The following is a 121,896-nucleotide window of genomic DNA, read 5'->3' as shown; positions in this document are numbered from 1 at the left end:
ACCCTAGTAAACACAGTTTGATATTATAATAAATAGAGGTAGTAGATAAGCTTGCATGTAAGGGGAAGGGTAAGAAAGTAACTGGGATTGGATTTAAGGATTCGCTTTCCAATCTCCATATATGATTGCACAGTTTGGGTTTAATTACGTGGCTTGCTAGAGAAGAAAAACCTTCCACTATGACTTCATTTTTTACTTTTTATTAGACTTGTAACTTACCTGACTGCCGGCGGCAAGTTTTATTTTCACTGGAAAGCCGCGAAGGGACGCTCGGTTTTTTGGTTCCTGGGTTGGGCCTCATCGGAATTTCAGCAGAGACAAGGCAATTTACAGAAACAAAGATAAAACAGATGGGACCAAAAGATTTAGGCAAGGCAAAGCAAAGCGAAGCAGGATATGTAAAACGAGGGGGAGCATGCAACGCCGTCATTGTCAACGAACAACGGCAAGAACAGAAGGATTTAGGTTTCAGATCTTATCATAGTAAATATAATAGAGTCCGGGTTCAAAATTCAAAAAATAGAACATTTGAAGCAGAAGTTGTAGATAATGGCTTTGCTTTTTCTTTTGGAACCACCTCTTTTCTGCTTCTGCTAGTTTTCCCACAACCTTTCAAGATTTGAATGCAGTTCTATCCTTAGGTGGCAAACAAAAATCGCAAATCTGCCTCCGTTAATTTTCCCAGGGCCTCTGAAGAACCTCCCACGGTCCTGCAAAAGGCATCATAAAGAAGATTTAGCTGCACAACAGGTGGAAACCTGTCATTTAGAAAATAAAATTACATGACAAATCAAACTCACCCTTCAAACACTAGCTCCTTCTTTTCTTGCAGCTGCAAAATCCTCTCCTCGACGGTATTCTCGATGACAAATCTCACAATCCTGTGAGTGCAAAAACAATGTAAGCCCAACCAAGGGAAAATTATACAGATCAGTCACCAGGTTCAGCTTAACCAACAACCTAAACTAGGGACAGGGTCATTCAGACATCAATTCGAAAAGATGATCAAAGGTTTAACTGCTACGTCACAATTGCACTCCGATGGACTAACAATTTAATTATGGAACCTTCACATTCTGTAAGACTATAGTTTGGTCAACCCAAAGTTAGTTAGAGACTCAGTCCCACTAAAGATTTTTAGCACACAGTTGCTTCAAGCTCAACGACGTGAATTCTTTTTTGAGACTTGAACTGAACAAAAGGATCACCTAGAGTATAAAGTTCCCGCCATTTACCTTTAGAAGGTCACAACTTTGGCTATGCAGTTCTTGTGGCAAAATTCACCGAGGTCAGAAGTGCTATCAAACATAGCCAAGTCAAGGACAACATTACCCTACTAGGAAAGTCAGTCAATTCTTGACATACCACTTCGGGTATGGAGAAGATTTGTATACAAACATATTCTACAAAACTGATTGCAAAAAAATATATGTGAAAAGCATCTATAGAAACATCAATTGAATGGACTGGCCTGAGAGAACACCATCATCAGTTAATAGAAATTTTGTACATATCCAACTTATGGACTTGTAGCATTCTTGTGCCAGCTACCTTTTAAAAGAAGTGTCAGTGAGAAAGAGCCTGTTTGGCATGATTTGTGAAAAATAATTTCATGACATAATTGAAAAGTTGTTTTAATAAATGACTAGTGGCAAAATAAGTCAAAGTTAAAAGCATGTTGGATAAAAAGTTAAAAATCTTGTCTCGATTAAAACAAAAACTTGTGTCGATTTTGTGAAAAACAATTTATGAAAAGTTAAAAATAACTTATTTATGACTTTTCTTTGAGTATTTTTTTTATATATATAAAAAAAACTTAAATCAATTTGAAAATCAAGAACCTAAATACAATCTAATTTCACCCCACCAATAAGCCCGCTTTGACAAATAACTGCAGAGCCTGTTTTTGGCAACATATGAAAAAAATTACCCAGTCAATTACTCTAAACAATTATCAATGTTATTGAAAGATAGAAAGATGAAACCCTAATGCATCCGCCCAAAGAGTTTGGAAAAACAAAAGAAAGAAGGCAATATAAATAGGGAACCTATAGATTTCAGCCCTGGAGTCTAATTTTTTCTGTTTACAAAAAAAACCCAGAAGCCTGAACTGGTTAGATGGCCAGTTCATTGTTATAACTGACCAAACTGACTGTTAAAGCAATGATCTAGCATCTTATTATAGGATCTCAGAATAGTGGGTTCAAGTAGGACCTTATTGGTTTATACTGCCCAATACGATGGATTCTATCTTGTGCTTGCCGCTCCACTGCTGGGTTCCACCAAGGATCCATCAAGAAAACCTATAAATTCCACCACATGTAGGTATTGATCAATATATAAACAGACTAAACAAGAAGGTACATGCATAGGAAAGGAATCAAATATATACTGCCATATTAAAAATTGGAACAAAAAAAAAAACTAAAAGACAAGGCTCATGTGACAAGGACTTGCATTGACATGTAAGAAAATTCTATCACAAACCTCAAGCATCCACTGCAAACCAAATACATCTGACTAAATTTTAGCTGCTAAGAAAGGCATGAACAAAATCACAAGTCACACCTTTCACATGCCTTGTGTTTTTTTAAATTAGGTAACAACCCATCAGAGGAAACAGAATAACAAGAGAAAAGAGGAGGATCGCTCACATGTGATGCAACTGTCAGATTGAGGGCAACACCTCCAGCTTTCAAACTCATCAAGAAAATCTTGCAATCAGGATCCTCCGCAAATCTTTTAATAGCAGCATCTCTGGCAGCCAAAGACATGCTTCCCACCAACTGAACACAGCTAATGCCTGACTGCATTAAGCTTGTCTCATTAAATAGTCCTTCTCTTTTCAAGTATAACTGAAGATAGAATTAAAAATCTTAATTTACCTTATTGAGAGAGTAATGTATGAGATCCAAAAACGATGTGAACTGGCTGAAAACAATTCCTTTTGCAGAACCATCTCTTTCAGCCATAAATCTAATTTCTTCCCTCTATAACCATACAAACTACTCAGTATGACCAAACATATAATGGATAATTGCAGACAATAATCACACAAAATTTTAAAACATGCAAACAAAAACAAGCACACTTGGAGAGCTCAATACAACTGACATGAAATTTAACCTATAAAATACTTTTTTTGTTTCCTGGATTAGGGAGCCTAACCAGCACATTAACTCTTATATCAAGATTTTTAACTCGATAATAGTTTTCTTCATTAGCCATTTTATTCTAGAAGTGTATCATAAATATATATATAAATCCTTTCAAGCCATGGTGAATGGAGATATAATCCCCACACTAAAAAGCAGGTTCATCTATGATTATAAAGGATAGAAATAAATGTAGCAATTCCATAAGCACGTACCAAAGCTTCTATCTTTGTGCTTGTCTGAAAATCATCCAACTGTACTCTGTTCAGAATACTACCAGATCTAAACCCCTTAATGGTTGTTTTAGCAGTCTGATCTCCAGCATCCACATTTCCAGTGAAATCAACAGTGAGTGATTTTGAGCAGACAGGGCAAGAGACTTCTCCAAAGGAAGCAGAGAAATCAAGCAAACAGGTCTTACAAAAACCATGGGCACATGAGGTAACCTGAAATGATAAGGATAACGTTACAGAAAGAAATTCAATTGAAGATCATATCGCAGATTCTATTTGTTAGATTCAGGCAAAACCAAGTGTTGCATAGATGCTATGAAGGTGTGGTCTTCTAGGAAACAAATGCATTTAAAAGGAGACTTGACTATGAAATCACCTTTTCTCCTTTGCTGTATTGAGAATTAAAGAACAATATTTACCATTTTAAATGATCAACCTATTAACCATTAGCGGAGATCATCGAATGTTGGAAGCACAATGGAGCTGGTCATTAATTCTTGAATGTGAAGGTAACTGAGGTGAACTATAGAAAATTGTCGAGGAAGTAAATATGAAGATTTAACAATCAAGCAGAGCAGAAATCCAGAGTGTAGGGATCAAGAACAGCATATTCCAAATTCTACATTAAATTTTACGTTCTCATGCATGTTAAATTTTCTTATATGCTACATGACCAAGGACATGTCTATCATTTTGAGTTTATCTAGGTATCAGATCCATATATATATATATATATATATATATATATATATATATATATATATATATATATAAACAAGGGAAGATTGACAATTGTTAACTCATAAATATTTAATTAATTTATCACCACCAAGAATGAATTTTATACATGTCATCAATATAGCATAAATAACAGGGAAAATAGCTATTTCAGGGGGCCCTCACTTCACCAAGGAGAACGATGGCAGAATCTTGTGCAAACAATACCAGTTCATGTTTTGCGGATGTGGGAAAATAGTTGTATCTGGTGCTCTGCCTGAATGTTACTAGTGTTCTAAACTTGCAGAGGATTTCATATATTTGGCTTTTTATGACAGTTCAAACTTAGTATATATAGATGTTAATTTAGATCACACCAGCAAAAATTTGAGTTGAGATAAACTACTAATGCACGAAACTGAAATGCATTTCTTTGCACTTTTAGAAAAGATAAATATCTGAACAAAAGATGAGCACAAGAACAGAAACGATAACTGACCACAGGATCTTCTGCTGGTTCATGACAAATACCACAAGCATTTTTGGCAGAATCAAGATCAACCATGTTTCCACCTTTTAGTGCTGAAGTTTTAGAATATACCACAAGGTAAGGATGATCAACTGCCTGTAATTTTGCAGACAAGAAACAAGAAAATCAGCAGAAAGAGTTTTCCTTCAGGGCTAACTGATCAGAAGACACAAGTTTTTATTTGTTAAAACCTAAAACAAGAATAACAGCAAGCAGAACACGTTTTTTGGATTTAATTCCTTGGTAAAACAAACTCTGAATATATAACTCAATATTGAATAACCAAATGAGAAAAATGATACCTCCGGAAAGGTACTTCCAATACATAGTTTTAGAACTTCTAAAATCAAAAGCTAATCTTCTACAAGCAATGGAAAAAGTAGAAGAAATCCCTTGAATATATTAATCAAATTTGAATTAAAATTTAAAAAATCACATTCACAACACTCTTGACATGAAGGGTGAAAGTTCATCTATATGTTCTTTCAATACAATACAATACAAATGATGGATATAACTCCTTTCTTGCAAGCACCCATTAGTTTAATATTTCAGCCATGCCAAGATAAAATCAAAATTCAAAAATGAAGCAAAACTTCACGGGCTAAAATTAAGGTTTCTCTCTCTTTATATAAAACTGAGATTCAGAGAAATAAAATCCACTTTTCATGTTGTAACTTGATACTTGTTTCATAACAGAAAGTAACTAGTTATGTTACTGCAGAGCATCGTTGAAACTCAAAATAATGACTGCTCGAAAGCACAAGCATTTCCAATATCCATTAAATAATATACTTGTACCATCTCATGAACAATTCTAAGAACTTTCACATAATATTTTAATTGCAGCAAACAATTCACAGGTAAATAGCACTTCATCACAGAAAGCCATGATACTGCAGTCAATGGATAAAATTTTCACAATGGTGAATGATTTTTTTACCTGCCGCAAGCGTGTCAGGAGGTCAAATATATGGGCATAATTATTCATCAGAGTTCCCGCCTCAACATATCTGTGAAGAACAGAAAAGGGGAAGTCGCATTGTGTAAGTATCTGTGATAACATATACACATTACATTGACATGTAATTTTATTAGCAACAGACAATTAAAAAAACCAAATAACTCAAAGTAGTTGGGTAATATATAGGGAGCATTCTAGAAGAAATTGCATTGATCATACAAAATGAAAGCAGCAAAGGTAGAAGTCAACATACGTATTAAATTGTGCCTGACTTTCATTATACAATGATTCATAATAATCTTCTTCTTTAACATCCAGGATATCTCGCCTCAATATAACCTGGAGAAGAGAGGAAGCTAAGATTAATATCGAAGGTTTTTGATCAGTTAATAAAGTTGCTGTCTAGCAGTGTAGAAGGAAAACTCACAATTCTAGGAGGAAGAGCAAGATCAGAAGCCCTCCCTTTTTTTGTGCGTCTTAGCACTATGTTCTTCAAGACTTTGTGTTTGAGCAATATCATCGCTCTTCGTCCATAATCGGCATTTCCATGCTTTTGTATTGGGTTAGAAACATACTAAGAAAGAAAAGAAGTATATTAAGAATAAAAAATTGCTTCAGTAATAGATACCCACAAAATATTATAATAAAAAAATTGACAAGTAACAGTCTGCAACACTCACTTTATTCCACCAACAAAAATGCCTCACGGAACTATGAGGACAGCTAGAACATTGTGTCGTTGACCTGCAAAGTGGCATTGGGTTTAGCAAAAAAAAAAAAAAAAAAACAATTAAGCTCTCTAAATATTAATTACCCCAGAAAGGCTATAGATAGAAAAAAATGTAAAAGTAAAATAGTGAGAGAACCTCGAATTGGTACAGGCAACTAACTTCACAACCAGTAATTCTAAGTAGAAATTTGTTGTCAAACAGAGAACAAAGAAGAGAAAAATATACATTGAGAAAAAAAAGCCTCTCCAGAAAGGCTTAAGAAGTTCTAGTACTAATTTTGCATTATCCATAAAAATAATTGATTAAAAAAAAATTTAGGTTGCACAATAGAAAGGAATACCCCAATTTTTAGGACTAAATGGAATAAGATAATCATAAACCTCACACCACTCATAAATAAGGTTAGTTAGATGAAAAAAAAATACAAGCTTGAATCTTAAACCATACCCATAATCAAGAGTTCTGCAATCACAATCCTTACACAAGTAATATGAGTATGGAACTATTTGCAGGAAGCGTACCTGCAACGACAGAACTCCAAACGCATAAGATGACAAAATTCTACATGATTAGAGTTCTTTGGTTTGAAGTGCACCGTGAACTTACCAGAGAGTAAAGTTCACCAACACGGTTTTGGAGGGGAGTGCCACTCAGAGCCCATTTGTATGAAGAGTGTAAGGCAAAAACAGCTTTTGCTGTATTACAACGTCTATCTTTTATAAAATGGGCCTATGTTGGGCATGAAGGGGAAAAGGTATGCTTCAGAAAGTAATAAGCGCACAAATGATGGAAATGAAAAACAAAATATTTAGAGAAAAACAAAAGTTGGTGAGGGCTGAGACATAGAAAGCATGTACTTTTTTTATTATTTCACAATAAAAATAATGAGACAATGCACATAAGAATGGAATTTATGGGAACAGCAAAGCAGAAAATAATGGGAAAGTGACATTTCATGCACTAAGGATAATTAAAAGTTTGTTGATTGTTTCACTTGAATTAAAAGAACAAATTGTCATAGAAAGGGGGCTAAGGATAATTAACTTGTTGGGAAAGAAAAGATTTTCTTAGCAAAGTTTCAAATGAAATTCAAGAATCTACTTGAAACCCATAACAAACCGAAAACTCCTAAAGAAGCTTGAGGTCGTTAGTTTGGTACCCAAATTTGTTAAGAGATTGGCTCCAAAAGGAAAGGAAAATTAAATGGTTACCATCACACAAAGGAGAGATGAACAAGGACAAAGAAAGCTATGGAAAATGTCATAAAACCTGGTACAATTGTCTGTCACCCATGTTATTTTGGTCTTGAATTCACAATGCATCAATGGGGGGCAAATTTATAAGTAAGCAGACATAATTACCCCCAGGCACATTTATGCATGCCAACTCACCTCATCTAAAATGATGCGCTCCCACTTCAACGAGTGCAAAAGTGATTTCTCTTTTTGCAATCCTAGCTCAACTTCTGAAAGCTCCATAGGACGACTCTTATCTTTATCAGATTCTGTTTTCTGCTTTGATGCTGATGGTACAGTTTTCAGCTTTTTCTTAGCTTGCTTAGATTGCTTTGCTGTTCTATTAGCATCAGGCCCACAAAAATATTTTAGGTGAACTGTAAGCTTCTTTTCATAAAAGGAGTTCCCACAATACACACATTTCTTCTTGGGAGGCATCATGTATTTTCTGAATTCAGACTCAATAATAGAGTATGTTGTTATGACAAAATCGTAATCATGGAACAGTTTAGAACTCTTTTCTCTATTAGCCCCATGATAAACCAGAACCTTAGTGCTTCCTTTTGTAGTATACCGATCGATCTCACTTACCCACTGAGTTACAGCAACCACCGGACAGACTACAAGGGTGGCTTTGATTCCAGCCAAATCACTGGATGAGCCTGAAATTGGTGATGGACCATTGAATTCAAATGAATTTTGATGGAGTTCCCGTTTGGCAAGGACAAGAGCAATTGCTTGAATCGTCTTCCCCATTCCCATCTCATCTGCAAGAATGCCCCCTCTGGTGGACGACTCTTCCTGTTCCAAAGCCCAGGCTAACCATTCCTTTTGGAACCTTAACAGAGGCATAATCAAGTCAGATGGTGCCTCAGCAGTTTTAGCTTCCAATCCACGATTATGATCAAAATCAACATCTTCAGTCAAGTTCTCATTAATCCATTTGTCGTGACCTTCTTCCCAAACTTCCCACATCAACAATTCCCCTGACCTCTTTTTGCGCCTCTTGTTTGTCTTATAGTATTTCTTTTTTTGAGATTCTGTTGACTGCTCAGCTGGTTGTTGCTCATTAATGGGACCTGTTTCCATAGTACCCCTCTTAGCAGAAGGCAGTACATAATAAGGCACGGGAACACTACTAGCATTTATAAAAATGAATAAAAATTGACTCTACCTTGCCAATCATGGACACCAATCGTAGCCTTTGCCTGATGATTTAAGAGCAAATCCCCCATCTCTTCAGTCATTTCACCTATTCATTCGCTGGGATGTCAGTGATGCAATCCAATCTCAACTTGTAAGCTTTGATTTCACATGCTTCATTCATTTCAAAGAAACATGTAAGCTCCTTAAAAGAATTTTGCAGACTTTTTTTTTTATTTTATAAGCATACAATTTTTTTTATATATCAAAAATCCGAACCATCTCTTTCAATCGTGGGAAATATCTTCCATTGAAACATATGAAGAAAAAAATATAATTCACATTTTTTTCAAACAAGTACAAAACTTTAACTAGTGAACCTCACTAAGAAAATGAAAAAAAAAATCGAAAAAAGAAAAGACAGAAGATTGAAGAAGCAAGAGTTCTTTTTATACAGGAAAGTAAATTCATTACCAAAGCTATTATCATCAGAATCTGAAGATAGTACATAGAATTCGTCATCAGAACCGCCACCGCCACCGCCAGCACCCATGTAATTGTTTCCGTCTTCTTCGTTACAAGAACCGCTTTCCCCATGCTCACCATCGCCTGCACAAAACCAAAGTCATTAATTTTACAATCCTGGTAAAAATAACTCACCAACATTTAATTTATTCCTTAACAACAATCTAGAAATATTTTTTTCCAAAAAAGAAACAAAAGAAAAACCACAAATCAAGGACTTCCTAAACACTTGCAATTTTCAAATTAAATGAAAATCAAAATCAAATCGAAACCTAATTGCCAAAATCTAGAAGAAATTTCCTTAAGTATTACTCTCACGGTTAAAACGAAAAAAAAGGCACAAAACTTTAGAAAACCTAAAATTTATCAGTCGCTTCATTTCATCTTAGTCTATACCAAACAGCACCTCTAATCCTCATCAATCATCATATACAGAAATTAAGAGCAGATACAAAAAAACGTTTAAGAAAACAACCGTTGATTGAGAGTCCGGAGAGCCTTCTACGAGAACGAAGCTCCATTGATTTTGGAATAGAGATGATGAGATGAAATGAAGAAGAAAGTGAGAGGTCTTTTCTTTTTACCCAAAAAGAAAGAAGGCGTTAAATGGAGTGTGGAGTGGGATACGTGACCATTGGGCGGCGGGAAATGCTAATATATAGAAAGGCCTAATCGGCGGGAAACAGAGTTAGTTACTGTGGTCTCCCTAGCTTCCTCACTCTTTCCTTGATCGTCTGTCTGAGCAAGACAATGTCCTATAAAGTTTCTTCATTGATGATGCGGTGATATGAAAAATAAATAAATTAATATCTATAAATAACATGAGTTTATTTGTCAAAGTATTAATGAAGAAAAAGATAAAAAATACACTAACTAATTTCTATTATTTTTATCTTATTTGTAAATATTAATTGATTGACTATATAATTTAGCAATTCAAGCCCGCGTTGCTTTTTATTTTGTTTTTATTAAAAATAAAAATAAAAACCAAAAAACCGATGAAATAAAAAAAAATTAAAAAAAAAAATCTTAAAAGGCTAAACTATGAAAAAAAAATGATTAAAATTTTAAAAAAAATAACTGGTTCGGTTCGATTTTGGTTTTATAAACCTGAAACTAAAAAACCAAACCAAACTGAATTCAAATAAAAAAACTAAGTCAAACAAAAAAAAACTAAGTCAAATCGATTTAAACCAGTTTTTATTTTAAAAAACCAATTCAAAACCGGTCGATTTAAACGGTTTCGGTTCAGTTTCGGTTTTTTTTTTTTAAATCAGTTTAATTACTTTTTATATATATAAAAAAAAAAATAATGACTCCTGGTTTCTATAAACAATCCATTTACATTTATTAATGTAGTAATAGATACTTTTTAAAATATTTTTGCAAATTAATATAAGAAAGTTAGTCATTCAAATCCTTGTACCTTGAAAATCTATATTCTTCGACAAAGTTAACAAAATTCTAGATGGCGTGCCCAAGAAGTCCAACATGCAGGCACTATGCTTAATTAATTAGTGGGAGTTTCTCGTCTGTTGACATGGTCTAGCTTAGCTTCTCCAAAAGATACTATATGTTAAAAAATAAAAATAAAAATAAAAATAGGGCTAACAATATAATCATGCATAGCCTATTTTAATAGTGTTTAGTATTGTGATGATTAAAATATCTTTTATTTAAAAATTTATTAAAAATATTTTTAATATCCGCATATTAAATTAATCTAAAGATATAAAAAATTAATTTGAAAATAATGTTTAGTATTGTGATAATTAAAATATTGTTTTAACCATTATCTAACTTAGTCGAGTTCAACTATGAAATAATAAAACACTAAATTAAAATAATAAAAAAAAATCCAGAAATAAAATGAAGAGACAATGTCATATTGAATCAAACTCGCTCTAAGTTAATATACAAGATTTCCAGTTTGGGTCATGACATGATCAAAATGAGCTAACCTGTATGACAATTCATTTCATTCATTTGTGTCTCATTCTCTACCTAATTAGGCTTTACTAGGCTTCTGTGGGATGACATTTTGGATTAATTTTAAGAGTCATCTAATAAGGGGTTAATAAAATGAAAATAAAAATTTATCAAATAATTAAGGATAAAAAAACTGGTTGATCATGGACCAAATAAAAAAAAAAAAAAAAAAAAACACGGCACGTGAGGTAGCCCCATCATATTCAGTGTGCGTTTTGATGGAAGGTAGCATGTGTTTTTTAGGTAAAAAGCAAGTTTTTTAAGTATTTGAAGGTGTGACTTCAAACCAAATACACTCTCAATCGATGTGTTTCATCGATGAGTTGAAAGTTGGTTGCCAAATTTTTGGTTTTCTTCTCCTTACATTCCTTTTCTCTCGTTTCTCTCTCCCTTGACTGTGTGCAACATTTGTAAGGAAAAAAGAAGAAGTTTGTGTCCACATTAGTATAGCATTTGGTGAGATAATAAAAATAAAAATATATTCAGTTAAAAAAACATATATATATAAAAATAAATATTTTTTTAGAATAATTTTAGAATGAAATTATATATTTTTAAAACAGAAGATACAAAGAGAATATATCTTTAAAGATAATATTTTTTATTTTTAAAATATCCTAAAATAAATTTATATTTTCATTGAAGATCAAAATATTATTATTCAAATACTTTTCAAGAAATATCAAGTTTTTCTCTATTTCTTTACAGTTTTAGGCCGCATCAACAAATTTTTTAAAAATGGCATTTTCTATTTTGAAGTATTTAATAAAGGGCATGTTGAACATATAAAATTTAACTAGTGATTTTGTTTTCTGGTCCCAATTGAAAAATGATTATAATAAATTATTTTGATGAAAATAACGCAGACATATTCTATTTTATTAATATAAGATATTTATTTATCTTTAACAAATGTTTTTTTCTTTTTCAAAGTCTATTTTAAAAAAAATGAAAACGTGAAATTAGTGATGGAAAATTATTTTTTACTACCAGGAAACCGCAACCATAGATTTATTTTATTTTTCTATCATATTGACATCTTGAAACTGCGGCTACCCAGAGAAATCTCGTTTTGATTTTAAAAAATATTTTTTGTTTAAAAATATTTTAAAATAATATTTTTAACATTAACATATTAAAATTTAAAATAAAAAAAATAAATTCTAAATAAAAGAATTCAAAATTTTAAGAAACACCATTTCGTAACTAGTCAACTCTGGCAACCATACTTGAACGCTGCATGCTCACTACCCTTCTCTACTTGAATTAACTGAGCATGGAGTATTTATCATCTGCACCAGTTAATTCTGAATTTGACTGTGTAAAAATTCCACCGACTACAATAAATCATGCAACAGCGAACTGGATTAAGCTCTTCTTTGTCTGATACTACATCAGTACTGTCTAAAATGCAAAGGTCTTTGAAATATAATTCAAGGATCAATAAGATTAATTTTCACACAGTTTAAGCCTAGTTCATGCACCTTCATTAAATTCAAATTAATGGAGACTGGGATCTCCTTATTTCTCACTCGATGAAGTCTTTTTATATGCTTCAAACTTTATTCTTCCCCGACATGGACAAAAAACAGGGAGCGACACCGTTTGGAAACGTGGTGCAAATCGTGTTTCAAAAAAATTCATTTTTTTTTTTTTACTAAAATTTAATTTGATTTGTATGTTTTAGATTGTTTTGATGTGCTGATGTCAAAAATAATTTTTAAAAAATAAAAAAAAATCATTAACATGTATTTTAGCACGAAAAGTTATTTGAAAAACATTCAGTAGCATTGTCAAATATACTTGACTGAAGAAGCAAATTAGTACAGTCAATTTGTTCTGTTAAATCAACACTCAATGCATTAAGGTTGAAACCAAACAGAGGACCTGGCATATGCTTGCAGTTGCTGAAGCATTGGAAGTGGATAGCAGGTCAATGGTCTTTGGTAAGGAAGCTAATGTCTGAACCTTAAATGCATGCATTACAGCAGATATCTTACTTATTACCAGACAGGGCGATTGAAAGTTCAAAACCAGAGTTATGATCAGCAGTTCAACCTTCAGAAATTTCCATAACCAGGACAACCACTCAGAGTTATATCATACACCCGTATTTATATATCTATAGAAAGAACTCCAGGTTCTAATAGTGATTGAATCCATTGAAATTAAGTTAGGGATAGGTGACAATAAGAACAACAACATTAGGTAAAATTGGCTCGAGTCAAGCCTTTTTGCATAACTCATGGAAATCTGCTATCCTAGATTAAATCTGACCTTGTCATGGTGTTCTATACAGGCCGAGTTCGAAGTCCTGCTGCCCGGCCACAGAGAAGAGCATTTGTGGGGATTGGATATTCATCTCTCCACGAATTTGCAGGGGAATAGACTCGAAGATAGAATTGCTGTCCTAAGTACTGCCGTGCCCAGTTTTCAGACCTTACATTCCACATTCCAACATTGTCCAGAGGCATGTAAACTGCAGTCCATGACTCGGGATAGACCTGTATTTGATCAAAACATTGTAAATGACAAATGCTTCTTCCTTTTAGGATGAGAACTTCGAGAGCCCATCTAAGTGCTTGCAGACTGGAGCATGGTGAAGGGATTGAGGAATTGTGAATTTTCAGAACCAACATGTAATCTGAAACTCAGAAGATTGCTAAGAAAGTAGTGAATAAATTCGAAAGGAAGCTTCATGTTACTATCGAAAGGAAAAGGAGATGGTTTAGAAATGGTGGAAGTGCTGGTTTCCATTTTGAAATCATGTGGCCTTGTGCAAAATGCTGAGTAATTTGAATTCAGGGCTATCAAATATGTTGAAGGAAAAACTTTGCTTATTGAAACTTGAGACCAGGAGAATTTAGTTTGTCCAATTACAGAACATGGAAAAATCTATATGACACTGGTGAAAGTTGTAATGTTACTAAAGATGCAATCAAACCTCTTAAAATGCTACCGGTCCAAATTAAAAGGAGACTAAATGAAAACAATCTTATGATCCACAAATTTTCTGATATTAATAACAATTCTGTATGGTGTACCTGAACAGTGCAACGAGAAATTGTGTCTCTCAAATTATAACTTAATCTGCTTGCAGGTGACCACTGTCCTCCATCCATCCTGCTCATCAGAAAGCATTCAGATTAACTAATCCAGTAGATAAAATGCATGGTGAAATTAGGTTATGATGAACTTACCCCACAACAAAGAAGGTGTGCCCATCAATGTGCCAAGACTGCACATTATCTTCTGGATTCTCAAAAACAATCTCAGCATAACCTCTGAAATCAGCAGCCATGACAGAAGTCTGGAGGTAAGCACCACCACCAGTGGGGCTGTCCGGGATGCTTCCAAGGGAGAAAACTCCAGGGATATTGTAGTGGTCCGCAAGTTTAAGTGGAGTATAAGCAGAGATGAAGGACACACTATTGACAGCATACCTTTGCTTGCCATTAATAATGGGAGCAGAGTTCTGAAGTCTAACTGTACGAGTTGTGTTGATCAATCCATAATGGTAAGAGCCTTGAGGGTTAGGTCTTGGGCCACTTGCACTTAGATTCCTCCTGATAAATATGAGGGACACAAATCAATAACAAAACTCCTTTAGTGTGCAAAAGACACTCTCCTTGGAAAACTAAAAAGGAGACACTGTTCTTACCATTATGCATCATACAACAACTATGGATATCATGCATGTCGCAACAAACGCAATAAGTGAATTTTACTGCTATATGAAAAATAAACAGGACCAATGCTCAGAGTTTCAGAATCACTACATCTCGGGTAATTACAACACCACTAGGCAAATAAATGTCAAGCTATACTCTGTAGGAGAAAAGATCAACATGAATGCTATACTTATTGCACCTATGAGGAGCTCAACAACAGGAATTTGGAAGCACCTTAAGGATCGAGCTTGTTCAAGAGACCAATCAGTCTGAATAGTTGGCCCACCAAGCGGGGTATCTGAAACACTTCCTGCTGAGTTACTGTAATGAAGAATGGAGGTTGTCGTGAGCACTTGAGAGGTGAAGCGTGTTGAAACAACAATGAAGTAATCGTGTGCTGCTTGATCAGCTGTAACCAAAACAGAATAAGATTGCCCCAGGTGGATGTCTAGGGAATCATAAGTGTTTTGCAGCGAGTGAGTTCCTTCAACCTCCACTAGTAACATTTTATGCCCCTGGATTCTGAAATTGATGGAAGTGGTGAGCCCCACATTTGATATCCGGAACCTGTAAGTCTTGCCTGGCCAACAAACAACGCAAAATAATCTTAATTTGAACACCGTCACTGCATGTTTGAATTCAAGATGGAGTAACTGCTGTTCATACTTGATTACCTTGATCAACAGTGAATGTGTAACCATTTGATCCACGACCATTGATAAGAAGCCCATCGGGAAAGGGAAGATCACTCCCACCATCTAAAATTGCTTTTAAATCCTGCAAAATACATAAGCACATTGAAGAGTACATCTGGCAGTAAACATAGCTCTGTCTTTCACTTTTCCTAAAGCTCTGTGTACATAGAAGTTAGAATTTGCTTCAAAACGATACTAACACTATGATTCTTCTTGAACCAATCACCAGCCAGGAATGTGAAATCTCCACTAGGAGGAGGGAATGGTACGGGAATGACAGAACGGCTAGCGATTTTGAAGCCACCAAAGCCTCCTGCAGCCTTGTGCATGCCAAGTGAAGGAAAATAGAAGTAGCTACCAATCTGGTCTTTCACCTGGAGCACGTAAGTGAAGTTCTTCCCAGGTGGGATGGGGCAGTTGGTACCATAGACTCCATCTTGCCATGAATTCCTTCTCTGCTGCACACCATTCCTAAACAGGAAGTACAAGACTTGCGATTATTTACGAAATATCATCCGAAGCATTTCCTATCTTCCACACACAAAAGAAAAGGCATGATCAGAGTCAAATCCTAGTTATTTGCAGTTTGCATTACACAGGTTAACTCATAGGATCTCCCTCCTCACACTTGCCTAATGGAAAGTAAGTACAATATTCAGAGTTCAGACCATATCCCAGCAAGGACATGAATTAATTTTCCTGAAATCCATTCTGAGAGATCCAGATAAGACACAAAATCCAGAGTGTGTATTGATCTAGATCCGAGCAGCCTACATGGTGAGATCTAAGTTTCATAACCACCAATTCAACAATCCAATCAAAAAGAGCTTTTTTTTCTGGATATCTATGATCAACATTCTTTGTGATCCACATTATGTATGTCCTATACCACTAGTAGTGGAAGTTTTTGCTGCTAGCAGTGATAACTAGCATGGTGCTTGCCAAACCAACCTTACTCCAGTCTTCCAGTTTGATCACAGGAAACCAAAGCAGCCATAAGTCCTTGACTATCATTAGATTGTCCCAAACCAACGCCAAACGTGGCTACAAGTTCCAGTCACTGTGTGTCTGTATATATCCTGTAGCCTTCCAGTTACAGGCGGGGCATTAATGGTTGCAAACTGAACAAGAAAACGTGACATTCCAATAGTAGGAATTTATCAAAAAATGAAGTCATTTCCCCCACTGTTCTTTTAAACTTCGTTAACAGGATATTGAAAAGTCTGGATAAAAATACACACATATTTACAGACACTCGGGAAGTTTGTAAATATGATAACGAGAAACTAACCAAGAGATGAGGAAAGGTTCATCCAAGCTATTGAAAACGCTGATAATCAAGTTATCATTAGTCACTGACTCAATCTGTGGGCCTGGAAATTGCCCATTTATCAAAATCCCCTGCCATTAATTTCATCAAGACCCCATATAATCAACATCTTCGAAAATTAGAAATAAACTAATCGAAAAAAGAGTTGGCCACCTCACCTGTTGCTTTACTCCAAGTGGATAGATATCACCATAAGTAACATTCCATGTATGGAACCTATAAGGGTCTTCCCCAGCAGTGCATGTCACCAACAACAACACCGCTAGCATGAAAGAGTCCCGCATGTTCTTCCTATAGTGCTCACCCATTACCATCTCTCAGTCTCAAACACACTACTCTCCAGAAGAATCCAAGAAGTGCGGTGCTTTGTTATATTGAGAAGCAACAATGGAAAAGGGAGAAGAAGAAATCTTGCAACAGAGAACAACTCCCTTGTCGACTTTAAGCCTGTAAAGTCTTGTCGAGAACTAGTTTAACTTTTTCTTTTTAGCTTTGGGAGCTTTAATTTATCTTCTTTGTTGGACAATGTCGGTGATTCAGATTCCTTGATTTAGTTAATATCTCTTAGCAGGTAAGGTGATGACTATGGCCCTAAGCTGAAATCAACGTGCAGTAATGAGCTGTCTTCACTGCTGGTTGCAGTATCCAAGGGACGAGCAATACTGTCCACCACCATAGTCAACGCCGCGTTTCTTGAGTCCAGTGAAGTGATTCTGATTGGCATCAGCAAAACGGTGTATACTAATGCTTCCAATTACAGATTTGGCCTCCTTTGCTATTTCTGAAAATACCCAGGAGACCCGGATAGAATAAAACAAATGATACAGCAATGGATAGATAATGAGATACGTTTTCTCCAGTTACGTCGTGTGTTCAATATTTTTTTTACATAAAAAATAATATATAGATATCATATACACGTTTTAAAGAATAAAGAAATTATGATTTGGATTATACACTCAAATAAGTTGGTTTTAGTTAAATTTATGATAAAAAATAGCAATGACACCAAGTATACTAAATTAAAAAAAAAATTATGATAACCTGAAAAAAATTGATACAACTCAATTTTCTACCCATCAAACATGAAAGACAAGATTAGATACAAAAGATTAAAAAAAAAATTATTCTATGTTAATATGAATTAGCATGATAAACTTGTAAATTAAATAATAAAAACAGGATAAACCAAAAGAAAGCAAATGAGAAAAGAATTACAAAGTCTAATTCCAACAAAATAAATGTATAAGAATAAAACCAGAAAAAATTTAACAAACAAACAAACCTAAAAAAATAAATCAAAATCAGGTAAGATGAACAAACCCCGCATCTCGAATCATTGTAATGGGATAACATAGAAAAAGACAAAACTGGGAAAACAATGAAGATTAATTTAAAAGAGAACCGAATTTTCAATGACAAAATTGAAAAAAAAAATTAATTTTTTTCTTTTAAAAAAAGCAACTTAGAAAAAGATTCGAATCAGTCTGGATTAACTCGCTAAACTCATTATCTAAGTCATAAGATCAAAATAACATAATAAAAAAAAGCAAAAAAATCATAAGGCCTATTTAAAAAAAAAAAAAACAATTTTGATTGATGATATTAAAAAAAAAATAAAAATAAAAAATAATGTCAACTCATATTAACTTTCTGAACTTGAGAATCTGAGTCATTAGATCAGGAGCTCTCTATCTGAAAAAACTACGAAGCCCAGTTTTCAACTAATCAAATATTGAAGGATAAAATTGAAAAAAAAATAATTATACATAAGGTAAAAAAAAATAACAATTTAAAGAATGCAGAACAAAATTAAAATAAAAAAATAAATTAGATGACAAATAATATTTTTTTTATTGAACGATGAAATTGAAAAGAAAAATCAATTTAGCAAAAGCACTTAAAAAAATAAGGATCAAATTAAAGAAAAAAAACATATCACAAATTTGGATTCAAGTATAAAATTGAAAACAAATTGAAATTTCATAAAAAGTAAAGCAAGGGATGTAAAAACATGATTAAGGTGGTTTTTGGAGGGAATTTCAAGGTCATTTAAGCTGGTGACATGTTCAAATTTTGATTAAACTAAGAATTAGAAACAATCTTATATATTGCATTTGATATTATTAAGCATATACATTATGGTGATTGTTTGTGTTATGTTGTTAGCGGTGTATAATTGTCCAAGGCTAATCTTGGACTTGCTTGTAAAGGAAGTAATTGTTCATCTTTTTTATTAGTTATTTTGAGTTAAAAAATATACACACGCACTAAATGATTTTTTTCTTAATAAAACATTTATTTTTTGTAAATTAGGTGGATCGGTTATGATGAATAATTTGTAAATAATGTTAAGTGTTTTGTGAAAGTATGTTTATGATTGTAAAAGTGTTTTGGAGATGATTTTGAAATTGTTTATTACGAATCAATTTATGGATTGAATATGAAGATTTATTTAATTAACTATGTTTTAAACTCATCATTTAAGAGTTATATGTTGATATTTATAGATATTTTATTTAGAATTTGATACCTAGTTATAGGGTAAAATATTACCCATTGTTATTGTGGTTAGAATAACTATAGTTTTTCAACTTTGAATATAAGTTTGCAATCCATCCATATCTGTACTCAAAATGATTTGTTTGAATTATTGAAGTTTGTGAATGATTTATAACTATGCTCTTGATTTTTTAAATCTCTGAAAGTACTGAAATCTTTGTATAATAAATGAATTGATTTGTATGTATTGATAAGTTTTAACATGTTTTATCAAACTATGAAGGTGAATTATTATTTACTGTGTGTGTGACACTCATTCTATATTTAATTAATTATTTTTTCAATGGCTTGAAATGTCAAGTGATTACTTTGAAAGCTTATAATTGACTTCTAGACTTTAATATTTCAATATTTAGATCAATTCATGATTTTGGACTTGTAATAAATTTGGTTTTATTTGACTTTGAAGTTAGGTTATTTGATATGAGATGATTAATGTTGTAACCCATTTTTGGGTCCCCACAAAAAATAAAATAAATAGCCAAAAGAGGTTAGAAAAATAACAGGAGGCATGAAGCGCCCAGAAAATGGTCAGAAAAATTAGTCAAAGAGGTTAAAAATACAAATACAGATTTTTGACAATATATTCTTGAATGATGAGAGCCCTGGTGGATAAGAAAATTTGATTTTTGAGGAGAAAAGTCCAAATTTGGAGGTTTATGGACTTAATTTGATTTTTAATTGAATTTATAGAGGATTTCAGTGCAAGAAAAATTGATTTTAAAGTCAATTTGGGCTTTAATTGGAAGAAATTTAAGTTCTGGGGCCAGAATATATTTTTTAGGAATTTATTAGGTCAAATCAGGGGCTTAATTGCATAAATATTGAAGTTTAATGGCCAATTAGGGGCTTAATTGTGAAAATCCGAAACCAGGGACCAATTTGGAAAAGGCGCGAAGATAGAGGGGGCTGTATTGAATTGATTCAGGGGCCTAATTGAAGAAATTAGAAGTTTATTGATTAATTGAGGGTCAAATTGCATGAATCAGAGACCAAGGACCAAAGTGAAAAACGCGGCCAACAAAAGGGGCGGAGACGGAAATTGAAAGGGATGCAATTGAAATGTACAAAATATAATTGAGGGCTGATTTGGAAGTTGATGTGCTGGCGCCATTTAAATGAAACGACGTGTTTTGTCCAAAACGACGTCGTTTCATGTAAAAAAAAAAAAAAAAGGGAAAGCTCGGAACGATGTCGTTTTGAGACATTGTTCCTCTTTCTTCTTCCCCTGGACGTGCAGCAGGGGAAGAGAGAAAGAGTTTTGTTTTTTCTTGTTTTAATTCTGCTGCCTCTCTCCTCCGCACGCTTCTGTCACGACCCGAAGCCCCACGCTCTCTCATGATGAAAATTCGGGGGAGCCGCGCCTTGCCAGCCGCGGCTACTGGCCAACCGACCGGCGTTTCCCTGCCCCATGCACAGCCATAATGAGCCCCGCTCCCTTGCCCCCTATAAATGGCGACTTAACACTGGCACGCGAGGAGAAGGGGGAAAACGATAAGAGGAACCGAGGGAGAGGAGAGAGAACCAAAGAAAAAACACAGAAAAAAAGAAGAAGAAAGAAAACAGAAACGAACTAGAGAGAGAGAGAACTAACCGCAGGGAGGAGAGAACAAACCGAAAACAAAAAAGAGCGAACCAAAAGGAGAAAGAAAGGACCGAACGAGAGAGAATCGTTAGTAAACCCAAAACGAAAACGAAAGAAGAGGGAAGCACGCGGAGGAGAAAGGAAGAGCAGTAACCTCTCCCTCCGCCGTTTGAAACAGTAGCACCGCTTGGAGCCGCCGTCCGTGAGCCACGACACCGCCACCGGCCTCCACCGCAGCACCACCAGTGAAGCAGTCCGCTAAGGAAGCCATCGCCTCCTCCACGCCAAGTAAAGTCTTCTCCCCTGCATTTTTTTGCTGCATGCGTTTGCCTCCTGCATGCAGAATCGTTATGCATGCAGGAGGAGGGGAGGGGAAAATTAATTCCCCCCCGTTTGATTTCTTTCGCTGGGCCAGGCTGCTTCTGGCCCAGCTTTGATTATTTCTGGGTCGGGTCTGGCCCAAACTAAAGAGAAATTTTGTTGGGCCGAGATCGGGCCAACCTTTTTGGGCTGAGTCCGGCCCAGTTAGTTGGGCCGGCCCAGCCCACATAATATATTATATTATTTATTATATTTATTATATTATTTAAATATATGTGGATATATATAAAAAAAAAATCAAAAAAATATTCTGAAAAATCCTTGAAAAATATTTTTGATTTTCTTGCATATTTTTATCAAAATGGCTTAATATTGAATTGTATTTTTATACCGTAAAGATACAAATCCAGTATTAAAATACCCGGTTTTCGTCAAAACATCAAAATTTTTTAAAATAAAAAATGTTTTGCTTTCAAAAAAATTCTAAAAAATCCTTAAAAATATTGTTGATTTTCCTGCATATTTTTATTAAAAGGGCTTAATATTGGGTTGTATTTTTATACCCTAAAGATACAAATCCAATATTAAAATACCCGGTTTTTCGTCAAAACATAAAAAAATATATATATATTTACATAAAAAAAAATGTTTTATTTTAATGCATACGGCCTAGTCTCTCCAATATATATATATAAATATTATGACATCGTATTTTCACACAATAAAGGAAATGTCAAAATAATATATGTATTAGCATGCATTTTGGTTTTAATAATCAGTTTATTCAAGCCATGAGAACTAGACCAATATTTCAAAAATTCTAAAAAATTCTTTTTGTCTTCTTTTAGTATTTGGGATTACGAATTTATACGTAAAATGTATTCCTAATATTAAAAATAAAGTTTTTTGTATAGACGTTAGAACGGTTAGGATTTTACCCGATAAGATAAAGACCTCCTTACCGAGAAGGATTTTTCTTGAACCATGGACTGACCAACAACTAGAAACACAATAACACCTTAGTTTTTATCAGACAATCAAACAATGCAGCTTACCTTAGGTAAGGCGTATTTAGGGTGCTAATACCTTCCCTTTACGCAACCAGTCCCCGTACCCGATCTCTGAGACCAGTTAGGGTTTCTAGTGACCAAAATACTAAGTGGCGACTCCCATTCTATTTTTCACCGATCAAAGACAAGAATTTCTTGTCTCCCCACATTTTCCACATAGAAATAGATTTACATTGTAGATTTAAAATGGAAACAACAAACATATATTTTCGCCGCAACGCCGCACACGTGCGACAATTAATATTATATTTAATTAAGTTATGATTCAATGCATTTTTTTATTGGTTATTATTTTGAGTTAAGATGTCAAAAGATTATTTTCAAGATTTTTTTTGTTCAAGCTGTGACACTATAATAATGAGAATTTGTGTGTTTGATATTGTGGTGTGTGAAGCTTTTTAAAAGTGCTTTTCAATTAAAAATATATTTAAATAATATTTTTTTTATAATTTATTTTATATATTAACAAATAAAAACTATTGAAAAACACCTAAAAATATATTAGTTTAATATTTTTTTTGAATTGAAAAACACTTTTAAAAAATAAAAGTTACATGATATCAAATGTTATATAAAAAAATAAAAATGAGGTAACAAGTATCCAAAGAATGTTAGTCGAATAAGATAATTTGTAAGTGTTTTTTTGACATTGAGGTTTAACTTGTTTTTCATTAAAATTTGATGCATTTTTACTTTAAATTATTTTGATATATTTATATTAAAAATAAATTTTTAAAAAAATAAAAAATAAATTAAAAAACAATCTTTATCCTAATGTAAAATATCACATGGCGCCGTGTCAGAAAGGGCTATGTAGATTTCAGCACCTGAAGGCTATCTTTTTTGGGAGAATAATTGAGACTTGAGATTGGACAAAAGATAACGACTTTCTTTGGCTACATCTCAGAGTGAGTCCTCGATTGTGAATACCCACATTTCTTTCACATTTTTTTTTTTCACTTTAATATGTCAGGTAAGCGTCTACATCAAAGAATGTTATATAAAAAACATCTAATAAATTTTATATAAACAATTAATTAACACGAAAAATGATGTTGCAATTTAAAAAAGAAGTTTCTCATCGCTAGAATCCACAAGTAAATGATTGAGATAACAGAATTTAATTATTATTTTTTATTGCTTTTGGATATTTTAATATAATATGATGATATACAAAATAAATTTTAAAAAATAAAAAATTATTTTAATATATTTTAAAGTAAAAAATACTCTAAAAAATAATTATTACCATAATATCAAACATTACCTCAAATCATTTATTTTTGTTTGTTTTTGTGTTTTAAAAGTGTTTTTAAAAAAAAATTAATTTTTTTATCTTATATTAATTTTTTGATGTTTTCAAATAATTTTGATTTGTTATATCAAAAATAATTTTTTAAAAATAAAAAATATTATTTTGATGCATTAATAAATAAAAAATATTTTGAAAAATAATTATTATTATATTCTCAAATATCCTTGAGATATCTCTTCATCTATGGATACTGTACAATTTATTTATATGCAAATCATGTTTCTCGAATTTTTTTTATTTATGAAGACTAGATTAGTGAAAATACAAAGAAGTTTTATATCTTAAAAAATGACATCCTATCTTGAGAAATAAACTAATTTAGTAGTTTTTAGAAAAATGTAGCAAAAATAAGTAATATTACCGTATGATGAGAAATCGATACTGTGATGGCTAAAATAAGGTTTGTCCTTTATTGTAAGGGCCTCGTGGCCAGTTGGCGACCAATGAGAGAGAGTGACAATTGTACAGGGCATCGATTCCAAAAAAAAAAGTGACAATTGTACAGCCTATAGTAAATCAAATCCTTCGTTTTTCGTTTCAAATAGCGTTACATGAAAATTTAAAATATTTTTATATTAAAAATTAATTTTTTTATATATTTTAAATTATTTTATACACTAATTTTAAAAATAATTTTTAAAAAATAAAAAAAATTGTTTTAATACATTTCAGCATAAAAAACACTTTAAAAAGCAACTACAATCACACTCCCAAACAAGCTGCGTTTGTTTACATTTGACTTTTGTGTTTGCGGTGTAAAAAACACAGTAAGGTATTTGATAACATGCTAAATTATATTTTATACTACGGGTCTAATAAAAAATTAAGTTTGAATGCTGTTTTTATGAAGCAGTTTTTACATATTTTTTTAACTAAGTTTCATAAAACGTTGTTTGTTTTTGAGTTTCAAAAGCGCTTTTGAAAATTTTAGAATTTTTTTTTAATTTTTTTCTTTACTTCAAATTAATATTTTTTTTTTTGTGTTTTCTGATCAATTAGATGTGTTGATATCAAAAATAATTTTTTAAAAATAAAAAAAAATTATTTTGATGCATTTCCAAGTAAAAAACACTTTGAAAAGCAACTACAACTACACTTTCAAACACAACTGTACTAAATATTTTATACACGTTTTTTGCTACACATAAACCTCAACTATAATTTTTACTAAACACGTATCTAAATCCAACTAATCACACCTAACCATACTTTTTTAAAATTTACTTTTTTAAAACCATAACCATAAAAAGTTACCTAAAAAACAAACACTCTATATCGCCAGTCAAAACATTAAAAAATTAAAAACACCATAATTATAAATGAAAAGATATTTTTTTTATCATTCAAATCTCATTTATCAAAGAATTATTATAGTATGTTATATAAGAAATTTTTTAAAAAACCCTATTATTATTGAATACAAAAACAAAAATATAAAAACTATTCCTTTAAATAGGACAACAACAAAAGCCTAATATTATAGAATTAACAAAATTAACAAATAAAAATTATAAACTCAAAAATAAGATGTATAAATGACTAAAAAAACATCTATTTTCTCAAAAAGCTCTTGTTATCAATTTTCTAATTTAGAAGAAACTCAACGTCAAGTTTAAATTGTTTGTGGGTATAAAACCTTCTTGGTAAAAAACTATCATGCACCATGAAAACATTTAAAATAACATTTTTTAAGCAAAACTTCTTTGGTCAAAAAATCAATAATCCTATTATATGGAGGCTTCCGCATCATGTGTCTTTAACATATTTATGCAAGTTACTTCATCATTAGTTATACCACTAAGATTTTTAATAACAACACACAACAGCTAAACACTATAAATTGTGAGACTGTGATATCAACTAATGCATGCGAGAATGAATATTAACAAAATTTACTAAAAATACAATAATTATAGTGAGACATCTAAAATATTTGATTTTTATTAATCTAAGTCTTACTTGGCAAAAAGGTTATTACAACTTTTTATATAAGAAAAAAACTAAAAAACTCTATTAATATCAAATAAAAAAATAAAAAATAAAGAGATAAAATTACTCAATTGTATCTATTTTTTCAAAAAGCTACCGCATCAATCTTTCAATTTTTAGGTTTCAAAACTTTTGATTTATCAATTTTTTTCCAAGAATTCGAGGGGAAAAAAGAGAGTAAAAATCTTCCTTTTAACTGCCATTATACGTGGATGATTAAATAAATTATATTGCTTACTGTGAATTACATTTTGAAGTAAAATTGATAAAATTTAAAGATTTGGGATTTAATTGAAAATGGGATCATAATTTAAGGGTTAATTTGAGGTTTGTCCTAAAATGAGGTTGTCTTTATAAAATGTTAAGAGCATCTCCAATGAAAACTGCTATTTTGAAAAGCTAAATTGATAAAATAACATTTTAAGAGCTTATTTGGCTACACATTAGAGTTTGTGTTTTTTTTAAAACTCACTGAGCAAATGTTTGGTTAAGAAAAAAAAACGGTTTACTGTGTATGGGTCTCCCAGTGAATTGCGTGCGAGACGCAAGGAAATGAAAAACAACAATTTGTTGCTTTCTTACGTGGCTCAATGCATCCATGCTACACTATTCACTGAACAGTGGAGGCAAGTGTCCACTGTTCAGTGAATGCTCCACTGTTTTGGTAGAACCGGGTCCGGTCCAACGCGTAAAATACATTGAACCGGGTCCGACCCAGTAAAATTAAAAAAATATTTTTAATTGTGTTTTATTCACTTGATGACGTGGTATTTGCAGAATTTGATCACAATTCTAATTTGTTCCTAATTATATTTTACAAGTTATGTTCTTGCGTGTTAAAGAAACCAAGAAAATTGTCGGATGTATTTCAGACGTGATGGAATTGTAGATAGTTCAATGGAATATTAAAAAAATATTTTATATAAAGTATGATTTTATTTTATGATATAATAGCCATAGTTAAATTTACAATATTTAAATTAAAAATCATCAATATTAATATATATATATATATATATATATATATATATATTTAAATTATTTTATAACCTCAATTTTAAAACATTCTTAACTAAATACATTAAACTACTTTTTCTTCAACCTCAATTTCAATCACAGTTTTAACCAAACACCTATTTTTTTTAAACCTATCTCAACTAAAATTATTTTTTTCAAACCACAACAGCTACTGCAATACCAAACACATTTTAAATAATATAAATATAGTTTGTTTTACAATATCTATTCCAATAAAAAAGAGCCATTTGAAAAGCCAATTATATTGGAGTGGAAGAAGCTAATATTTTATTATTTTTTAATAAGTTTAACGTTATTTTTTTTTTATATGGTTACATTTAATTGATTTATTTTTTTAGTGGCCTTATTTGATTGGTTTTAGCTTTTTGAGAGATATATAAGAATAATATTTGTGGAAAAAAAATATTTTAGTATTTTGTTTAATTTTTTTTTAATTTTAATGGTAAAATAAATATAAAAAAATTAAAAATAATAATTTTTAATATTTAACTTTTCATGTGACACGCCTGTTGGAGATGCTCTAATGGAAGGCTAGTAGTAGCATATCACGTGTTAACTAAATAATCAATTCTGTTTATTTTTTATATTAAACTTGATATTCCTTCCTTTTGCTGTCCTTTTCTATTTGATTTCAGACCATAGAGGAGGAACTGGGAAGATCAAGGCAGAGAGAGAGAGAGAGAGAGAGAGAGAGAGAGAGTTCTTGTGCTGCTGGGTAGGTGGAGAGAAAACGAGAGAGAGATGGGAGCAATCAAGGGAGCCATAGTAGATGGAATCTTGACATGCATGTGGGTATTCAGCGTTCCTTTGCTGGGTGTTTTCTCCTCCATCATAGCAACATATGTGGGTGTTGAAGCCATGTCCATAGCAGGTCTTTTCATAACCATTAATGTAGCCGCTCTTTTTATGCTAACTTTCAGCTTGATAGGAGCTTCCTGTGGTGGTGCCAGTTTCAACCCTGCTACAACCATAACTCTCTACACAGCAGGCCTAAAGCCTGATGCATCTCTCATGTCCATGGCTTTGCGTTTTCCGGTTCAGGCAGCTGGTGGGGTTGCTGGTGCCATGGCAATTACGGAAGTGATGCCAAAACAGTACAGGTATGTGCTCAGAGGTGGTCCGTCGTTGAAGGTGGACTTGCATACAGGGGCAATCGCTGAGGGGGTGTTGACTTTTTTGATCTGTCTTGCTTTACATTTTGTTTTGCTCAAGGGTCCTAAAAACTTTGTGTTGAAGGTTTGGTTGCTGGCTGTGGCCACTGTGGGACTGGTTATGGCTGGAGGTAAGTATACCGGCCCTTCAATGAATCCTGCCAATGCTTATGGATGGGCTTATTTGAGCAATAGGCACACCACTTGGGATTTCTTTTATGTTTATTGGATTTGCCCCTTTATAGGAGCAACTTTAGCTGCTTTGATTTCTAAATTCCTTTTCAAGGCACCACCAATCAAGGACAAGAAAGCCTGAAGAGGGGGGATAGATCATAGATGTAGTAGCAATCAATATTAGTATTTGATTTTCATCATTAATGTCGCGTGTTTTCGAGTGTTAGTGCCTCGATTATGAATATTTGAGATTATCTTTGCATCTTCAAGAATTGATCTGTTTAATTGAGGTGATTTGTTCTTCATGTTAACTACTTGTGGCTGCAGATGGGTTTGTGCAGACCTATGATTTCAATGGAGAGTGAGGGTTTTATTGGGGCTTAAAACCTCGAAACAGTCGATGTTTGTAATTTGTATTGCTCACTGAATCTAAAGTCACTGTTGATGGTGTTTCAGCCTCCATGTAAAAGTGGTAGGAATGCCAGTTGCTTAATCATGAGTCTGAAATACCCATATTCAATACCCTTCTCATTGTTTTTGATTTAGACAATAACAACTAGCTGGATACATGAGAGAGTGGAGGAGAGAAAAAGTGGAGGAAAAAGCATAGTTCTTTGAGTTGCCAAAGCTCAAATGTCTTAGAAGCCTGCGTTGTCCCTGTCAAGCAGTCAGTTTTGTTTTTGGCGCCGCCATGAACTATGCTTGTAGCTTGAAGTTGTGAGTTTTGAGCATTCATGGATTGTCCAGTCCACCCAAACCCAAACCCAAACCCTAGTCATCGCATGTTTTGAGATAGAATTGGAAGTACAAGCTTTATTTCAGTCTTATGCTTCTTTTCCTTGCCTGGAAGAAAATTATTAGAAGCAAGCAACCAGTCAAAGCCATAGTGGACGGACCATATAAAGAGTCGATAAGACAGCAGGGATGCAAGTTACAGATAAGTAACGGGAGTAAATGATAACACCAATGGAATTTATATGAAACTGGGATCTTTTATCTTATGATTGTGAACGCAAAGCAAAATAAAAGTACACAAACATTGAACTCATAGATAGATTTTGGTACAAGTAATGGTATTATTAAAGAAGAAAATGTTTTCAGGCACCACACTCCATATTGGGTTTGGCTCCGCTACTACATTTAACAGCGAAGTTGATTTCTTCCAAACAAAAAGGAAACAATGTAATGAATTGATAATACTGTCTGCAATCCATGGTTGAATATGAGGAAATCTGAAGTCTCCAAGGGGAGCTCTTCAATCTCACCGCAAATGCTAGAACACTGAATCTTTGTGAAGGACATCACCATGAAAGCAGTAGTAGGATGGATGTGCAGATTACTGACACTTTCCTGCTCCATGTTTTTGTTCTATGCTCTAGATTACTGCAATCCATGGTTGAGTATGAGGAAATCTGAAGTCTCAAAGGGGAACTCTTCAATCTCACCACAAATGCTAGAACACTGAATCTTTGTGAAGGACATCACCATGAAAGCAATAGTAGGATGGATGTGCAGATTACTGACACTTTCCTGCTCCATGATTTTGTTCTATACTCTGGACTCGAGTTTCTCGCAAATGGATAAGTATGGATCTGAGCATGCTCATCACCATTGAAGCGAATTGACAAAAGCTAACTGTGAATCAATGTCCCTTTTCTCCGAGGAATATTTGTTAGGCCTGGAGGCAGGGAAAATTACTGTAGTGGTAAAGCTCCTGGGCTGAAGTTTCTGCTTTGCATTTGCCTTGTGCTCACCATCTACCCTGAACTTCCCAATCTTGACCTTAGCATTCACCAGCTTAGCTGCCAACTCGACATATGAATCTTCCATGGCCTGTGAATTCAAAAAATGAAAAAGCAAAAAGAAAAAAAACGAAACTTGGTTATGTGTAGGACTAATAATTAACAATTGCAATCAGCTAGAGGCTATTGATGAAATGAACTTTTACCTGGCAAAAGTGACGCCAAGGCTCAGATCTGTTCTCTAACGTGCCTAAAATTTCCATCCCAGCCCTGCTCAAAGAGGTCAAGTTTTGGGAGTTGAAAACATCAGCAATGGGGTCATTTACATTTGTGAAGGAAACAACTCCATTTATGTGCTCACTGATTTGCGCATCTTCAGATTCCATATTTCCTTTATGTAGTCCACTCTCCTTCAACTTGCCCTCCTCCCACCACCACCTCCCTTCTCTCTCATGCTGCCAGGGGAGGGCCGGTCCGGTGAAAGTCTCACAACCAGTTGAGACATATCCTAAAGCATGCAAACTATTAACAGGCACATTCATGGTTCGGAGAAAGTTCCATATAGCCTGGCCGCCCAAATTTGCCACGGGGTTCCACTTCACGAGGCTGATTGTTCCACACCCAATTCCTTCAACTGAAGGGTGGTCAATTTGCAGAACAGGAACACTAGCTCTAATGCCAGGAGACTGATCTTTTCTTTGGCCTGTGATCCAAGCACAAAGATCCTTAAGGGCCCTTCTAAGAGGTCTCACCTGTAGTACTTGACAGCATTCTTGGTGCATGTATTCAATGTCCATGCCGTAGTACTTCTCCACATCATCCAAGAGTTCGTCGGACGTCTGTGAGCTCAACCTCCCCGTGTCCAGGCCAAACACCCCCGATTGGAGTATCAAAGACACATCCTCAGCTCCACTGCATGATTTTAAATGCTGTGTTCAATTCATAAAACTGAAAGGCATTGTGACAAAATCTCCACAACAGTACTAATTCCACCAAAGAACTAGACTGCACTGTCTCTCTTGAAGGTTCATTAATTCAGATGGAAGGGCTGGATGTTTAGCATAAGAAACTGACCTCGTTTAAACGTAATTGATACCTAGACAACGACACTTTGTACAATTTATACACAGCTTGTCCCTTAATGCTATTCTTTTTTTCAGAATCTTGCGAAGGATTTCTCTACTCTTCGCGTTTTTCCATTCACATCGTTTTCTGCTAGAAGCGTGTCTCTATAATAGCTGACGTTTGCATTAATTTATTTATATATTCTAAATGATCTTGTCAAGATCGCATTGTCGATCATTATTGGTTGCTTAATTGATCTGGCTGTCATGCTAAATATATTTTTTAATTAGGAATCTCCCGTAGCTGTGAATCGTGATAGCTGAAAGAAAAAGTTGAATAGAAAATGGAAAAGATTCCAAAGAAGACAACCCAAAAGCGTCGGCCACAACTGGGAGCTCTCTTAACTGTTTTGATGATCATCATCAATAAAATAATAGCTTACCAACAAAGAACTTTCCCTTTTGAAAAAAGGTCAGGCTGCGCTTGCTCTTTCCCCTTTATTTTAACAAAAATATTTACAGAACCTAACATCTTCTTCTTTCATTCTCAACATTAAGAACTGCATATACTTTAACTCCTGTTGCAACGACCCCTCATGTCATTGTTAGGGTTAGCGTAGAATCTTTCACCAATGAAGTATATATGTTCCTTGTGCATGTTTCTTTTAGAATTGGAAGTTCAGACGACAATCTTCTATATCTCATGGATTTTTGACAATTTATCTAAATATCTACATTAAAAATATCCAACTAATCGAGAGACATGGGCATGGCATCAAAGTACCTGAAAGAAATGGCGCTGCCATCTACAAAATCTTGAAGGGCCTTGTTGATAATTGCTAGAGGAGAAGCTTTCTCAAGTTCTTTTGCCAGCTTGCCATGATCTTCTGTTACACCTTCAAGTTCAGCCTTCTCAGTAATCTCTGCAACAATTAGTTGAGCCTCAGGAATTACATGAAAACAGACACTTTGATGATGAGGTACATGGGAAGAGCCAAACTGAATATTACAAAACTAAATATTAGTTCTACCTTTTGGTCTGAACATACCGAAAAAGAAGAAAAACACAAGGCCACCTTTGATCTCATGGAAAGATACTGAACAGAAGAAGCTGGTAGTGAACCTCGACTGCCACAAGCGTCTGCAGCATGAAGGGTCATGATCATGAGAAAACATTGCAACTCTGTGTCCCTCTAAAAACAAGAAAACACAACGCAAAACTCATTCCCTTTCTCTAAAACCTCCGTGTCTTTGTTTTGCTGATAGCTGGAGAACATATATTCCAGGAAGAGAGCTTGAAAAGGCAGTAGGGTTTCAGGTTCATTGAACCTGGTCACTCCAGAGTCCACAGTTTACATAAAATCTCACTTGGCAGGAAAAACAAATCGGTAACCATACATATAGTACGTAACACATGGACTCCATGATGCCACCAACCTACTCCCGTGTTTAGCTTTTTGGCTCATGGATGATTAAATTCTTGTATTTTATAATGTATTTTTTTTAAAAATATATTTTAAAAAATTCATTTTTTTTGAAGTATAGTTAAATGAAATAATGTGTTTTGAGGTAAGTCCTCTCTTTCATTTTTGGTGCAGTATTTATTTAGGTATGGTATTTATTTGGCTATTAGTAACATCCTATTTAAATATATGATTCAGTCTAAACAGTCAAAACATAAAAAAATCTTGGACGATGTTCGGTCCAAATGAAGTTAATGACTTCATATTTTAAATTAAGATGTTAATTTTATATGACTTACCCTTAATTTTTTTATTCAAGCATGCCCATTTTTTATATATATAAACTAATGAAATGTATTTTTTAATTGATTATAAAAATAATATAATTTTAAAAGTTATAATTTAACTAGTTAAGTCCTCATTTTAATCTTTAAAAAATTACCGGTTCGAGTCCTATAAATTTTAGGATTATTAAAAATTTATATGGTTATTAATTTCAAGATTTGTGGGATTAGTCGAAATGTGCGTAAGCCGAGCCGGATAACCATATTAATTAAAAAAAAATTATAAAAAAATAAATGGAAAATAAAAATATAAGAAGAAACTAAAAGCGAATAAATGATCTTCACTGGGCCTGAAGTTGATCTTGGGAGTGGGTCTTTGGAGGCTTGAGGTCTTCCACCAATGAACCACAAATGTCCATCTGAAAACGCAAGCAAGAACACATTTGTGTGGAAGCAAAACAAAAGGAGGACATTTATCACTCTACTTCCCCTCCACAGACGCAAAAACTATGAATTATCCACAACCACTGCCTCCCTTCTTTGCCATTTCTCCTCCTCTCATTAGCCTAAACCCTCCCTTCAAGGAACCATGCTCATAAACTTCTCTTACTCTCCTCTACCCCCTTCATCTTCTCTTCCAAGATTTTCCAACTCGAAGTCACCCGTTTTAGAACCATCCTCTTTAAAATCCAAAACCAACTTTCTTAAACCTCTTCCCTCTTCACCTTGCTATTCTTCAAACCTTAGTTTTCACCCCAAGACTCACCTTTTCAGTAGATGCCCACATGGGAAAAGGTTGGACTTAAGGTCATGCGCTGTTTCTGGATTTGACCTGGGGAACTTTGAGTCTGTTTTAGAGGCAGCTGGAGTATTGACAGCCATTATTGTTGTTCATGAAAGTGGTCACTTTCTTGCTGCTTATCTACAGGGTATCCATGTAAGTAAATTTGCTGTTGGGTTTGGTCCGGTTTTAGCTAAATTTAGTGCAAAAAACGTTGAATACTCATTAAGAGCTTTTCCACTGGGCGGGTTTGTGGGGTTTCCTGATAATGATCCAGAGAGTGATATACCTGTAGATGATGAGAATTTGCTTAAGAACAGACCGATATTGGATAGAACGATAGTGATATCAGCTGGTGTTATTGCTAATATTATCTTTGCTTATGTCATAATCTTTGTTCAAGTATTATCAGTTGGTTTGCCTGTGCAAGAGGCCTTTCCTGGGGTGCTTGTTCCAGAAGTTCGAGCCTTTTCCGCTGCTTCCCGAGATGGGTTGCTTCCCGGGGATGTAATTCTTGCTGTTAATGGAACTAACTTGCCTAAAATTGGGCCAAATGCGGTATCCGAGGTTGTTGGTGTCATCAAGAGTAGTCCTAAAAAGAATGTGTTGCTTAAGGTTGAGAGGGGAAAACAGGATTTTCAGATTGGCGTCACCCCGGATGAGAGTTTTGATGGAACAGGTAAAATTGGAGTTCAATTATCACCCAATGTAAAGATTACCAAGGTTGTAGCCAAGAACATCTTGGAGGCATTTAATTTTGCTGGAAAAGAATTTTTGGGTCTTTCATCCAATGTGGTGGATAGCTTGAAACAAACTTTTTTAAACTTCTCTCAATCAGCTAGTAAGGTTTCTGGTCCGGTTGCTATTATTGCTGTTGGTGCAGAAGTTGCAAGGTCGAATATTGATGGACTTTACCAATTTGCAGCTGTGCTCAATATTAATCTTGCAGTGATAAATCTCCTTCCATTACCTGCTTTGGATGGGGGTTCCTTGGCCTTGATTCTCGTAGAAGCAGCGAGGGGTGGGAGAAAGCTCCCTTTAGAAATAGAGCAGCGGATAATGTCATCCGGGATCATGCTTGTTATTCTCCTTGGACTATTTCTTATTGTTCGGGACACCCTAAACCTTGATTTCATCAAAGATATGTTGTGATAATTTGTCAAGGCCTTCAAATAAAAAATGAGTTGAAGTGGTATGGAGCTGGCTTCTTGTCTGTTTTCTTGATGATGATGTCTCAAGGGGGAGAATACTTAAGACTCTTTGTTCCTTTGTCGAAATCGGTTTTGGAAAAGGTATTCGTGACTTGTTTCCAATTGGTATCATCTTATGTTGGATCTTTCTTGTAATTCTGTGATTCATAGTTTCTTAAATGATTATGGCAGCACTAAGAAGGGTTATACAGTTCCATACCCAAAATTCTGTAAAGATATCTAAAGAACATACATTCTTTCAGAGTTGCTCCTTGCTAATTTAGCTCATTTGGAATGAAACGGAAACTGCCCATTGAGTAATATCTTTTGCTGGTTGTACCAGGAAGAAGTTAAATATATAGATAGAAAACTTCTTGTTGGTATAATTTGTTTTGGTTCTCCATGGATAAACAATGCGTATTCTGAAAACTCTACCACAAAAAAACGAGTTTTGATTCGGTTCTAACATTAACAGAATGAAGCAAGAGCATGTTGAATGAATCATAGTCTGTCTGTTTAGCTCATGCATCAGTGCGTGTATTCTACAAGTTGACAGATGTAAAATCTTATGCATGTTTTTTATTCTCGTTTAATTTTAACTAGCAGGAACTTGTCAACACTTTGTTTTTTGTGCTTCAATTAAACTGCTGAAAACCCATTCATCAGAGGACCTGCATCCACCACAGTTCGCAGCACCAGGGACTGGTAGCAAGGGGCATGATATATCAACATGCAGATAAAGGTCCTTGATTTGAGATGTGCTAAAATGCAGATACATGCATGGGGGATCGTCTTTTTTTAGAATACCTTGCTTGATGGATGATCAATTCTATTATCCATGTACTTGGTCCGTGAGGTTACTGAGCTTGTAAAGGTAGCATTTGTGAAAAAAACTAAATCTGCATATTTCAGCTTCTGAGAACCATTGCTGTTGGTGGAAGGATGGATGAAGGATTAAGATTAAGAAAAACTAAAGGTAATGAACGTTTGCAGTCGTACCTATGCACTCTCTAGCTACCGGCACCGTTTTTAGCCCTTTTTACTCAAAACGATTTTACAAATAAAAAATATTAGTGATTTTTTGTAAATTTGAATTCGTTTTGGTCCCTGGTGTTTGAGGTTTGTATGGAATGGTCTGTACACTTTATTTGTGTTAAAATTTGGTCCTTGTATGCACAGAAGATTGGGGTTTGTATGGAATGGTCTCTAAACTTTTATATGTCGAGAAGAGAGAATCGATGAGAGAAAAGAGAGGACAGAAAAATGTTTGTGTGTGTATTCCAGAGTTGCTATAACAGTTCAAAAATAATATTTAGATATTGTTGTTACCTATGCATTGTTATTTTCGCCATGAATATCAAATCAACCTTCCTATGCATTTGCTTAAAGTAATTTAATAACTTTATTGTATATTGACTTAAAATTTGACAAAAAAAAAAAAAAACCAGGAAACAATTTATTAAAGATATCAATTACCATCTTGAATACATACAAATCAGAAGGGACGTCCAAAGAGCAACAGATCCAAAAAGGGTTCCTCGCATCAAAAGTAAGAAACCCTAAAAATCAGTCCTCCGCTCGACGGCGCATTGACGGGTTTCCTCCGCCTGGATCAAAGACTTGAACACTGTCCCCGCTGCTTGATGTGCTAGCAATTGTAATGGCTTCTCGGCATCCCAAGAAAACTACTATGGAAACTTCTTTTACAAATCCTTTCCTCCAGCTATTTTCATTTTTGTTTTTCCATTTTTTTCCTTTCTTATTTTTTTTATCATCAAAGTTTTTGTTTTTCCAATTGCATTCTTCTTTTTTCCAAATTAATGATCAACTCCTTTGAAATTATTTACCAAATTTGGAATTCAAAGAATTGAGGCCCGAAATGATAAATCAGGCGCGGAAACCGAGAAAAAAACTTTAATTTACAATAAATTTGTATCTGGAATTATTAATTTTTACTAATAATTAAAATTTTTATATGGATAAAAATTGAGTCAATCTACGTTTTTTTTATTTGGGAAAATAATCTTCTATTCTTATTTTATTTTAATTTGAATAAATTTTTTTTTTGTTTTTTTAATCTTATTTAACTTTATTAAATAATAAATATGTCCCACATGATAATGTGAAGTGGATATTTTAAATAATTTTAAAATAAAAAAATAAAAAAAAATTTAAAGTACAGATACTTAATATAAAAAAAAATAAAACTTCTTCATATATAATGTCAATTAACAATTATATCAATATATATTTAACGAAATCTAACAGAAACACTTGATTAGATAAAATTTAATAATTTATATGTTCAAATAAAAAGAAATTGCATCTAAATATATAATAATATTTAGAGAATATCATGAGTTAATAATTAAAAGGGTATATTTTATTTTTAAAACATTTGTCACCAAAACAAACACAATTTAAGAAAAGGAAAGAAAACAGAGATTGAGTAAAGGGAGGGGAAAGGGTCATAAATGAGTTTTTTTAAAAGAATAAAATAAAGGTATGACTTTCTAATCCTGTGGTTTGTTTTTGTGTTTTAATTTTGTTTTAATATTTTTAAATTATTTTGAATATTAAAAATAAATTTTAAAAAATAAAAGATATATTATTTTAATATATTTTAAAATAAAGAATACTTTAAGAAAATATATTGCCGCATTACAAAGCAAGCTCTCGGTGCAAGACATGGAATGCGTGTAATACAGCTAAGAAGCCAACGAATAAAAACGTGCGATCCCCCAAAACATCTTCATAAACGCTCGCACTTTCTCTCAACCTTCCCAGGAACCATTTTGATATTTTTCCAAACCCATAAAAAACCCTCGCATCACGTTCAGCTGATTTCACTCCTCGCAAACTCTTTCCCCAAGGTACTCTCTCGGAGATTCTTCTGTGTGTTTCGAGGGTTAGAGTTTCATTTCATGGTTTATGCCCTTCATTTCTCAATCTTTTCTGTTCTTCATGTGATCGACGTTTCATTTTTCATATATATATACGAAGTTTGTAATCATAGAGTGTCTGTCAGTCATGCTGTTTGGATGAACTCTTGTTAATCATACAAATTGTTTAAATTACTCATTTCCTTTTTTATGCTGTCGAATTAATAGTTTGTTCGTCTAGATTCATGATGCCTATAAGATTCTTGAATGTATTTGTAACTGCATCCCTCTTAAAAATTTGAATTCTTATCCTTGAATTGTGATTAAAATTGTTACAAATACTTATCAATATTGTTGTTCTCTATTGACACGCACGTAATTTCATGTTTACATGATCTACGCAAAATAGAGAACTAAATCGCTGTTCTTTCTTCTTCTTCTTCTTGATCATTTGATGAATTACTGAATTCCATGGTTGGTTCAAAATTATATATTTAAGGTTTTTGGATCGGATCTGTTAATATTTTAAAAAAATAAAATTGAGAGATGGGATATTGGTTCTGTTCGTAAAGGGAATTGGGCCTTGCCAAAACATAAATTTAGGCTGGAGATGACTACTGTATTGACTGGTAGATTTGGAGTTTCGTTGTGTTCATAATGTTATGGGTCGGGAAGCATACGATCCATGTCAGTTCTAAATGAAATGATACCGAGAGCATGATGTGCAGTGTCATGCAATTTACTTTACTATTGTTCCAGTTCATTATTATTATTATTTTTTCTTCCTTCTTCTTGGAATTAACTCCAGTTCTTTCTTATGATACAACTGCAGAAAATACAAGCATGGGAAGCAAGGCGCCAAGCTGGGCTGATCAGTGGGGTTCAGGAAGTTTCAGCAAGGAAGATGATGAGAAATTCATGGCGAAGATAGGGCATAACAATGGTAACGCTAGCAAGAAGATGGCGGAGGTCAAGGCAGCAGCTTCAACAGGACTCGACAAGGCCAAGACAGCTGCCCAGAAGGTAAAGAGTGGAACTTCGGTGGGTATCAAATGGGTCAAGAACCAGTACCAGAAGAAGACTTCAAAATAATTTGTACAGTTCTGAAAAATGGCATACTGGAATAGGCTGGATGGTGACGGAGGGGTTAAACAAAAACATAGACAGGATGATCTACAAATCCATGGAGATACATTTATTTACGATATTCCTTTCTTTTTTCTGTTACAATGAAAAATGTTTTTTTTTTTCTTTTTAATCATTATGCGAAAGATCCCTTTCGAACTCTTCAAAATTCAATTAAGCCGATCTCGAGTTATTTGGTCAGATGCCATCCCTGTAATTTGATTTCTTGGACTAGCCAACCAAACTTCCATGTCTTGTGGCCAGTTGGTGACAGTTTTCAGCAGAAACAGGGCAAAGCAACGTCGTTTGGGTTTGATTTGACAGAGTAAAAACTGTACAAGAAAATCATCTTCATTCTTTTTCTAAAGAGACCTTGTTCATGCATCAATGTAAAATAACCAGTCAGGCAAATAATCCAAAATCAACCAGAACACAGGGAGAACTGCAAGCATCTACTCAGCGCAGAACTGACATAAACAGCCATGAACGCAAATTGGAGAAAAGTGATTTACTTAATATAGACAGCAAATTATCCAACGATAAAAGGTAAAGTCAGAGACCAGTGTTACTTGGAGACAGCAGCAAACAACCGAGGCAGTAAAGAATTTACAAGTAATCTAGATTCTTCATTTTTTTATTTTTTTTGCATGGCTCGAACACACAGATGTGCCGTTGTAGCATTTCAATAGACCCCAAATGTGTTCTCACCACTGTAGCTCATGTAAAGGAACCCATCTTCATCCTTGTTTTCCTCATATATTGCTGACATCATGGCAGCTGCAGCAATGCAACCAATTTTCAGGTCACAAGATCCGTAACACAGGCAATGATCATAACTTTTTTAATCAAAATACACTAAATGTTATCTCACCAGTTGGTGGTAGAATGTTCTTCACGAAGATGAAAATAGCCTTCTCTGGACTGAGCTTGATCCTTTTTCGGACCACGTACACGAATTGGCCAACAGTGAGATCAGCAGGAACCAAATATCTACTCATCCCAAAGTTACAAATTAATTTCCATTATGACAAAAAAAAAAAAAAGTAGCGAAAAAATGTGAAATATACTAGTTAGCACACATCAATACATCTACTAAGCACCTTCCAACCATGTAGCAATACCTAGAGTGAGATTTATGTTTCTCATTACCATTTAGCTAGGATGTTAATACATGAGCACATAAGCTTTGATCTCACATAAATCACGTGCCATTTATGTAACCTAAGCATGATTTAGAACACACAGCAACAAAATAGGCGCCAAAGGGTATAAAGCCCCAAATCTAACAAAGTCAATTTCAGGGTCAATAAATGTAAGGGTGAAGGAGTAACATGTAGAAACTACTCCATTCTAATCCTTCAGAACAGAAAATCAGACTCTGCATATGACCAATATACATGATATGTCAGCATACAGTCACAATTACTCACTTAACAGTAAAATAACTCTACCAAAAAGAAAATACTAACAGCTATAATTCATGGTAATAAAAAGTTTGGAGGGCTAACTTTTTCTTGTCAATGTCAGGGACATCACTCTTCTCAGCCCTTTCCACAATCACCTACAAAAATCAATCACTTATATTAGCTTCAAACTAAAGGACATGCCGTCCGAACACACAATAAAGGGGTTAAAAACAAACATACAGGAATTCTATCAGGATATTTTTCTCTGATGCGAGCAGCTTCTGCCTGCCTCCTTTCTGTCATCCATCCATCCAACATAACACAATCTTTAAATAATTCCACAACGAAATCAAAATCTAAAACCTAGATGAATCGACTATTCAGGATTGAAACAGATCACAACAAAAAAACACAAAAGTCAGGGTTTATCAGAGAAATATTTGAATACTAACCGAGAGGATGTTCCATCTTGAACGAGCTTTTAGCCATCGCGATGATCTGCAATTTCTTTTCTTTTGAAGATGAAAAAACTTATTCCGGTCAATTTTAAAAATAAATTGCTTAAAGAAGAAAAGCAGAGTAAGATTATAACGTAACGCACCGAGATTGCGAAGAAGAATTCAGAATTCGGATCCGGAAGGAAGGGAGAGAAAAAGAAGGGGAAATAATAGTAATAATAATAGGCTGCAAGCAAAGGGAAACTTCTTCACTCTTATTATTTTGGTTGTCTATCCTCTACAGTCCTTTGTGTGGACCCCACGTGAATTCAACATAGACGGTGTCGTTTATAATTATCTATTTATTTACGGCCTGGATCTGAAATAAATTGGTAGTTGCTAGTACTTACAATATAACTTGTGGTCTATGAGAGCTGCGCTACTAAGATATTTTGAAAAGACTCTTTTTGTCTTCTGTGATTGTATTTAAAAGCGTGATTCGGTATATTTTATTTAAAAATATATTTTTATATTAGTATTTTAAAGTAATCTAAAAAAAATTAATTTTAAATTAAAAATAATTTAAGAATAGAAATACATTTAAAATAGCATTTTATAAAAACAATTTTAATAATTTATTTATTTTCAATTTTTTAATTTTTTTTATGTTGATATAAAAATTTATTTATTTAAATTTATTTTTAAATAAAACATACTTTAAAAAACATCTAGTTTTTTCGGGAGGAGTTGCATCAACCACAAGATTAAAGAATAGGAAATTAGGAATCATTATTGCTGCATGGCTTAAAAGCTCCTAATCAAATCCACCAACTTTTGGCATTGCTAATCGACACAGCAGAGTTTCTACAATGGATTCTGGCCTCTGGGTAACAGAATACAGAACATTTCAAAATCGAATGAGAGCTGGAAAAGCCACCGCCATGACTTGTGTTTATTGTTAGCTTGATTGCCCGTCGAATTGTAAACTTGCAAATCGGCTTTCCTGTGTTTCAAAGAATTGTTTAGTGTTCTTGCCTCTTCTGGCCGCTTCTGCGGTCTCTCTCCTTAGCTAAAATGGAGAAGTCCACGATGTAGGGCATCTGCTCCCTCACACACGTGTGAGCAAGGACGTGAATGTACATGCATTTTCTCTCCCTCTCTATTAGGCGTAATATGACATGGTTTCTATACTCAAAAAAATACAGAAAAGACTCGAAACACCTGATTCTTCAGTGCATCATCTTCCTGAGGTTGGAAGAGCACTATCACCTAGAATGTTGCTCTCCACAAAGCCTTCTCACCTTCCCCACACCGCCGATGGACCTCCTTAATCCTATCAGCAGATCTGCAAATCCCACTGCAGCTCCAATCAAATGACGCAACGCAGATGTTGCCAGCCTGTGCCTTCCACTCGCAATCTGAGGAAACAAGTGGTGAAAAATAATCAGAATTTGAAACATGCTATCTCAGTACTTGCACAATTCCATTCTGCTTTGGTCCTGGCAGAGACTAAGGTTTAGAGCACATGTGCTCGAGGATGGGTCAGTAATCCATGTGGAAATCTTATTTGTTATAAATTTGCAAATAGCAACTAACAGGAGGCAACAGAAATAAATGTATTTGAGAATAGCCATATGAGGCTACTGCATATTCATTTGAATAGTGATCGTGGCAGTACGATAATTGTCACTATCATAACGAGAATTCCAAATTGTAAATCAGAAGCATCAATAGGCTGCATAGGATTTTCCATCATGAAAATATTGATTTTTCTGGGAAAATCCTATTACTTCTATGTCAACTTTCAAAAACACTATGCTGTACATGATAACTTCTCCAAACCTTACAAGAAATGGTAACAAATAATCACATCAATCCAATATTTCGTGGTGCATAGTGTATTCCTTCAGGGTGTAAATATTGAAGTGACAGAGGCTCAACCCCAACTAATGTTTGACATGGGAAAACTCAGTATCTTCAGCAAGACAGTAATTGGTGGGTTCTATAAATTGTATTAAAGTCTAATTCAGTCCAAGAAAATCTCTTCTTCTTCTTTTTTAACCAAAGTGTTCCAATATTTCAAGTTAAATATAGCTTTACCAGGTGGAGTGCCGCAACATAGCCTCCGATCATCAATGTGATCCACATCAAGTCCAATAAACCACGACCCCAGCGAAACATCCTCATTGGCATACTTGTGCAGAACATGTCTGAAATAATTATTTGCACAAGAACCATCATTAATGTAAGGAAACTATGGGAAAAAGCTTGAAGTTTAGATCCAGGCACAATACTCCATCATCTCATGTTACAAATAAAGAGGAACTTACTGGTTTATTGATATATACGTAGCCAGATCTTTTGAAATGGCATACAGCTGCCCAGTAGCATGCCGGAAGTACTTATTCCCAGCCTCACCGAATTTCCAGTACTCGGGTTCGTGGTACCTCACACCCCTGTTCAACAAAGTGACAAGTTAAGAATGTAGAAGATGATTCCTTTCCTAAAACTTTTCTGACAGAATGAATCCAAGAAAATTTCACTTACTTTTGATTAAGGACAGGACCAGATTTCATGCATCCAATATATACTCGAGGTTTCTTTCGGTGTCTGACTAGAGTTTCTCCAAGTGTTGCTGCACCAAGTAGCAAGAAAATGGACTTAACACAAATTATTAGAAAGTAGAAGCTATGAACAGCAATTTTCTCGCATGAATAAAACTGATGAGATAATTCATGTTAGTTGTTGCATTGATCCTAGAGGATATGAAAGAACCTAAATTCTTCAGATGGTGGAATATAAAAATTTTTATACGATTATAATAATCCGAAATCTTTTCCAGTTGATTTTTTATTCGGAAAGAGGGAAAAGAATACGTCATTAAACATCTTCAGATAATTATATACCACTAAGAATGGAGTCACTACACATTATATGTTGACCTACCTATATTTACATGGACATCATCATCAACTTTGACATAGAAATCTGCATCCCACGAAGCAACAGCAGTTGCAAAATATATCTTTGTCTTGGCTGACAATTCAAGATACCCTTCAACATGGTCCTGCTCATATTGTAGCAGAGCAAACATGTGAGTTCATAGATTTTTCTTTTCCTGAGTAGGCATGTACTTTTTCTTCAGAAGTGAGCAAGTGTTTCATTAAATAGGACAGCAATAGAATTGGAGACAAAAGCCTTACCAGTCTCAAGAAATCTCCATGCTTTCTGTCCTCTGCTTCAATGGCTCTGTCCAAAATGCCTCCTGATGTGGCACTAGACAATATAAAATAATTTAAGTTAAATTAAATTCACAATCAAGCATTTTCAAAGCTATTAGCTGTCATGAAAACATTCAGAGAGCACAGGTTTAATTCAGAAGTTTTGATTGTTTTCATCCCCATATATGTATATTTGAGAACTGAAACCATATGCCCAGCCTACGTAACTACCTCTGAATAATTTCATTAACTTGTGAACATTGACTCGGAGAGATTGACATAGTAGAGTGACTCCCGGAAAATAACTCATGCTATATGATACCATAGACTGAGCATTTCGACTTATGTTAAAACAATGGGAGTACAAGTTACTGCTGAAATTGTATTTCTATGGGAATCCAAATGCACCCAAAACCCTTTGCAATTATTGCAATGTTGTAGCTTACTCTTCGAGATTCTTTCAGTGCCTATAGCTGACATCAGGATAATATGGATTCTCAAGAGAGATGACATTAATTTGGTCACACAAAGCAAATGGAAGAGTTATGCAGCCTTAAAAGATTGACAAAATTTTGAATTGGTGCATATTAAAGAATCATCCTAACCTAAAAGCTTAAGCTATTAGATGAGGTCCCAAAAATAATTTTATATTCCTCTCTAGTAGGTTTATGGGTTGCCCTAATCATCGAACACATGATGGGTGAGCAAAGATTCAAAATTAAGGCCAAAAACATACACTCAACAACTCGGACTAACATACACATACTCCATTGCAAATTACACGCACCCTTATCCAGATCATTAAAGAGAAAAGAAGCCTGACTCACCTATGACCAATGACAAAGCGAACAATGATACCCTTCTCTTCTTCCAGTTTCTTCCTTTTTTCACCTATTTTGCATTAAGGGGAAAAACAACTTAGTCAGCAATGAAATCTCACACAGCAATTAAAACAGCATAAGAATAAGTATGGACACAATTCAATGAACCTTGTGGCAACCATGTAGCGCGAATTGAATCTCTTCTTTTGCGGCTGCTAAAAGCTGTATTAATTCCAACAACCATCAAATATCTTCTTTTCCCAGATGACCCAGTCCTCTTTAAGTCCTCAGACAAAGGAGAGCCACTGAGTATGGACTCCTGTGCTGCCCTTGCAGCAGCTAATTCCATCTCTAAATTTGAAATAGTTTTGTCTAATGTCCTATATTCAATTTACAATAGTAAGCTTGCTGTTCAGGATGCCTTCATACAAATCAACTATGATATGTAAGCAGAATGTAGAACAATTACTGGGCATAAGCTATACTTACTGAATGGCATTATGAGTTTTATAAACTTCCCCAATAATATCCTTAGAGTCACGCTTCACTTCTTTCTGATGCAACTAAAGGGACTCAAATCAGATTTCGAACAACAATAATTCAGATGACTAACATAAAAGAATGACGAAAACATCTTGAAATGCTTGAGTCTAGCCACCAATTAAAAACATGAAAGGACAAAGAATTTATCATGTCATAGATAAAGATACCCACAATTTCATCACCACAACCCTCTGAAACTAACTTTAGACTTTCAGCTTCCATTGTAGTTGTACGAGTGATGCCTTTAGGCTCGGGAACTGTCCACATCCTGCCACCATTTTTCCTCGTTAACATTCCATCACAGATTAAGTGCCAACTAGAAGTTCCCTTGTTGAAGATTTTTGCAATTTCTTTAACCGATAAATAAAGATAATGATGCAAACAAAAATAGAATTTACTTGCAGAACCACAAATGTGCACACAACTATCGAACATATACCAGAAACTTCGATGATTTCATTGCTATGAAATTACTTCCGGAGAGATATCTAGACTGAAGAAAATAATCTATGTTTAGATTTGAAAAAGAAGGAGAATTTACAGTTAAAGAGTTTTCCTGGGAGATCAATGAAATGATTACTACAATGTCATGAGGAGTTTCTAGTCAACTATCTCCAACAAAAAAGAGCAGTCACAACTACCAGATACTAAAGAAGGATTTATGGCAATGACAGCAGATGTCGGTAGCCTTCTTTCCTCTGGTGCACAACCATGCGGGAGCAGGTTGCATAAAACTGGCGGTAGTTTTTAATGGAAGCACATGGATTTCCAACAAATAAACCACATTTAAAACCACGACCTTAAATAAAATCACATGAACAGTAGTAACAAAGAAAAAATTAATTATGTATTGGATGATGGAGGCAATGGCAGAAGAGCATGAAAATTCCTGAAAAGGAATGAATTCGCAAAGGCTTGAGATAACAAAATTCTGATAGTAATAGCATTGAAGAAAAAGAGAAAGTCAATGCATCATTCGAAAGTCAATGCATCAAAATCCTAATTTGCATAATTAGATCTACCTCGCTTTAGCTAGAAAATAAAGCCAGAAATTGTATGGAAAATACAAACTTGAAAACTGGTGAAATATCAAACATTCTTAAAAAAATGAAAATCAAAGCATATTTTTCCATTAAACCAGCCAAAACATGCCTACGATCTATTCAAAAAAAAAATCAACAAAACAGAGATCTTAAAAAAAACAGCTTGTACCCATTTCATAAAAATTAGAAACTTAATCAAATAACCTCTCCAAGATTGCCACAGTAGGCAATTCACATGAAAAACAAATGATTTTTTTTAAAAAAAAATAAACATACCTATTGTTGAAGAACACTCCAGCACAAAAGCAAGCTAAGCAAAAGAACAGGGCCCATTTTTTTGATATAACATTTTTAGAAGACTGCTGGTCTCCTCTGCTCTTGAAAGACATTTCTTTTCCTTGTTATTTCTATCTGGGATTTCCAATTCTTCCCTTGTATTTCACAAACTGAAAGCTATCTCAACAAAAGCACACCCATATGCAAGAAACACAGACAACAGCAACCAAATCAAAGAGCCAGCTGAAACTGAAAGCTCCCTCAAGAAGTAGTTAGAATTTCTTCTAGGAGTACCAGAGCTGTGAAAGAAAGCTCTGTCCAAGATTTGAAGCAAAGAAATGTGAGAGAGAAGGAGTAGAACAAAGTGGGTGGTCTGGTTTTTTAACTTGTCCTTGTTTTTGTTCTTTACTTTATCCTCCCAGCTAAAGCTTTGCAGTTTGTAGTTGTTGTCGTTCTTTCTCTCTCTAGAAAGTATAGAAGTACACTTCTCTGCTTTGCAGGCGATGGTAGACCTCCTAACTACCTCTCATCTTATACCAAATTACCACACCACCATCTTCTACTCTACTGCTAGTTTTTCATTTTATTTAATTTTGTAATCCACTATCAGTATTTATTAATTTACCTGAAATGGGATTATAATTGTTTGGTAATGTAATAATAGTTGATTTTTAAAATATTTTTATTTAAAAATATATTGAAATAATATTTTATATTTTTTAAAATTTATTTTTAATATCAATATTAAAATAAAAATAATAATTTAAAACAAAAATTAAATAAGTTTTTTAAAAATATTTTTTAAACACAAAATTAAACAAAAAATCTAATAGTCTACATCAGAATCTTAATGCCCTGTCAGTTTCTTAAAAATAGGAATTTTTTTTCTATTAGAATAAAGTTTCTTTCTTTCTTTGAAAATGTTAATGAGAATAAACTTTTGTGAAAAGGAAACTTCAACTTCTAAGCTGCCATTTATGGGTTCAGTTTTACCAAGAGTATATTTATGTATAATCTCAAATAAATAAATAAATAAATATTTACAACATCAAATATTTATGTATTAATATAATTTTTAGTTTTACCATACCATCATCTTGAAATTAATAACGATATAAATTTTTAATAGTCATTATTGTAGCTACCGTATAATTTGAATTTAAAATCATAATAATAAAAAAAATTTAATTTTAAAATTTTATCACTGAACCATCTAATAAATAATAATTATTTAACATTATTTGAGAGCTTTAAAAAGGTTGGCTACTTGAATATTTATTTTTACAACATAATGTCGGTAAGAGGCCTTTTTCATTTTCTTTTTTAGCCCTGGTTTTATTAAAATATTGGAGTGATTCTTTAACAACTATGTTAGAATTCAAGGTTTCAAAAAAAAAAAAATTAAAATAATGAAACATAAATATATTATTCTAAAAAAATCAATAACAAAATTAAAACACAAGATCATCGGGCGAAATGAATTTCTTAAATAAAAAACAATAAGGAATAAAGTTGTTTGTAGTTCACCTCAATTATACAAGTGCCCAAAATCCTCGTTGAGCCGTATAAAATGTATACACATTGTGTGTGTGTGTGTGTGTAATGAGAAACCAATAATATCGCCAATAATATGTATAGTGTAAATGTCTCATTTATTATATGAGAAAATGACATTCCCATATCTCACCAGAAAAGGAGGAGAATCAAAGAACTAGCCGTCCATTTTTATAAGGCTATAATAGATGAGAGAGATTGTCTCGAAAAAGATAAATTATGATACGAGTGTTTGTTTTTATAGTGCTATCATGTTTTTGGAAAAATATAATTTTTTTTACATTAATTTTTTAAAAAAATTTATTTAATTGATTTAATAAAAAATAAATTTTAAAAATTAAAAAATATATTATTTTAATATTTATTTTTTAAAAAAATATTTTAAAAAAATAACTATAATCACATAATTAAACACTAGGCCGTTTGGAAGTTCTTTTCAAAAGTGCTTCTGGAAAAATTAATTTTTTTTTTTTGCTTTGAATTAATATGTTTTTAATTTTTTCAAATTATTTTGATGTACTGATCTCAAAAATAATTTAAAAAAAAATAAAAAATATATTATTAATATAATTTTTAAAAAATACTTTGAAATATAACTATAACCACACTTCTAAATACACCTTCTAGTTCAGTTGCCTGTGGTCCTCTAGATTGAAGAGCAGCACATATGCTCAAATTGACAAACCCACCGAACCTTTTTATTATCTTTTTATCGTCACATGGTCGAGATAAGGTAGATTCCTCTAGAAATGGAAATTAGAACCTGAATACTTTATATATATATATATATATATATATATATATATATATATATGATTTCCATATAAATGTATTGAAAATCATATTAATACATAAAAAAATAAAAATATACAATGTTTTCGATAAGATATATACATCGACTTTTCATATTAAATTATTATTATTAATTAAAAGTTATCGGTTCGAGTTTTATAAATTCTAAAATTACTAGAGGCTTACATGTTTATTAGTTTTAGAACTCACAGAATTAGTTAAGATACATATAAATTGATCTGAATATCAACATTAATAAAAAACACATATTATTATTGATATTTTAAATATACATAATACATATGGACAGTCTCCTCCTCTTTTGCATGACCAATTCTATATTAACGCGAGGATTTAACGTACACGGTTGACCTAATTTTTGGAACACCTTTCATGAATGGAGAATCAATATAATTTATAGATTAAATCTTTTTCTGCTCGTAGTTATCATATTTATTTTTATATTTTAAAAACGTTTTTGAAAAATAAAATGATTTTAATTTTTAACATAATGTGAAAAAAGGTTTTTGCTTTTTGATGACGCCAAACTTACAAAATATGTCATTTCACTGCTAGAAAATTAGGAAAAAAAATAATAAAAACATAAAAAAATAGTAATTTAATCATTATGATGGAATTGCAAATGAAAATTCCGCTAGTGGGCTTAAGATAAATATTCAAAACACACAATCTTCTATTCTCCTCATTTCTTCTTCTTCATTTTGTAACAGCAACCTCTCTCCCATTTCATTAATTTCGCGTGCCCCCTCACAATTCCAGCCACCTAACCTGCCGACCCCAACACAGCATCTTTATTTCTTGGGTTTTTTTTTTTTTTTTTTTATCAAGCTTCACTTCATTAAATAAACAAACTTATTTATTTATTTTTTAATTTAATTTATTAAGATTTGTTTGTACTTTGTAGTATTAGCAATTTATTTGTATATTTAAGTTTTATTTGTTTTATAATAATATTTTATTGTATTAATGCATTATTTGTATTTTAGAATTTTTTTGGGGTTTGAATAAAATTGATTTAATTTATCATTTGATAAACCGAGTGTAATATTATAACTTAAATGTGTTAGAATTGAAAAAATAATTGGTACCAATTATTTTATGGTTAAGTTTAAATTTTAGAGAAAATTAATTTTATGTGGAATTTATAATAATTAAAGGTATTAATTTAGGTTGAATAGTAGGATATAAAGTTTGATAGGAGATTGTTGCAAAAACAATAGTAGGATTATATTAGATGTCCAACAATGGTTAAATTAAATGTCCAAATAATGTTTCTGTTGTGGTTATAGGTTTATTATGAGTAATTAATTATTGGCTAGAGGATCATAATAAATAAATAAATAAATAAATAAAAATCTAATAGAAATGTTGATGGAATATTATTTTCAATGTCAATTAAATATATTGTCGACGATTATGTTAGTATTAGAAATTACTAATAAAATAAAAACCCTGATATACAAGCAAGTTCTCGACAATGTTATTCTATTAACAATTTATAGTATTTTTTTTAACTAAAAAATATTTTTTATTGATTAATACTTTTAAAGGTAAATAAACACGTAAAAATCTAGAAAATTATTTTAAAAAAGCCACTTTCCATGAAATAAAAGAGGTATATATACTTGTCCATATGTTTTCAAAACACTATTTATGTATTGCTAAAAATATTTTCCAAGCTCTTATCGGTGGTATTAAGAGGGTGGATCTACTTGATTTCAGGGATCCTTAATTAGTGATGATCTTTAGGAATCTAAAGGGGCAACATTCCTTAACTAGTGATGATGTTTAAGAATCTAAATTAAAGAGACAAGAATAGTTGAGTTCGTTAGATAGGTCACCTACAATTTCGAGAGCTACTTTTCTTCTTCTACACTACAATGATTAAGTTAGTAATTAAATTTGCTGTCAAGAAGTTTGGAAGCGAAACATTTAGGGTTTCGACAGAAAGCGAGATCAGAGAGAGTTCTTGCCAAAAAAGTAGTTCTTTCATTTGGTCTCGCGGAGGTATTTCTATCCTCAAACCCACAATGAGGAGGTGTCGGAGTAAACCTCCCATTAACCATCGGAAATGAAGAGATTCAGAGGACTTCGTCAGGTTTGCAAGACTATAAATCTGCAATAGTTGCTGTTGGTGCCGACCGCAAACTTGTCTCAGTCGTGACTCTAGAGCTACTTGTTTTTTCAGGTTAATTGCTAGTTAGTGTCCTAGTGAGCTTATGTGTTACTCGATTAATTTTTTAAAGTTTTAAAATTAATAATTATATAAGTTTTCAGTAATCCTGAAATTTATGATATTTGAACTTGATTATCTCTAAAATATAAATTTCAAATTTAACCAGTTAAATTAGATCTTTTAAAATTAAAATCTAAAATCACTTGCATAAGCATTAGGATGCTAATATTTAATGGTGGGTACGATTTGTCTCTAGATATGTAAAGATCTTGATAAATGGATATATGAATGCCTGTTGAAGAGGAGGGATAATCACATGGTCCATCTTTAATGTTAAAACTTTTATTAATGTAAGAGAATTTTATATTTAAAATTCAGAAACGGGTCCATTTACGAATGATTGTGAGCAAATTTATTTTATTTTTTAAAATTTATTTTTAATATTAATATATTAAAATGGTCTTGAAGCATCAAAATAAAATTAATTTAAAATAAAAAAATAAAAAAAATATATTTTTATTTAAAATTATTTTTAAAACACAAAATGAAGATAGCTCCAAAGCATACTAAGGGACATTATGCTTAGTTAGTACAACATTCCATCTAACTATTTTTAGCCGTTTTTTAATGGGAAAAAAAAAAAAAAAAAAAAAACACGTCCAAATTATTTGCAAGAATCTTAGCATAAGAGTCTGCAATTAAAAGTGCAAAGGGCATATTAAGTCTTGGAAAGGATGGTCAAGGACACGTGATTGGATCTAGCAGCTTGACAGGTGGCAAGTTCCCATTGAGAAGGCAACCTTACTCTGTCCATTAGTCAGGTGACATATAGCACCTTGGCTCACGTGGCACCTGTAAGAATCTGCATGCGACAGGGCTCCCTTCACAAGCTAAGCCTGACACGTGTCAGTTTCAATTAACATGCACTAAATTTGATGACACACCAAGCATTAAGGCGCGGTGTCAGTGGTCGGTTTGTACTAGTTCGATAGGTCTTCGGAATATATATATATTAAATTAATTTAATTAGTGAAATTTTAAAAATTTTTTTTAAATTATTATTTTAAGCTTACAAATTTCAAAATTAATATAAATTTATATAATTGTTAACTTTAAAACTCATAAAATTAGTTAAAATAAACACAAATTAACTCAAATATCCATATTAATAAAAAACAAAATTAAAGATTAGAACCCATATTTTATGTATTGATGGATATTAGTGTGAAATTCAAAAAGTAGTCCTTTCTCACTGGGACTGTTGGAATATGTTTTTTTTATAATGGAATGCTATGTAACATGTAGTTGGATTTTTGTAACCAATCTCGTAATTCATTGCAATTTTATTAAATTAAAAAAATTTACTTCAAATACCTGATTGAAAAGCATAAAATATAGTTTTTTTAGCATATTTAAATTGCTCAGACCTTCATAAGAATACATTTGAGGTTGTTCGAGCTCCCATGAATTGATAGAAAGTTTCCATAAGTTTTTCCATAGTATTTTTACATAATCTAGGATTTTAGGTAAATGGAAGAGATATTTAAACAAATTCAAATTTAAATTTAAAAGATTCTAATATGATAATTTTAAATTTAAATATGAGCAAATCAAGGCAATGACAATAACAATTCCACCTCCTAAAAAAACCTTGCCCTAAGGGTTAGGGTAAGTTGTTTTAGCTGATTTGTTTTGAAGTTGTTGCGCTAATTCTTCCAAAAAAATTTTATTGAGTTTGATGGTGTAGTTGATGCTCATGCTGCTATTCACTCTTGCATTTGCTTCAATAAATTGTGATATCTTTGTTTCTTTTATAATAAATTTACTGTTATAGTAATCGGAACAAAACTGATAATTAATTAGATCAATAATAATAGTTATTTTATTAAATTAAAAAAAAACTCGCTTCAAAGATTTTATTAAAAAAAAGAAAGATAAAACATATATACTTTCTGAACATATTCAAGGTTATCCAATCCTTTTATAATTTAATAGAAAGTCCTTACAGTTTTTTTTATATATATATATAATCTAGAATTCTATAGAAATCCAAACAAATTTAAATTTAAAAAATTCTAACATGGTAGCTTTAAATTGAGAACTCCTGGCCATTGATGTACTTCTATTTAAAACATGATTCAATCTCATATATATATTTTGTAGATTGATGGATCACAAATCCCAAAAGTACTCTTTTCTTATTGAGATTGTTGGAATATTCTGGGATGTCGTGTCATATGTAGTAAGATTTACGTTTTGTTTCACATTAATCCATGCTCTTGTCTAAATTAAGCTTAATCTGTCCATTCAAATAACATGACAACATCCACTAACCCAGATATTGCATGCAGCAGCAGCAGCAGCAGCAGCGCTGCATTGCATCTGATAATATATTTACAAGTATTTTTGCTAAGAAGGTTAACATATTCGTATCAAGATCATACAAACAAATATTTAAAAACAATTTAATTGAGACGAATGCCCAAAAGAATATATCCCCATAATTTCTTTTCTTTTCTTTTCTTTTAGTTAAATGTTTTACAGAAAATCAAGATTTACTCAGTACGTAGTAATGATACTGATGGATGAATTGTTGCAATATTGTAAAATAATAGATGTCGTCCCAGTTCCGACGAACATGGCTCGATCTCCATGTTTGGACTGGTTCATACTGGCACACGAAGTTTGCCATTGGAGACACAGATCACAAGCTAGCATTGGGTGGTAACATGAAGCTGGGATCATACGAGCTGGACTGCCATTGATGATGACCTTCTTTTTCCTTCATTTTTATCTTTTTGTGTGTGGGTTAGGCATAAAATAACCAATTGAAAACGCTTCTTCAACAAAAGGCAAGCAAGCATGTGGCCATAAGAAAAAGAAAATGAAGATCCTTGATTAAAAACACATGATGTGGGGTTAGCCATACTTCTTTAAGGTCAATATTTCTTGGCATTAACCTACCTAATTGCATGTATGCCCAGTTGCAGCAGCCCTATACTTCTATGTGGCTGTCAATTAAAGTGTTTATATATCTGGCTTTACCAATCAAACCATTAATCATCTCAGCCCCAATGTGTTCCCGGGTTGCACATGTCAATAATTGCGGCAAACTATTCATTTCTCCTTTTCTTTTTTAAATAATAAAGTAATTTCTCATTCTAGTTGAATACATGTTAATTTCTTAATATTTTATCCTAGACTTTCAAATCAAGTCATCTCACATTTTATATATATATATATATATATATATATATATATATATATATATATAGAGAGAGAGAGAGAGAGAGAGAATTCTATAGTAAAAATTATCATAATATATCAATATAATTTTTTTATTTGTTGGTATTTATGTTTGTGTTTGTATTTGTTTATTTTTTGATATAATATTACTATATTTTATTTTAAGATATTCTTGCAAGCTGGACAGATAAAAGACTTTTGTGTACAAATCATGCTATTAATTATGTATGGTGATTTAGTCTAAAATCTTACCTAAATGATAGGTTATATATAAACTTAATGTATATTAAAAAATAAATCGGATTCAATTACGATATAAAAAATAGATTGGAGAATTATATAAATATAAATCTTTAGCTGTTAATATATATATATATATTTTTTTTAAAAGAAGAATAGATCTACAAAAAAAATGAACACCACACCAAACATGAAACATAAAGATTTTTACGCATAGAGGGATCTCGCTATATATATATATATATATATATATATATATATATATATATATATACACACACCCACGTATATTTAAGGGTCCCATTATAGATACATACCTATATTAAAGCCAAATTGATCCCAATACAATTAATTTTCTTGTATCAATTGAGATTTCTAATAAATTTTATTTTCTTGCTCGTAGATATGGCTAGCACAGTTGATGCATACATCTCAGACACTGTTCAAGAGACAGCACGCATTTTTCACAGGTTTGAGCTTGAGAAAGGAGACTGGCTGAGGTGCCTTGCTTGCGAAAGGAGTCGTCCCGTCCCTGTCGCTTTACAACACCACATGCTACCCTGCTTAAGCAATCCAAAGCTGCCATTGCACGAGACCATCTGATAGTTGTTGCAGGTGCTTTGTCAAGAAGAGAATACTCAGACGTCGCTGGCGATATCAGCTCCTTAGACTTGTACGGGAAGCAAGAGTCCCTCTAAAATTACAGCCACCAGACTGACAGACAGACAGCAGAATGTGTAGAGCTTGCCAATTTCCACCTTCTGGGCATGAAATAAAGCCACTCCTCATGTTAAAGAAGTGAAAGAATCATCTCAACTCAATAGCTTAAACTATTAGTTGAGGTTTCAATATATAATTTATATTATTCTCTAACACATTTTCTTAAGTGAAAGCCTTTTGAATTTAAAACTTGCACAAACCCACATTACCCTGTACTTGATTTTTATCAAATAAATGGGGATGATGAGATTCAAACTTGTGACCGCTTGGTCGTAAGGCTCTGATACCATGTTAAAGAACCATCTTAATCCAATAACTTAAGCTGTTAAGTGAGATTTTAGGATATGATTTATATTATTCTCTAACACACCCCCTCAAGTAAAAGTCCTTTGAACTTGAAACATGTACATGCCTATTTTACTATGTGCTTAATTTTTATCAAATAAATAGAGATGGTGAGATTCGAACTCGTGATCACTTGGTTATAAGGCTCTGATACAATATCAAATAATTATTTTAACCTAATAGTTTAAGTTATTAAATGAGATTTAGAATATGGTTTATATTATTTTTTAAGAACTCGCTCTCAAAATGTTCAAGCGTTGGACTTCTGATGATAAAAGCATGATTGCATGTTAATGCCTTGCTTTAATTCTTGTTTACTCTGTACTGCACAATAGTACTTTAATCAGCTTATACCTTTTGTTCTTCTTTCTTTTTTGCATGCAGCCGAGAAACTCAGATTGGACGAGGCTAGCTACTCCTTATCTAGATGTACATATATATAATTAGAAGCAATGATTTCATAGAGAGACAAACACTAATAAGATAAAAGTAGTGTCCTTTGTTTCCTTTTCCCTAACATTATTCCCTTCATATAAAGTAATTCAGCCTCTTGTTTAATTACCTACTTGAGTTTTGATTTTGAGCTTGTGTCGGCTAATTCTTATGCCAAATGTACTTGTTTTATTAGATGCCAGGTTTATGTATTAGGAACTACAAGTCCACAGCCTTTGACAAATCACACACACCCAAAGAAAATAAGGGTTCTTTCTAATGTTTTTTTTTATAGATTCAATCAGATTTGGTTGTTGTATTAGGAATTCATTTAGTAATTAACAATCAAGAACTAGAACCTTTGACAAATTAAACACATACACACAAAGGATTTTATTTTTTTAATATTATTATAAATTTAATGTGGTTTTGTGTTATAAATCGCTCATGAACTTCAAGCGATTAAAAAAATCCAATCATATCCCAAAATTTGATATCTTATATAATTATTTAGTGTTTGAATAATGATTAATCAAATTTTTATCTTAATATTCCTTTTTTCATAACCCACGGAGTAGATAATTAATGTTAGAAATCTCGAAAAATCCTTAATATATTATTAATGAGGGACAAATATTCTTAACAAGTCATTAATAAGCTTAAAATATAAAAGGTCTTTGGAAGACCTTCTATATATATATATATATATATATATAGTTGTAGGATAATGATTATACATGAACAGTTTGTATTAATAGATTTAAGATAAAACTTAGATCAATTAAGTCTAGTGTTTAACTAAGTATATAAAAAAATAAGTCTAGCAGTTTATTAGACTCATATTATATTAAGCTCGGAACATGGCTAAGCCTAAAAATGGTGGCTATGATAACTTGCCAAACTCATATTGGCTTGAACTCAACATATGACCAAGTCTAAATATATTAGATCTAACAAGTTGCAAGACTTATGTTGACTTGAGTTGAGTACATAGTTAAAACTAAGTATATTAGGTTTGATAGTATATTATACCAAACAACACCTTAAACTCAACATATAATTAACGCCAAGTATATTAAATCTTATAATTTGACACGTTAATAAAACCTTAATGTATGATTGATTTCAAAACTTTTGCCCATCTAAATCATTCAATATATTTAATTTTTCTTTTATAATAGATATTTATGAAGGTTGAATTTGAACCCGAGATTTCACCACCTTTTCTGTTAGAATATCATCGAACTACAAGTGCATTGATGATTCCAAATATCTCAATGGATCTAAATGATAGTAATTCTTTTTTCTTTTTTCTTTTTCCAAATATCCATTATCTAGCTGTAGCGTCAAAGTTATTATGTCTCATGGTCTCTCTTACTGGGCCTTCATAAATGCCAACATTGGTGCCCATCCCAAGCGGCCCTAGCAGTAAGCATCCCACACTATGGCCATGACCACATGCAACATGTAGTCTCTGCCATTCCGTGAACCAAGACACCAGCTCTGTGGTGTGGTTGGTGCGGTACGGTGCGGTGCGGTGTGGTTGGTGTGGTGTGGTGTGGTGTGGTGTGGACGCTCATTATTGTGACACAACGAACCCCAAGCACTCTGCTTTTCGTGCTCCCCAGATTAATGGAGATTGGAATTGAGACCATTTCTTCGATGAGCAAAAATCAACAATAATGGCATAACCAAGTTATTTTTAGACTGAATAAAACAAACAAGGACAAGGCAAATCATGCTCTTATTAAAGAAATTAGACGGAATCCTTCTCTTAAATTTCCTGCTCGGACATATTGATTACCTTCTTGGCATCATCACTTCTGCTCGAAAATCAACTCTAGAAGGCGGCAATGGTTTAAACAAAACCTCCATGATATTACTCAGAATCCCTTTGTCAAATGGATTTTGTGACTCCGTGTAGCGTTGACGGAAATTCTCATAGCCTGTCTGCCTCAAAATACACAGAAAAATAACCATCAAAGCTAATACATACAAGCAATGCAGATAAACTGATGGATGCAGATTTTGAATATATACGACATCATCTGCTATTGTATCTGGTTTGAACACTGTACCAGAGATCTTCATTCGAAAAACTTTGAGGAAAAAAAAATGGATATGTTTGGCCAACCTGATTTCTTGCAAGCAGAAATACATGGAAGATTGTAAGGCCGCCTAAGAACAAGATAGTAGCAGAGCTAAATGATATTAGTGCCAGAGTTTCAGGACTGTTCTTCAGCATTCCAAGCAATCCAGTGCCAGTTCTGAGCATTCTTTGGTGGATTCTCCAGCAAGAGAAAGCAAATACGTACACAAAGAAAATCAAGGCTGATATGATAAATGTTAGGTAAAATCGATAGTTTCTCTGCAAAAACAAAGATCACCTTTCAGAATTCATGCATGCAGCACTGCAAGGGATTGAAGTTTTGGTAGTGTTAATACCAGTGCAATGCATTGGCCGATCCACGGGCAATGGTGATCAAATTTCTCGACACAATTATCACAGATGGCGCAATGGCAACTCCGGGGAGGCCTAAAAAACTTACAAATGCGACAATATTTTAGTTTGAGTTCTACCCCATTAACAGTTACCCTCTTTCTCCTGGTTCCATCGCTCGTGCCAGCAGTTTCCTCGATAGATGATCCATCATTTCTAGGAATAATTCCTGGATCCATTGTACTAACCAGAAACAGGTTGACCAGAACCTGTTTTCCCAATAAAGATAAATAAATAAATTTGATCCTTGCCGAGTAATATATTAACTACTGCTAATCTTATCAAATGAGAGGGACTGACAGTTACTGTTAAAATCAAGGAAAAGGCTGTGATAAGACCAGAATCGTGCGGCAAATCATCCTCACTATACATGGCAAAAACCCAACTTGAGAGTATTATTGAAACAGTTGTCAGCAGCAATCCCCTAGGATCCGGGCCACATATGAGTCGTCCATGGAAAAAAAACACCTGCATGCACAAAAAGTCAAGCAGCAATCACTTTTAGCAGTACAGACTGCAGACAGATTATACAAGGTGATTGCTAAGTGTTAGAGATTGTTGAATTCGAAAGTGAGAACAAGTGTTGGAACGTACATTATTCCCTGGCCAAACCTGGTAAGCCCTTGCTATGTCTGGATCGCCTGCACAGCCGTATTGTCGTAGCCACAGATCCTCAACAAACCTCTGGACTGCCACAAGATTCTGTCTTATCGTGTCCATAAACGTAGCCAACTTCATAGCCACTTTGTTCTGTAAACCTTGAGTTCTCTTCTCTGTGTCGTTGTCCCTGTTTGAAGCATGTCCAAACTGTTGTGCTGGTGGTGGACTTGAAAGAGCAATGGGTTCCACCCCAAGATCATCTTCATCATCAATCCCTTCCACTTGCGAAATATTCACAAGTCCCTTCATTTTTGAAATCTCTTCCGTCCCCTTTTGTTTTCCTGGAATGGAAACAAATATGATCCAAATAACTGAATTTCGAAAACTGAATAGCGGTTACCGGCTTATAAAGGAGTTAATTGTGATTGTCCCTTTAGTTTATCATAACTAATTAATTAGTCCCTATAATCTCAAAAATAACTAAATAACTTTTTTAGTAGCATTGATCATCCTCATTTTGTTAGGTTTTTTTTTTTTTTTTTTTTTTTTTCCAGAAATGCTTTTCCATCCGAAGCTCCAAGATAAAGTGAAAGTGCAAAATATCTGTTTGTATCAAGGTGTCTTGTCTTGTCTGTTTGTATCAAAATTATTTTTGTTATCAATCTAAAAATATTTAGAAAAATTAATTTTAAACAAAAAAAAAAATTCAAATTTTTTTAAAAATATGCCGTTTACATTGCGTTACCAGAACCTTAATTTCCATCAACGTAGATTTTAATGCAAAATAAAAGGATTGAACTGTACAGATAATTAATCCTTCAAAACAACAAATGCAGCCATCAAGTTCTTATGTTAGAAGTGGCAAAATAGGACGGGGCAATTGCTTTAATAGACATTCCTCTTCTTTCCAAGTTAGAAAATAAGGACTCTTTTATTTCTTTTTGATCAATTATCCAAGGAAAATGCATGCTATATTTTCTGCTAGACCACTACTAAATTGATCCTGGAGGTTCACAGGTGAGGAAAACCCACTAATGTGGTTGAGAAATCGAAATCAAAGATAGTCGAAGAAATGAAAAATCCAGAAATTATTATTAGTTTTAGATTTTCCTGTTTAGTTAGCTTCCTAAATTTAGAGAAAATTATACTTCATTCTGACAAATGAATGTTCTTCTTTCTTCTTCAAAAAAAATAAAAATGTCACAAGAATATTTCAGCTAAAGAAAGGCGGGAATTTTTCCTGTGACCTTTTCATTTTCTTTGTACACATTTCAATTTCTTTCTAAGCCAAGTTCTACATTTACAAAACTTGAACATCAGCAGAACTCTCTGCCTTCCCCTGCAACTCTCGACAATGTGAAGAATGTCTCCTTTAAATGATGTAATAAAGCTCTTTACCTGCAAAAGGTCAACTGCTCCATCCTATGAAGTGGTGATCTGCCATTAGAAACAAAATGGGTGAGTACAAATCTTAACAGAAATTTTGATTGTCAGGTAGTTGCGCTAAATGGAAGGCAAGAGCTTACCTGTTCCAGCAAAGCATTCTACAGTGCCAAATATTGAGACCTTTGATCGATGCCGTCGAACATGAAAGTCCCCACCATGGGAACAAATTGTTTCGTTATGAGCTGTAAAGAACAGGAAATTTGTGATCTCCTGTAGCTGATAGCATTAAGATTAACTTCAAATGGCCTAGTTTTAAAAATTAAGGCAGCCTACTTTTTTATCAAGAAAAACTTAAATGTCGTGCAGTGTACTAGGGATATATATATATATATATATATATATATATATATAGAATGCAATAGCTTATTGGAAAAAGAGTAGCTGGTAGGTTTCTCAGGTATTTACCCTTCAAATTGCCCAGGAAAACTGTTATAATTAGCAGCAAAGCGGTCAACAGCTCGAAGCAGGATATAAAACCCCATGGCAACACTGCAACTCAAGTTAAAAAGAAATCAATGGTTATGAGCAAAACAAATTCCTCCCAGCTTGGCTAATATACAGTTCGTTTGTCTTATAATGTAAATCCCAGACAAAAAAAAGTTTTTTTATATATATTAAAGAGAGAGCAGTTGCGATGCGTATTGAAATTCTCCAAGATAGTTGTTAAATCAGGTTTCCCAAAATATGGGATTCCAACCATTATTGAATTTGGGATGAATAATGCATGTAGATTTTGCTCAGTTCCTGTGTTTTGCCAAGAAACATGAATTTTGATGCATCGATGCAATTTCCTATAAAAATTCACACTGTATTGGACAGTATATCTTACATAGGGCAAACAGCAGAATATTTGTCTTGAACTATGCAAAAGATAGTTTTGATAAAGTTATAGGGACATTGTTTATATATTTGAAATCTCATGTGTGTGCTTCCCTACATATTATATAGATGTACAAGGTAGAAACTGGTAAGAGAATATCATGTCTCAAAAACCGACAAGATTGTTGCAGGACAACGATATCTGAGCGGTAAACCATAAGGAGATCCTCACCTGTATTCCTCATCAGTTTAATACTTCTGTAACTCTGTTACTGCAGGATTGTTGAACTCATCTTCAATAGGTCGATACCGGCAAATCTATAAGGAAGAGTTTGAAAATGCTCGCTAACAATCCTTATCTAAGAACAATATAATCCATCTTGAAGAGGAAAAATAGCAAGCCTCCATTATGCACATTATGATGATGTAGTTGCTGAGAACATTTTTGGAACACGGAGAGATATGTTTTTCCAGAGGTCTCATCCAAAAGTTATATAACTCAACAATAATGCCTCGGAGAGAGTCTGTGTGCTATCAATTCAACAAGTCCCAGAAACTACTTGAATGTAAATGGTAGTTAATCGTAAACAAGATTAATTCTGATGAGAAGCACAAATATTAAGCTTTTAGTTAGCTCAATAATCATGAATCATAACAAGGATAAAGGCACTTCAGCCTTAAACAAAATAGCAGAATGATAATTGAAAATAACAGAGTAATGAAAAAAGGGATTGTATATTGCAGTAAGTATGTTTGTACAGAATGGCTAGCCATTATATAGAGACGGATTCGAACTATTCTAGGAATGTCAACTATACATTAAAATGATCCTAAGATCATGCTAGGCTGATCTGGTGCATTGATCCCGATCCACAATTTTCTTCTTAATGAGATTCATTTCCTTTTAACACTTCCTCTCAAGTTAGAGTATGAATGTTTATGACACCCAACTTGCTGAGATGTGTATGAAACGCTGGCGATCTCAATGGTTTTGTGAATAAATCTGCAATTTGCTTTCCAGTTTGAACATACGCTGTCTTGACTTATCCTCTTTGAATTCTTTCTCGAATTGTATGACAATCTAGTTCAATATGCTTTGTTTGTTCATGATAAACTGGATTTGCGGCAATGTGTAAAGCCGCCTGATTATCACAAAACAACTTTGCTGGTCCAGGGTGTGATACTCCCAAATCTTTCAATAAGTACCTCAACCAGGTAAGCTCACAAGCAGCTGCAGCCATGGAGCGATATTCCGCCTCCGCTAATGATCTTGATACTGTTGTCTGCTTTCTACTTTTCCAAGACACAAGTGATTTTCCAAGGAAGGTGCAATATCCTCTTACAGATCGTCATGTAATTGGACACCTTGTCCAGTCTGCATCACAATACCCTATCAAGTGGAGCGGGCTATCTGAAGGAAATAATAACCCTTGTCCTGGGGTTGCTTTCAAGTAATGGAGGAGTCGATGAGCAGTCTTGAGATGATGTAGTTTTGGTTCCTGCATGAATTGACTGAGTGTGTTCATGGAGTACGTGATTTCTGATATGCTAATTGTGAGGTAGATCAATTTTCCAACTAGATGTCGGTATCTAGTAGGGTCTTTAAGTGCCGCACTCCCTATATCTGTTAATACTAAGTCAGGCTCTATGGGTACCTTAGCTGGCTTTGCTCCAAGTAACCCAGCTTCCTCTAATATGTCTAACGTGTATTTTCGTTGACATACTGTAATCCCTGTCTTGGATCGTACTACCTTGATCCCAAGAAAGTATTTTAATGGTCCAAGATCTTTAATTTTAAAGCAACTGTTGAGAACCGCCTTTTCATCATTCCCAGTAACAACCATATCATCGACGTAAAGTAATATGATTGTAATGGAATCCCCACGGACCTGTGTAAAAAGTGAATAGTCAGCACGAGATTGTTGGAATCCAATTTCTTGGATTGCACATGAGAATCTGCGAAACCAACTACGAGATGCTTGCTTAAGGTCATAAAGTGACTTATGGAGTCAACAAACTGTATTCTCTCCCTGTTGATGATAACCAGGAGGTGGGAGCATATATAATTCTTCATTGAGCTCTTTATGTAAGAAAGCATTTGAATTGTTGAGTTAGGTAGATATATTATTTTGAATGAATTAAACGAATTCAAATTAAATATTTTAAAAATCTTTTTATTAATTTTATTTGACAATATTGGTTCAAAATATTAGTAGGGTGATAAAAAAAAAATTTAAAAAAAATTGACCCATCCTTTGGTGGTCCTTAAGGTTCATCGTCGGGCCCAAATATCCTTCCGGCCCTTGCACACCGTGGAAGATCACTTGCCTATATATATCCAAGGCTTTAGCCTTTCGATGCGCCGAGACGATATTTTCTTACAAGAAAACAATTCATGGGACAATGGGAATTTTTATTTGAGTTGTTTGTTTTTGTGTTTAAAATTATGTTTCAAGATTTTTTTTTATTTTTTATTAGAAATTATTTTTTAGTTATTTATAATTGTTTTTGATATATCAATATCAAAAATATTTTTTTAAAAAATAAAAAAAAATTATTTTTATATATCTTCAAGCAATTAATTTTTGCTCATGATTTTTATATAATGGTTTATATTTGTCTGTAATATCCAGGATAAAAGGAAAGTATGTTTGATATCCACCAAGAATTGAAGGCAAGCAACTAAAGATTTTTATTATTATGTTTGATATTCATGTTATGTCTATTAAAGTGTGGTGTAGTTTTTTAAAAGTGTCTATTATTAGTTTTTATATATATATATATATATTAATTATTATTATTATAGTTGATGTTTATCAATAAATAGAGTTAGAGAATGCATATGTTGGAGTTAAAAAAAAAGGGAGTAAATATATATATATATATATATATATATATATATATATATATATATATATATTTTCTTTAAAAAAAATTGTTGACGACACATATGTATTTTACTCCTTTTTTTTTTTTAACTCCAACATATGCATTATAAACGATCATGGTAATATAGAAAAAAATCTGTATCCAAGTGCTAGTCTGGATTAACTTGATAAATCCATATCTTAGGTTATGAGGTTAGGATAATTCAATGTGAAAAAAAAAATAAAAGAAAACTATAGCCATTTAAAAATAATACAATGTTGGATGACGATATTAAAAAATAAAATAAGACAAAAAAAAATATCAACCCCTGTTAATTTTTCAAAACTCATGATTCGGATCATTAGATCAGAAGTACTATACATGAAAAAAATCATGAAGCCCAAACCCTAGAAAATAAAACATTAAATGATGAAATAAAAAAAAATTACACAAAAAATCAAAAATAAAAAATATCAATTAAAACAATGACGGTTGAGTTAAAATAATAAGGATTAAAATTTAAATAAAAAAATAAATTAAATGGCAACAATAAATTTTCAATTTGAGAGTTAAATTGAAAAGAATAAAAAACATTAATAAAAGAAAAAACACTAAAATAATGAGGATCAAATTGAAAAGGAAACAATACACTATAAACTCAGATTGAAGGGAAAAATAAAAAAAAAATAATTTTTTTATAAAAGAATCAAGGAAAAAAACTATAAATCAAAAGAATAATAATCAAATTGAAAACATCAATACATGATAAAAATTTGAACAAATAGGATTTTCCAACAAGTTTTTACAAAAAAAATCCTAAATATAAATCTAAAAACTTATGCACGCATCTAATTAAATAAATTAAGAATTTTTGTGTAAATAAATGAAAAAAAGAGTCATTAATGATAAATAAAAATAAAATTAAAAAAATCGAGAGATACATATAGATTAAGATATTTAAATATCGCAACACAAGTAATTTATCTTATTATGTTTAATGAATTTGTTTATTCAATTTGTAATATAAATTGACACATATATAAAATTTATTGAATAAGAAAATAGGAAAAAAATATTATGCAACGTTGTATATATTAAAAAATATTATAAAAATACATATTTTTTACTTTTAAAAATAAATTTAATCTATATAAAAAATTACAAATGAATTATACTAACCTCTTTCAAATATTAAACATATCCAATATAAATAAAAAATAATTGACATTTAAAAAAGTATAAATATGCAAAAAAAAACAAAACACTAAGGAGATGTATTAATTAAAAATCTAAGCTTTAAAATTATTTTCAAAAAAGTATTAACTAAAAAAAATCAAAATAAAAATAGAAGGAGGACAATGAATGTGCCCTGTAAGGCAAGCCAGTGCCTGACTCATCAAAAAAAGTCCTAATGGGGTGGATGGAATGTGATATGCCCTAATTATTTTGAAAACAAAATTGATGATGTGTTGTTTGCTCTTAGATTTTAATCATTATGGTGGCCAGAAAAATAGGGTTTTTTTTTTCCTCATAAAAAAACTAATTTTCAACTGATTTTTTTTTTTTTTACCTAAAACACTTACAAAAAACCTTTAGAAAACTTGTTAAATCAATCTATGACATCTAAAAATACAAAAAACTACAGCAACACCCAAAATCAAACTGAAACAAAAAACTTTCTGAGCTCATATATTTTTAGGCACTTTCAAGGTAGAAAAAACACCTCATGTAAACTTTCCTCATTATATGAAATCGGTTGACATAAAAATTGATTATTTTGGTGGTTATAATCATCGCTAACAACATTATGTTTTTTTTACATTGGAATTCAATGAGCCCATTTCTCTCCTCCCACAAAAAAAAAATCTGAAAAACAAGGAAAATAAGGTTTGATACCAACATTGAAGTTTCAAAAATTAAAGAAATCGATTACCTAATAGTTAAAAAAGATGGAGGATTGGAATAAATTTTTAAAGCAAATTCCAAAGCCACCATCTATTTTTTTTTCCACTTCGATCCTCTGTCTTTCAATTCAACACTCCTTCAACAAAAAAAAAAAACAATTGAGTGCTAATTTAAACTCAAAAGGGCTCAATTGTGTAAAATAACAGTTTAAAACCATTTTTTTTTTTAAATGCACTACTCATGTTCATAATATATTATGAGTGTGTGCATAATGTTTAACACTGTATAACACCCCCTTATATTTTAATATATTTGTTATATAAAGTCATTTATATTTTTGGTAAAAATAAGTACATTGATGCTTGAATATGAATGTCTCTCATATGTTTTTCTTTTTTATTATTGATTTTTCAAATAGGATCCTTTAGATTTTTCACATGTTGGAATCACGAGCCAACATGTATAGGCTTGATACTTGGGCATTGTTATTAGCCTTACTTGATGACTTTACCTAAAAGATAAGTTTCACGTGAAATGATAATTTTTTTTATATAGATTAATATTAATGTTTGAATTATCTTACGTGTATTTTGATTAATTTTATAGGTCTTAAAATTAATGATTATATAAATTTTTAATGGCATTGAGATTTATGATATTCGAACTGATAATTTTTAAAAATTAAATTTAAAATTTGATTAATTAAGTTATATTTCATAACTAAATGAGAAAGTTTTTAATACCTGAGCTGCTGAGTGTAAAAGAGAATAAATGGACGAGGGAATTGAGAGAAAATTCTAGAAAAAAGAAGAGTTGGGATGCGTAGATTGTGACCTTTTGTTTAAAAGTTTTATGCTTGTAAAGAATTTGTCAATAAAATCATAAAAAAATCATGGGCGTGAATAATGCACAAGTGACATTCTAAGTTCTAACTCATAAAGTACATTTTAGGAGCCAGAATTTTTTTCAGTATACAAACCACTTTTCAGCGTGACACTGACAAAGAAAAAGAAAAAGAAAGTACAGTGCCCGCTTGGGACCATACAAGGAGACTGCATGGCTGCTTTTTTTTTTTTTTTTTTTAATAAATTGTGCACCATCGTCATCACAATTCCTTATTGGTTAAAAAGTAGGGGGCAATTTAGTAGTTTTCCGCCTCCATTTTACTCTAGAAAACTCCATGCAAGGAAACCTAGTAATTTCTTGCGGGCGGACAAAAAAAACATTTTTGTCTAATTCGACAGTGACTTAGATATTATTTTTTAAAAATTATATTAAAATATTATTTTTTTAATATATATAACATATAAAAAATAAATTTAAATTAGAGTTTGTTTAATATTATTATATTATAGTTTGTTTAGTATTGTTATAGTGATTAATTTTTAAAGTAATTTTTTATTTAAAAAATGTATTGGAATAATATTTTTTTATTTTTTAAAATTTATTTTGATATATAATTTAAAATATTAAAAAATTAATTTAAAATAAATAAAAATAAAAATATATATATTTCTTTAAAATGCTTTGAAAAAGAAAAATCAAAGATTCTCGTTCAAATAAACTGCAAGAATTGAGTTATAATAATCAACTCTCCGTGCAAGTCTCCTTTCTTCCAGGGCCGAGTTCTGAACCAGTATTTTAACGTTATAGAAGAGAGCGGCACGCAGTCGTAGGTCTCCCTGTTGCTCGCCACACGCCTCTCGCAAATCATCATCATCATCAATCAAAATATTTGTTGCTAGCTTCCTTTCTCTCTGCAATCTAATCCTTATCTCATGTACTTTTTTATGTGAGATCATCATGTATATAATAAGCTCAAGCTCGGCCTCGGCCTCAGCCTCTGCAATTCTTAGAGCTTCTAGGGCTAGGTTTTCTCCTTCAGTCTCTAGAACTTTCCTTCTCTCTCCTCCTAAATTTACTCCTTCTTTGACCAATAATAATCAGCTCCGATCTCTTAGCTTCTCTTCCGCTGTTCGATCCCTCCGCTGCTCCTACCCTCGTTGGTGCCACGGTGTAGATTGGCGCTCTCCTGCTACTCTTCGCCACCAGATCAGAGCCGTCGCTCCTTTTGTCGAACGCTTCCAGCGGAAGATCGCTACTATGGGTACTCTTGATTCTCATTTCCTCAAATAATAATTTTAGATTTTTTCTCGGTCCCTACAATTTTTTTTAAGCTATTGGATTGCTTTGCTATTCAGAGGAAATCATTTGCCTTTTTAAGTGTTTGGGAAATGATTTTTATTTTATTTTTAGGTAGAAATTTGATGTCATTTTCATTGCTGTTGTAATCGGGTGGTTGCATTCTCAGTACTGAAGGGAGTGGGTCCTTTTCTTTAGAACCTGCTTTAATTATTAATTATTAATGATCAAATAGTAACTCTAATTGATTTCTTCAGCTCCTGAACATCCTTTCAAGGGAATTTTCACCAGCCTCCCCAAGCCAGGAGGCGGCGAGTTTGGAAAATTCTATAGTTTGCCTGCTCTTAATGATCCAAGGATCGGTAATCTCTACAACATTTTTGTGCTTCTTTTCATTTGGCTTGTCAAAATTACGTTAACTTATTAAGATAACCATGACCATGCGTGACCTGTGATGTGTGTTTCTGGTGTCGATCGCAGATAAGCTGCCCTATTCTATCAGAATCCTTTTGGAATCTGCTATTCGTAATTGTGACAACTTCCAAGTGACAAAGGATGATGTTGAAAAAATCATTGATTGGGAAAACACATCTCCGAAGCAAGTTGAAATTCCGTTCAAGCCTGCTCGTGTTCTTTTGCAGGTATGTCATAATCTTCAGAAGGTAGACACTGTTTTTACTGTGATACTACTTTGTGTTTTAATCTGTATCTTTTGTTTCAGGATTTTACTGGAGTACCAGCTGTTGTTGATCTTGCTTCTATGCGTGATGCCATGGGCCAACTCGGCGGTGATTCCAACAAGATCAATCCTTTGGTGTGTGTCTTCCTTCTCTTGCTATTTGCTTTGAGCAAGGTCACCATGACCTGTAATTATCAGTTTCTGTTTCAAAACCAGCAGTAAAACACTTCTTCTGGACAAGCCTAGTAAATTTTGCTGCCTATATCTTCTTTTGGAAAGCTGTCACTGCCCTTTGCTGTTTTCTGTCTGAACTCTTCTTGTTCATTGCTCCTGATCAAATATCTGAAACTACTTTGTTTGCAGGTTCCTGTTGATCTCGTCATTGATCATTCAGTTCAAGTTGACGTGGCAAGATCAGAAAATGCAGTGCAGGCAAACATGGAGCTTGAGTTTAAGAGGAACAAGGAGAGATTTGCTTTTCTTAAATGGGGGTCTACTGCTTTCCAAAATATGCTTGTGGTTCCTCCAGGTTCTGGTATTGTGCATCAGGTATAGTACGTAAGGATTGTGCATTACATTTTCTGAGATTTGACATATTGGCATATAACTCTCACTTTCAGTAGCAAGCTGGTTATGTTCCTGTTTGCATGTTCTTTACAGTTCATATAATTGCTTATTTCATTTGATAAATAAAAGATCAGATTAAGCATCCTATTTATCTCTTATTGGTGTACTGTGGCTGTTGGGGTTTTGAATGAGTTTCCATGCTAACTTAAATTTCAGGTGAATCTTGAATATCTTGGACGTGTTGTTTTCAACACTGATGGTGTACTCTACCCTGATAGTGTGGTCGGAACTGATTCTCATACAACCATGATTGATGGTTTAGGAGTTGCTGGCTGGGGAGTTGGTGGTATTGAAGCAGAGGCTACAATGCTTGGCCAGGTAGTTAGTGCAGAATATATCATGGATAAATAATATTTGTCCAATGTCAACATTAAAACTTTTTATGGGATAACTTGTATGTCGTTTTTCAACCATGTTTTTATTATAGTAGAGTATGAATGCAAAAGCAAAGAATTTGCATTATGCTAGTGTGAATTCTGAACTTGTTTTGTTGTGGGATGTCTATAATTCTTAACTAGTATATATCAGTGTTATGTGGTTGAAGTTTACTCTCAAGTACAATTTTCTCCTATTATGTCAGTGCTACTAATTTAGCATTTTTAGGGATGCTTATTCTTTCCAGTTATGTAATGTTTCTTTTAATATTCAAGGTGTATTTGTTTTGCTTTTACATAGTACATACAGGGTTGGTAATGGCATTGGTGCTTTGGGATGTTATTCATTTCCAACTATCTGATATAAGTGCAGAGGATCTTTGTGCTATGGTTTTGTTGCTAACATTACACTTCCTCAAATTGGCAGCCCATGAGCATGGTGTTGCCTGGTGTTGTTGGGTTCAAGTTAAATGGAAAGTTACGCAATGGTGTCACAGCTACTGACTTGGTTTTGACAGTGACTCAAATGCTGAGGAAGCATGGTGTTGTCGGAAAATTTGTTGAGTTTTACGGTAATTTGAGTTTCATGGACCTCAATTGACTTGACTTTCAATTGCTACTCTCCTATATTTGTTGGATGAGGTTTTCACATTGTCCATGTCTGCAGGTGATGGAATGGGTGAGCTATCATTAGCAGACAGAGCTACTATTGCTAACATGTCTCCTGAGTATGGTGCAACCATGGGGTTTTTCCCAGTGGATCATGTTACGTTACAATATCTCAAATTGACTGGAAGGAGTGACGAAACTGTAAGTCCCATTGTTTTCTTCAATGCATAGTTTTTTACAATTTGAAATCTAAAAAGGATGCTAGTTGACTGGTCTCTTGTATTAGGTGGCAAGGATAGAAGCATATCTCCGTGCAAACAAAATGTTTGTTGACTATGATGAGGTAGGAGCCTTTTCTCATCGTTTATCATTCTTCTGAGCACTCGATATAATCTGCTATACTTTGTTATTCATATGCAACTATGTAATTATTAACTTTTCCCATGCCAATTAATTCAGCCCCAAGCAGAAAGAGTGTACTCATCCTATCTACAACTTGACCTGGCAGATGTTGAACCCTGTGTTTCTGGACCAAAGAGGTGTGTGCTTTTTACTTGCATTAATGCCCACTCATCCACACTACCTCACAAACTGATGCCGCGTAGCTCATTTTCAATGATCTCAATGCAAATGTAATATATTTCCTTCTGATTTATTGCTCATCAAAGCATTATTTTTCCTTGCAGACCACATGATCGGGTTCCATTAAGAGAAATGAAGGCTGACTGGCATTCTTGTCTCAGTAACAAAGTTGGATTTAAGGTCAGTTATAAATCGTTTCATCCAGTGTGGGTAACTTTTATTCATAATCTTTGGTTCAATTAAACGATCTGGTTGTCTAAAATTTATTATTTAATAATTTGCTGTTTCCCGTCGAAGGACTTTTTAATGTGGTGAATTGAGTCAAGGAAGTTCATGCTATTTCATATCATATAGATTTTATGTAATCAGTATCTGGTTCGAATGATGGACTTTGTGACTTCCACACAAATTGGCTGAGAAATAGGCAGCAGCTTTATGTTTTTCCCTGAACAGTCAATGTTGGTCACCATCCTTATTAATGCTGCTCAAATTTCATCTTGGCTGGATTTAAATGAAAGTTATTGATTACCTTTAACTATTTCAAGTACACTGCTACAATGAAATTTCAGTAATAGCACGGCCTTTTACTGGCCATTATTGTCATCAGTACCAGTTCTGTTCCATCTTCCATCAGCTGTTGATTACACTGGCCATAACGAGTGCTCTAACTTCTGTTGTTGTTGCTTATTCAACCTTAAGGAATATTAAGCCTCTACCAATCAGTCTACCCAAACAATTGCTGTTAGATCTCAGCCCTGCCTCCACCATAGGTTCTATGATGTCCATCGCATCTCCCTTCCCCCAACTTGTTTATGTGTGTGGACAAAAGGGTAGTGTATTGGGGATGTGGGTGAATTACCACCATTTACATTTTGTGTAGGAAATGATAATTTGCATTGGATAATGAACCTAATGTATCCAATCTTAATACGATTGAGGGGATTCTGACCTATCTTGGAAGCTTTTTTTTGGTTGGGATGATAGCCACATTTCTGTACTTCATCTGTTTATTGCTTTTCTACAAATTATCTTCCTAATTTGATATGAACGCAGGGCTTTGCTGTGCCGAAAGAGGCACAGGACAAAGTGGCAAAGTTCTCATTCCATGGACAGCCAGCAGAGCTGAAGCATGGTAGTGTCGTGATTGCTGCAATCACAAGCTGTACCAATACGTCAAATCCCAGTGTCATGCTAGGTGCTGCTCTTGTTGCTAAGAAGGCTTGTGAACTTGGTTTAAAGGTTAGGCATGCATAAACTTGGAGCACTTCTTAAATCTGTACCCCTCCCGCCATAACCATCCAACCCCCCCCCCCCCTCCAACTCATCTATCTGGCACAAGCATTTTTATTCCTAAGAATGTGAAAGCTACTGTAGTGTTGAATTATTCTGTAACAATCACTTCTCAATTATTCACCAGGTCAAACCATGGATAAAAACGAGTCTTGCCCCAGGCTCTGGAGTTGTTACAAAATATTTACAGAAAAGGTATTTCCTGTTATTTACTGAATAATTTGATTTGTTTTCAAATAATCTAATGTAACTTCCTTTTGATTTTACCATACCTGAGGAAAAGATCAGCTATTTATGGTTTTATTTATTTTATTTCTTTTGTATTTTGTAGCGGGCTGCAAAAGTATTTTAATGAGCAGGGTTTCCATATTGTTGGATATGGCTGCACAACATGTATTGGAAATTCTGGGGATTTGGATGAATCTGTTGCTTCTGCTATTTCAGAAAATGGTAAGTTTGAGATTATATTCAGACTGTGATATAAATAATGGATGATGAGTCATACTCGAGTGCATTTGGGTATTAAATCATCAGTTCTCTGACAGCTTCTGTATCCTTTCATTTCTGATTACTTCCTTGCTTTTTCTATACAGACATTCTTGCAGCTGCTGTGCTTTCTGGTAACCGGAATTTTGAGGGCCGTGTTCACCCCTTGACAAGAGCCAACTATCTTGCTTCACCTCCTTTAGTGGTAGCCTATGCCCTTGCTGGCACGGTATGTTTATCTCTTAAGAGTGTGCTTGTTATGCAGTCAAAGGAGTACATGTAAACCTTATTTCAGAGAGTTCATGGAGAGAGGAACAGAAGTTGATAGTTAAAGGGGATTAAGTTTTGACCTTGGTAGGAGTTGGCTAAAATGTTTCGAGTAGCAGAGGTCTTTTTCAATGTTTTTTCTCCCTTCCTCGAATTTATACCATGCATCACTTACATTTAGTGTTGTGCCCCCACTGACATGTATTTTTAAATATTGCTCAAGGTTTATTTTTGTCCTCTCCGAGGTCCACTAGTAGACTTTTAACTTCCACCAAACACTCTTTAACCTTCCACGCCTTTATACTCTTTACACCCTTACCACTTTACCCTTAAACGTTTCACCCTAGTTCTTTGCACGCCATGTGAAATTCAGTTTCGCTGCCCCAAGTTCCCAACTTTTGTCTCTGTGATGCGATTGAATAAGGATTGTTAAGCACATTTTTGTTTTGAAAATAAGTGAGGGATAGTGAAGGGTTTTTGCTGCCCATATCCTAATTTACATAACACCATAATTTTATGTTGAACATTTTGCATTATGTTTGCTTTATGAGTATCCAGGTTATTTGCAGTGGCTCAATTGGAAATTTCATTCTTATTGTTGCTGCTCTTTATCAATAAGGTGACATGAAAATGTTTTCCAGGTTGACATTGACTTTGAGAAGGAGCCTATTGGAATGGGGAAGGACGGTAAGAGTGTCTATTTTAAAGATATCTGGCCAACAACAGAGGAAGTTGCAGAGGTAGATATTGTCAATTTTTGGATATTATAAAACATTTTTTTAATATGAAGTATAACTGCTGGTATGGAGTGAAATTTACTTGGGATGCATACTGTTCAGGTCGTTCAATCCAGTGTGTTGCCTGATATGTTCAAAAGTACATATGAGGCTATCACAAAGGGCAATCCCATGTGGAATGAACTAACTGTACCAGCTGCAACTTCCTATGCATGGGACCCGAACTCAACCTATATTCATGAGCCCCCATACTTCAAGAACATGACCCTGAATCCTCCTGGAGCCCATGGGGTGAAAGATGCATACTGTTTGCTTAACTTTGGTGATAGTATCACGACAGATCACATTTCCCCGGCAGGAAGCATCCACAGAGACAGTCCTGCTGCAAAATTCCTCCTTGAGCGTGGGGTGGATCCCAAAGACTTCAACTCTTATGGAAGTCGTCGCGGAAACGATGAAGTGATGGCTAGGGGAACCTTTGCCAATATTCGCCTTGTTAACAAACTTTTGAATGGGGAAGTGGGACCCAAGACTGTCCATATCCCTACAGGCGAGAAACTCTATGTGTTTGATGCAGCAATGGTAAGTCTCTCGGTATTAGATGTTACACAATTTCCCATCCTGACTTATTCCCCCTAAATTGCAGACCTCCATTGTCAGTATCATTCATTTGTAGTTTACTTTTGCCAACAAAAGCAATAATTGAGGAGCTCTAGATGGACTGCAGATGCCTTTTGTATAGAAGTGCCCTATGAATTTTCTGATATTTTAAGTGTATTTGCTTTGTTGTTTTATACACCAAAGCATTTTTTAATTGTCAAAGACATGATATTAGTTCCGTGATCTGAAGTGGTTTCCGGTAATTATCTGCGCCAAACTATCCTTTTCTGCAAAATCCCATGTTTTTGAACTTAGATTTATGATTTCTAATCTTCAACCTGATTAATCTACTATTTCAGAGGTACAAGAGTGCTGGATATGACACCATTGTTTTGGCTGGAGCTGAGTATGGAAGTGGAAGCTCCAGAGATTGGGCTGCCAAGGGTCCCATGTTATTGGTGAGTCTTTACATTCATCATTTCAGCTTGAATAGGTTGCTACCCATCCAACTCTTTCAAATTTCAACGGTGATCTTCGACAGTGGATGGACCCTTGTACAAACTTTCTTATGGGCTTCATCTTTTGTAGGGAGTTAAAGCAGTGATTGCCAAGAGTTTTGAGAGAATTCATCGCAGTAATTTAGTGGGAATGGGAATTATTCCACTCTGTTTCAAGGCTGGTCAGGATGCAGACACACTAGGATTGACTGGCCATGAGCGCTATTCTATTGACCTTCCAAGTAACATCGGTGAGATAAGACCTGGCCAAGATGTGACTGTCACAACTGACAATGGGAAATCCTTCATATGCACAGTTCGCTTCGACACTGAGGTGATTCACTCTTTCTTAAGCTCTATATTATTTCAAATTCATGTTTGATTATGGTGAAACATGGGGATTGCTCAAGTTTTTCATGGAGATTGAGGAAGTGATTTAGGAAATATATTCGTTCACTTTATTCAAGGTTTATGAACAACATGGACAAAATATCAATAGTACCTTTGCTCTTGCATGTTATTGGCAATCCACTAAAACGTTGCGGATCATGGAAATATTTGCCACTCTAGGAATACCAAAACAGAACTATTTGACCCTACCAAACTTTATCATAATCTTTTATACTAAAGCACCTGACTCTGAATAAAATCTCATCATTAAACTGGAGAGTTTTGGCCTTATTTTCCTCGGCCTGTGTTTGCGCATTGAACTGTAGAAGGGCTTGGAGCTAATAAAGTCTTGCATGAAACAGATGGTAGGCTAAAATTGACCTTCGGGTCAGAGTATACACGTGGCTGATGCATTTAGATTAGCTGCTGCGTAGTAGAAGATTTTTTTAAAGTGCCACTTGGATGCTATTTTATACCTACACGAGTAGGATTGAGTTGCCCTCTGCTGTCCTTTTCTGAGTGTGCATTATTGTGATGCTTATCATTAAAAGTTACATGGAAGTGGACCCTTTTTGCAGTTGTTGAATGCATGTGCTTTTTTATTTTCCATCTGGACCCTGTATTTTTTTCTTCTTTCATCTGCTCAAACATGAAAGCTGATTCCGTTGATTAAAACTGCAGGTGGAATTGGCTTATTTCAATCACGGAGGCATTCTTCCATACGCTATTAGGAATTTGATGAAGCAGTGATTCCTCCATCACCGCCTGCGGCCTGCCTGCCTCCGTCCCTCTGAGAACTTTCAATTGTATAACGCGAGAGAGAATAAAAATCCTAATAATAGGAAAAGAAATCCCCCCCATGGGACAGGCATTTGTTTTGTCACTTTAATGCCTGACATGAATTGTCGGCCAATGGATTACTTCCAGCAATTTGATTCTTTTGTGTTGCTGATTTGCTTGAAACCACCCCGGTGAATTTCATGGTTATCAGAACATCCTTTGAGAAAAAAAAAAAAAAAAAAAAAATAGCTTCTGGCAAAGTGCGCAACGGATGCTATAAGAGTTACAGTAGCGTTTACTGTAATAAAAAAAATGTACATTATAAAAAATTGATGTCCTCTTAAGGGGAAGATGTTCTTTTCGTTGCGTTGACTCGGGCAAGCATAAAATAGAAGAATGAAGGTGAATTCATGCGAAGGGAAACCTAGCAAATTTGGTGCAGGATAACATCGTAATCTTTGTTGCTTGAACATTAGTTTAATTTACAATATTGATTATTTTGCTCTTGTTGTAGAGTCCACGCATCTGCAAGACGAAGGATTTTCATGGAGGAATTGCCACGCAGAAGTGGTAATGCGGTTAAAAAATGTTTTTTAAAAAATTTAAAATTTAAAATTTTTATTTTGCTTTAAATTAATATATTTTTGATATGTGTAGATTATTTTGATATTTTAATGTTAAAAATAATTTTAAAAAAATAAAAATAATATTATTTTAATGTGTTTTAGAATAAAAACACTTTGAAAAATAACAATTATCATATTCTTAAACACTTTCTCATTAAACCAATTTGATGAGTTCAAATCTTGGAGGCAAATTCTTTCCAAATGTCTTGTTATGTCGGTTTTTTATCATTTTGGATGAATTGTTATTGTTAGGTGAGATCTTAAAATATAATTTATATTATTTTATAAAACACTTTATTAAATAAAAATTTTTGAACTTGAAATTTATTCTAGCCTATATTATCTTGTGTTTATCTTATATTTAATTTTATTAATTAAAACAAATATTATACAAATTAAATTAATGATTGTTTAATTAATAAAATTCTAAAATCATATAAAAAAACCATATTATCATCCTTGTGAATAAACTACAAGGATGAAGAACATTGTTATGTCTTTAAAATGTTCTAAAAGCAAATGTGATATAATAATTTTGCCAATCCCATAAATTGTAAGTAATTTGTATTTGCAACGGGAAATAGGCAAAGCCATCTGTACTACCTGAAAACAAAAACAAGAAGACACGTAAATATTTTTAGGAGAAACGATTCTTCACCAGTTTAAAAGGTTCTAGGAATTGCTTTTGAATAAACTAAAATGCATAAAACCAAAGGAAAAAAAAAAGCATAGATACCTTTGACCAGCTAATATCTTGGCCATATTTAATAATTTCCATTGTTGTTGGTAGAAAAAAACATCACCTTCGTCACAAACAACAAAATCTGGTGCATGCAGCCATTCGAGAAGAAGATGATGAAAATGGCGCCAACCCTCTCTTGTTGGCTAAAGCTTCTTTTGAATGGAGATTTGGGAAGATCGAGCTTTGAGTGATGCTAATGTCTCGTCACCTCCATATACTTCACCTGAGCCAGAGCTCTCAGCATAAGACCATCTTCCTCTGGTGTGAGAGCATCTTAATTTCTTGCCTGTGTTCTTTGTCAGGGTTTCTTGTCTGCATTTCACATCAAAATAAATAAATCAACCATGCTTCCTAAACTGTTTGGGATACATAGAGTGTTCTGAGAAACTACGAGGGCCTCACGAGCAAACTTTCTCACCTCTGGATCTCGTCAAGTACCATCCTTTCTCCCCCCATATCCAGGGCTTTACATTTACTTGCAGTTGTATTGCGAATCACAGATTTCTTCAATCGGCGGGGGTTAGAAAAAACACAAGGAAAGAGACAGTGAGTTTTTTTATTTTTTTTTATTTTGGGGTAAAAATATGATTTGTGTTGTTAAGAGTATTTTTAGATTTTGTTTTTGTTTTTGTTTATTTATTTTATTATTTAATGATGAATTCAATTATAATTCAATTTTATAATTTGTTTTTTATTAAGTTATTTCAGTGTCATGATTAAAGTTTGATAAATTAATTCGGATTGATTTGTGTTTTTCTTCCTCGTTTTAGATTGATCGGGGTCAATTGAATATATTATTATCTCAATATTTTTTTTAAGAAAAAAATAATGTTATCTTAAAATTTTTTTTAATTAAATTATTTATTTTTTTATTATCAAAGTTTTTTTTTAAACTTGTCAAAATGACTACCAAGATCTAAAAAAACAAGATGAAGAAAAAGAGAGAGAAAAAAAAAAACACACTAATGACTTGAAAATAATAATTGGAATAAACAGACGGTGAAAACAGAAGACCTTTCGTTGCAATCAAAAAACAAAACGGCCGGTGTGAAAAAAAAAAAACTATAAATAACGGTTGAATCCATAGTGCAGTTGGATCTTAAAATAACATTCTCTGTTTTTTTTTTTAATTGCCAATGATCATCAATCATATGCAATCTGGCCAATGTGCTCCCATCAATTTCATTTAACAGTTCAAGTGCTGCTAAAGTATTTTTTAATAAAAAAATAATTATAAATTCAAAATATAATATTTATTGTACCCTATCTTTTTAAAAACTATGACATATTAAATGATATTCTTTTAAAATATTAAAAATACAATATATTAAATCAATCCATTAAATTTATAATTCAAGTGTGAGATTATGATAACTATATGAAAAATAAATTAAAATAAATTATAAAAGTTATTTTTTAATTAACCTAATATTAAAAGATAAAAATAAAAAAAATAATATAACGAGTGACATCCTATAACTTACGTCTTGTATTCACTTAAAAAAAAGAAGAAGATACAACTAGAAGAGATAAATTTTAGGTGAAGATATTCTTGTCACCTTTAAAGGATCATGATTTTCATTTTTTTTTTCTCTTTTTGTTTCTCTGATTCTTCAAGGTGGGTTCAACGAATAATTAATAGAATGCCACTATTTATACATTAAGTGCCATAAAATCTTCTAAGTTTTGTGGGTGATTTAACCATATCTTAAAAGGTCTATTTGAAAGTGTGGTTATGATTGTTTTTTCAAAATGTTTTTCATGTTAAAATGTATCAAAATAATATATTTTTTATTTTTTAAAAATTATTTTTGTGATCAGCGCATCAAATTTAGAAAATATAAAAAAATAATTTTTAGTAAAAAAAATTAATTTTTTTAAAACATAGTAAAACCACGCCTCCAAAAGGCTGACTTTTGTTAATTGATTAATTGGAGGGGAAAATTAGCTAGAAAATGGAAAATGAAGGGTTAAAATGGAAATAGAAAAGAAAATGGTTGTCTGTATGGCAAGCGATATACAGAAACCGAATAAGATACAAACTAGGAATGGATTGGAGTTTTCAGAACACTGAAAAGTTTGGAACACCGTAGGCATTCCAAGTCCACCATAGGTGCGATTACAGGTAGAGTTCTGCATCTGATGATTGATACTGTAATGGTAATTGACGCTTTACACTTGAAAATTGAAATACCTAATTATATTTATACGAACAATCTCTTGCAGAGCATGATCATCCCATCAAAACTTATCATCATCATCTGCACCAGATTCTCATAACAAGAAAGTACAAGATTCATGGTGATCATCAATATAGCCTCACCCTACCAAAATCATGATGTTCTTGCAAGGAGAAAGAGACTTAATGACAGGTTATATGTATGGACATTCGTTAATGTTCCTCTGGAATGCTACCCAAAAGCGGCTTCCACCTTCCACACATTTTACCCCCATCAGTACCGCCGCCACCTTCATCAGGCCTGCTCCTCTCTCTCAACCTCAGATCCCTTACCAATTGCTCCGCAGAAGAGTAGTTTATGTTCTCCCTAAGATTCAAGATTTGCTTTAACTCTTTTCTTGTAACCACCACTCTAATCCTCACAGCGCCACCACCTTTAGATGCCGTTTCATCACCCAGATCGCCATCTTTATCAACAACATTAACCTCTCCATTTAATCTGAACCTCACCATCTTCGCCTTGCCACCTCGCTCTATCCTGGTCGACGGCACGAACGGTCTTGTTGTCTTTTCGATCATTTGACCTGCTTTGTTACTTTGTTGCTCAAACATGGCATTTTGTGATACGATCTTGCTGCTCGCCAAGCAGTTTCCCATGCTTATGAAACCAGAAAGAGTAAAGAAAAGGAGGAGGTCAGTGAGAAAGAGTTAAAAGAGCAGTGAAAGCATAAATCAGTATAAGAGAGAGAGAGAGGAGGGGAGGAAGCACATGAATAAATAGAAAGAAAGAAATTGGTATATCTTTTCTCTGCTAGAGACAAAACATCACTAAATATGAATGTAATGCCTTTGATACCGTTTTGATTGTGTGTGTGTGTATATATATATATATATATATTAAAACATGTTAAAACGACAAAAACAAACAAGTACTATATGTTTAAAGACATGAAATAAAATATATAGTGCTCTATGTCAGGAATATGATCTTTACATCTAAATTTTTGACAAAATAATAATATAAATTTATGCATTATTTTAGATATAACAATGTATTGCCTTTTGAAATTTATATATATACCATTTGGAGTTCCTCTTTGTGCTGCATGCCGGACAAGACTTTTCTCAATATAATTTTTTTTTTAAAAATTATAAAACTTAATTTGTAATTAATAAAATATCATTTTTTATAGAAAAAAAGGACCCGTGTCAATGCCAGTTTAAGCACACGTGTCAATGCCTAGTTTAAGCACTACGAATCAACCATCTCTTGCTTGTAATTAATGTATAGTCTTGATGTAATATTGTTTAGTGAGATTCTTTTTATCCATCCAAAGCATTTTTAGCTTTGCTAACTGCCAAGGTTTCTGCTTGGGTGAGATTTGACTCTCCTGATAATGATCCAATTAACCAATATATATTGACGGCCATCACACCTGATGCTGCTCAGGGAGGGCTTATTGTTCATCTTTTGAAGATTAATTGCGCTCAACTTAAGGGCCTGTCGTCACTTTGATTCGGATAAATATTTTTCACCCTGACTGCTAGTTTTGTAGCTTGTTTATTTTTATATTTCAAAAATATTTTTTAAAATTTCTTACATTCCTTGCATTTCTAAGTGCAGCATTTTTTGGATTTTTTACAACCGTAATTATATTCTAAAATAGGCTGTAAATATAGCATTCCTTATATTTTTTGGATTATCTGATAATGGCCTTAAGCTTTAAAATTAATCAATTGTATCCTTATATTTCTCTCTCTCTCTCTCTCTCACACACACATATATATAGTTTCCTACAACTCCTAATTTCTCACATATTCTTAAGAGTCAAACCATCTAAAGAAAAGATAATTTTACAAAACCCAAACAATAAAAGATCATTAATTTTCAAAATCACATCAATATTAGAAAAAAACAAAGAAAGAAAAAATTATCACCAAGAAAAAGAAAAAAAAAAGAGAGAAAAACATTTAGAAAAAACTGTCCATAGTGAGGCAACTTCATTCAACATTTTCACTTATTAATTCCTTGAACAGTCGATTTTTCTTATTAGAATGACCTTGTTTAGCTAAATTTACTAAATTTATCTTTGAACATTTGTTATTCACATATGTTGCCCCTGGGACTCAGTTTTATCATATAAATTCGTCTTCATCTCGAATCATCAATTATATGACACTGATTTGAAAAAAAAAAAAGAGAGCAAGCATACGTACTAATTGTACCTAATTCTTTTAGTTTATGCGTATTATATAGTAGCAATATCCAATCGTACTGATTGTACCTAATTTTTGTATCGTGAACAGTACCATATATATATGATTAGAATCTTCACCAACTCAGAAATCTTAAATTAACAAAATAAACAACAATTAATGACCAAATTTTCAGAGATTTATCTGGGGTTGAAGATTTAACCATCAAATGATAGCTAAATACGAAAATGAGAGATGAACGTAACGGTAAAGCATTAGTATTCTTGTGGTGGGTTCATGGCATGTGAGATGTCCAACTTTTAGGGCAGAAATTTGAAACTTCTCTGCGAGTGCAAGATAATGTTATGCCACATTATTACTTCAATGACTGTTGAAATATATACGAGGCCCTAACGCGTCTGAACAGTCAGATGCTAGAGCTAGGCATCTTCTTTCACATGGGGTTAGGTGATCGGTTCCATAGTTTATTGCCAAATATGGAGACATTTTGCCTACGCATATGCAGGACAGATTTAATTTACAGTTGACTAGAGGATCATTTACAGGTGTGTTCACAACAAATACCAAAATATAACATGTGATGGGTCATGATTTTCTAAAAATACTTCACATTTAAAGACCATCACATGAAAGCCTCAACCTAAAATTGGGTTATGATTTCTCTATATCTGATCTTGTATTGAGCCGAGTACACTCGCACCCAACTCTAAATTGGACCATGATGTGTTCATGTCCAACTCTAAATTAGGCTCGCACAGGTCCACACTCAACTCTCAGACGGGTCAGGATGAGTCCACGCTCAACTTCAATTGGGCTGAGACATATATGCATCCAATCACACTTGGGTTTAGCGTAACGCTGAACCCAACCCCTATTGGGTTTCAGCGTAGAAGCTGAACCCAAATATCCTTAGGTTCAACATATTCAACGTATATCTGAAAAGTTACCCCACCCTAAGCCTCCCCAACTCTAAATCTGAGCTAGTGATTATGATATCCATTACATCCCATTAATTATGAACAAACAACCCAAACTTATATTAATTAGATGTGATGACATCAACAATAGAATAATATTATTTTACCATTACAAGATTACATCTCTACCCCTCATATATCGTATAATGCTAGTCAAGACAGGTAATATAAAAGGAAGCTTGAGTACATAGAAAAAAGGTTCGAAACCTTATGCTCTTAGACATAAACACATTCCTTCTCTTTTTCCCATACATCTACATCTTCTTCTCTATCTTTATAAAAGCTCATTAATACCTTCATTAATGTCTTTTTACCATACAAAATACCTTGTACTGACTAGGGGTAAGCAAAAAAACTGAACAACCGAGAAAACTAAAAAAAAACTAACAGAAAAAACCAAATCGTGAAAAAAAACTAATTAAATTTATTAGAATTTTTAAAAAACTGATCGGTTTGGTTTTATAAGCCTGAAACCAAAAAAACCAATTCGAACCCAAACCGAAAAAACCGAGCCAAACCGAAAAAAACCGAGTTAAACTAAAAAAACCAATCTAAACAAAAAAACCTAGTTTGAACCGGTTTTTGCTTTAAAATAACCGAACAAAACCGAAATTGATTCATCAAAACTGGTCGGTTTGAATCGATTTCTTGTGATTTTTTTATTTAAAAAAACCAATTTGGTTACTTTTTTTTTTTTGCTAAAAACTGAACTGAATAAAAAATAATCACCCTTAGTACTAACTTGATATTTGGAGGGTCATGATACACAATATGAATGATATGTAAGAATCTTTAAAAATAATTCTTTCTAAAATATTCCCTGTTATTTTTATAGCTTCATTGACAAAGAACTAGTCACACATAAACTCTACTTGATAAAAACCTAAAAAACTTCACACAAATAATTTTCCTGTGTCAAAACAAGAGAAAAGAAAGTGTGGAGATAGTTCAAATGAACTGAAAAATAATTTGTTAAAAACAATTTTTTTGGACAGTGGGGTGGTGAAAAAGCAGGAGTGAGGTGAGAGGGTGAGTGGTCAAAATATAATGATACCATGAAAAATAAATGGTTACATTTTTTTTTTTGGTGTATGCACAAGCTAGAGAGAGACTACCCCACTGTTTTTAGATATCACTTATGATCATGTTAAGTAGTTTTTTTTAAGATTTTATTAGAATTATTTTGTTGAAATTTTTATAACGATACTAGATATATTAAAATTAGAGATGAAGTATATCTCTAGTGACTTATTTTTTTTCTTTTATTTTTTTTATTCTAAGATTTTATTAAAATTATTATTTGACAAGATTTTTCTAGATATATTAAAATTAAAAATGAATATATCCCAAATGAATATTTTTTTTGCCTTTCCTCTCTCTCCTCTCTCCTTGTCATGTCAGCCTATTTAAAGAGAAGGTGTGCAGAATAGTGAAGTGAATTAACATGGTGCAAAATGGAGAAATGGGCATTCTTAATTTGTGCTGGTGTGGGGGTGAGGTATTTTTGTTGTTTGGTGTTTATTTCACCTGTCTGGGGCTGTGGCCGAAAGTATTTTTTTTTTTTTTTACATGCATATCACTATTTTTTTATTGAAAAAAAATCATTAATGTCACTTAATTAATATCCATACCATCCTTTCTTATAGATCATAGAACTTGTTTTAGCTAGATATAATCTCGGTTGCTTCAAGTAACTTGCAATCAATTTTTTTCAAGCTTAACGATTTTTCTCTAATAATTTTTATGCTTAAATATTTAAGGGTTAAAGGGAGTTTTTTTTTTTTTTTTTTTCGGAAATCAATTCATGTCATAACATATATGGCCTTCATCAACTTTATGAAACTAATAAAAAAGAAAAGAAAATTACAAACCTTACCAAAAGGCGAGTCTCCAACCTCATGGTAATGCATGATAGTTGGGAGACACATTATGGCTACCCTAACAGTTTTTATAATTCTCTTTTGGTATTTGGTGAATCAATCTGTGTTTACAGGATATACAGTATGGCCCCATGCTTGTGCTTGCAATCTTCGACATGGGGGCTGTGCAACTACTTCATTTAGGGCCAATTAGGACCATCAAGAATGGCCCTATACTTGTGCTTGCAATCTTCGACATGGATGCAAGGGATCATAATAAAAGAGACACCTAATCGAGGCCGCGTTGGAGACAAAAAAATATATGTGAAGGATCAGTAGTTATCATCTTCTTCACCTAATCGAGGCCGCGTTGGAGAAAAAAAAAGGACTTGGCAGGATGGGGTTTTAACCACTCTCTCTACACCTAACAACACCGTCGATTAGAAGCTTACGTATATGTTTTCTAAATTTGTCTATGAATATATTTACGCATGAGGTTAGGATTAATTTACGATGCAATCATGTAAGTCTGTCACTCGAAACTCTGGAATATGATGAATAATTAATCCTCGTTTGTTTGGTTGGAAAGTATTTGTCTAAAACATATTTTAATGATTTTTACGTGTTTTACTACACTTTAAAAACTCATCATTGGATTTTTCTTCCACGTCAAAGAATAATTAAACCTGGGAGAAGGAATGTGTTTTCTTTCCTTTTTCCTAAACCATTATTTTATTCTTAATCTCCATATATATATATATCCAAACAAATTCAGATCTTTTTATATTATTGAAGTTTGTACTGTGTTTGGTCTTCTTGGCTTATTCCAACAAAGTAGAATAATAATTTAATCCCTTGTTATATCCAAACAATTTAATCCTTTGTTATATCGATACCTAGTATAGAGTTTAAATTATTTAACAATTAGCTAGTTTGATATTTTTTTTTGTTGTACATCATATTAGTTAGTTTATGAAGGCTTCTCACCATTCTTACTTGGTCATTATATGGCGTATCCTTAATGTTACTTGTGGTCATGAGTTATTTTTCCTATTAGGACTTTTCTTTTTTGTAGTGGATGAGTTTTAGCAATGTGGAATGGATTGGTTATCTTAATACTCAGGGTTTAATTATTGGTTGGTGCATGTTTTTTGGTAAAGCTCTTATTATTTGAAAGAGTATGAGTTTTTAAATCCTTAATTGAGTTTGAATATGGTGCTATGTCATCTACATGCTTTGAGATTTTTTTAGCTTATAGATTTGTTGGATGAATTGGGTATCCTTCAATTTACTCATATTAATCTTCATGCTAATAACATTAGTGTTCTTCAAATTGCTACCAATTCAGTCTTTCATGAGCACATCAAGTATATTGATGTAAATTATCATTTTATTCATGAAGAACTTGATCGATATATGATTAATCCCCCTTACATTCCCATTGAGTTCTAGATGGTTGATGGGTTTACCAAGGCTTTATCTTATCATTGAAATCAATTAATGATTGACGAATTAATGCTTTGTGTTCCACCAACATCAATATGAGAGGGGATGTTTGTTTTAATATCTTGATTAATTGATATGCATTTACTTGATTTATGAAGCTTTATTTAGGGAGATTGATTTATATATAATTACTTGATTTAGGGAGCTTGGTCTAGGGAGATTGACTGTTAGGCAATAATAATTATAATCTAAGAGTAGGATGTAATTATGTTGACACTTCACTATTTAAATAGAAAATATCCTCAATTAAGAAAAAATCAGACTATTTTAACAAATGATATCATTCAATTTGATACCAATCTGAGTAGTGAAGTGTTCATGGGTTTTGATTTGTGTTTGGTGTAGAAGTTAGGTCATGGTGGTGGTAAAATCTTCTATAGTTTCTTATTAGCATGTAATTTTCATTTGTAGGAATAAAGAGAAAGAAAGAAAAACTTGTAAACTTAGAGGACTTTTGAGATTTTTTTGTAGAGTGTAGGATCTTTGCTGTGATATCATGATAAAATATGTGTGGAGGCTTATAAACTTACTTTTGATTTATAGATAGGATTAATTTATACAGTAAATGATGGTATCTGTGTTTTAATACATGATGATCTCTATGCTAGAATTAAGGTATAAAATTTACTAGCATCTTCTAATTTGTTATTTGAATCTACACGATTTTCTCACATCTAATTCTAACAGTAATTTATAAAAATTATCCTAATTTAATATATTAATACACATAACATTTTAATTTATATAATATTATGAGAAAATATATCATAGCACACTATATAATATGTTATATAATATATATAAAATCATACAAATTTTATTATGAAAATATATCAAAGACACTTATTTTAAATGTTTTGATTGTCATTCTATTCGTGAAAAAACTTAACTGATATGTGATTACTCTCTCTTACATTTCCATTTAGTTATAGATAGCTAACATGTTTATCAAGACGTTATCTCATCATCAAAATCAATTCATGGTTAACAAATTGGTGCTTCTTATTCCACCTATATTAATTTGAGAGGGGATGTTTGTTGTAATATCTTGGTTAATTGATATGCAATCACTCGATTTAGGATGTTTGTTGTAATATCTTGGTTAATTGATATCCAATTACTCGATTTAGAAAGCTTTATCTATGGAGATTGATTTATATATAATTACTTGATTTAGAGAGCTTGATTTAGTTAAGATTGATTGATAGGCAATTATAATTATGATCCAAGAGGTATTGTAGGATATAATTATGTTGATACATTACGATTTAAATAGAAAATATCCTCAATTAAGAAACATTCAGACTATTTTGATAAATGATATCATTCAATTTAATACTAATCTGAGTAGTGAAGTGTTCATGGGTTTTGATTTGGGTTTGGTGAGTTAGGTCATGGTATTGGCATGTAAGTTCCATTTGTTGGAATAATGAGAGAGAAAAAAAACTTGTCCACTCTAAGAACTTCTGAGATTTTTTGTAGAGAGTAAGATCTTTATTGTGATACTATGATAAAATATGTGTGGAGGCTTATAAACTTACTTTTGATTTATACATAGGGTTAATTTATACAGTAAAAGGCGGTATCTAGATTTTAATACATGATGATCTCTATTATAGAATAGGATTCTAATATAGGATGTTGTAATCATTACAGTTACTCATGTATCTATCAGAATAGGATTCTAATATAGGATGTTGTAATCATTACAGTTACTGCAGTGTTCTACTGCCTCTATATAAATAGGAAGGTTGGCTAAGGCACAACTCAACACATTCCATTATTCTCAACTTGGTATCAGAGCCACAAAACCCTAAAATAAATTAAACCTACTTTTCTCACAGCCTCCCAACCTCCCTTCTTCAATGGAACAGCCACCACATACATCTTCAAATTCTGCAACACCAGCAGTCCAACTTTCTTCTTCTCCAATAGTGCAGCCCTCATCTCTTGCAGCGCCTCCTCTGCTTTCCTCTATTGCTTCACCGCCTAGATTCTCCTCTGCCATGACTAGTGAATGCCTCCTCTTGCAGCCCACATCTGCTGCCTCTACTGCCGCAAGCATTATCTCCCTTTCTCACACTCATCAAGTCATCTCCCTCAAATTAACAAACACCAATTATTTATATTGGCGTATGCAAATGCTGCCTTATCTCCTAGGCCAAGGAGTTTTTGGTTTTGTTGATGGCTCCAACACATGTCCATCAACACATGTTCTTGCCCATGATGGTATCTCTCTTCAGGTAAATCTGCCTTTTCAAACCTGGAAACAACAGGACCAACTCATTCTAAGTGCTCTTCTTTCCTCCCTATCTATGGAAGTTTTGCATCTTGTTGTTGGCTGTCAAAGTTCTTGTTCAGCTTGGGGCACTCTTGAGCGAGCTCTCGCTTCCACCTCCAACTCTCGTATTATGCAACTTCACGGCTCTCTTCAGGATCTTCGACAGGATGATGAATCAGTAACTCAATTTATGCAAAACGTAAAGGCATTATTTGATGAATTGGCCGCTGCTGGTCGGCCAGTTTCGCTTGAAGATTTCAATTTATATGTGTTCCGTGGTCTTCGGGGAGAGTTTAAAGACTTAGTTACCAGTCTTATTACCAAGGTTGAACCTTTATCATATGCAGATCTTCACAGCCATCTCCTCACACATGAATTTCTTCACAAATCTTCTGCTGCCATACATGTTCCTCTGCTGCCCACACCCAACATTCCATCTTCTGCTCTTGTTGCACAGCGCCAGACTTTTGGCAATTTTGGCCGCAGCAAGAGCCGCTTCAATGGTGGTTGGCGTCCCAACCAATCCAACAACAGAGGCAACCGATTTGCTGGCTCCAGACCTGATCACCGCAGCTTCCAAAACTCCTCCTTCGGTGACAATAAGCAGGGCTCTTAGCAGCGTAATAGGGGGCAGAATCCACGCTGCCAACTGTGTCAGAATTTCAGCCATACAGCTCCCCATTGCCCTCAATTCCAACAGCGAGGTTATGGCCAACAACTTACTGTCAACCTTGTGCAGCGCAATCTCTCCTCAACCGGTTCTGTTAATTGGTTTCCAGATACCGGTGCCAATCAACACGTCACACCTGATCTTGCCACCTTGACCGCTTTCGAACCATATCTTGATAATGATAATTTGCATGTTGGTGATGGTAAGGGCCTTCCTATATCTCATCTTGGTCATACAAAAATATATACACCACATCGTTCTTTCACCTTATCTAATGTTATTCATGTTCCTGCAATCACAAAACCTCTGCTCTCTGTTCAGAAATTTGTCTTGATAATAATGTTTATTTTGAATTTCACCCTCATGTGTTTTATGTCAAGGATTTCAACACCCATGAAGTCCTTCTCTTAGGTCAGAGTAAAGATGGTCTCTATGCCTTGACCAAGTCTTCCGTCACGTCAGTTCCTCAAGCCTATTGGTCTCCCTGCACTTCTGCCTCTGCTGATTTATGGCATCGTCGACTAGGTCATCCTACTTCACGTATCTTTCAATTGTTAATCTTGAAAAATAAGATTATTTATAACAACAAACGTCTTAATTTTCAATGTCAAAGTTGTCCTTTAGGAAAATCATCACGTTTGTCTTTAGGACCTACTGATCACAAAACTTCTGCTCCTCTTGAATTATTTTTTAGTGATGTATGGGGCCCTGCTCCTCTTTTTTCTTCAGATGGCTATCGTTATTTTGTTATCTTCATTGATGCTTATACTAAATATGTATGGTATTATCCTCTCGTTGCCAAGTCTGATGTTTACTCTATTTTTCATCAATTTCAGACTCTTGTTGAACATCAATTTTCATTAAAAATAAAATCTGTTCAAATTGATTGGGGCGGTGAATACCGAAAACTATCCATATTTTTTCAGACCATTGGTATTCATCATCGTCTAATTTGTCCCCACACTCATGAACAAAATGGAACAGTAGAGCGTCGTCATAGGCATATTGTAGAAACAGGTCTTACTCTTTTAGGGCAATGTAAAACACCTTTTCGATTCTGGAATTATGCTTTTGAAACCTCAGTTTATCTTATAAATCGCATGCCTACTCCTATTCTTGCCCATCGCTCTCCGTTTGATTGTTTATTTCAACGGTCTCCTAATTATCATTTTTTGCGTACCTTTGGGTGTCTCTGTTTTCCTTTTCTGTGTCCATATAATAATCATAAATTGGATTTTCGTTCCTCTCCATGTGTTTTTTTTTATATAGTTCCTCGCATCTTGGTTATCGATGTCTTGACATTGCATCTCATCGTATTTATATTTCCCATCATGTCCGCTTCCATGAACATGTGTTTCCATTTGATAATTCTGAACAGATTGTAAAGGTCTCCACCACAACCCCCACCCCACCCACTACTATCATCCTCCCAAATTTGCTAAACCACCCACCGCTACCCGCTTTGCCACTCCAAACAGCCACCCGACCACAGCCTCCACCCATCCCTTGGCCATCATCCCATGCTTGTTTATCTAACCCTTATGATGTAGGTTCAGATCGTCAATTGGTCTCCTCTCCTCCTGGTCTTGGGGGACTTTCTAGTCCCTCCTCTGCTTCGCCCTCTCTGGCCAGCACTCCTGCAGCTTCAGTCTCTACCTCCAGCCCCTCATTTACTGACAGTTTTGTGCTTGAGGCTGCTTTTTTATCATCCTCTCCCGCTGGTCTACAACTTATGGTTGATTTGTCTTCTTATCAGCTACCACAAGTCTCCTCGCTACAACCGTCTTCCCCTGCATCTCCACCAACACACAGCAGACATCCTATGACTCTTAGACCGCGGCAGCCGAAGACAGCTAATCTAGTTGCTTCTGTTGCCGCTACTTCTACCTGCACACGAGTACTGTATTCTCCCTCTTCTGAGCCTTTTGCATTCTCTGATGCTGACCGGTATGCAGTTTGGCATAAAGCTATGTGTGATGAGATCACCGCTTTACGCAAAAATCGCACTTGGTCTTTGGTTCCATTTCATCCTTCGATGAACGTTGTTGGCAGTAGATGGGTATATCGGATCAAACATCGTGTTGATGGTAGTATTGAGCGCTATAAAGCGCGCCTTGTTGCTAGAGGTTTTACCTAGCAGGAAGGTATTGATTATTCTGAAACCTTCAATCCAGTTATTAAGCAGGCGACTGTCCGATTGGTTTTCTCTATCGCGGTTTCGCGAAATTGGAAGATTCATCAGCTTGATATTCATAATGCCTTCCTCAATGGTGTTCTTACTGAAGAGGTCTACATGAAACAGCCTCCAGGTTTCGTTGACTCTTCTCTTTCATCTCATGTGTGCAGATTGCACAAATCATTATATGGTTTGAAACAGGCACCGAGAGCATGGTACACTCGTCTAAGTGATTTTTTGCTCTTCATCGGTTTTTGAGCTTCCAAGGTTGACACCTCCTTGTTTATCTTATCTGATGGTACTAATATCTTTTATCTCCTGGTGTATATTAATGATATTCTACTCACGGGTAGCAACTCTGCTATGCTCCATCACCTTATACAGTTACTCAGCTATGAGTTCAAGCTTCGTGACTTAGGTGATGTTCACTACTTTCTGGGTATTGAAGTTCAGTCTACCAGTATGGGTTTAATGCTGCGTCAACATAAATATATTCTTGACATCCTCACCCCGGATCATTCATTCTCTGATCCTACACGATTTCGTCAAATCGTGGGTGCTCTTCAATATCTTACCTTCACCCGTCCAGATATATGATTTGCTGTTAACAGAGTCTGTCAGTTTATGCATGCTCCTACAAATTCTCATTGAGCCGCTGTCAAACGTATTTTACGCTATCTTAAAGGTACGGCATCTTATAGTTTCCATATCACTCGAGGCTCCTTTTTTGCTCTACATGGCTTTACAGATGCTGATTGGGCTGGTAGTATTGATGATCGCAAGTCTATGGGCGGCTATCTTGTCTTTTTTGGTCAGACGCCGATTTCTTGGAAATCCGGCAAGTAACGTACTGTTGTCCGCTCCTCTACTGAGGCTGAGTATAAAGCCCTTACTGATGGTACCGCTGAAGTCATTTGGCTTCAATACTTGTTAACAGATTTGTAGGTTCCCTCAGTCTCTGCCCCTACCATTTGGTGTGATAATCTTGGTGCTACCTATCTCTTAGCAAATCCTATCTTCCATGCTCGTACTAAGCATGTTGAAGTGGATTATCACTTTGTCCGTGACCATGTTGCCAAGAAAGAAATTCAGATTTGTTTTGTTCCCTCTCGGGATCAACTTGCTGATGTCTTCACTAAACCGCTTCCTGTTGCATCCTTTACTGCTTTTCGATTCAAGCTTCGGGTTGATCCCCTACCCTCAGCTTGAGGGGGCATATTATAGAATAGGATTCTAATATATGATATTGTAATCATTACAGTTACTCATGTATCTATCAGAATATGATTCTAATATAGGATGTTGTAATCATTACAGTTAGGGGTGAGCATTTTCGATTCGGTTCGGTTTTGAACTGAAAAAAACAACCAAACCGGTTCTCTTTTTTTTTTGAAAAAAAACCGAAACCGAACCAAAACCGAGTCAAACCGACCGGTTTCGGTTCGATTCTTGATTTCAAAAAACCGAGAAAACCTATATGCTCATATTTCTTCCACCCGAAGCCAGAGCTTTCCCCTCTTTGGCTCTTTCCCTGTTAAGGCTGGTCACCAGCCCCTTCCTTTGCAAAGAAAAACCAGACCGGCCCCTCACCATTCCTTCCCCAGCAAACAAAGTAACAAACCCCGAACCCAGCAAACTGCATTAATATACATAATCCAATATTTTCTTCACCTAATTAAAATTATGGCAATGAGATTTCCCAAGACAATCTGGTTCCATTCATTGAAAGCATTGTATGGAGATCAATATTTAGAGATATGGATGGATTAGGGGTTAGAATAATAGAAAGTTTGATGAATGACCTGACTAAGTTGATGTTAACACTGCATTATCGTAGAAATACGTGCAATGATGATATACGAGAAAATTAAGACAGCAGCACCTGACCTTTTCAAACTATCAATGTGCATTTTCATCTAGTGGATGACAATCATGGATGATAGAACCCTAATTGTTTAGGTTCATTTCATATCATGTTTTGACACCCTTCACCCCCATCCTCACATATCGGAACCCTCTCTCACCCAGACACCCACAACAGCCTCCCTCCAGCAGCCACAAAAACCCAGCTGCACCACAACTCAGCCTCTCTGCACCACAACCCAGCTAAGAGGGAGAGGGAGAAGGGAAGGCTTGAGGAGGTTGCTGGAGAGAGAGTGAGAGGGGCTGCGGCTAGGGTTAAGAAGAGGGGGGATAATTTTTCTATTTATAATGACTTTGTTTGAACCGGTTCGGTTCGATCCGGGTTAACCGGTTCCTGCATTACAAAACTGAAAACCGAACCGAATCGAGATTTTTCCTAACTATTCTAATCTGTTTAATCGGTTTTTTTTCTCGGTTCGGTTTTTTCGGTTAATTTTTTCTCGGTTTTTCGATTTTTTTGCACACCTCTAATTACAGTTACTGCAGTGTTCTACTGCCTCTATATAAATAGGAAGGTTGGCTAAGGCACAACCCAACACATTCCATTATTCTCAACTATCTCCATGCTAGAATTAAGGTATAAGATTGACGAGGATCTTCTAAATATGGTATTTAATTCTACTTGATTTTTTAACATCTCATTCTAACAGTAATTTATAAAAATTATCTTAATTTAATATATTAATGCATATAACCTTTTAATTTATATAATATTACAAGGAAATATATCATAGCACACAATATAACATGTGTGTGTGTATAAAATCTATTATGAAACTTATTTTAAATGTTTAGATTGTCATTCCATTCATGAAAACTTAACTAATATGTGATTACTCTCTTACATTTCCATTGAGTTATAGATAACTGGTGTGTTTACTAAGGCTCTATCTTGTCATCGAAATCAATTCATGGTTGATGAATTGATGCTTCGTGTTCCACCACCATCAATTTAAGAGGGATGTTTGTTGTAATATCTTGGTTAATTGATATGCAATTACTTGATTTAGAAAGCTTTATCTAGGGATATTGATTTATATATAATTACTTGATTTAGGGAGCTTGATCTAGAGAGATTGATTAATGGTCAAATCTTCTATGGTTTCTTGTTGGTCTATAAGTTCTATTGGTAGGAATATAAAGAAAGAAAGAAAAAGTGTCTCCTTCAAGGACTTCTAACATTTTCTATAGAGTGTAGGATCTTTATTGTGATACCATGATAACATATGTGTGGAGGCTTAAAAGCTTACTTTTCTTATATACATATGAAGTTTTTAATACATGATGATTTCTATGCTAGAATTAATGTATAAGATTGACTAGCATCTTCTAAATATGGTATTTAAATATCAAGATCAAACTTGATATAAAAATAAAGAATCAAGTGATGAAATTAAAAAAACAAAATAACTCAATAAATAATTCAAGATCAAATACATTGCAATCAAAAGAATAAAAATTTAATTTAACTTTACAAACAAATAACTATTTTTTTTTTTTGCAATGGTCACCATGATTTTCTAGAAGAAGAGAGGGAGAAGAAGAAGGGAAAAACTCCTTACCGAAGCTCCTCCTTGTGTCTTTGAAGAACATGCGGCGCACCACCATGACGGGGTGATGAGGCGCATCAAATGCCACCTCGTAAGGTGGCCTTCAATGCTGTGTGGGCGCCACATGGGCCACCTAAAATGCACGGGTGCTACCCACTTACTAGTGAATGCTACCTAACCACTTTCAACTTTTAATATTAATTTATATATATTAAAATATCAAATCACCCCTAACTACACATGAGAATTACAAAAACACCATAACAAAAAACCCTAAAATGACCTTTCATCTATAGTAAATAGAGTTTATTTTTTAGGGACATTTAAGTAATTAACATGCATAAAAAAATATAAAAAACCTGAAAAACATCTGAACCGAAGATAACTCTTTTTTTGAGGGTCATTTGGTATTTATAATACATAAAAAAAACTTGAAATTACTGATTAGCACCCTTCTTTATTGTAATTACTAATAAAAGCCCTATTGAAAAGACTTTTATACCCCTGAACCCAAGCTTGCTCACCAAGGGTAAAGTAGTAGTTTACAATTTATAGTAAAACACTAATATATATAATCAAAATTAAATTTCTTTCACAATAATAGCATGGGAGATATGAAAAGGAGAGGACTATTAATAAACATTTAATGTATGTTTCTGAAAAAATAAAAAAATTTGACTCGTTTTCATTTTGTTTTTCTAAATATTTAAGGTGGTCAAAAGGAACTATAAACATTAAGTTTTTGAAAGCTGGATTCACCCCTCAAATACACCTTGCTTTGCCAGTGGACACTACCTTCATAGAATGTGCAAGATTCTGATCATCCTTGTAATTTTATTTTCTTGTGAAAACCACCATACCCAACATACGAAAACGAGTCCAACCTATCCTGTGTGTATGGAGGTTTGACAGATTGTTTACTTGTAATCCTGCCAACATCATAAATGTTATTAAATGGTAACGCTGTAGTAATTAAGTGCGTGCATGAACCTTTCAAAATATGAAACTTAATTTTCCGCATCCAATTTATAAGGAAAACAAAATCCTTAAATTTAATCTTGAACTTGTGACAATTATTTATTTTTACTTTTATATTTTGCACAATAAATAAATTGTTTTTGCACAATAAAAAATCATCAAGTACAATTTATTTTTCAAAACAATGTGTTACTAGAAATTGTGATTGTGTTGCATGGATTTAATCTTCCAAGTTTATTTACTCCTTAATCAATTCATCTCTTTTCATTTTGAGTTGCTATCATTAATGTTTTTTAGTCCTCAAGGGATGTGGCGTGGCGTGATGGCAAAGGACTTGAGATCTACACAGCAGATTTCAAGTTTTGAGTCAGGGTATGCATCTCTTGTAAAATTCTTAGACAAACGTAGTTTTACTCGCTCACCTAAACCCATAAAATGTGCTTTCCAGAGGGTAGGGTTTCCTCGAATCCAAAATAAAAGTTATTATTTTTTAGGTTATTGCCTTTCCTAATAATAATAATAATAACTGCTAATACAAAATAATTTATAGCATGGACTTGAAATTATATATATAATAGAACACACACTTATTATGTATTTTCTCTTTGGTTTAAAATACTTGTTGACCCGTAAATCTGTAGATTCGTTATTGATATTTTTTCACCTTTTTTTTTTTTTGACATTGTAATGGAATTTAGTGCTTATCAAGAAAAAAAATCATCTTATAATGAAAAATATTTAATTACCATATAATTAACGTGCATAGTTAATATGGAAACTTGGTAGAAGTCAACTATTTGCTTAATTGAACGAATTCGAAGAGCATCAGGTTTAATTGCACGAATTCTAATAACACAAGGGTTAATTAACTAATATAGAGAAACAAATAATTTATCCAAACGCAAGGATAAATTTAGAGGTTTTGCCTTTCAGTATATTTACTTCTCTTACCAAAAATACCCACACAAATCACGATGACAACATCAAGTTGATTTCTACACACACACACACACAAAGACTATTAGTGGGGGAATAAACTGTCAAAAACAATGTATTTTTGAGGTAGTAATAAATGGAGAAAGGATTTTAATTTGCATAAAAAACTAAGAGTATTTTTGCAATATTTGCAATATCAACTATCAAGTAGTAGGTGTTCTGTAAATAATCTTCTTGAAAACACTAAAAACTACAATGTTGGGAATTTTTTAAAAATAAAACCATAATAGTGGAACAACAACCACATTTAATTTTCTTAAAGAAATTTGCATCAAAACTATGGTTTAAAATAAAAACAAAATAAAATATTTTGGGATTGTAAAGAGAATATCGTCTGTTAGATGGCGATAGATAATATCTCAGAGATGGAAATACACTCTCGCGCGCGCATGTCAGTTCATTGACTATCATTTATGTTGCCAGCCACCATATATCCTTCTTAAAAAGCCTAAACATTATCCCATACATATCAAGCCTCGTGTTCCTTCTCCATTTTCCTCTACCATCAAACCAAAACAAGCACGGAGCACTAGCACCAAACCCTTCAGTCCAGCCAGCAATCAAAGATGGCCCTTTCAGACGAAGATATTGTCCTTCAACCCTTACTGAAATTACCCAAAACAAAGAGTAATCATTCAAGCATTGAGCTTGAGAGTGTATTATCTGACACCGAGATGCCATACTTTAAACGTCTTCGAAGGGCCACATGGATTGAGTCGAAGCTGCTCTGTCGCCTTGCTGCACCTGCTGTTGCTGTTTATATGATCAACTATCTCATGTCCATGTCCACCCAAATCTTCTCTGGCCAACTTGGTAATCTTGAACTCGCTGCTGCCTCCCTTGGCAACACTGGAATCCAATTATTTGCCTATGGCCTTATGGTAAATAGCTACCAATTAACAATAAAACTCCCTCCCTCTCTAGATCTGATCTCACCTCTCTCTCTCTCTCTCTCTCTCTCTCTCTCTCTCTCATCTCTCTCTCCCTATATATATATATATATATATAATCAAAAAAAAAAAATTTTGTCATCCATCTCATTTTGATATTGCTTGTATATTGATGAAACAGTTAGGAATGGGAAGTGCTGTGGAGACACTATGTGGGCAAGCATTTGGTGCTCACAAATACGGAATGCTAGGGTTATATCTACAAAGATCAACCATTCTGCTCTCTCTCACTGGGATCCTACTCACAATCATTTACATCTTTTGCGAACCCATTTTAGTTTTACTTGGGGAACCACAGGAAATCGCATCAGCAGCAGCAGTTTTTGTGTACGGCCTTATTCCACAAATTTTTGCATATGCGGTAAACTTTCCAATACAAAAGTTTTTGCAAGCTCAAAGCATAATGGCCCCTAGTGCATATATATCAGCAATCACTTTGGTAATACATGTTCTGTTAAGTTGGCTTGCTGTGTACAAAACTGGGCTAGGCTTGTTGGGTGCGTCTCTAGTGTTGAGTTTGTCATGGTGGATTATTGTGCTGGCACAATTTGTTTATATAATTAACAGTGAGAAGTGCAAGCATACATGGGATGGTTTTGCTGTGCAAGCATTCTCTGGGCTGTGGGGATTTTTTAAGTTATCTGCTGCATCTGCTGTGATGCTGTGCTTGGAGACATGGTACTTCCAAGTTCTTGTTCTCATATCTGGGTTGCTAGAGAACCCTGAGTTGGCTTTGGATTCGCTCTCCATTTGGTAAGTAAGAGACCTTCTTCTTCTTCTTTTGTGTCCTATATTTGTAATGTGGCAAGGCATCCCGGGGACGTAATTCCACACACACACACGTGGTTAGATAACTATTAGCACTTCCCTTTTTTATTTGTGATGCATAAAAATAAAATAGATTAAAAAATTCTCCAAATGAATTTCAAAAAATAATCTAAAAAAAGAAAAAACCCAAAAAAACATTCAAGAAATAAGCTCTAATAAAGAGTTCGGGCCAATGCTCCCTACATGGCACATGGACACCCAGTAAATGGGCGCTTATGTGGATCCAATCACCCACTTTTACCTCTCATAAGCTCAGGTTGTCTCACCTGAGCCCAGAGTGTTTGGGTCTAAGTAGGGCACCCTAACCCACTTTCACCTCTCGTGGGCTCGGTGCTCGAGCCCACTTTCACCTCTCATGAGCTCAGGCTTTCTCATTTGAGTCTAGTGTGTTTGGGTCCAGGCAGGGTGCCCGAGCCCACTTTCACTTCTCGTAGGCTTGGGTTGTCTCACCCGAGCCTAATGTGTTTGGATTTAGGTTGGCGCGTCGAAACTCACTTTCACCTCTAATGGGTTTGGACATCTTGCCAAAGCTAACACTCTCTAGAGAATTTTTTTTGATTATATCATACTGAATATATCTCAAAATATCATAAGGGTGAAGTTATACTTTAAGCCATCCTCTCCACAAAAAGATAAGATTCATGAGCTATAAATACATTATGAATCTTTTAAGTCAAAGTTCACAATCTCTTCATTCTTAATATTTTAGCACATATATTTTTCATAGTTTTATCTCTCTAAAATATCATTGCACTTTCTCTCTCTATAAAATTATTGACTTTACCATCAAAGAGTCCCCATGTCCATCAAAGAAAGTTTTTAACATGTACCAGTTACCTAGCTTACCAGACATCATCTATTACTAACACATTTATCGGTTACTTACTTACCAAGCATCACCTGCTACCTCACCATTCTAGGCTTTCTATATCAAGTTACTAGATACCTTGAATATAGAGAATGAATCAAATTCTTGAACTAAAAGATCAACCAATTATCAAACACATCAGCTTTATTCCTAAGCATTTTGGATTTTAGGACTCATCAATTAGTGTCATTTATGAAAAACTGATAAAAAGCCATCAGTTTCTAAAACTTATTTTTGACATTTCCAAGCCATTCCATGACGTATAACCAAGACACACCTTAGTCAAGACATATGACAAATCTATATGTTACCACGAACACTTCTACCCACCTCAACAACTCATAAGTCAGGTGAAATTCCCCACTCAGATTGTGTTGGGAACCTAAGGTTAAAATCAGACTTTGTCATACCTACAAGTCTTGACACCCTTGGCAACATGCAACGTCCTAACACCATAGCCACTAGTCGTACCAAGCACCCGTAGATGATTACACTATTAAAGAGACTAAACATAATGACAATCTTGAAGTCTTTTAAAGGGGTTTGTCATACCATTGCAATACTCATGTACAAAATCGGTACTCTGAACATGCTCCACATAGCTACCGTAAGATGGACACGAATTACTATAACCATCGTTCCATGTCAAACTCTCCGAGCTCCCAAGAGTCTAATAGATAAAGGACTAATAAGAGATGTATCCATAAGCATACCTATGAGAATAACTACAACCCTTATCAATGGAAAGGTTCTTCCATGTCTAAACAAGTATTGAACAATTAACTTCTAAAGACTACATTTCCATAAAAATGAGTCTAAACAACTACAATGACCTAACTAACCTAAAAGAGCATGTACAGAATATATATGGTAGCTTAGAGTTGGTCATTCAGGACAATGATATAATATGCAAATTTTTCCCATAATTTTTCGGGGGTTTGTGTGCGCATAGTATAATAATTTGGAGCTAAGCTCCATTAATAGGTTCAGTGACCTATGTGTAAAGCTAATGATGCTCTTTAGCACTAGAATTAACACCAAGAAAAGCTCTATGAAACTATTTGGTGTTACCCAATAAGAGGGTAAGTCTACACGAAAATATTTAAAGAGGTTTAATGAGGAGATGCTCATGGTGGAAGAATTGCTTGAGCTAATAGTTTTAGAAGCCTTGATAAGAGGGATAAGAGAATATGTCATATGAAGAAAAATTTATGCCTTATTAGACAGAAGTTTGCTTAAGATGAAACAAGTCATAAAAAATCACATATGAGTGGAAAAGGCTAATTTGCTATGACATGGGCCCCCTCCTTATTACATGGACAACCAAGGACCTTTCAAGTGAAATCATTCTTTTAGTAGAAATGAAAACTCGAGGAAGAACCATGAGGGATTAACCCATGGTTATTTAGTGTATCCTAAAGATCACTATTTTAAAGTTATCAGGATAGTCAAAATAAACACTTTGATGCCACTTTCAAGACATGTTACTTCTAATAACTTTTCATACCTATCACTCAGATCATCATAGGATGTATAATCCTAAATAAGGATATAAATTTATTTTTGAAATAAAAATAATGTATTTCTGACATACATTTCTTATCTATTGATCTTCAATAGGGGTTTTCGGATACTTTTCAAAGGGTCACCTACCAATTCACTAAAGGGTTTATGTGGGATCCACATTCTTCATGTGATGATGTCTAGAGGCCTCTGACTAATTGGTGAAGGGTTGATCTAGGATCCCCCATTCTCCAAGTGATACTTGAGGGCCTTACACCAATTTGCTAGAGGTAAATCTGGGATCCCTTATTCCTTAGATGATGCTTATGAGCCTCTCACCAATTCATCAAGGGTTGATTCGGGATCCCCCATTCTCTAGGTGATGCCAATGGGTCTCTCACCAATTCACTAGGGGTTAATTTAGGACCCTCATTCTTGAGGTGATGCCACCTAGGGGTTGATTTGAGATCCCTATTCTTCAGATGATGCCTATGGGATTCTCACCAATTTATTAGGGGGTGATTCAGAACACCCATTCGCAAGAGGTTGACTCGTGATCCCCCATTCTCCGGGTGATGCCTATGGGCCTCTCACCAATTATTAGGGGTAGATCTGAGATCCTATTCTCCAGGTGATGCCAAAGGGCTCTCACTAATTAGCCAAAGGTTGATCTTGAATTTCCATTCTTTAATGTAGTTTCGGACTTGCACCACGCTTTAGTGAGGGGCAATCATCTCTCATGCCATCATAAAGAGGTCATATCTCTCTCACACATCATTGACCATTATTCAGTGAGGGGCTTCTAAGCCCCCACGCCATCACAAAGGAGGTTACAGACCTTCAAAGTACATACTTCTTACCTTTTAGTGAATCTTTCCTTTAATTAAGGGGTTTCATATCTCATTCCATCCTAGAGAGGTCATATACCTCTCACACTTAATGCATTAAAAAAACCTTTTATGGATTTGTCCCTTCTATCCTTTAGAATTTTTTTTAAGTATTGGTATTGCTAGAGGTCACTTTTTTTGGGTTCCCCTCCATTTTTTAGAAATCTTTCTAAGTATAGGTATCACTAGGGGTCATACTCTTTGGGTTTTCCTTAGCTTTTTTAGAACATTTTTCTAAGTATAGGCTCATCCTAACGTAGGTTTCTATAGTTAAAAAGATTTCTAAAAAAAAAAAAGCCAAAAAATCCAAGGAACATGGGCTCAGGCATGGTAGCCCAAACCCAGCTCCTAAGAAGCATAGACTCGGGTAAGGAGCTCGAAGCCACGTATTAAAAAATAGGCTCGGCAAGTAGTCTAAGACATACTCCATGCATGGGCATATGGATACCCAGTGCATAGGCACAATACAGTGCACTAGGTGTCTGATATTACATATACGCCCAATGACTGGGCATACACCCAGTGAGAGCTTGAGCTATCATGCTCAAGCCCATCATGTTTGGGTCCAGGCAGCGCATTCAGACCTATTTTCACTTCTTGTGGGCTCAGGTTGTCATGCTCGAGCCTAACGTGTTTAGTTCTAGGCAGTGCACCCGAACCCATTTTCACCTTATATAGGCTTAGGTTGTCACACTCGAACCCAACGTGTTTAGGTCCTGATAGCGTACTTAGACTCACTTTCACCCCTTGTAGGCTTGGGATGTCATGCCCAAGCATAGTGTATTTAGGTCCAGGTAGCACACTCGGACCCACTTTCACCTCTTATGGGCTTAGGCTGTCACGCCTGAGCCTTGAGTGTTTAAGTCCATATAGCGTACTCTGACCCATTTTCGACTCTCAGGGGCTCAGACTGTCACGCTCGAGCCTAGTGTGTTTTGAGTCTAGGTAGCGCGCCTAAACCCATTTTCACCTCTCATGGACTTGGGCTTTCATGCTTGAGCTTAGTGTGTTTGGGTCCAGGTAATGCACTTGAAAACATGCTGACCCAAAATTTCTTGGGCTCAACTATGTGCTGAGCCCATATACATGTGGGTATAACAGGCTACCATATCTAACATTTCTAGGCTCAGCTACGCATTGAGTCCATATACATGTAGGTCTCCCAGACCGAACATCCCCGGGCTAAGATACACACTGAGTCCAAGTACATGTGGTTCTGGCAGGCTGCTAGACCCAAAATCCATAAGCTCAACATGTGGTTTGAGCCTAGATAAATCTTAGACTAATGATTGGCATTACTCCTTTTAATTTGAATCACTTCTACATGCAACCAATAATATGGTGGTACTACCCTTTAATTTCAAGACTAAATTCAAGAACAAAGGGGAGTAGAAGAAAGGATTTATAATAAGGAGTTACCTCCAAGTAGAAAATGGGTTTTTTCTTAATTTCAAGATATATAAATACCCTCTACTGAATATTAATTACTGTTTTGGTTAAGTACTTAAATTGATACTTAGAATTTGGGTTTTTCTTGCAGCATGACAATCTCTGGATGGGTGTTTATGATCTCAGTTGGATTCAATGCAGCTGCAAGGTGAGTTAAATTAAACAGGACAGTGCTAATTTTTTTTAGAACAACAAACTTTTATAATGGCTTCTCTTGTAAATAAATCAATAAGGTGCATAATTTATATGTTCTTGCCACATATGTCATTTATTTGTAAGAAAATGATCTCTTAGAAGAAAGTAGCATTGATCTCTTCGTTAGTGGCGGAGCCACATGGTGTTAAAAGGGGGCAAATGCCCCCTTATTTTTTTTTTTTTTCAACATATTTTTATATTAAAATATGTAATTACCCCTTTAAACTTTTTTGTTTTTCAAAATACTTTTTATATTAGAATATTAATAATATCTTAACATGTTTAATTTTTCTTTGTTGGCTACTAATTAACCCAAGTTAGCTATTGTTAACTTCCAACATAAATATAATATATATTATATATATTTAGCACATTTCACTAAATTTTTTTTCTTTTTCTTTTATTAAATTAACCGAGAGCCTTTCTTCTTTCTTTTGAGCTACTATTCTTGCCTCTCTCTTTTTTTTGCAAAATTTCTCTTCAAGTCCTAAGCTATTAGTTAGTTAAGTAAATAACCTTTAATGCTTTATGCTTTAGGTAAGCTTTCTTCATCTTTTCTATTTGTTTATTGTTTAATTTTAGTTTTATTCTTTTACAATTAGTTATTGAAAATGTTAGGATTTATAATAATTTAAAAGTTTGTTGAATTAATATGTGTATGAGTAATATTATATGCATATGGATATGAATTGAAATGAGTTTTAATGAATTGATGAGTATTTTACTATGAATTTCATATTGAAAATGGATGGCGATGAACTTACTAGTGATTAAAAATGAAATATAGGACAACTCAAAAAATCAAGAACACAATAGAAAAATAAAAAAAATAATAACATTTATATTTAACCCACTATAGAAAACAATAAGTCAACAATAACAATATCAATTTATCATGACAATTCTTTTAAGTTATGGTTTTAATTACTCTCTAGCATATGTCAGCATAAAATTATTGTCAAGAACTTCACTAGTCATTGGAAGATTTAGAAAACACAAGCATTGAACCCATCTTAAACTAAAAATAGATGAATGACAATTTAATTGTATATATTAAGAAAGATATATTTGATGAGATTGATAATAAATTATTATGAAGCGGTTTTAAAATATAAAACTAAAAAAGAACAATTATAACGTAAATTTTTTTTATTTTGAAAGTATTTTTAAATTAATTTCACTAGTTTTTAAAATTAAGAAAGAACTTCACTAGTCATTGGAAGATTTAGAAAACACAAGCATTGAACCCATCTTAAACTAAAAATAGATGAATGATAATTTAATTGTATATATTAAGAAAAATATATTTGATGAGATTGATAATAAAATTATTATGAAGCGGTTTTAAAATTAAAACTAAAAAAGAACAATTATAACGTAAATTTTTTTTATTTTGAAAGTATTTTTAAATTAATTTTGTTTGATATGAGTTAATAAATATATATTTCAAATTGATTTCTTAATATAATATATATCTACATAATACATAATATCATATATTTTGTTAATAATTTTTCTCCTTATTTAAAATATTTTGGCTCCTCACTGCTCTGCTCTTCATTGTAGTTGTTTTTCTCCATTGCATGTGTATATTATCATTTTTATTATGATATATTAATTAACCATACATGCATAATAATAATTTATTAAAAATCTCACATATGATCGTATGGCCACCCGCATGCGGTTGAACATGCAGCGTGAGAGTCAGCAATGAACTGGGAGGTGGAAATCCAAAGTCAGCCGCGTTTTCAGTGGTGGTGGTGACAACAATGTCTTTGATTATCTCAGTGATGGCAGCATTAGCAGTGATGGCATTACGGGATGTCATCAGTTATGCTTTCACCGGCGGCGAAACTGTGGCTAAGGCAGTATCTGATCTCTGTCCACTTCTAGCCCTAACTCTTGTACTAAATGGAGTTCAGCCTGTTTTATCAGGTACGTGTATTGATATATTACAGCACATCGATCATTTGATTTATAAAAATCTTTTTCTACTGAGGTTAATGCGAACATACTGAACAATGGAAGCATTGAAATTAATTAAGGTGTGGCTGTTGGATGCGGTTGGCAAGCTTTTGTTGCCTATGTTAATGTCGGATGCTACTATGTGGTCGGGGTCCCATTGGGTTCACTCTTCGGTTTCTACTTCAACTTGGGTGCCAAGGTAACTACCAATTTTATTTTATTTTTCTTTTTATTAATAAAAGATGCATTATCTTCTTCTTCTTTTCCCACAATAATATATAAGAGGTATCATCAGCTTTTTATATATCAATTGAAACTAAGTCTTTGAAATTTAATTTTAGACCATTTTAGAAAGTACACCCTATACATAAATGGTAAATATTTAGAGAAATAATACATGATGATTTTAAAAATACACCCTCTACATTAATTAAATATATTTAGAAAAACGATACTCATGGAATACTGAATTTAAAGTTTCAAATTTTAAAAAGTTAAGTAACCAAGAAAACTAGACGGAATTTTTTATAATTTAAAAAGTCATCATATTTTTTTAGAGAGACAACAATTTTTGTTGCTGTTTTTTTTTTATGTATATATAATTGATAAATTAATCTGGAAATTATAAATAGTGACGTCTGAAAAATAAGAGTATTTGTTATAAATCAAAACTTTTAAGAATAAAAAATATTAAGTTACAGTAATTCTTTATATATAAAAACTAGAAAAATTCTACTAATATTGAATAAAAATATATATATATTTTTAAAATATCATGTAAATAAATAAGTACTCTTGTGAATCTTCTTGTTTCAAGGAAGCAATTATGTGATTGCTGTGTGTGTGCGGGCACAGGGAATATGGTCAGGAATGATTGGTGGCATAGTATTGCAAACAGTTATTTTGCTTTGGGTTACGATTCGGACGGATTGGAATAAAGAGGTGAGCTGAGCATCTTCGAGTACTTGAAATTCTTTGTTAATTGAAGTGAAGTTTGCGTATATTAATTAATTAATTATATCACTACTTGCTGAAAGTTTTGATGCATATATATATATATATATATATATAAGAAAATTCTATCATTTTGTTTCTTGATTTCTTCCTTGGAACACACACACACACACACACACACACACACACACACACACACTATCTGAATTAATTACCATGCTGCAATGCAGGTTCAAGAGGCTCTGAAAAAGGCTGGAAAGGTGGGAGGGGAAAAAAGAAGCGCTTGTAGAATGAGAAATATTCAAGGTTTAATTAAAGCTGATGAGAAGACGTTTCATTAAGCACATGAAATGTGCGAGAGGAATACTAACCTCTTATTGGCATGTCATTAATAATTATTAATTAGGTCACCTCTTGAACCCTCCTGCGTGCGTTGAAATAATATATTGAAAACCGATCTTCTTTATAGATACCGGTCCATGTTTGTGAAGATTATAAAATATGCTTTTTCATTCGCATTCACACAATCCGCACTGTACATATATAGAACAAGAAGAATATTAACGTTTTATTTTAGGGTGGTTTTGAAGGGATTTTTGTTTTTGCAGGGAAGTGATTCTCTGTAATCATAATAAAAATAAAAGTAGGTGATAAAAACCCTAACACATTTTTGTTTTTACATTGTAACAACAGTTGTTTTTTAAAATATTTTTTGCTTGAGATAATTAATACTTTAATATATAAAGATGCCCAAATATTTCAAAATCTCTCACCATATTTTATACACACACTTTCTATACTCATCAAATGTATTCAAAATCAGAATCTATAGATGCACCTGATAACTCTGCTGCATATACTTCTTCACAGGTATAATTATTTTATTTTTTATTTTTTTTATTAACGTAGGTGTCCGGGTTAATTTATACGCACCTTAATTAATCTCTTGGACCCTGAAATTAACGACCATGTAAGTCTCCAATGGCTATCATATTAGCAACTACAGGGTTTGAACTTGAAACCACATAAATAATAAATCCCTTAATCTCAAACTCTTACCACTGGATAACCTACTAGGTAATTACCAGCATAATTTTATTTGTTCTCGTTGTTGTAAGATGTTGATATGTTTCCATGCTCAAATCTTACAATATCAAAGTGGCGTAACATAATTTCCACGAGTTAACTATTTTTAAATAAAATAAATGTTACCATTTAACTGTTCCTCAGCACATCACAATCTTTGGATGCAGAATAGCATTTGAATAGCTTGAGCAACAAGAAATAAAAGGAGATAAAACTAGGCCCAAGGTTTAAGGATGGATCCTATTTCTTTCAGAAGTAGAGGCCCTCACACGTCATGACTCAGAAGTCCCATGGCCGAAGCCTCAATTGGGAATATGGAATTACAACAAGCAACCATCGAATAGACAGAGCGAAGGGGGAAAAAAAGGGTTGAAGGAAAGGGGGGGGGGGGGGGGGGGGGGGGAATTACACTGCTTGCCAATTTAATGAGTTACTGTCAGTATAATACATCCCACATTGTTGATGCATACGAATGAGCAAAAACCCTGAGACAAAATATAATGAAAGAAATACATTCATCACTTCTTCTTCCCTGCTTTCCCCTCCTTTAATCTTATAATTTCATTGGCATACCTCACACCCTTACCTTTATATGGTTCAGGGGGTCTCCATCTCCTAATTGAAGCAGCAAACTCACCAATGGAGCATTTGTCGAATCCACTGACAACGATCCTGGTGTTCTCTTCCACCTTCACTTGTAGGGTAGCAGGGATTGCCATCCTAACTGGATGAGAGAACCCCAGACTTAATACCAAGTCTTTTCCTTCTACATTTGCACGATAACCAACACCAACTAGTTGAAGTCTCTTCTCAAAACCCTTAGATACTCCCACCACCATGTTGTCCGTAAGTGTTCTGTGTGTATCAAATAGCAGAAGCGCTCAAAGATTAGAAAAGAATAATTTTGCAGACGTTTTCCAAGGCAGGTATCGATATTTCTGTATTTAGATTTTCCTGTCCTTGACGTTCACATCAGAATAAAAGATGCAGAGAAAATTCGAAAGATGAACCACCATGAAGATAGGCACTTTGGGTAGTACATCAAACAAGCACCACTGTTTTTTTCTCATACAAATCATGCAGCTCTAAACTCCAAAGAGCAGTGTCAATGGTCAGACATGGACAAAATTGATTTGAATTCACTTCCAAAATTCATCTAATTCCACATCTAAGGTTGAAACTATTACATTATTGTTCACTGTTACTTTTTACACCAGTGTTTAGAATCATGTGTTCAAGCATCTAAGTGAATATACTCGATCATGTGTTACTTCATTGGACATGCCTGACATGTCTTGAAAAGAGGGGTTGTCAACACACAATCCACGTCCATAATCAGTGTTGCACCTGAAATGGCTTCTTCAAATATCACAGTTTCCTTACAGCAAATATGAGACATGCAAATTCATGGCCAACTATTCCAGCAAGACCAAGCAACAGCCTCAACTAGAAGTAAAATGAAGATCCTCGTTTAAAAAGAAGAAGTATGATGATTGGTCAATCACATAATATATCTATAAATTCATCAATTCATATCCAAAATTGTAGAAATTCTTTAACTGTGTACAGTCACATTAGTGTGGGTGATTTTGGTTGAATCCTAATATAGCAAGTATAGTCTTCCACAGACAGTGTGCTTCAGGAGCATCAGAATCAGGTCAACAGTGTCAAGTGAGGTTTAGGTTCTAACGGTTTCATCATTATTTAAAAGACACAATTGGCTTGTAAACTACAATTTAGGAACATGATACAGAGTATAAACCCTCTTTTAGCCCCTAGTTTTGTCAACATCGCATGCTTGGACTGGTTCAAAACCAGATTGAAGCAGTTCACATCTTCCTTATACAACCTCTGAAGGTCCAAGAATAAAGCATTTGAAAATGAAATAACTAGTTGCTGTAGTTGAAATCACAAGTGCAATAATGCTAAAACAAGGAAGTAATGGGCAATCAAAATAATAGAGCCAAATGATGGAACGCTTACCTGAAAAGACCATGCATTTGGTTCGCTCTTCTAGTTTCTAGTGCCTTTTTCACCCGAATGATTCCATCCTCGTCCCTCTCAAGCTTCACTTCTCGTGGGTAAGTCCTTGAAAGTTCCCCCAATGGACCCTTTACTTTCAAATCCTGACCTTCCAATTTGATTGTCACATTGGATGGAACTTGAATTGGTTGCTTCCCTATCCGTGACTCCTTACATTCAATAGCCTTTCTCAAAAAACCAATGCGAGTTACAGGAACACTAGGTACACAAATTCTGTTTCTTTCACCCAAGAATACAGATCTCAAATTGCTGAAACACCAAAAGAAGAGAAAAATTCAGAATACTTTCACAATTTTCATTCCTAGCTAATCATTTTGCGTAATCAGACTTATGTTCCTTTCATTCATGCACATAACAAACAGTTTTTTCTGAGACACAAGACCATATCTTAATATTGCCCAATAACTATGTGAACTTTGCTTCTTCTCTTAGGCATTTCAGAGTTACGATACAAAAAGTAAACAACTAGTGGCCACATCATTAATCCAAATCAATTACAGTGCACTTTCTTATTCTCATGCCACTTCTTTTAATACAAATTTATAATCCTAACAGCATAAGAAAGCGAAACCAGTGGCAAAGTTTCTCAAACAAGGTTCATTTGTTCTATACAATTCCATTATTTATTAAAACAGCCATATTACATTTTTATTGAAGACGATCTAAAGCACTTGTATAACATAGAAAAACCACCAATCAACAAAACCAACCTGGATACTTCAGCACATAGCCCATTTTATCCCACAAGTTTCAACACCCGAGAAGTTATTATCTTTGAGAATGCATTGGATTTGTAACTACCAACAATGCAGATTACAATGCAATGACTGCTCACTGCTCTTTATAATCTATAAACCACTACTTTTACTGCCCATTTTTTATGTATTGCACAAAACCCAATTAAAGAAAATGTCCAGTTACAACCTTAGAAGTATTTCCATACTTTGGTCATGCCCCTTCAAAGCATTGACAGGTTTGCAGATAACAACCTAATTGACTCAAGGACTTGACAGCACACAATAAGACACAAAGTCCAAACATAACAAAGCTTCCAAACAAGCAAACCCATGTAATAAATTCTAGTTTTTTTATCCCAACCAAACCATTTGTTCAGAAAAAAGAAAATCTTAAATTTTCCAACAAAATCCCCACCATTTTTGTTACCAACAACTAACTATGACACAGAAAAGTAATGTGCAGAAAAGCCTTTAATAACGTAAGATAGTTGAGCAAGATAAAAAAAGGGTTAGTGTTATTGACCTGGTCTGAAAAGAAGAAGTGATTGAAGAAGAAGCCATTGTCAAGAGCTCTCCAGCATCAGTGGGCAACTGTTTTTGATAAGAGAGGGAGAAGAGGGCCTATCCAAAACGACTGTTTATCCAGCTATTGTGTAGAATGTCGAAACTACCCTGCCTGCAGAGATTGAAATCTGTGGTTATTTTTCCTTATGTTTCTTGTCCGGACATTTATACCCCTGTCCTAGTGCTTGGCTCTGGCTGCCTAGGCTGGAACTATAATTTATTTGCATGATTGATCCTATATTTCATCAATTTAATTAAATTCATCCCTTTGCTTCCTTTTGTCAATGTAATTAATGTTATCTGTTGCATTACATTATATTTATAATTATATTATAAGAAAGAGTAAAACGCTTCATCTTTTTAGCAGTAAAAATCATTGTTCATGCATTGTTTTTCTCCTCGCAATTCAGCAATGTTTTTTTTGCAATGTTTTTTTTTTTTTTTTCAAATGAACTTTTTTTATTATTTTATTCTTTTGTCTTCCTTTTCTGTGGTTTTTCAGTGTTTTTTTTTTAATTCTTTACATTTACTTGAGATATGAAGGGTTTTTTTATAAGATGAATCAATTTAATGAGATATATTTAAATTTATAGTATTAGGATACAATTAAAAGAATAAAAACTAAACTTAAAAAAAAAAAAAGTTGTCTAACTCAAATTTGCTGGGAACAGTTATAATTGGTCCTTATACTCTTTTTTTTGAAATTTTCATTTTAGTTCAATTTTTTTTTAAGTCTGTATATTTAAGAAAGGAGAGAGAAACTTGTTAGGAAATAGCCAAATAAAGAGAAAATTGTTAGTTTGCCACATTCTAGTAATATCAAAAAAAAACATTTTGGTGTTAACGAGTTCATGCAATAAAAGAAGTTTTATTGAGGTGCTTTTTACCATTTATATCGCTAAAAAAAATAGATCAGGATTAAAAATATTAATTTAATTTTGCTTGTTTTAAATTGAAATATTGATTTATTGAGACTATAAGAATGTTTATTATGTTTTTTTAAAATAAAAATAAATTAAAAATGAGTTTTTAAATTAAAAAATCCAATGTGAATTTTCTAACCACCTCTCTAGTGATTAGAGACTGGTCATTTAGATATGTGTTGTAGTTTTCTTTATTTATGTATTTTTTTTTAAATCAGGTATTGTGGGCCTTTTATGTAGGAAAAAATAGAATAAATCAAGTATACAGGCTTAGCATGTAAGCCCACATGCATGGATAGGCTGAAGGCATTAGTCCACCCAAGCATAACCACATGGCCTCATTTGTTTTAGCTAAATTTAGATTATTTTTATTGAACAAATTGCATTGCTTAAGAAAAATTATATTTTTGAACTGAAAAAAAATTATTAATAGGAAAAACAAGACTTATAGTAACAAATTGTTTTGTTTTTTTATAGAAACTCAATTATTAGTTTTCTTATAAAAGAAATATTTGCATATAATTAAATAAAAAAATAAATAACTCCATGTGACACACTAGGTAGATATATTGATTTGTATCTTTTTTTCAACTCCTCTGATATAGTTTTCAATTTGCGTCAACATCTCTTGCTGAAATTTCTTTGAACATATGATTTTGTATTTATTTGGTTTAATGTCTTTTTGATTCATAAAAAGAATTTTTCTTCATGCTAAAAAAATTTTACTGAAATTTTGATAGAATTTTTCTCTATATCTAAAACATTTCAAATCATCAATAATCACTTCTAAAATAATTTCTCAATTATTAACGCAACCATCCTTAATTATTTCTTTTACCACAACATAATATTTATTTGGATTTCATCATCATCAACTCTTCACATCAATCCTCCCGTAATTTAAAATAATATTATATAAAGCTATAAAGATATTACACATAAAATAGAATAGAAGTGTTCTTACTAATTAAATACATACATTTAAAATTGAAATATTTAAGATACATATATAAGTTAACATGCTTATTATTTGAGATTTTTTTCTCATTGTGTTTAGTAGTGTGGTAACTTTTGTGGTTGTGGTTTGAAAAAAATTGTTTTATAAAAAATACTCTTGATTGAGGTTGGTTTGATATTTATATATGTTTGGTTAAAACTGTGGTTGAAATTGAAGATGAACAAAAAGTAGTTTAATGTGTTTGGTTAAGAATGTTTTTCAATTTGAGATTATAAAATAACTAAAAAAAGATATATATATTAATATTGATAGTTTTTAATTTAAATATTTTAGATTTAACTACTGCTAGTACATCATGAAATAAATAAAACATTATATAAATTCATCCGACAAGGACTACAATTTCCATGGTTTTTTGAGTATGCAACAAAATCAAGTAAAATATCATTAGAAATAAAATTGGGATTACGATCTCTTTCTAATTGATATAATGTCATTGAATAATGTTAAAAATTAAAAAAATAATAATTTTTTTTACTGGATCAGACCCGATCCAATATATTTAATTTCAAGCTGGACTTAGAGGTTATTCTGTAATGTGACCGTGGGTGAGGTTCGCCCGTATCCACATATATTACCGTTTGGTTAAAGAAAAAACACAGATTGATGCTGGTAGGACCTACCAAAAACATGGTTGTGCTGCAGGTTTTGTAGAAGCATAATTTTACTGCTTCTCATGGGGAGGAACCACTAAACAGTGGAGCCACGCTTCACTGTTTCACGTGAACATTTTTTTTAAGATTAAATAGCAATAGTTAAATTTATAATATTTAGATTAAATATCATGAATATTAATATATATTTTTTAAAATTATTTTATAACCTCAATTTTAAAAGCATTCTTAACCAAACACATTAAACTACTTTTTGTTCAATCTTAATTTCAACCATAATTTTAATCAAATATATATTTTTTTCAAACCAACCTTAACTAAAAATACCTTTTATAAAATAATTTTTTTAAAATTATAATCATAACAACTACCACAATATCAAACACATCTTAAAAATAACCATTAACCATGAATACGCCGAACCGTGCAAAGCCAGTTTTTAATTTACTTTTTAGTTAACAGTGCAAAGTGAAACTCACTTTGCTTTATTCTGCAGAGTGAATTATTTGCATATAGAGACTGAACGCCGACAGAAACAGCAAATTTTTGCTTTTCTTAAACTTTAAGGTACAACTATAAATACAGTGGGTTCAAAAAAAAAAAAAAAAAACTCTGTTTTTAACAAAACATAATAATCATCCTCGTACGCAGCCGCAGATCTGCTTGCTTTTGCCTTCAATGTACCCAGCTAATTATGCTGCGCTGATGGAGACCACTGCCATCTCCCAATGTACCCAAACATCATAATAAACGCTTTGTCATCGAGGATCGATAAAACACTTCCAGCAGCAAAAAGCTAATGAGCCTTAATATTTTTAATATATAATAAAATTAAAAAATATATTATCAAATATAAAATTCTATTTAAAACTAATTTTTTAAAAAAATATATTAAAAAAATAACACACTAAAAAAAATAATTCACGCAAACAAGTAAACAATGTAAAAAAAATTATATTATTCACTATTTTTTTAAATGAACAATATATACTATACACTGTTCATGTTAATTGCATTATTTAATGTGCAATTAAAATGAACAGTGAAAAACATAAAAAAATGATTGCTTTATTTTTTTTCTGTGTTTCTAACGCAAAAATTAAGTGGGGCTCAATGAATAATAAATCAATTTTTTTTAATCAAACAGCTGCGAACTGCGTTTTAAATAAAATGCAGTCCCAGCTGTTATCCTATGTAGAGTTAATTTTCCTTTTTTATGCTCCACCATCAACTTGGGAGTCGTTTTTTTTACTACACACTGTCTGCTTTTGTTTCTAAGTTCATTTGCCTTGCTCTTGGTTTTATTGTTCTAAGCTATTTAAGGGTTTAAATATGAAGAATTGGTTAAGCTTATTCACGATGAAAAAATAAGGCATTGTTTGGTGAGCAGGCAGCTTTTGCTGCCCTATTCTCGTTTGTCTTTTTCTTTTTTTCTCTACTCTATTTTCGTTGTTGTTTTTTTTTTATTATTTTTTTTATTTTTTTATTTTTATCTTGATAAATGACACTTACATGATCACTGCACTATAGGGCTATAGTAGCTGTACATCCGTGCCTTGGTGCTTTCGAAAGGTTGCCCAGAATTTTACAATGTTGAAGAAGCTTTGCTTGTCTCCTTCGCAAAAGTTTCTTCTTCAGTTGCCTTCCCCCCTCCCAACGACTTTTTGAGCTTGCTTAAAAACATGTTATGCTAGCACTCTTCCAGTGTTGATGTGGATCTTAGCATTTGCTTTAGCTTCTAAAATGCTTAATTTATTCACTGGCAAGTTCCCCATGTCCATTTTCTTCTCAATCATTACTCAATTAACATTGCATTAAAGCATGAGAGTCTCTACTCTGCTCTCACAACTCCCCTCCTGGAAGGAACAAGTCTCGCCAAAAAAAAAAAAAAAAACTTTCAACTTTTTATATTAATTTATTTTTTTTATTAATATCGATATTCAAGTCAATTTACACGTAATTCAATTAATATTATTTTTTTTTCTTGCACCGTGCTTTGAAACCAATTCATCACATAATTTGAATTGAGTCCCGTAATGGAGCATGGACAACATATCAAATAAAGATTAAATAACTATAAATCTAAAAGTTAACATTGGTACAAATAAAATAAAATAAATCTAATAAAAAAATTAAAAATATAATGATAAAAAGTCTTTTAACCATTGTAGGGTAGCTGCCTCTCAACATTTCTTGAAAAAGACTAGGTAATGTTTAAAGCTACGGTTGAATCAGTTTTTTATTAAAAAATTTCTTAAACATTACTTAAAATTACATATATTTATAGTGTTTTGGATCATTTTGCTGTGTTGATATTAAAAATAAATTTTAAAAATAAATAAAAATATTGTTTTAATACATTTTCAAATAAAGTTTTTTTTAAAATCAATTCCTACCATTTTCCCAAATAAACTCTAAAACTATTTTAAACATTTAAAAAAAAAAATCTTTATTATTTTAAGTTGTTGTTTATATTGGCAAAATTATAAAGTATATTTTTTTGGATCAAGTTATATCATGTACGTGGTTTCTTCTCTATCACGTCCCCTCTTTTTTTTTTTTTTTGACTTTTTTTCATTTCAGATCACATTTTCTTATTTATTCACTTAAAAAAAACCAGATCAATAAAAAAAAAGAACATGGTACAAATATCATATCAGTCGAATCCATCCTTTTCAAGAAGATAAAGTTAAGCTTCAAAGCAAGCTTGACATGACAATAACCAAAATTTTGAGACAAAGATTACACGTGATCAAACCCTCCACCTAATACATATAGAGAGACGCGAATAAAAAGTGTGGAACATCCTTTGAAACTTGATTAATTTTTTTTGATAAATGAATAATTTAATAAAAAACTAAAATATAAAATTCTTCCACCATCACAAAATAAGATGCAACAATCAATACACATTCCAACTTTTAAAAAAATATTTTATAAAAAATAATATTCATACTTAAAATAAAATAAAGACTAAATGACTTAATGGGTTAACATCTACCCAAATTAAATTAAGGTCCAAAACAAGAAAAATAATAATTTTATAAAATTGAATAAGATCTGATCAAGCTTCCTTGAAATTTATCTTGGCTCAAATACTTTAATAAACTAATTGGATGCATCTTTAAGCTTATTTACCCTTAATCATTGTTATAATCTAATTTTTAAATTTTTCCCAAAATTATCCCTTTTTTTAAATTAAAAAAAAAAATTGACAACTTGACGAGAATAGGTTGAGAAGGTTTTGAAATGCATGAAAGAACCAAACTAAGGTTTTTGACAAAAATCAAGAACCCAATTATATCTAAGTTTAAAAACTAATGTAGATATAAAGTTAAATTAAATAATTATTAGAAGGATTTGCATAAAATATATCTTTACTTTATTTATTAATGTTATCGATTAAAAAAACTTGTTAGAGTTTTTCACAAACCCGTTAACATAATTGAACCAATGACATTTGCATCACATTTTTATAATAAATAATGCTATTTTTATATAAGAATTTTATAGAATTTACATACCAACAAAAAAACCCACTATTAGATTTATAACTAAATCCACAAATTTAATGCATATGAGATGCTCATCTAGAGAAATCATTTCAAGCCAACAGGAGAGTAGACATTTCCACGAAATTCACAATTTAGAGTTGAATTAGTTACATGATCCGCGTGATGTCATAGATCAATTATTTTTATATTTTTTAAAAAGTTAAAATCTAAAAGTATTAGGTTTTTATGTAAAGTTATATCTAAAAGTCTTAGATTTGGTTTCAATTCCTAATCTAAGAGTAATATTTATAATATTAATAATAATATTAAACTTGCATTATCCAAATTTAAGTGGGTTTAGCTGCAATATCATACCCAATAGCTTTGGATGTAGGTCTAACTGCAAAGTCGTGTAATAAAAGTGTAATAGTTAAATAGATTAATTAAAAAGAAAAACAAAGAAAAAAACCAACAACAAAAAAAAAATAAAGGCATCAGCCGAGAACTACATAGAAAATTTTTTAATATTAATGAACTAAATTAAATAAAAAAAAATTAATAAAAAAATTGAAGAAAAAAAAAACTAAATAGAAAAAAATTTAACATTAACAAACTAAAGTAAACGAAAAAAATAATTAAAAAGAAAAAAAAAATTCAGGTTAACCCGTTAAACCCGCGATCCATATCATGAATGTCTGTTAACTAAATAAAAAAAGTGAACATTAACAAACTAAACTAAAAGAAAAAAATTAATTAAAAAGAAAAAATGAAAAAAAAATTCCGGGTTAACTCGTCAAACAATGTTAACCCGTTAAATCCAGGATCCATGTGATGAAAGTCTGATAACTAAAAAAAAAAAAAATTAACATTAACAAACTAAATTAAACGAAATTTTTTTATTAAAATAAAAAACAAAAAAATTGATAGGTCAACCCAAAATTAACTGAGTTAACTTATGAAACCCGGAATATGTGTCATGAAATCTGATAACTAAATATAAAAAAATTTAACATTAACAAACTAAATAAATTAAAAAAAGCACAAAAAAAATATTCTTGTTTAACTTGTCAAATCAAGTTAACTCATTAAATTCGGGTATAGTGTCATGAAAGTCTGATAACTAAATAAAAAAAATTTAATATTAACAAACTAAATTAAACAAAAAAATTTTTATATTAATTTGTTTTTTTATAATATCGATATTCGAGTTAATTTATATGTAATTTAATTAATATTATTTTTTTTTTCTTACACCGTGGCTTGAAACCAATTCATCACATAATTTGAATTGAGTCCCGTAATGGAGCATGGACAACATATCAAATAAAGATTAAATAAATATAAATCTAAAATAAAAAGTTAACATTGGTACAAATAAAATAAAATAAATCTAATAAAAAAATTAAAAATATAATGATAAAAAATCTTTTAACCATTGTATGGTAGCTGCCTCTCAACATTTCTTGAAATAGATTAGGTAATGTTTAAAGCTACGGTTGAATCAGTTTTTTATTAAATTTTTGTTTTAAAACATTGCTTAAAATTACATATATTTATAGTGTTTTAGATTATTTTGTTGTGTTGATATTAAAAATAAATTTTAAAAATAAATAAAAATATTTTTTTAATACATTTTCAAATAATTTTTTTTTTAAAATCAATTCCTACCATTTTCCCAAATAAACTCTAAAACTATATCTTAGAATATCGAGAATTAACTATTTTAAACATTTTAAAAAAAATCTTTATTATTTTAAGTTGTTGTTTATATTGGCAAAATTATAAAGTATATTTTTTTGGATAGAATTATATTTTTTTGGATCAAGTTATATCATGTACGTGGTTTCTTCTCTATCACGTCCCCCTTTTTTTTTTTTTTTGACTTTTTTTCATTTCAGATCACATTTTCTTATTTATCACTTTAAAAAAAAAAACCAGATCAATAAAAAAAAAGAGAGAGCATGGTACAAATATCATATCAGTCGAATCCATCCTTTTCAAGAAGATAAAGTTAAGCTTCAAAGCAAGCTTGACATGACAATAACCAAAATTTTGAGACAAAGATTACATGTGATCAAACCCTCCACCTAATACATATAGAGAGACGCGAATAAAAAGTGTGGAACATCCTTTGAAACTTGATTAATTTTTTTGATAAATGAATAATTTAATAAAAAAAAACTAAAATATAAAAATTCTTTCACCATCACAAAATAAGATGCAACAATCAATACACATTCCGACTTTAAAAAAATATTTTATAAAAAGTAATATTCATACTTAAAATAAAATAAAGACTAAATGACTTAATAGGTTAACATCAACCCAAATTAAATTAAGGTCCAAAACAAGAAAAATAATAATTTTATAAAATTGAATAAGATCTGATCAAGCTTCATTGAAATTTATCTTGGCTCAAATATTTTAATAAATTCATTGGATGCATCTTTAAGCTTATTTGCCCTTAATCGTTGTTATAATCTAATTTTTAGATTTTCCCCAAAATTATCCCTTTTTTTAAATTAAAAATAAAATTGACAACTTAACGAGAACAAGCTGAGAAGGTTTCGAAATGCATGAAAGAACCAAATTAAGATTTTTGACAAAAATCAAGAACCCAATTATATCTAAGTTTAAAAAACTAATGTAAATACAAGGTTAAATTAAATAATTATTAGAAGGATTTGCATAAAATATATCTTTACTTTATTTATTATTATTATCGATTAAAAAACTTGTTAGAGTTTTTCACAAACCCGTTAACATAATTGAACCAATGACATTTACATCACATTTTTATAATAAATAATGCTATTTTTATATAAGTATTTTATAGAATTTACAGACCAAAAAAAAAAAAACCCACTATTAGATTTATAACGAAATCCACAAATTTAATGCATATGAGATGCTCATCCAGAGAAATTATTTCAAGCCAACAGGAGAGTAGACATTTCCACGAAATTCACAATTTAGAGTTGAATTAGTTACATGACCCGCGTGCGTGATGTCATGAATCAATTATTTTTTATACTTTAAAAAATGTTAAAATATAAAAGTATTAGATTTTTATGTAAAATTATATCTAAAAGTCTTAGATTTGGTTACAATGCCTAATCCAAGAGTAATATTAATAATAACATTAAACTTACATTACCCAAATTTAAGTGGGTTTAGCTGCAATACCATACCCAATAGCCTTGAATGTAGTTCTGGCTGCAAAGTCGTGTAATAAAAATGTGATAGTTAAATAGATTAATTAAAAAGAAAAACAAAAAAAACCAACAAAAAGAAAAAAACTAATGAAAAAAAGAAAAACAAATATGAAGTAACTAGGTTAATCATTCAAATCAGGTTAACCCGTCAAACCTTGAATTCACGTCGTAAAGTTTAATAACTAAATAGAAAAAAATAAATTAATGGGTTAACCCAGAATTAATTGGGCTAACTCGTCAAACCAAGTTAACCCGTCAAACCCAAAATCCGTGTCATAAAAGTTTGATAACTAATAGAAAAAAAAAATTTAACATTAACAATCTAAATTTAACGAAAAAAATTAATTAAAAAAAAAAAGCATCAGCTTTTTCACTGTGGACTGCATTGTGCATTCCACAGTTAAAGACATAAAAATAACAATAACAAAAAAAAAAAACTAAAGGCATTAGCCGAGAACTATATAGAAAAAAATTTTAATATTAATGAACTAAATTAAATAAAAAAAATTAATAAAAAAATAAAAGATAAAAAAACCTTTAAGAAGGAAAAAAAACTAAATAGAAAGAAATTTAATATTAACAAACTAAAGTAAACAAAAAAAATAATTAAAAAGAAAAAAAATCCAGGTTAACCCGTTAAACCCAAGATCCATATCATGAATGTCTGGTAACTAAATAAAAGAAGTGAACATTAACAAACTAAACTAAACGAAAAAAATTAATTAAAAAGAAAAAAACAATTCCGAGTTAACTTGTAAAACAATATTAATCCGTTAAATCCAGGATCCATGTGATAAAAATCTGATAATTAAATAAAAACAATTTTAACATTAACAAACTAAATTAAACGAAATTTTTTTTATTAAAATAAAAAACAAAAAAATTGACAAGTCAACCTAAAATTAACTGAGTTAACCCATGAAACCCGAGATATGTTTCATGAAATCTGATAACTAAATATAAAAAAATTTAACATTAGCTAACTAATAAATAAAAAAAATAATTAAAAAAAAAGCACAAAAAAATATTCTTGGTTAACTTGTCAAATCAAGTTAACCTGTTAAATTTGGGTACAGTGTCATGAAAGTCTGATAACTAAATAAAAAAATTTAATATTAACAAACTAAATTAAACAAAAAAATTTTGTTAAAAGAAAAAAAAAACCAAAGAAATAAGAAAAAATAATCCTGAAAGGTATAAAACACATAAAAAAAAGTAAAAAAAAAAAAACAGCTCAAAAACAAAAATTCTAAAACTAAAGCATAGTGTTTTAGTGCGGATTGTACACAAAGTGCGGATGGTACTGTGTAGTCCAAATAAAACATTGATGTGTTTTAATATATACTAGTTACAAGCCCCGCGTGATGCCGCAGGTCAATTATTTTTTGTATTTAAAAAAAATTCAATATCTGAAAGTATTAGGTTTTTTTGCAAAGTTATACTTAAGAGTCTAAGATTTGGTTGCAACACCTAATCCAAGAGTAATATTTATAATATTAATAATAACATTAAACTTGGGTTAACCCTTAGCATAAAAGTGTCTGAACTGCAATACCATACATAATAGCATTGGACGTGGGTATGGCTGCAAGGTTGTGTCATAAAAATATGATAATTAAATAGATTAGTTAAAAAGAAAAAAAAACCAACAGGAAAAAAAAGAACTAATAAAAAAAAATATTAGAATTAATTGGGTTAACCCTTCAAACCAAGTTAACCCGTCATACCTTGAATTCACATCGTGAAAGTTTGATAATTAAAAAGAAAAAAAACAAATTAATGGGTTAGCCCAGAAT

The 121,896-nt window shown here is 32.9% G+C and overlaps 11 protein-coding genes and 1 long non-coding RNA gene across 24 annotated transcripts; 5 read left to right on the top strand and 7 right to left on the bottom strand.

Moving 5' to 3' along the window:
• Nucleotides 1-397: 397 nt before the first annotated feature.
• On the bottom strand, nucleotides 398-10,028 carry LOC118040184 (ATP-dependent helicase rhp16). 4 transcript variants are annotated; one of them, XM_035047093.2, is made up of 17 exons: nucleotides 9,708-10,027; nucleotides 9,182-9,316; nucleotides 8,739-8,816; nucleotides 7,721-8,643; nucleotides 6,936-7,058; nucleotides 6,777-6,850; nucleotides 6,279-6,342; nucleotides 6,026-6,172; nucleotides 5,852-5,937; nucleotides 5,578-5,647; nucleotides 4,605-4,730; nucleotides 3,371-3,601; nucleotides 2,886-2,990; nucleotides 2,655-2,807; nucleotides 2,215-2,303; nucleotides 801-881; nucleotides 398-710 (listed from the first exon to the last, which is right to left on the bottom strand). In XM_035047093.2, exons 1-17 carry the CDS (start codon nucleotides 9,751-9,753, stop codon nucleotides 638-640), a joined length of 2,604 nt encoding a protein of 867 aa, XP_034902984.1. In that variant the 5' UTR covers nucleotides 9,754-10,027; the 3' UTR covers nucleotides 398-637. The 4 variants fall into 4 exon arrangements, 3 of the variants coding, with proteins under 3 accessions (XP_034902984.1, XP_034903054.1, XP_073260578.1); XM_035047163.2 differs by lacking the exon at nucleotides 2,886-2,990 and having other exon boundaries at nucleotides 2,655-2,855; nucleotides 9,708-10,028; XM_073404477.1 differs by lacking the exon at nucleotides 9,708-10,027 and having other exon boundaries at nucleotides 8,739-8,881; nucleotides 9,182-9,312.
• Nucleotides 10,029-13,273: 3,245 nt separating this feature from the next.
• On the bottom strand, nucleotides 13,274-17,493 carry LOC118040288 (L-ascorbate oxidase homolog). The gene is made up of 8 exons (XM_035047180.2): nucleotides 17,076-17,493; nucleotides 16,879-16,988; nucleotides 15,788-16,058; nucleotides 15,567-15,669; nucleotides 15,127-15,472; nucleotides 14,422-14,787; nucleotides 14,266-14,344; nucleotides 13,274-13,725 (listed from the first exon to the last, which is right to left on the bottom strand). Exons 1-8 carry the CDS (start codon nucleotides 17,229-17,231, stop codon nucleotides 13,513-13,515), a joined length of 1,644 nt encoding a protein of 547 aa, XP_034903071.1. The 5' UTR covers nucleotides 17,232-17,493; the 3' UTR covers nucleotides 13,274-13,512.
• Nucleotides 17,494-27,429: 9,936 nt separating this feature from the next.
• On the top strand, nucleotides 27,430-28,436 carry LOC118040316 (aquaporin SIP1-1). The gene has a single exon (XM_035047220.2). The coding sequence runs from the start codon at nucleotides 27,539-27,541 to the stop codon at nucleotides 28,262-28,264; it is 726 nt and encodes a 241-aa protein (XP_034903111.1). The 5' UTR covers nucleotides 27,430-27,538; the 3' UTR covers nucleotides 28,265-28,436.
• Nucleotides 28,437-29,077: 641 nt separating this feature from the next.
• On the bottom strand, nucleotides 29,078-32,271 carry LOC118040296 (5'-adenylylsulfate reductase 3, chloroplastic). 2 transcript variants are annotated; one of them, XM_035047199.2, is made up of 4 exons: nucleotides 31,960-32,271; nucleotides 31,713-31,851; nucleotides 30,071-30,776; nucleotides 29,078-29,955 (listed from the first exon to the last, which is right to left on the bottom strand). In XM_035047199.2, exons 1-4 carry the CDS (start codon nucleotides 32,102-32,104, stop codon nucleotides 29,728-29,730), a joined length of 1,218 nt encoding a protein of 405 aa, XP_034903090.1. In that variant the 5' UTR covers nucleotides 32,105-32,271; the 3' UTR covers nucleotides 29,078-29,727. The 2 variants fall into 2 exon arrangements, with proteins under 2 accessions (XP_034903090.1, XP_034903098.1); XM_035047207.2 differs by having other exon boundaries at nucleotides 31,978-32,269.
• An 834-nt stretch (nucleotides 32,272-33,105) lies between these two features.
• LOC118040325 (membrane metalloprotease ARASP, chloroplastic) lies at nucleotides 33,106-35,978 on the top strand. 3 transcript variants are annotated; one of them, XM_035047240.2, is made up of 2 exons: nucleotides 33,106-34,748; nucleotides 35,313-35,978. In XM_035047240.2, the coding sequence occupies exon 1, from the start codon at nucleotides 33,265-33,267 to the stop codon at nucleotides 34,606-34,608; it is 1,344 nt and encodes a 447-aa protein (XP_034903131.1). In that variant the 5' UTR covers nucleotides 33,106-33,264; the 3' UTR covers nucleotides 34,609-34,748; nucleotides 35,313-35,978. The 3 variants fall into 3 exon arrangements, with proteins under 3 accessions (XP_034903131.1, XP_034903121.1, XP_073260307.1); XM_035047230.2 differs by having other exon boundaries at nucleotides 35,253-35,978; XM_073404206.1 differs by having other exon boundaries at nucleotides 35,250-35,978.
• Nucleotides 35,979-37,349: 1,371 nt separating this feature from the next.
• LOC118040367 (uncharacterized) lies at nucleotides 37,350-38,779 on the top strand. The gene is made up of 2 exons (XR_004686059.2): nucleotides 37,350-37,519; nucleotides 38,361-38,779. It is a non-coding gene; the product is annotated as an uncharacterized lncRNA (long non-coding RNA).
• Nucleotides 38,780-39,146: 367 nt separating this feature from the next.
• LOC118040349 (autophagy-related protein 8C-like) lies at nucleotides 39,147-40,801 on the bottom strand. Of its 5 annotated transcripts, none has more exons than XM_073404436.1 (6): nucleotides 40,661-40,801; nucleotides 40,512-40,571; nucleotides 40,300-40,385; nucleotides 40,162-40,214; nucleotides 39,525-39,643; nucleotides 39,147-39,430 (listed from the first exon to the last, which is right to left on the bottom strand). In XM_073404436.1, the coding sequence occupies exons 2-6, from the start codon at nucleotides 40,546-40,548 to the stop codon at nucleotides 39,336-39,338; spliced, it is 390 nt and encodes a 129-aa protein (XP_073260537.1). In that variant the 5' UTR covers nucleotides 40,549-40,571; nucleotides 40,661-40,801; the 3' UTR covers nucleotides 39,147-39,335. The 5 variants fall into 5 exon arrangements, with proteins under 5 accessions (XP_073260537.1, XP_034903162.1, XP_034903171.1 ...); XM_035047271.2 differs by having other exon boundaries at nucleotides 40,300-40,355; nucleotides 40,661-40,796; XM_035047280.2 differs by having other exon boundaries at nucleotides 40,300-40,355; nucleotides 40,512-40,566; nucleotides 40,661-40,738.
• Nucleotides 40,802-41,260: 459 nt separating this feature from the next.
• On the bottom strand, nucleotides 41,261-46,907 carry LOC118040334 (probable beta-1,3-galactosyltransferase 2). Of its 2 annotated transcripts, none has more exons than XM_035047251.2 (11): nucleotides 46,401-46,907; nucleotides 45,253-45,349; nucleotides 45,028-45,101; nucleotides 44,707-44,918; nucleotides 44,545-44,608; nucleotides 43,700-43,772; nucleotides 43,443-43,563; nucleotides 43,044-43,131; nucleotides 42,827-42,952; nucleotides 42,597-42,706; nucleotides 41,261-41,914 (listed from the first exon to the last, which is right to left on the bottom strand). In XM_035047251.2, exons 1-11 carry the CDS (start codon nucleotides 46,511-46,513, stop codon nucleotides 41,766-41,768), a joined length of 1,227 nt encoding a protein of 408 aa, XP_034903142.1. In that variant the 5' UTR covers nucleotides 46,514-46,907; the 3' UTR covers nucleotides 41,261-41,765. The 2 variants fall into 2 exon arrangements, with proteins under 2 accessions (XP_034903142.1, XP_034903151.1); XM_035047260.2 differs by having other exon boundaries at nucleotides 45,028-45,092.
• Nucleotides 46,908-57,614: 10,707 nt separating this feature from the next.
• Nucleotides 57,615-61,719, bottom strand: LOC118040373 (probable protein S-acyltransferase 6). 2 transcript variants are annotated; one of them, XM_035047305.1, is made up of 9 exons: nucleotides 61,524-61,719; nucleotides 60,878-60,961; nucleotides 60,553-60,654; nucleotides 60,425-60,463; nucleotides 59,021-59,367; nucleotides 58,727-58,894; nucleotides 58,372-58,635; nucleotides 58,061-58,294; nucleotides 57,615-57,876 (listed from the first exon to the last, which is right to left on the bottom strand). In XM_035047305.1, the coding sequence occupies exons 5-9, from the start codon at nucleotides 59,333-59,335 to the stop codon at nucleotides 57,727-57,729; spliced, it is 1,131 nt and encodes a 376-aa protein (XP_034903196.1). In that variant the 5' UTR covers nucleotides 59,336-59,367; nucleotides 60,425-60,463; nucleotides 60,553-60,654; nucleotides 60,878-60,961; nucleotides 61,524-61,719; the 3' UTR covers nucleotides 57,615-57,726. The 2 variants fall into 2 exon arrangements, with proteins under 2 accessions (XP_034903196.1, XP_034903202.1); XM_035047311.1 differs by having other exon boundaries at nucleotides 59,039-59,367.
• A 5,911-nt stretch (nucleotides 61,720-67,630) lies between these two features.
• On the top strand, nucleotides 67,631-76,299 carry LOC118040387 (aconitate hydratase, cytoplasmic). Its single transcript, XM_035047318.2, has 20 exons — nucleotides 67,631-68,171; nucleotides 68,464-68,568; nucleotides 68,687-68,847; nucleotides 68,928-69,020; nucleotides 69,249-69,434; nucleotides 69,669-69,830; nucleotides 70,314-70,458; nucleotides 70,554-70,696; nucleotides 70,782-70,838; nucleotides 70,955-71,034; nucleotides 71,182-71,257; nucleotides 72,131-72,316; nucleotides 72,495-72,562; nucleotides 72,699-72,817; nucleotides 72,961-73,082; nucleotides 73,762-73,860; nucleotides 73,960-74,439; nucleotides 74,817-74,915; nucleotides 75,046-75,288; nucleotides 76,026-76,299. Exons 1-20 carry the CDS (start codon nucleotides 67,868-67,870, stop codon nucleotides 76,092-76,094), a joined length of 2,997 nt encoding a protein of 998 aa, XP_034903209.1. The 5' UTR covers nucleotides 67,631-67,867; the 3' UTR covers nucleotides 76,095-76,299.
• A 20,991-nt stretch (nucleotides 76,300-97,290) lies between these two features.
• Nucleotides 97,291-107,588, top strand: LOC118040396 (protein DETOXIFICATION 40). The gene is made up of 7 exons (XM_035047329.2): nucleotides 97,291-97,685; nucleotides 97,876-98,507; nucleotides 103,381-103,437; nucleotides 105,184-105,422; nucleotides 105,533-105,651; nucleotides 106,308-106,394; nucleotides 106,637-107,588. The coding sequence occupies exons 1-7, from the start codon at nucleotides 97,371-97,373 to the stop codon at nucleotides 106,745-106,747; spliced, it is 1,560 nt and encodes a 519-aa protein (XP_034903220.1). The 5' UTR covers nucleotides 97,291-97,370; the 3' UTR covers nucleotides 106,748-107,588.
• Nucleotides 107,589-107,887: 299 nt separating this feature from the next.
• LOC118040407 (large ribosomal subunit protein uL6c) lies at nucleotides 107,888-110,956 on the bottom strand. Its single transcript, XM_035047338.2, has 3 exons — nucleotides 110,796-110,956; nucleotides 109,476-109,784; nucleotides 107,888-108,347 (listed from the first exon to the last, which is right to left on the bottom strand). Exons 1-3 carry the CDS (start codon nucleotides 110,831-110,833, stop codon nucleotides 108,011-108,013), a joined length of 684 nt encoding a protein of 227 aa, XP_034903229.1. The 5' UTR covers nucleotides 110,834-110,956; the 3' UTR covers nucleotides 107,888-108,010.
• Nucleotides 110,957-121,896: the final 10,940 nt, after the last annotated feature.

Source organism: Populus alba, chromosome 14 (genome assembly GCF_005239225.2).
Source record: "Populus alba chromosome 14, ASM523922v2, whole genome shotgun sequence".
NCBI lineage: Eukaryota > Viridiplantae > Streptophyta > Magnoliopsida > Malpighiales > Salicaceae > Populus > Populus alba.
This window is presented reverse-complemented; position numbering and strand designations above follow the sequence as displayed.

Coding starts and splice junctions, on each gene's coding strand:
- LOC118040296 (XM_035047199.2), bottom strand. CDS start 32,104: ATGTTTTCTCATGATCATGACCCTTCATGCTGCAGACGCTTGTGGCAG. Junction 31,852..31,959: donor CGGTATGTTCAGACCAAAAG/GTAGAACTAATA, acceptor TAATTGTTGCAG/AGATTACTGAGAAGGCTGAA. Junction 30,777..31,712: donor GGCAGCGCCATTTCTTTCAG/GTACTTTGATGC, acceptor AAAATCATGCAG/TGGAGCTGAGGATGTGTCTT.
- LOC118040288 (XM_035047180.2), bottom strand. CDS start 17,231: ATGGTAATGGGTGAGCACTATAGGAAGAACATGCGGGACTCTTTCATG. Junction 16,989..17,075: donor CACTTGGAGTAAAGCAACAG/GTGAGGTGGCCA, acceptor AATTAATGGCAG/GGGATTTTGATAAATGGGCA. Junction 14,788..15,126: donor GAACAAGCTCGATCCTTAAG/GTGCTTCCAAAT, acceptor CATATTTATCAG/GAGGAATCTAAGTGCAAGTG.
- LOC118040407 (XM_035047338.2), bottom strand. CDS start 110,833: ATGGCTTCTTCTTCAATCACTTCTTCTTTTCAGACCAG. Junction 109,785..110,795: donor ACTTCTTCTTTTCAGACCAG/GTCAATAACACT, acceptor TTGGTGTTTCAG/CAATTTGAGATCTGTATTCT. Junction 108,348..109,475: donor CAAATGCATGGTCTTTTCAG/GTAAGCGTTCCA, acceptor TGATACACACAG/AACACTTACGGACAACATGG.
- LOC118040334 (XM_035047251.2), bottom strand. CDS start 46,513: ATGTCTTTCAAGAGCAGAGGAGACCAGCAGTCTTCTAAAAATGTTATA. Junction 43,132..43,442: donor TGATGTCCATGTAAATATAG/GTAGGTCAACAT, acceptor TACTTGGTGCAG/CAACACTTGGAGAAACTCTA. Junction 42,953..43,043: donor GGTCCTGTCCTTAATCAAAA/GTAAGTGAAATT, acceptor TTTGTTGAACAG/GGGTGTGAGGTACCACGAAC.
- LOC118040325 (XM_035047240.2), top strand. CDS start 33,265: ATGCTCATAAACTTCTCTTACTCTCCTCTACCCCCTTCATCTTCTCTT.
- LOC118040316 (XM_035047220.2), top strand. CDS start 27,539: ATGGGAGCAATCAAGGGAGCCATAGTAGATGGAATCTTGACATGCATG.
- LOC118040373 (XM_035047305.1), bottom strand. CDS start 59,335: ATGAAGGGACTTGTGAATATTTCGCAAGTGGAAGGGATTGATGATGAA. Junction 58,895..59,020: donor AGGTTTGGCCAGGGAATAAT/GTACGTTCCAAC, acceptor TTGTGCATGCAG/GTGTTTTTTTTCCATGGACG. Junction 57,877..58,060: donor TTCTGCTTGCAAGAAATCAG/GTTGGCCAAACA, acceptor ATTTTGAGGCAG/ACAGGCTATGAGAATTTCCG.
- LOC118040387 (XM_035047318.2), top strand. CDS start 67,868: ATGTATATAATAAGCTCAAGCTCGGCCTCGGCCTCAGCCTCTGCAATT. Junction 70,459..70,553: donor AAAATTTGTTGAGTTTTACG/GTAATTTGAGTT, acceptor CCATGTCTGCAG/GTGATGGAATGGGTGAGCTA. Junction 71,035..71,181: donor TGTGTTTCTGGACCAAAGAG/GTGTGTGCTTTT, acceptor TTTTCCTTGCAG/ACCACATGATCGGGTTCCAT.
- LOC118040396 (XM_035047329.2), top strand. CDS start 97,371: ATGGCCCTTTCAGACGAAGATATTGTCCTTCAACCCTTACTGAAATTA. Junction 105,423..105,532: donor AGTTCAGCCTGTTTTATCAG/GTACGTGTATTG, acceptor AAATTAATTAAG/GTGTGGCTGTTGGATGCGGT. Junction 106,395..106,636: donor GGACGGATTGGAATAAAGAG/GTGAGCTGAGCA, acceptor GCTGCAATGCAG/GTTCAAGAGGCTCTGAAAAA.
- LOC118040184 (XM_035047093.2), bottom strand. CDS start 9,753: ATGGAGCTTCGTTCTCGTAGAAGGCTCTCCGGACTCTCAATCAACG. Junction 6,851..6,935: donor TTGGTGAACTTTACTCTCTG/GTAAGTTCACGG, acceptor CTGTCGTTGCAG/GTACGCTTCCTGCAAATAGT. Junction 882..2,214: donor GGGCAGTATAAACCAATAAG/GTCCTACTTGAA, acceptor TTGCACTCACAG/GATTGTGAGATTTGTCATCG.
- LOC118040349 (XM_073404436.1), bottom strand. CDS start 40,548: ATGGCTAAAAGCTCGTTCAAGATGGAACATCCTCTCG. Junction 40,215..40,299: donor AATATCCTGATAGAATTCCT/GTATGTTTGTTT, acceptor TGATTTTTGTAG/GTGATTGTGGAAAGGGCTGA. Junction 39,644..40,161: donor CCTGACATTGACAAGAAAAA/GTTAGCCCTCCA, acceptor TGGGATGAGTAG/ATATTTGGTTCCTGCTGATC.